The sequence below is a fragment of the Catharus ustulatus genome, chromosome 10, assembly GCF_009819885.2.
Source record: "Catharus ustulatus isolate bCatUst1 chromosome 10, bCatUst1.pri.v2, whole genome shotgun sequence".
NCBI classification, from domain to species: Eukaryota; Metazoa; Chordata; class Aves; order Passeriformes; family Turdidae; genus Catharus; species Catharus ustulatus.
Window position 1 is genome coordinate 15,687,765 of NC_046230.1, and position 144,179 is coordinate 15,831,943.

Consider the following 144,179-nt stretch of genomic DNA (forward strand, 5'->3'; position numbering starts at 1 on the left):
GGCTCCCCAGGGACTTTCTTGCCACTGATGATGCAGAGAGCCTAATCTCCTACCCTAGGCTGTTGGGAGAGACAATATAAGCATCTCCCTTGCATGTTGTAATGGTTGGTGTCAGCCCAGCTGCTGATGAGTAATTGCTGAGCATGCCAGCAGGAACATACCTCCTGTTGGAGCACGTATCCCCATCATCCGGGGAAGTGGCACAGCCAAAAAGCCACTGGCTGCTGTGCCCAAAAAGGCAAAGGGCAGTGCACTGCAACAGCAGTGAGAAAATCAGCTGAAGGCTGCATGGGAACCCTCACCAAACAGTCTTGGAGCACTCAAATCAAAATGCAGATGTCCATGGGCCTCTTACAGATATTGCTGTGGGAGCAGGGCAGGGCATGGCACTGCTGTGACTGCAGTCACCAAGGCAAAGCACACTGGGCACAATCAATGTCCTCAGGTACAGTAGGGACCCTTCAGGCCTCAGCTTCAATGCTACAGGTGCACAGCCACCCTCAGCAATGTCTCTCAGTGCTCATCCATGGCCTGGACCTGTAGCTGCAGGTCCCTTGTGCTGCCCCAATTCCTGCATCTCCTGCCCCTAATCCCACAAAGTCTTTCCTTCACTCACCTGTGGCCCCAGGCACCTGGCTTATTTCTTGAAGGCAGAGCTGATGTTCCTAAGAATAAAACATATGACACTAGGAGTGTTTGCAAGGAAGTCAAAACATCTTAACAAAAGCAGTTAATCTCCCAAACACCCCCTAGAAAATGACTTTGACCAATTTGAGCCAAGGAAGTCCAAAGCAACCCTCACCCAGCAGCAGGGCAGGGCTGCAATGGGCAGCCTTGCCACATCCACAGGCAGACAAATGAGGTGCAGGGGACTCTGATTCCTCACTGAATTAAGGGCACCTACTAACACTAACTAACTGCTGCTGCAGGGCACTTACAAATCTAAAACCACCTGGTTTCACAGTGCTGATGTTAAGACCATGTGGGAAGGAATCCATACACAATGAGAGGCTGGGCATGTATCAGTGGATGGGGCCCAGATCAGGATACAGAATCCTAGCAAAAGACAACTACCATACATATCTGAACAAAATTTTGGCTCCTCCATTTTAGGGAAGCAAGCTGGGTGAAAGCCACAGCCAGTCCTTGCCAACAGAGCACAAAGATTAGCTTCCTTCCTGTTTTATTTGACCTTCATGGTCAGTGTATCCAAATATCAACAACAAGGCTCCAAAACTCCAGCCTCCACCTTCTGCTATGTGCTCAGGAAGACAACTCTGCCATGGGTCACAGAGAGGCAAAACAACTCAGGACCAGAAACCACCAGCTGGAGCATGGCATGCAGAGAGAGCTGTTTGCCAAACCTCCCTGGCACAGGCTGAGCACAGGCACGGCCCACAGGGGCCAGGCAGGACAGCCCTGCAGGCTCCCCACTCACCCCCACACAGCAAATGACAGGAGGGACACATTCCATAGCCCAGTAAATCAGAAGGGCGAACAGCCCAAGCTCTGACAGTGCAGGGCCGGGCTGCCCACATGGTTTTCCCATGGAGAAACAACTTGGGAAGAGGCAGAGTGGGAGGCAGGTCCTGCAATCCTTCCCCCATGGCACAGGCAGCTGCTTTGCCATCAGGAAGGGGGTTTGCTAAGGCACACAGGTCAGGAAGAACATGATGGACAAGACACCCTCCACAGGCTCCACTCAGACACTCGCCAAGTTTTGTTGTGTCTGGGTACGTTTCATTCCCGAGGACTGCTAACTTCAGCACACTTAGGGCTAACAGAGAGAAGGGCATGCACACCTTCAGAGGTCCACCCAGGCTTGCAAAACACAGCTGGAAGCTCGTATTGTATCCCTGGCTTGCAACCTTCGTGCTTGCATACAAAGCATCCCAATATCCGAAGACAGAATTCCAGCTGGTATGGGTGGAGAGCTAAAGGGAGAGCAGCAGCTCAGGATTCCTCAGCACTGAGACCCTTGCTGTAACCTAAGCAATGCAGAGGTTCCCCACTTCAGCAGTGGACCACAGCAGTCAGAAATTACAGCCATATTTGAAGCCTACCTGTTCAATGGAAACTGAACTATTACATGATCCAATTCACTCATCTAGAGGCAGAATCCATCAGCTGGAACAGCAGATTCTCACAGCTGTGCTAATAGCTTTTCTCTCTTTTGAGACCATACTAATCTTTAATACCACATTCAGGCAATCCCCGACTGCCAGAGAGTAACCAAGGTGCTGTTACCTCTGGATGTTGATATCTGGAGTCAACATCTCTAATTATTTGGGAAAAGCAACAGTGATCAGAACCAAAGAAATCAGGCAGGCATTCCCTACCCCAATCAAACCAGCTCCCAAGGAAAGCTGGGGCAGCCTCTTCTCTTACAACCCTTGTGGGATTTTCTTGCCACTCTCCCAATCCTAAGCATCCTTCCCCAACCATAACCCATAAAACCTGTAAGACACAGCCATGGGCCCCTATCAGAAATGGCTTTGCTAGGATGCAGAGGGTGATGCACAAAGCCTTTGGTGCAAGGCTCTTTCCCAAGTGTGGACATCAAAGGGCAGCACTGACCCTGCCTGCTCCAAGCACACCCTCCAGCAGGACATGGAATGTGGGGCACTAACTGGTGCCTGGCTCAGAAACAAAACAAGGAAAGGGCAAAAAAGAGCCATGCCACAGCCTGAACACATCACAGTTCATCCAGAGGTTTTTGGAGCTGACTGCTGCATCTGTCAGAAAGGCAGCAGATGGATGTGTGATGGCACCTTGGACCACACCCTCAAAATCTGTGGGGACAGAAAACTGCACCCACGGGCAAAGGGCTAAGACCCAGCTGCTCAGAGAAGGACAATTCCAAGAATGCACACAGGAAGAAAAGAAGTTTTTTGTGAACTCAGTGTCATTTTCAGTTTTGGCTTTTATTTTCATTCACTTCAACAACAAGGACACTCCAGAACACTTTGAGGGCTTGGTGCAGGCAACACTGCCATTGCCACAAGCACTGGCAGATTCTCAGCTCGATTAAGCCGTAACAGTTTGGTGCCTCAAAACAAAATCACAGCTCTACAGGGGAGGGCAAAAGCTACAGCAGTTCAAACTCACTTGAAGATTCCAGGTATACAGAAGTGGCTACCATAGTTGCATACAGTAGAAAGGAGGTTTTCACAGCATATATTTTAATCATCAGTGATGCAGCAGAAAAGCTCCATCTGGCTGCCGCGCTGAGAAGCAGATACTGTTGTACCCAGACTCCGGGCACAGCATTAACTGGATTAATCTTAACAGTACAAAGCCCCCTAGATCCTAAAAATGACGGTGTCTTTTGCATCAATGTATGTACAGTACTGAAGCAGCTCAGGAGGACTACACAATGGATGCAAAACCTCGGAGGTGAGAAGCACACAGCCTAATTCACCTCCGGGGATTTGTAAAGTATCTGCACTAACACTTTCCTCACACTAATATTGCCCGGCTGAATTAATCATTGCATCAAGTCAAGAGCAGAATGACTCTCTTCTTTTGTACTGTATTGGAAAAAAAAAAAAAAAAAGAAATATATAGTAAGTTCCCACACTGAGCATGTTAAATACTTTGAAATCTAGGACACTGCTCCTTGAAGTGTTACAAAACAAAAATGATACAACAGGTTTCCAATAAGTGCCCCCTCCCCCTCAACTGCAAAATAACACAGCAATCTCCGTATGAAAAATACAAATATAGTCATCCAATGACTAGCTGTTTGTTACACGATTTGTAACCACTAGCCTTCTGCACAAAAATAATAATTACAAAACAGAAAAACAAACAACAACATCTTATCGTGGTTCGGTCCCAGTAGCCCAAGAAGAAATAAAAATTGTCATGTTATGCTGTAGGAAAACAAACAATTCTATGTACAAAACACATTTATATACAGGACTTGATAGTAGAATCATCTGGCATCACCATTTATAGGCAGTCAAAACAGGTTTGCACAGTTACCAAAAGGCAGTCTTTGAATTCAACACAGACCTGGCACAACAGATAGATGGAGGATGCTAACTGTATTGGAGTTAAATGAAATGCATGGCACAGAGCAGGGCCCACAAACAGCCACTGCATTGCCACGGGAATATTCAGCTCTAGCAAGGCAGGATAACTCGTCATTTAAGTAACAGTTTCAGCAGTTAAGAAAAACAAAAAAAAAAAGTCAGGCTTACTGTTAAAAAGGGCAAGCCAACTTGAAAGCACCCGTGGCTTGCTGAGCCTTTCTTCTCAGCTTAGATTATCTGGTATATCTTAGAGGAGGGTGATAATTGGCTAATAAAAATGTGCAAACATGCACTGTTCAGCTATTATCCAGAGAACCACTGGAAGTCAGAGGAAATGCGTCAGAGCACAACTGTGATAGGTCCAGTGAAGAAAAAAAAAAGGAGAAAAATCAATTTCTCATGTAAACATGGCTTATTCCAGTCATAACACCCATAGTACCAGGAACTGGCCCTTGTTTAAAGGCAGCTTGCTTGGGGGCTATTTTTTGACTCTCTTCTAGTTGCTTGTCACTTAACCTATAGCAACAACCACAACAGGTTCCAACCCATTACAGACAGATCTAAAGACAGGTCTTCTTTACTTGGGAGGAAACCAATCCAGCATAGTCTAAGCAAAAGGCTGTCTGAGTTTAGCATAGCTGAGGTCCTGCAAACCGGTGTGCAGTTCTCGTTCCTCCATTTAACTGGAGGCTAGGTGGGCAAATCCTTATGCTAAACTAGCCAGGCTGCATGTGTGGCAAAGCCTAATCCTACAGCTTAAATTTCAGTAGTATTCCACAGCATGGGTAAATCTCTCGCTGGGGGCAGAATGCAAGAGCAACGTGTAGTTTTATTTACACCTCCGAGCTTGAGCGGAGCAAACCAGGACACACATATGAATGCATACCCAAAACAAGAGAGAGCAGGCTTGGTTTTTCCAGAGAAGGTGAGGGAAAAGGAAAAAATGGGATGCAGGTGCTGTCAGCACTGGCCTGCCCAGCAAAGTGCATGTGTTGTCTCCGCTGGAGAATATTACAGAGGAACAGAGCACTCGGCTCCAGGGGAGGAGGCTGTTCGAGTGCGATGTTCAGCAGACCAATTCCCATTGATTTTTCAAATAAACTGTCAGTTCAGGGTTGAATTACTTTGGGTTTTTTGCATTTGGTTGTGTTGTTCGAGCGCGCCTGGTTGCTTGGGGTTTTTTCCAGTTTTTGGGGTTTTTTTTTTGGTTTTTTAGAATTTTACTTTAACCTTCCTGCTTTTCAAAATGGGATTGCTGGGTGGGAGAAACACGTTTACAAGTCAGGGCACCTACAAGGTGTGTGAAGATTCAAAAGTTGAGAAAAGAAGCCCTCTCCCCAAAGGAAAACACAGAACAATTTGGCCTTCTCAAGAAGGTCAATGGTTTTCAAGGAAATACCACCCGCCTTCCCCCTTGGCTCAGCTCTTCCCCTCGCGAGAGCTGGGGTGGAGGCTGCAGTCCAGGAGCACGAGCTAGACAGCACCCAGGGCACGACCTAGCAGAGTGAGCAAGAAGGTTCCCTCCGCCCTCTGTCCGGGGGTGCAATACCAAGCAGAAGGAAGACAAACGAAGGGCTGAGCAGTTCGTGGCCGGGGCGGGGTGGAGGGGGCCCGCGGGGCTCACTCCCCCTCCTCTTTGATGCGTTGCTGTTTGTTGCGCCGGGCGTCCATGTCGAAGTTGAAGTCATTCCAGTCGTCGCGGGGCGGGAAGGAGATGGTTTGGCGCAGCGTGAAGCGCACGGCGTCGATGACCCGCTCCCCGCGCGTCTCGCTCGAGCCCACGCTCACCGTGGAGGCGCCGCTGGGGGTGCGCAGCAGGTGGGGAGGGGAGAAGTCATGGAGCTGCCGGTGGTCCAGGATGCCCTTCCAGATGGCATGGCGGAACTGCTCTGGGATCTTGAGGCTCACCAGATCCTGCAAGGAAAGGCGCAGGGCTTAGCAGGGGAACCCGGGCTCCAGGAGCGAACACAAAACCTCTGGGCCACCAAGCACCACCAAAGCTGCCAAAACCCAGGTGGGCACGATGCACAGCAGCAGACAAACCACTACTCCTGGAAGTGGTGGTTCACTCTGGAACAGGCACGTGTGGCCAGCAGGCAGCAATGGTCTGTTTTGAAGGCACAAAGTCTATTTTAAAGCTGCACAAAACACTTGCTCATGTGTAAAACATGGTGACCTAAAGCTAGAAGCTTAACTGGACTGCAAGGCATTCAAGGCAGTCTCAGGGAGATGTGCTGGCTGTCAGTGGTGGGGGATGCTGAGCTGCTGAAGGCCAATGGCTTTGAAAATTTCTATGTTTATTTCAAAGCCTGCAAAAGGATTTCAGAAACCAAGCCTGAGCTCCAGTATTCAGAGCTCTGGGTGTGACTATAGGAACTGTCTTAATTACATTAAACATAACTAAATTTAATAACAGACACATAGCCTTAGAAAACTTGCACATTGAGGCCCTATAATTCCTGCTGCAAGACCTGAGGGTTGTATTACCTAAAGTCTGGGATATGTGGTATCAGCTTCTGAAAAAATTAGCAACCAACTTCAGTTAATTTGGGTCAGTTTTTCTAATCAGAGCAGCAGCAGAAGGAAGGCAGCCCATGCTAGAGAGCAAAAGCACCACAGTCTCCCAAAGTCTTGGGGGGAAAAAATGGGACAGCCAGCTCAGAAGAGAGCAATGGTCCTGGAGAGAAAGCAACAACCCCGCAGCAAAAGCCATGCAAGAAAAAAAAAAGGGAAAACAACAAACAGGGATGAGATGCCAGTGGCAAGGGAAGATGATTAAGGCCAGAAAACAGAAGCAGTGAGGGAAAAATGCAGACCACTTCTACTTGTCTGCAGGCAAGTGAGGTGTAAACTGAAACCGAGCCTTACAAAATTAACAGGCGTGTGGGCTGGGGCCGCTTTGGGGGCTCAGACAGAGCTGGGGAAGGGGAGACACTCTTTGTGCCGGCAAGGCACTTACAGTGCTGGCCCCAAGTCCAGCCTCTCTTCACCTCACAACCTCTCTTCTCTATGTACAACAGCCTTAAATCAAACTAATCATGTAAATATAAAAGTATACTGAGTCTGGATTTCTGACCTGATCCTAAAGCAGGGCCAAGAGTGCAAACAAAGGAAATGGTGAGGAGTTACTTACATCCATGGAGTAATGCTCAATCTGATAGATGGTGGTCAGCCCCTGGGTCGTGAAATAATCCACACAGGATGAGCAGCCCAACCTCGCTAAGAAGCTGCAGAGGAGGAAGGAAGGAAGGAGAGAGAAAATAGGATCACCCTGGCTGCAACAGCCCAAACCACAGAAAACCCAAACACTCAGCCAATCTGCAGCAACAGGAAACAAAGCTTTCACCCTTGGCTTGACCTCCTCCAAGACATCCCAGGCCAGCAAGCCACATTGCTGCCACATCAAACATTGCTCAGCACCCAGCAGACAGCCCTCATGGCAGCATCCTGCCTTAGTCAAGAGCTGGTGCTGCACAGCCTGGGTCTTGAGGCAGGAGGGCTCACACAGACCCCTCCTGTCAGGTCATGGCACCCAGAAGGTGGCTGAGCCCACAGCAGCCTGGTGCATGCACAGAGGGCTTCAGCAAGGCGTGGGATCTAGGGTTCAGACACATCAAGCACTGCCAATCAGCACATTCTTCCCTAAGTGTAAAGGGTTCCTTCATTTATGGGCAGCATCTTTCAACTGGTTTAATCTCACAAAGGGGCTTCTGACTCCAGCCACAGCTTGGCAAGTGGCCAGAGGGGAAAAAAGGAAAAACAAGAAATATTTGCAAGACAGCCTGGCACCCTCAAACTCCACCAGTCCAACAGATGCTGCATCCCTCAGCCTTCTTGCAGTCCTAACGTCCCTGTTTCTCTCACTGCTCAGAGGTGGGGATTTGAGGCTCAGTGCCCAGAGGGTGCCAGCCTGGGACTGCCAAGGGCCCAGTGGGATCCAGTGCTCCAGGATCATTCAGGCTCCTGAGCCAAGGGCTCTGCTCCCCTCGTGTGGGCAGTGTGCCGGGCCAGCCTGCTCCCGCTCACCTGACGATGCTGCAGTCTGAGGGGTATGGAGGAGGGGGGGTGCAGTGGGACGTTGAAGGCATGGAGAGGGGAGGAGGCAGCGCCTGCGTGGGGCTGAGGCCATTCATGTCACCGGTCATGGCCATGTGGGTGCCCATCATGGGAACTGGAGGAGAGAAGAAGGAGGAGCACATTGTTACCCAGGCATGCCCAGACCCCAGCTTCGCCCCCAGCACGGCACCCAAGGACAGCACCCACAGCTGAAGCAGCCTGAAATCCCTGTAAAACCCTGCACAGGGCGAGCTCATGAGAGTTTTCAGGCAGGGCCAAGGACCAGATGACACACAATCCTTCTGGAGCTCTCCCATCACAGGAGAAAGTGCCACCGTCACGTCACCTTCCCTCCCAGACAGGCTGGACAGAAACCCTGGCTTGCCCTGCCACAGGAGAGGAGCAGGACACAGCCAGCAGAGTAACCTAATACAGCAGCCAACAGCTTTGTTTTCAGAGACAGCAAGAGCACCAGAAGGGGCTCAGCAACAGGTGTGGGCAAGAGTCCAGCTGTTTTGAAATAAATTAAAAAACAAAACACCAACCAAAAATTCCTCAACAAAACTCAGGCCCCAGAACCATGTCTGTCATCCTGGATTTACAGGGCTGCTGAGCACACAGCAGCAGCCAGGAGGAACAGAACTGCAAGATGTTTCCTTTGAAATTAAGAACTTTCTTAATTGAACTGAGGGAAAAAATGTTGCCAACGTTTGCATCTCTGCTGGGAAAGGAAGAAGAAACGAGTCTCCAAAGCCAGAGGACAGCGCAGCCAGCTAGATCTGCAGCAAGCAGCAGCTCTGTTCACCCTGTGAGGCTCTGGGCAGGATGCTGAAGCCTTGCCCCGTGGCACATCAGTGAGCAATATTTATTTGGCTCCGCAGGTTTATGGCGAATATCTCCAGGCTCTCCAGCTTAACACTAGCCACGCAGAGATGCCAAGTCTCCTTGTCCAGACTAGCAGGGAGCACGCAGAGAACAGGAGAAGGAGGAATAAGAGTTTCTTACTGTTGGTTCCCATGCTGTCGGGGATGGTGGTTGGGGTCAGGGCATTGCGCTGCTGGGGGTTGATGAGCTGGCTGACCGAGGGCAGCTTGTTCATGCTGTTCATTTTGCTGAGTGGTGGAGAGTTGGAGCCATAGGAGGACTGCGACTGCATGGAGGTCCTGCAAACCAAGGAGATGTTAGGACAGGGATCACAGGAGCAGGGTGTTGAGAGTGTGCACTCAAGGGTCTACATGGGCACTGAAATCACTGACACCATAGGAGCATCACAGATAAAGATCACTGGAGAATGAATCAACAGGAAATGAGAGGTTTCCCAGATATTCCCAGCACTTAAAAAAAAGTGAAATACCAAAAAAAGGAAAGCTTAACTTTTGGTTGAAACTTTTTTATTTAAGGAGAAGTGTCTATGCAAGTTATTCAGTTGAAAAGAATATACAGAAAGCCAGCAAACATCTGCCAAGAACTCTTCTTGTGGTCAAAGACTTTTTCATAGAAACAAGAACTGAGGAAACCATCTCAAACCATCCTAAACGCTCCTGAAACCTGACTGCAGAAACAGTTTTCAGATAGGGTCATGCCTATCACCTTATTTTTTCCAAAATTCCTAGTTATTCATATAACCAGGCCATTCTCAGGTGCCAGAGGCTCCTTGCTCAAGACAGATTCCATGCACTCCAGGGACCACCAGTGAGACAGTCAGAGCTGCCTGGGATGCCGACAGGCAGCTTTTGCTGGTGTTAAGGCGAACCTGCTATCCAAACCCTGCAGGCTGCTTGCAAAGAGGATCAGGTTCCTGCTACCACCTGACAACAGCACTAGCCTCCCTCAAGTCCATCCAGCCTCAAGCTCCATCCAGCATACTCATGGAGTGGGCCAGAGAGGCTTGCCAGAGCTCCCTGCTGCCCAGCCCCAGGGGTCCCAGCTGCAATCCTGCCATGTAAGTGATCCAGACTGCCAAGGCTGAACAGCAGCCCAGCTCCCAGATCGAGTTTTGGCTGCGGCATCCCATCTGGAGTGGGGTCTTACGTGGGATATGCAGAAAATTATCATTAAAGCTGGTCCAACAGCACAACCAGCACAGCACCGCCGTGCCACAAGGGAACAGGTTTTTCTGACACCAGGGGCATTTGTAGGACTGGGCAAAGGTTTGGGAAATGTGCCTGCCTCCCCACACTTGCCAGGTACAAGGACCCCCAAGCCATGGCCACCCTGCAGAGCAGAGGTCGCCCAGCTCGCCACAGAGCCCAGGACTCCGATCCCACTGACCCCATGGTGAGTGGCCAAGGGCACATTCCCATCTTACTTCCCACTGGGAAACTTGTTCCCATCTGGGTATAACTGGTTGCACCAATTCCTGGGAACTGGCTTTTCTTCTATGCAAATAGAGTAATTATTATTCCAAATAAGCAAAGTCTAAAAGGAAAGAAAAGTCTTATCCTAGACGATTTATTAAAACCTTAAGCATTCAAGGTCAAGTTCCATACAATTACATTGTCTCCAGCTTCCTGCACTTTCAAGGCTTGCAGTGTTGGGTGGAGAAAGCATCTATGCTAACAGGCTAGAGTATCTAAGGCCCTGAAGAAATGTTACCTAATTACACAATTACAGGAGGTGCAGAAGGGTGTGAACTGTCCTTTGGCAGTGAAGATGCAGGACAAGATCCAGCAAACTTCACAGACTCAAGGAAGTGGAAAGCACAAGAAGCTTCACAAATTAATATTAACAATGGCAGCAACTCCCAAGGGGAAGTGAAACCGAGCCATGAAGTTCAGAACCAACTTTTCAGAGTGAAGGGAATGATTCAGATCTGAGATTTCAATTCCCCAATTATGAAAGTTGAGGCCAGCCATGAAATTCAAGTCGACACCACCCTTAGCCTAAAAGGCTTCTGGATTTAGGACCATGAGTATTCCTACTTCATGGTTTCAGGCACTTATCTCAACTGAGCTTCAGCTGCAATTAATACACACCTGAAGAGTCTCTTATGGCAAAATCTGCATGATCTGCAAGTGACTGCAAGGTCAATGAACACAGCAAAATTCCAAATCAAATCAACAAAGGCTTCCCAAAAGACACTGAGTTGCACTGTTTGAGGTCAGCAGTGGGCCTATCTTTGCCCTCTCCACCACTAATAGTGATCTCAGCAAAGCTAATTAGGAGACTACAAAATACTTTGGGGGTAAAAGAAAAACAAAAACCAATTAAACACAAGCCAACCCAGAAGTTTAGAAAACACTGTAGAAAAGAAACGCATACTTATTAACATATAGCTCCACTCTTATCTCATTCATACTCATAAGAGTGAAGATTAACACAATCAAGTTCAAGGGAATAAAACAGAAAACAAAAGCTTTTTTCTTTGTACCCACACTATTTTCAACTAAGCCATTCCATCACATGAGCAGATATTTAAAAGACCTACAGAAAGTAATCTAAAAAAAGAAGTCGCAAGATAAACCAAGATGCAAAATTTTATTGAAAATGAATGTCACACATCAATATAGCAAGAGCCTTAGAAACACAAGAAAATGTTTTTGGTTTTAAGCACAAGGACTACATGGTGTTTAAGGATCCATTTAAAATATACTGCTTTTTTCCTCAATTTTTAAAAACAGATATAAGAACATCATGCACAGTGATTTTCATTAAAATTGTACTTACTAAGTCTCAAGAAAGATTAGAAGTCAGAGCATTATTAACATTTCTTTGATACCAATGCCAATGAAATGCATTTTAATATCAAGGTATAAGGACTTCAATTAAGAGACTATTATATTTCTTGGAACAGTCTGATACAAAAGGCACTGAGTCACATTCTGCAACTGAGTTTTCTCTCTTCAAGAGGCTATGTAATTATTTAGCAAATAACATTTGTAGTTATGCAAGCTCATACGAGGGCAATCAGTCTCTCATGCTTCAAGGCATACACTGATCATTTCAAGAGGTCAGGAAGGAACTTCCTTGTCCCACATGTGAACAAAGTTCAGTTCACAGTCTCTTATAACTCTACATTTTCCCTGCTCACTGGATATGAGCCCTTCACCAGAGGCAGCAAACTGCTGGGACAGACCAACTAACTGATTGAGCAGACCAGAGTCCTTGTCCACTAGAAGAGCACACAGCCAGGTAAGCAGCCTTAAATGACATCAAAGATTCATTAAGTGCAATTGGGCAACTCAGGCTCAGAGTTTAAGATTTCACCCAAGCTCCTGTGCCTACAGTTTGCTGTCCCTGCAGATCCAGAGCCAGTCAGTGCAGAGACACAGCAACAGAATCAGAGCTGTCCAGTTCTGTGTCTGCCCTCCCTCAGAAGCAACACCAAGGATCACATCCCAGGTTCACACGAGGCCAATGTGCTCATGGACAATGGTTTTTAAAGCAAGGTTTCCCACAGGGCTGCATAACACTGGGTGTCACTGATGTAGTCTAGTAATGGCACACAAGTGGCACAGATGATGCTCAGTTTCATTCACCTGCTCCCATGAAGGAGCAGGATGCTAAAAAGCAGAGAGATGCCTTGCTCCCCACATCCCAAACTGCTGCTATTCTAAAGCAATTAACAGTGCATCTTTTCAATCACTCCAGTGGTTTGGAGGCTTGGTACCTCACTGGGAGCACGGAAAGGAGGAGCTCCAGTAGTTACTGGGCAGACAGGAACTACACCACAGGGACAGGGCTGGCAATAATGACTCCCCTTAGATTTCAGGTATGAGAATTTCTCAAGGCAGGCCGTGGATGCAATCTGCTCTCCAGGAAATGGGGCTGTAATACAGGGATATATATCAAGTAGTTGACACAGACTGATATAACCTGACTACCTGATAAGGTCCAGTTAGTCCACCTGGTTATTCCTTGAAAGGAAAAGGCTTACTTTCCTGAAGACACAGAGGTGGCAAAGAAGCAATGAAAAGACAGCTGGGAAAAAGTTTTCATTTTATCTGCAGAGGACAGACTACAAAGCAACTCCAATTGCTTTCAGCTCCAGGTATTTGATAAAAGAAAAAAAGAATAGCACCTTCTAATATAACCACCTGGTAGTTGGAAAGCAAATCAAGTCACCACTAAGATCAGCACCGCAATTATCCTCTTATAGCCAAGTGGGACAAATCAGAAAGGCTTTCCAGAAAACAGCAGGATCCAAATAATTTACATTCATGTTTAGTGGAAGTCTGAGATGTTATATTGCCCATTACAGTACAAGGCATTTCCTAGAGGCCACACCAAATGATGAATTGGAATCTTCCAGTGCAGGCTGTGGATGCCTTCTATCTTTTGGTGGGCTCCCTCCCCAAACTTGCTGACAGGAGCAGTGCTCTAGATACAGATCAGCATTTCCCTGTCACAGTACATCCATACTGCCATCCAGAAGCAGACAATGCAAAAATCCAGGAACAAACCTTCACTGGAAGAACAGAAAACAGTGCCAAACAGAATCCTATGTCTGGGCTGCATTTACAGTTCACAGACACAATTGGCAAGACCCTCTGGGGCTGCAGGATTAATGGGCAAGGTGGACTTGGCCTGAGGCCACTTGGCTGAATCAAATGCAACATGTGATGGCACTGCTTTCCTTTGAACTATGGGGCTTGGAGAGATGGGGCAAGAGATAGTAGGATTGATGAAAATGTTAAGGCACCATCTAATAACTTCTGAACATCTGTAAGGAAAGAGGCAAGCTCCAACCCCTTTCCACAGGTAGGGCAGAGAGTTTTGGACACTTACCCTTTACACTCTGAGCTGCAAAGGGTCAGAGACACTGGGCACACATGGATAATCATTACAATTCTACCACACATTCAACTTGGGCGGTTCAGCCCACCACTTGGATTGAGCCCAGAGCTGGGAAGAACTCCCTAAGTTCAGTAAAGCTGGATCAATGTCAGCAGAGCTGGTGCAAAGTCAAAGTCTTCCTTATAATTTCGATGTACTTTACATCAGACCCTTTTAAGGTTGTAAATAAGTGGAAATAACTCATGATGACAAAGTTGAGGGCATTTCCACAGAAAAAAAGTAAATTGATTTCTTAGCAGTGCCAATTGATACAATTATTACCTCTCCCTGTCCAGCAGTACAAATACATCAGTTACTTACACTGTTAGTGCATGACCAGCAACTAAAACAGACCAAATTGACTATCACAGACCATTTAAACACACACCCTCTGCTCCTGTCCCCCCAGCCCACAGATACATTTTTAACTTAAACAGGACAAAAGGCATTTTAAAATTGAGACCTGCTCAGAGAAACCCTGCCAAGCTTCACAAATACAGAAGTAAGAAGAAAGTATCGACACATTACAAAAACAAGGGAAAAAAAAGTTACACCAAGACAGACAACATCATGGTTCCTGACCTCTCAATGCTATGGGCTACAGTAAGAGGTCTGTAGAAGTGTCTGTTGTTATTGCAAAGTTTGAGTCCCTTCAGTTTACTCTCACTATTCACTCTGCTGCTATCAGGCTGTGTATTTGCCCCACTGTTCCTAGTCCTGCTGGGCAAAGTGACCCTGTCAGTTTGGTTTATGGATATACTGATGGGTTTGGGGGGCTGGAATGTTTTAGGATGGCCTCGGTCTGTTTGGGAGGGTCTCTCCTTGAGTCCGTGAGTTCATTCCTGAAGCAGGCCGAAAGGAGACTGTAAAGAAGGAACCAGAGAAAAGAAAAAGATGAATGTACAGGACCCTTTGCCAGCCACCAAGAGAGAAACAGTCACTTTCCACCTTCATGATCACAGTATGGGCTTTCAAAAAAGGGAAAAAAAAGATGTCTTAGCACCTACAGTGAGGGTATGTAACAAGGAGATTTAGGAAGCTGGAAAGCCCCAGGCACAAGTGAGTACTTGGCAAGGAAGGGAGAACAACCATTTGATAGGGAAATCTGATTCTGTCCTAGTCTCATGGGTACAAATAAGGCCCTGATAATGTTTCAAGTGACAAATAGAGGAGGAACAAAAGCATTCAATCAGAGGGAAAAAGGAGCAGCAGCTTCCATTGAGTCCACTTCTAACTACAGTCACATAAAAACTAGAAGCTGGTGCTAGAGAGGGAGAACAGTGCCTATTGGCTATACTAATTACAGCTCTACTACTCCCCTTGGAAAAGCTGAGGTGTCCCTGGGGCCACCAGCTGATGCAGAGGGCACGGTATCCTCAATCCACAAAGCACTTTACTTGGCTCCTTTCACCTTGGCCATTCTGTAGTGAGAACACTATCCAGGTGCCTGGAGTTCACATGCAAGCACAGCACTACAAAACCAAACCATGCAAAAACCCACTGTTAGCTTTCACAGCAAAAGCGAGATTAATGAGGTGAAGGTCCAAAGAACACCTTCCCCACCAGCCCCCTTCCCAAAACAGCAAGCACTGGGATCCTCACAGCTCAGCTGGAGCACTCCAGGCATTGGATAGCTCAGTTCTGTGACAGCTCACTAATGAGGTTAATTCCTTCTCATTTGGATAATGAGTTGTGCTGCTCACTGGACTGAAAGGCAGCCAGTGGGCTCATAGCTGCAGCCCTGCTCATAGGAAAGAGATCTTTCCTGGGGTACAAAACCCTACTTGGATGTAAGAGCTCCCTTTCTGGTAGCCATTGGACAACTTTGTGAAAACCCTTCAATCACAGGAGTTGGGCTTGGTCTTCCTTATGCACTTTATGGGTCCCTTCCAACTTTAAATCTGTGATTCTCTGCTGCAGGTAACTGAAATACACATAGTTCTGAAACCTGGGTTTCATAGTTCTGAAACCCACCATATGAAAAAGTGTTTCCTAGTGAAAACCTTAAACACTGTGCAGGTAGCTCCCTGGGAACACTGATGGTAAACATATTTCAGGGTAATGAGGAAACATTCCCTTCCCAAAGCATGAGGCACCTCTGACATCTCTCACAGCAGTAATCAGCTGGCAAATCTGTTTTATACAAATGGTAGTAGACTGTGAACTCTTCTAAATAAATGTGTGTGCTGCAGTTCAAGTATGGGCCCCAGGATTTGGCAGTGAAAAAGGAAGCATAGAAACTGGAATCAAAAACCCCAACAGCTTCCCACCTATGATCATGAAGGTATTTGGCATAACAGTAAATAGAAGAAAACCATGCACAAAGGAGCAAGCAGAGAGAGGAGATGAGACAGAGAAATATTGTGGTCTAGCACAATGTGAAGCATTGCAGTGTTTTGATCATCTAGTGGGACACAAGAATTCTAATTGTCACCAGATTTGTCCTTTCTATTCCAGAACAGTCAGACAGCTGCATCTGCTGGCCTGTCACATGCAGTGCTGGTCTGTATGTACATGAGAGCCAGTATACAGCTGTTTTCCAAAGTGACTGATTTATGTTTTCAGAACTACCTTTCACTATGATCATCTCAACCTTGCTTTCTCTACTCTTCAAACATGATAAAGCTTTCCATGTTGTAGGAGTGACAGGGAAAACTCTTTCCACACACCTAGATGGTTTTTCTATGTTAATCACTGCCCTGAAGAGTAAACTGAAAAATCCAGCAGTTCTTCCACCAAGGTGCAACTCTGGAGCACACGTGGATGCTGCTCCATTTTGAGAGGGAAGAGCCAAAGGCAACTTTCAAGCATTCCATTCCCACAGAGCCCTGCTGGGACCTACAGCTTCCAACACATTCCACCTTGGTCACAGCACACACACTTTCCCAGCTCCCACTTTCCACACAAGCATTGAACTGAAGGTGAACTGGGACCCGAATTTTAAAGGACATCCCTGCATATAAAGTGAAAGGCCAGAACAGATTGAAAAAGGAATCCCTGTGCTCCTGAGTCTGCCCAGTCTGGCAAGGAAGCAGTGGCAAGACATCTCCCAGCAATCTGCTCCCATGCAAGGCTGCTCTTATCCAAACCATTCCCTACAAAGCAGCTGCTTTCCCCATTCTCACTCTGAGATCTGAATTTTTTGGGGTGCAATTGCATATTAGAGTCTTTTCAGCCTAAACATCCCTTTGCCCTGAACACATTCCTTCAGATATTGTCATAAAATAGATTATTAAGAAAAAAGCACCAAAAGCCAAAGTGCACCTAAGAACTGTTGCCTGCATTTCAGCACAGAGGACCCTGCTTGATCACAGGCTGCCAGCAGAGACAACTGCAGCAGTTCTAGACAAATACTGAAAGTTATTTTTTCTCCACACTCCTGGCACCCTTAAAAGCTCTTAATCTTTCTCCCTTGCATCTGAGCATACTCAGCAAATGAGAAAAATGAGTATATAACTGGACAAGTGCCAGGAGACATGCCAAAAGAAGTTTCATTAAATTAAATGGCTGGACTTCTACATGCTGGTCTTAAAGCAAATACCTACCTCATTTGCCAGAACCCATCCTACTGATATAGAAAGAATGAAAAAAGTAATTATGGCAAAGCCAACTGTCAGCACCAATGGAAAGCTGTCATCTGCTGCTGTCCATTTCTGCTTACAAAACCATTTCTCAGCTGAAATGCTGTGGTTCAGATGAAGCTTTGAAGATGAGCAGCAAAGGCCACAATGCCTAGGAGCTAGTAAATACAAGCTATAGTATATACAAACAGTGCAGATGACTGATAAAGTAAATAATAATAATGAGATTTTTAAGTGCCCCAAGAAAGAGTCCAGAGCCCCTGGATGCTCCAGACGTTTTGGCAGAAGGCTTTTTTCACACCTCCACAAGACTCCAGCTGACACTAAAAACACACAGGTCAAAATGAGAACACATGCAGAGATCTGGCAGAAAGCTGTGGTATTGCAGAAGTCCTGAGACAAGGCCAAGGAACTGAAATAAATCCCTACAGGCTCAAGTGGGACTTATGTGGTGCCTTGGCCCCATGCTAACCTCTGCAGAGGAATGAGTTATACCCACAGCCTCCTGACAGAGCTTCCCTGCAGGAACGTGCAGGATCCGAAGCACTACCGCTGGCAGCCACCGACAGCTCGGGGCTATTTTCTGTCCCCCGAGACAGCAGGTGAAGCAATGCCCGTGAATTACACTGCTCACAGCCCATGGGAAGTCAGTCTCTGCCCAAGCCTCTGACTGCAAAGGTTTGGGAACACAGACACCTATTCAGCCTTTCTTTTCCCTATCCTCCTCACACTTACAGCACTCAGAGCAATCCCAGTGCAGCCCGGTGAGCCGAGCTCAGAAAGGATGGAAATTTTCCCATGAGCAATGTGAAGAGTCATCTGGCAAAGTACAGTTCTTGACAATACTTTAAAAGTGTGTAATAAAATCTATCTTTGAAGTGCCCACTTGCCACAAAGGAAATTTTTTGTGCTTCAGCTTTGCTCTCAGCTTCCAGCTGCCTGTTTTATAGCTGAACAACCTGAAGTATTGTTGTACCACTGAGGCACCAGCCCTGCAATGAGAGATGCACTGCAGTGGGGTCCAGGCACTCGGTTGAGCTCGTGCTCACAGTCCCACCTCTAAATACTCTTAGCAAGATGGTCAGACAGATACCCTGGAGATGGTTCCATGTTTGCTGCCATGCCCATGGAGCGATGGGAAAGGAGTGCACCCAGCCTGTGCTCCCCAGATGGGACAGGCACACACAGCAGGTTTCTGACCACAGGCTGTCAATGGCTCTGCCTTGCTGTGCTGCACCTTGGGCTCTGGCTGGAAGTCAGAAATGAGGCACTGAGCCCATCCTCCTCCACCCTCTAAGGCCAAAAGTTGCAATATGTGGGATGAAAAACCAGAGTCAGGACATGCACCTGGGCAAGGAGGACTGCTCTGTCCCATTGCTCTGCCCTCAGCTGAGCCCTGTGTCCCTGGGAGCAACCGTGCAGAAGCCTTCTGTGTCTCTCTCCTCTCTCCCCCACTGCACTGACACTACAAGCACACGGGTACTCACTGCTTCTGGAGCAAGTGCTGGTGCTGTTGCTGCTGCTGCTGCCGGTAGGTCTCAATCGTGTGCTGGGGAAGGTACTGCATCAGCTCCAGGGACTCCTTGATCTTCAGGAGCATCTCGTACGTCTCCCGACCCCTCACCTGCATCACAGGAAAAGGAAAGGGGGTTGAGGGGGAAAGAAAAGCTTTAAAGGACTGCATTTATAGCCCTTACTGATAGTCACCTTAGAAAGTGTTAGATAATGTCAGGTAAACAACCAGAGCAGGATGCAAATACGCTGTTTACACACGATGCTCACACAATAAAACTGCTAAGCCTTGTTCTAAAGGTGCAGCAAATAATGCTGAAGAGTGACAATCTCACACTGTAGGCTGATGAATATCTTGGGGTTGTCATATGGCTCAGGGGGAATCTATGCCAGCCAAAAGCAACAATCTGATCCAACCTATTTAGACAGAAAATGTCTTTACTCGTCTCAGATGTAAGCAGATCTGGTGCTGAATCTTTTACATGTCCTCAGAAAAGACAGCACAGAAATTTGGGAGCTGGGTTTGGCTCTCCCTTCTCCTCCAAGATTTGTGATTTATCCAACTAAACATGGCTCATAGGACGGAGCTAAATGACCAATTAGAGACGTTTCTTGCTCTTTCCGAGTCTACACTTAACACATCATATTTCACTTCTGTCACAGCATTACAATTACAATACACATGAAATCCACCTATCAGTAAGACAACACCCAGTTTTCTAGACAAAGGTCATGTGCCACAGACCCAGAAATGACAGAGGAGGAAACCTAGCTAGATGTCAAAGACAGTGTTTCCACCAGGACAGAGATTCCCCGGGATATTCTCATATGCCTTACCTAAGCCATTCTTAGCACATAGCAGGATTTTAATTTTTTTTCATTTGAAATATGTATTTAAAATTAGTAACTCATGGGATGAAAGAAAATAAAAATTATTCTTTCACATCCCAACCCCATCCTCAGCTCTCTCTGAAGTCTAGGTGAACTTCAAGTCACCATCAAAGATACTAAACATAGGGTAAGGTAAATAAAGAGAACTCACAGGCAAGTACAAGAGCTCATCATCTGGGGAACGTCTTTTTTTGATAGATGTCATCTGTATGCCATGAGTTCCTTGTCGAAAAGCTGGAAGAGAAACCCCAAAGGCATCCCATTAAAAAAAAGGAAAGTGGGGAAGGGAGGGGAAGAGCATACAAAGAACAAAAAGGCAAAAAGAGAAACAAAAGAGAAATGAAGTGTGCATGACCAGCTCAGATCTGTAGGGATCTGAAGGGATCTCTGCCTGAGCCACTCCAGAGCTGTCCTTGCAGCTCCTGGCTCCTTAAGGCAGACATGACTGCAGATGCTGGCTGGTCATGGCATCCAGGGAAAAACATCAGCCAAGGAGTGCTGGATATATGACCAAACCCTGGCAAGCCACACTTAGAACAAGCACTGGCTCTTTACAGGAAAGTTACAGAAAGTTTTGTTATTACAGGGCTCACAAGTTATTGGTGAATCAGTGATCCATGAAGGTGAGACCATTGGCAGGGAGCAGAACTTATCGAGAAAACAAAGCCCCACTGCTGTCTGCCTCCCATCACAACCCTGCTGTGCAGGGGAAACCAAAGGTGGATTTCCACATCCTGCATGTCCAGTGAGGACTTGACTCTCTTCAGAGCACAGAGAGGTTGCTTGCCAGGGCAGCTCTGATGCACATCAGGGTTTGTGTGCAGCCTCAGTCCAGATCCCAGTGGCTGGAAGACACCTGCCACAGCACAGAACCTTGGCTAGATGAAGCAAAGAATAACAGCATGACCCCAGACAAGCAATAAAGTTCACAAGGTTAGAGTGCCAGACATACAATTGGAAGGTGGCAAATAAACACCCTGTCCACCCACCACTGGCAGGGCTAATCTAACACCAGCAATGCTGCAAGGGAGCCCACAAACCAGGACTGTCAAACACTGCTTTATGAGCACCAGCTCAGTTCTTAGGCTGATTCACCCCAGAAGAACAGATGACTAACGCCCTCCTGCCTCCAAGCCCAGCACAGCAGCACTCTGTCCCTGTGGCCAAGCACCCAGAGTCAGCCCCACCTGCAATCTGCCCAGCTCTGCCAGCTACTTACGGCGCTTCGTACCATCACCATTCTTTGTGCTGTCAGACACTTGCTGCTTGCGGATGCTGTCCTCGTCTGCCTTGCGGTCTCTGCCTGGGCAAGCACAAATGCGGGCTTCGAAACACCGGCGGCCCAAGACTTGCCCACTGGGAAGAGAGGTGAGGACAAACATCAGCTGGCATCTGATACAGGTCAGCAGCTCCCCTCAACTTCACACCACACTGTGCACCTTCCTTTTCCCAGCCTGGATTTCCCAGGTGTTGGGCAACTCCCACCTGCAAAGATCTAAAAAATGTCCTATAGCCTCTCAAATTAAGCTGCTCCTAAGGATACAGGATGCTGGCCTAAGGGGAAGGGGAGGTAGAAGGGTTACACTGGTGCTGCACAACTTACTCTCTGGTTTCCAGGGTCACAATGATGAGGATCGGGCGGCGGTTCATCCCTCCAACACAGCTGCTGTTGCACATGAAGTTGTACAGGACTGTAGTGAACTCAGTACCGACCTGGGGGAGACAAAGGTGATGAGCAGAACAGGTGGTGGATGGAAAGCTCTGCTTTTTCCAAGCTCTTGTATTTCCCAAGCTGGGCTGCAGTTGGACCAGCATGAAATAGGCCGCCACTACAAAGCTCCTTAAAAGAAATGAAGAAGCCCTGCTCTCAAGGGGTAAGGAGGGTGTTTCACAGCTTACTTGTGACAGAAAGGAAGAAGGGATTCATTGTGATGAGGACAGGGAAAGCCCAAGGTTCCCACTCCTTTGACCAGAGTCACAACCCCCATCCCTTGTGTGCCAGGATGCTACCAGCTCCAGCTCACAACATACCTGGGGTGGCTCGTAGGGGACCAGCACACTCTGCCTCCCGGTGATGGGGTCTTCTACATACTGGGCATGGCTGTTCCCTTCCACTCTGATCAGGTGGCTGGGAGGTGCAATCTGTCCTGCAAGAGCAAAGAGGGAAAAGAGGCTGTTCAGAGAAGTTAGGTCACACACAGGATGGCAAGATCTGCCATCAAGGGAGATGTACGTGGTCCCAGAGGTCCATCAGAGCACACACTGCTGCCTCCCAGCCCTTGAAGCATCCCTTCCCAAGATCCCTGCTGCCAGACAAAGGCAACACAGGTTTTCTCAAGCTCACTCTGGACACCTGTGGCTAAACTTCAACAAGGGCTTCCCAAGATCCAAGACTAAGTGAGCTGCTGTTCAGTTCACATTTGGGCTCGCAGCAGTTCTTCCAGCAGGTAATTCCTGCTGGATTTTCACACAGCTGAAAGCCTTCATTTTCTGCCTTCTAATGCATAGACAAAATAAATTCCCTCAAGTCTCAATTCCTACTCTTTTCCTATCAATTGCTAGCTCTCTTTGCTCTCTTCCATCAGTCTTGATCCGTAAAAAAAAGATTCAAGGAACAAGACATGCATTTAATTTATGGTCAGTTGGAAAAAAATCATGCTTGCTTGCAGCAGAAGGGAACACGATCATCTTGTTTCCTAGGCCACTTTCCAATAATTAAAATCCTCCTTCCTACAAATTTTCTTTCTACAACATACAACTGCATTCTGAGGAGAGGAGCCTACTATGGGATAATCCCATGAATTTTTGTGTGTAACTTTTAATTTCTCACTCAAAATACAGCCTATTTCTACAGAAATAATTATTTCAGAATAAGAATTAAGAGATTTTCTTCTTTCTTAAAACTCCATTTTTGAATATGAACATCAATAAATCTAGTCCTGTCAAAAGAAAGGAATTTTTTAATATTAAAAAAAAAAACTGTTTTGAAGAACTGTCTTCCTCCACCTTGATTTTACACTCCCAAGTCTTTGCTTATTTCTGGGGCTTGTCTAGCTGGCTGCACTGTAACCAGCAATGGGATCCAGGCTCCTAAGACATCTTGCTAACTGACACCAACCGGGTTTTTTTACAGTAGGGGATAAATAATGTACGTAGAATAAAACAGATGCTCATGTGAACTTATGTGAACTCAAGTGGCCAAGGCAAAATGGAACCCAGCCTGTGAGCTCGCAGAAAACGAAAGGACATTTTAAAAACAGCTGTTACCTCACTAACATGGGGAGAAGTAAAAGATTAAAACATTAATACTGAACTGAGAGTGTTACATGTAGAAGAACGTTGCCTACAGTTGATGCTGGCACTGACATTACCCTGCCAGAGATAAACAGCCCCTCCGTGTTTGAGGCGTGGATAAGGACTGGAGATGATATTGCATCCTGTTACAAGATCCCTGTCCCAGCAACATGGAAGCTCATTCCTGAGCACAAGAACAGCTGCTTCTCGTTGCAGGAGCAAAAGCAGAGCAGAGAAAGGCTGCCAGAGGGGCAGTGCCTGCCACGGGGACAGACATCCATCCGACCTGGGCAGGCGCGAGGTTTATTTCAGTGCTTTCCTCCCAAGGACAGCTAAAGCACTGCACGATCCTTCCTGCCAAGCACAGGAAATAAAAAGCTGCACAGGGTGTCACAGGGAGGTCTGTTTCCAGAAGGTGTGCTCTGAAGCTGCTGTCACATCCCTCAGTGGCCGCTCCTCAGCCAAGCAGCTCTGGAGAGGGGCTGCCAGCACAGCACTGCCCTCCTTACCCTCGTTGAACTCCCGGCTCAGCTCGTGGTTGGGGCAGCGTTTGACCACTTCAGTGACGTGTTCAGCTTTCTTGTAGACTGGCATAGCCCTGATGACAGCTCCCTGAGGTGGTGGGGTCATCACTTTGATCTGGATGGGACATGTCTTGGCGATCTGGCAGTAGAGCTTTTTCAGTTCGGTGGAATACTGAATGAGGAACAGAGCAAAAGAGAGTCAGAAGTTCAGTCAGGGACAAAGGCACACCAGGAACAGGGAGATGGCTTTGCACATGTAACTGGAAGCACCAGCCACTGCATGGGCACTACATTTGTTTGCATAAAAGCCATGCATCCAGAAGTGACAGAATCCCTAGATCTTTACCTGCCGTAAAACAGCAGAGCATAGATCTACATCCTAGTTTTCCCAAAGGCAAAAATCTTCAAATAAAGAGCACTTCATTTACTTGAACAAATAAAGCCTTTATTTCTCTTGGGCACACACTCCCTCTTGCAAGGGACACCTATTACCCACCTAACAAAACAGATGCTATTCTTTTCACAGCATCCTGTAATCCTGGAAGCACTCAAAACCACAGACATTAAAGTGTTTCATCCTGTTTTCTAAGAAGCCCTCCTACTCTTGCAGAGGGATTAAATAAAAACATGAACCTTAGTACTGAACACTACTTGAAAAAAAGACTCTGATCAATTTGGGAGTCATACAATATCTGACATTTCAATCACCTTTTAAAACCATTTCCTACATCTACTGAACATCGCTGTAGTAATCCACTCACTTCTGAACTCCAAGCATTACATCCAAAAATGAGGTTAAAAAAAAAACAACCCAACAACAGCATTTTTTTTGAAGACCAGAAGAGCTTAACAACCTAAAGATCAGCTCATGGTGACCATAACCTAGAGCATAACCCAGCAGCTGGCTCCAAAAGGGAGGTTGTCACCGTGCAATGAGCACTTGGAACAGAACAAGATGCTTTATTCACTGTGCTAATTTCGAGCATATTAGATTTCTCTTAAGATGTTCCCTACTAAAACAGTAAACTAATGCAGCATTTTTGTGGCATGTGCTCACATCTGGAAACCTTTACTCAGCAAAACATCAAGGCTGAAATTGGCGATTTCTTTTCAAAATCCCTCACCAGAATAAAGCATCTGCTTAGCAGGGAGGAGGGTAAGGAAAGTCCCAAGTGGTACAGTACTGCACAACTTAAACCCATTTTCCTGGATATCTCACATGAAGGAGACTCTCCAGTCTCCCCTGTTGTACAAGGCTGTTCCAAAATATGGCAGGTTTTTCAGAACCCTACTTCAGAGGCACTCATTCTTCTCCTGGTACTCAGACATTCATGAGTGCAGAGCTCTCCCTGTAACTCTAACAATGTAACCCACAGGAATTCCCGGCATTTCCCCATCTCCCTGTCCTCTGTTCTTGCAGACAAAGAAAAGTGAAAGCCCCAAGGTGGTTGTTTCCTCACAAGAAAAAGTCTCTAGCAGCCACGAGCCAATAGAGCCCCACTCCCAGCTGTTCAAACACAGAGTGACAGGTTCATACTGGTCAAGAGAACCCTGTGGCCACGGACCCCACCGGGACAGGGAGAGCCAGCGTGTGCACAAGGCAGCAGCAAAAGGATTAGCTAGTGATAGTCAGGGATTATTTGCATTTCAGAACATACACACTGCTAACACAGGAAAAACCAAACTTGCAAGAGACACCAGGTAGGAGAGAGGGATTAAACATAAGCCAAGCCAGTCCCTTCCCTCCTCACTCAACGCCATCCTGCCATGTGGCAGAGAAGATGCTACAGGTATTTAAGATACAAAAAAAGACTTCTTTAAAATGCAAAGGCCAAATTGTGCAATGCATTTTATGTGCCTGCAGGCTAGAGATTAAACCCACAAAGGATTTACCCAGCCCGCGGAAACGGGGAACACGCCAAACAATTACAAAAAAAAAGTTGCGAAACAGATCTAGATGGTGATTTATATCGTACATCTCTTAAACCTGAAATTTCTTATTGTTTTTTAATTAAAAAGCAATTCCTTAGTGAAGGTAAGGATGAGCTCACCATGTTGTCTTTTCATCTCAAGAGGTAGAAAAAGAATTACTTATATTTAAAAAGGAAGAAAACCTGTAAAGCATTGTTTCCTTCAACACATCAGATTGCTCATAGCACTGTGAAGGTTTCAAGGACAGAAAGCCTCAAAAATCTCAAAAAGTCAAGTAATCACTTGGATGCCTTAACATCACTGAAGCATAAAGAAATTGGGCACCCAAAGGCAATGGGCAGAAATGCAAGCATCAATATTTAAGAGCAGTGGTGCACAGAGAGCATGGCACATGCCAGGAGGCAACGTGTCCAGTGTCTGCTGGCATCCAGAGAACTCAACAAATGGAAGGACATACACACCCTCAGTCACTGATCAGACTCGTGGTGCTGACTGGAGTTCTACATATAATATCTAAAAGACAGAAAGCTGGGGTTACAAGAAAGGGGAAAACAAAAATCACTGCTTGCAGAGGACTGAGATGTACCCAAAACCAGCACGGTAGAGAGGTTCATGATCAAATAGCACAGCCCCTCTGGGAGCAGACAAAGGCATCTGCTCTTCATCCACCCTTTGGTACCCAATCTTGGACCCCTCTATAACCATCAATGAAGGTACTGGACCCACACCCTAAATTCACAGGGAGCACACAGCCAAGAGCTAATGGGTTATGACAAACAAGCCTATCCAACAAAGAAATAGGACAGACTCAAGAGCTGCAGGTTCCAGCCAACAGCTTGAACTTGGCATGTCAGGGAAGGAGGGAAACCAGGAGCCCACCTCTGCCTTGGAGCACAGTCAGGACATGGGAAGATTAAAGGGCAGTGCCCAGCAGAGTCAGAAGAGGCAAAAGGAGGCTGAGTGCTTTTTTGTCACCTGACTGCAAGAGTTCAAGCCTCACAGGCACTGGACAGGGCTTGGGGACATGGCACAGAGCCATGATTTCACATGTACCCCAGGCACAGCCGCCTGTGAGCGTGTAATCACTGAAGGGACAGTCATTTAACACCGGTGTAAATCTGTCCACGGGGTACCTGCTGTCAGACAGAGAGCAGCTCGAGTTTCCCACCCCGCCAGCTTTGCTGCAACCAGGAGTAACCTGATGCACAGCCATTTACTGGCATAAAGAGATGCCAACAACTAGGTCATGGTGACTTCGTCCTGGATCAGTGATAATCGCTATATCCACACAGCAAGACAGGATATTGTATATAGATTTCAAAGCAAAAGCACTTCAGAAAGAAAACCCAAGGCAGGAGCTGTTTGTGCACTCAGAGAGTGCCTGCAAGCAAGGATCACCCTCTTGGCACATAAGGTGCTGCTCCTCAGGGATCCCAGACCACCCCACCCTGCAGGAGGTGACAGTCCCCCTGCTCACCATTTTGCTGGGAACTGACACTCACTGTATGAGTAATTCCCAGAAATACAAAGTATGACTATTAATCAATACATTTGAGTAGGAAAACTAAATTGATTAGGAGTACAAATATAAAAAATGAGTTAGACCAAACAAGTCTATCAGTTAACAAGACGACAACACCCATTAGTGGTAGTAGGAACAAAGAATGCACCAACAGCCTGAGGAGTGCAACACCCCTTCCACCAGAGTACAGACCTGAAAGCCATTTAAAGCACAAGACCTGAGCCTGGAAATGTGTTATCTGCTCAAGAGGGAGAGGAAAGAGCTTTGGCTTGGACTTTTCTTTGGAGTTTTACTGCTGCCTGTCATTAATTTAGCTTTTTGCTTAATAACACATTTTAAAAGGAAAGAATAAAACATTCCAGTGCCTGCAGCTCTGCTCTCCCCACCTGCCTGTGCAGACATACTGTATTACCCACTCTTGGCATCCTGGCTGGTAATTCAGTATCACAATACACACACTAGCTACCATCAGCCAACACCTGTCTGAGTCCTCAGTAAGCCCCTTCTACTGAAGGTGTGTCAACAAAGGGTTGAAAGGCAAAAACAAAACACTTCTTGACTCTCAAATGGAGAATTTTTGCTAGAAAGGACTGTAGTCTCCTGAAAGTAAGTGCTCAATGCAATACACACCACAATGGCTTTTTACTCAGTATTCAATTCCTCTGCAAAACTGATGCAGTGAAATCCCCCAAACACTACCTTCAAAATCTACCTCTAATATCTGTTTTACCATCTGATCCAGCAGTGGGATTATGGCTCCTAAATCTTTAAAAGGAGTGGGGTTCAGTCAGCTCTACAGATGCTGACAGATGTCAGCTTGAAGGTGATCCCAGAGGTTGGCTTAAGGCATTACAGCTCCCTGAGCCCCTCCTGCTCAGATCAACAGGTCTTTCAAATCTTTTGCAAGCTTCTTTCAAGTAGTCATGTTTTAGTTCAACTCAGTTAACTAGATTCATTTTACCTGATGTTTTCAAAGCTGTCAATCAGCTATGCTTTCTCCCCTACCAAACTAACTCCCAAAGAAGGGGAAGAAAAAAAGAACAGGTTAGAAGAGTAGGAATGCAATAGCTACTTGCACCAAAGTATTCACAGATGAAAACAAGGAAAGTCACAAAGAAAAAGAAAATAATCGTAATATATTTCAATTATTTAGGAGAACAAAAGGCAGTGGGAAGAAAGGAGGCTACCAACTAAGAACAAAAAGTGAATTTTCACAAGCACCTTAAACATTTTTGCTATGCTAGACTATGATTTAACTTTTCATGTACAAAAAACTGCCGGGAGTGTGCGGGGGCACATCAGAAACACACGTGTGCACACACACACTCTCAGGAACCAGTTTGTACCCAGAGGACACTCAGTGAAGAGGAGCTGTACCAGGAATGCTGCACACATGGACATCTCCTTCCAGATTTAACCTTCAGCTCAGCATAGCCTTAACCCTATGGCTTGCGAGTTGACTAACTGCAGCTTCAGTTTGAAGCTCTCTGTCTCACCAGGCTCCAGAGAAAAATCAACAGCTTGCTGCTAGTGGGCATAGCTGGCATTCAAACCATGGGCATGGCCAACAGGTCCAGTGATACAGACCCACCAGGTGTGGCAACAAGCCCCAGCCTCACAGCCCGGGGCACCAGAGAGACAGACACGCTCGTGGGCATCCCCGATCTGCAAGGCAAGCCATCCTGGATGCCCGGGAGCATGGGAGTGGGAGGGGATGCTCATGTAGCCCCACCAGTGCTTTGCAGGCATTTACCAAATTTCTCCACCCCGGGGCAAAGGAAAAACCATGTCACACTCTTTTCCCTCTTGAGGAAGGGCAGTGAATCACCCAAGGGCCTCCGCCTTCGCAAAGACTTAAACTTCATTTTCCCCTGGGGCTCCTCTGCCCCCTCCTCCCCGTCCCCACCGCCTCTCCAGGCGCTCACGAACGGAGCTGACGAGTTATTAAAATCCTTCCTCGGAGCGCTTTTCCGCGGGAGCCGCAGCCAAAGGCCGCCTGTTGCCACCTGTCAGTCGCGGGGATTAATTACCTGCGCCGGGCGGGGAGCGGCACATTCCTGCCGGCCTCGCCCGCCGGGATGTTGACATCGGGCAGGTGGGCCCCGCATCCCCCCGGCCACCCCCGCCGAGGGGGGACGGCACCGGCACGGGGCTGGGGACCGGCACGGGGACACGGGGCAGGGCTGGGGACCGGTACGGGCACGGGGACACGGGGCAGGGGATGGGGACCGGCACGGGGACACGGGGCAGGGCTGGGGACCGGCACGGGGACACGGGGCAGGGCTGGGGACCGGCACGGGGACACGGGGCAGGGCTGGGGACCGGCACGGGGACACGGGGCAGGGCTGGGGACCGGCACGGGGACACGGGGCAAGGGAGGAGCGGCACAGGGATGGGGACACGGAGCAATGGATGGGGACCGGCACGGGGACACGGGGCAGGGATGGGGACACGGGGCAAGGGAGGAGCGGCACAGGACCGGCACGGGCATGGGGACACGGGGCAAGGGATGGGGACACGGGACCGGCACGGGCACGGGGACACAGGGCAGGGGATGGGGACCGGCACGGGGACATGGGGCAAGGGAGGAGCGGCACAGGGATGGGGACACGGGGCAAGGGAGGAGCGGCACAGGGGCTGGCACAGCCCTGGGCACACGAGGCAGGGACCGGGACACGGACCGGGACAGGGCAGGGAGGAGCGGCGGGGCTGCCCCGGGGCGCCGGCAGCTGCTGCGCTTTGCAAACCTTAGCGAAAAAAATAAACAGCGGGTGCGTGTGTGTGTGTGAGTGTGTGTGTGTGTGCTGACCTGCTTAGGTAAACGGGGAAGGGGAGGGGTGCCAGGGAGCGGAGCGGAGAAACGTAGCCTGCGGACAGGGATTCAGGGGCCGCTGCCCCCGAGCTCCTGCGCTGTGCCACCGCAGGGCAGCCAGAGGGACAAGGGCAGCTCTGTCCCCCTGGCAGGGGCACAGCCACCCTCCCCTGGCAGGTGACAGCTCCGCGCTCCCCTCCCCAGCAGCTCCTGCGGGTCCCCAGCGCTCCCGGCCCGACCCCACCACCTGCAAACACAGCCAACCCGGGGGAGGGATGAACAGGGGACATGCACACGTGGCCATGGGATAGAAGAGCCCCTGAAATTCCCAAAAATACCCATTTGAGAGCCTCTACTAGATTCTCACATCTTTACGATAATAAAGGTAATTCCTTCATATTACAAGATCCAGCATCTCACTTGAGGCTCCCCAGTGGTTTTCATTCAAAACTACCTCCATCAGGATGTATCGTCTCTGCTTAACACTGCCAGCAAAGCCATGATAATGACAGAAACAGCAGATTGTTTCCCATACTGCTTTTGCACTATGAAATTATTCTAACTGTGAAAACTTTACATATGTAGGCTTTTACATTTCAGTTTCATATCTACAGACTGACTTCATCCACAAATGAAGACCTCTTGAAGTTCAGCTTGAATACCATTTTAAAAACCAACTACGACAACAAAAAAGAATCAACTGAAAAGTATCCTGTGCAAACAGGAAAAAACCTCAAATGGAAAACTTTGGAGGCAAACTTTATATATTTTTTGATACAAAGTGATAGGCGTAAAGGAAGGCTTTACTCTGGTTTTTGTGAGTTATCTTCCTTTGCTAGTCTATTATTTAAATATTTTTGAAATTAATTTATTTAAAACGAAAATCGTAAGACTCCTGCAGTCAAATGGCCCTAGCTTGTGCAGCCAGTTCACACACTGCTTGTGTCCAGTTTCTCTGCCAGTTTCTACACTGAAACTTTTGCATTAATAAGCAAGTTTCAGATGCTAAGAATTTCTGGTAATTTACATTTCTAATAGATTGCTTTGCAAGAGAAGTTACATGAGGTAGAAGTATGAAATGAGAGCAAATCTGCTGGTCTGACACTGAAGACCTTCCTTGATATCTACATCTACCAGTGGCTTCTCCACTCTGAATGCACAACAAATGAGCAACCTATCTCCCTACCACAAAAAATATAACATTAAGAAGCATACGAGGTTCACTCTCATTCTACCCAAACTCACCTAATAGCTGTGATGCTAAATTCCAGCAGAATAGTGAGGGGTGATCAACATTAGTCAAAAAAATTACTTGAAATTGGATCTGCAAAACATCCCCTTCAATGATTAAGCATTAATTACTAAGACAACACAATTCAGCAAAATTTTTAATTGCTACAGTGACTGCCAAAGCAGCTTTGTGAATAACTCCACTGCATCTCTTCCCTCCTTTCACAGCCCTGCTACTCTCAAAGACACATGGTTACTCCACATTCCCCTAGCAAGGGGGTAACCCACAGCTAACAAAGCACCTCACTGGAGTCACAAATATTTGCATCTCTATAGAATACACATACCTGCTTGCAGGTAGTGCAGTAGTGGACAGTACACATATGACCACACATTTGCCTACATGAAACTAAGTTGATTGTATAACCTCAAGCATCAGAGCAGCTGAACACTGCAACAGTGACATAACCAATAGTCCTTCCAGGCAGTTCTATTCATTACACCAGAATGTATGCTCCAATGCTGCAGGCAAAAACCTCCAGGACTTGATATAGCAAAAAAAATCTTCAGCATATGCTTAACTTTTGGCAGCACTGTTAACCACCACCTGCTCAAGTCAGTGTGCCTCTGTGTAAGGGAATTGGATAACTCAAGCCTGAATTTAAGATCTGATTTAACCTGCATTTTAATGGACTCCAGAAATGAACCATAAGGAACACATTCAGGTTCTCAACAGCAAACCCACCCCACCACATAATGCTCCTGACTCATGCACTTTGGTCTCTGATACTGAGCACCAGAACCTGCTGTGCCCATGGACTACTTTAAGTAAAGTCTGGGTTGGCCATTTCAAACCACCTCCTAGCTTGGTGTGGGGGATTCAATCTTCCTGCAGTCATCTGCCTCAGGCTCAGCCAAAGAGGAAAGCTGCTGTGTTTCCTATTAGCCTCCCAGATCTCACTTGTTTCAAGTTCACATGTTGCAGCATGCTCCATCCTACCAGCCAAACTCCAAAAGCTCTAATCAGCTAGAGGAAACATTGTCTGGAGTAACCAGACACCAATTTTTAGTGCATCTCACTGTCACTTTTGTCCCCTGCTGAAAGCCAAAGGGTAATGAACTCAGCCACGAGGGAAGAAGCAGAGCAATGCATAAAGGTTGCTCAATTAAGACAAAGTAAACAACAAAGCAAAAATCCCAAAGCTCTCCAAAATTAGTCTGCTCCCACCAATTCTAACCTGGTTTCAAACCCATGAGTCAGCAGTAGAAATCGCAGACAAGCAGGTCAGATCTTGCAGCCCCATAGAGAGTAGATACAAGCTTTGGGTCCACTGCAATTTGTGATACAGACACAGGTTCAGTTATCTGCACACCAGCTAAAGATCACGGGAAGAAGCAGGGTACAAGGAAATGCCTAATGTAAGATGCTAGGACATCTAAAACTTATTTTAGTTCCTTCATCTGCAAATAAGGGGATTTCATTAATAACCCAGGGGAAAATGAATGAGTCACTCATACAGTATCTGTTACACCAGAGGGAAGCCAAGCTGGACAAGAGAACACATTAAAAAAAAACCCACCAACAACAAAGTTGATCCAGCAATATAGTCTTTTCAATCAGCAACATCTTAAGCCTGCACATTAGTGGCAGAGTCAGCCCCAGAACTATCAGGCACCCTGCCACAGACTGCACAAGCCATTCAACACCCTGGAAAGTGGGACACTTTACTGGATGGTGACAGATTTCCACCCAAATTCTGGCTCATGCCAAAGGACTGGCCTACTTGTAAAATACCACAGGGTCAGCACATTGCAAGGGTAAGAGTATTTATGTCAAATACTGGCCCATCTTCCCAGCTAGGGCATGGCCAGGCTCACAGGAAATGCAAACCAGTTTTGCACATTCAATCTGATTCAGGAAAGAAAGATCAAGCAATTCAAAGCTGAAAAAAGGTGTAATGTCTTGTGACCTCTCATTCTAAACACCTTTGCCCACATTTTCTATCCTATTCATTCTTTCTTGACTTAGGTTTCAGATACAATAGACTTGATAAAAAGAGCAAATAATCCCTAAAGAACTTCACATACAAGTATTTTTTTTCCTTGCCTTCCTACAGTGCTACGGTTTTGTGCTGTGACCAAGTGCAGGACCTCTCCCTGACTGTTTCTGGAGTGGGGAACTGGCCAATGCAGCCCATGGAACAGGGCTAGTAGCTAACTGGGAGGCCAAAGGGCTCAGCTGTGAGCTGGAATAAATCAAAGGGCCACCAACCATGTCAGTAAATGAGTGCTCTTCTGGATGCACACCCTCAACAAAGACCGCATGGCTCAGACGGACAAAGGCAATCCCTCTTCTACTCACTTTGCTTCCCCTCCTGTTTCTTCCACCTGAGGGAAGGTGCAGATACCTCCACATCCTTCTAATAGATTATTAATCACACCTATGGGAGGCGAAGGAAGGGAAGATGGAAAGTATTAAATCTGACAGGCTCTCAAAGTGGCAGTGCCAGTGAAATGAATCATTAAGGTGAGTAATTTTCCTGTTTACTTCATAGGCTCTGAGCCCCCCCGCTCCTTCCTCCCTGCCTAGATGTGGGCAGGACCCATCAAGGCAAAGCTTTGGAAGCAAGCAGCAGCGTCCCCAATTTCTACATAAATGCTGCAGGCCAAAGAGCAAAGGCAAGTTCCAACTGAGTCCTTGACAGTAATCAAGCACTGCGGCGCCTCTGGTCTTGTCTTGTGCATACCTTGCAAGTAGCATCATGTCTTCCCAGGGAGATTTCACTGGCACAGCACGCAAGCGCCTTGTTCCTTGGCTTCTAGCTCAGAAAAAGAAAGTCCCAAAAACACACACACACGCCCCTGCTTTTCTGCTCCAAGGGAGACCATTTTCCTCTACATCTTCAGTGTACTGTTAGAAGCCCTTTCAGAACAAAGTTTTGAGTTTGCCAGAAATCTTTTGTTCCTGTGCAGAAAGGGTAGTGCCAGACCCTTGCCAAAATGGCATTGAGATTTCTCTGTTCACGTCCAGGAAACTATCCTGAGTCAGATCTTATTACATTTTAAACTAAGTGCAAGTACCAGCAAGTCTCTTCCATGATAACAGCCAGGGCCTGTCCCATTTCCTGATCACATTACGCTCAACTTCCAGAATTACATCTATGCAAATATTGTTCTCCTGCTTGTCAAGCATTTCATTGACAATTAAAGTGAAAAGCCAGCAAAGCTTTTCTGGCCAGGATGGTGAGCGAGGCAACAAACTCGGAGACACCAAGCAGGGACAAATGTTCTTCCTCTACATGAGGACCACCAGAAAAGGGCCCTCTCTTCCCAGACAATAGAGAATCCGCACTGAACCAAACCATTTCTGCAAACATCCCTCAGTCTTCTGGAATCACTGACACAACGAGGCTACACTCTAGTTCTGAGTCACAGTGAAAACATAAGGATTAGGAAAGACAAAAATTACACCTAACTAAGCAAGTCATAGTTTTACTGAGAACATAAAGTAACTCAGATCTAAGTTAGATCAATAAAGCATGACAGCACCTCCAGAATACTTAGGATGAATGGTGACTAAGTCAAACCTTTAAACCTTTTATTCACACAATTAAGCTTTGGGGATGCATTGCAAGAAAGTCAGCTATTACCAGGATTTGTAGAGTTCTGGGATCTGTGTTTTACCCAGACCCTCCTCCTCCTTAGCCTTCTCCTTCCATCCTCAATGACCTAGCTAAGCACAGTCCTTGAGTCAACTCATGTGGTTTCTCCTCAGCCTACTTTCAAAGTCAAGACATGATTCAGCAAGGTGTTTAAGCAGATGCCTACCTTTAAGGTTGGGAACAGCCTTGCTGACTCCAACAGAACCCAAGAGATTTCACTGGGAATATTCACGTGCTAGAGGTTATGCACTCACTCAAGTGCCTTACTGAACTGAGACCTTGATTTTCCTACGTACCGTGGGAAACAATTCATCAAGTTCCAGAGCTGCTGCTGTAGCCATCAGGACATTCCCCGCTCAAAAACACAGCACCTCGCCCCCAGCCAGCCAGTGAGGTCAATGCTGTGGCATCTTCTCTGCTAGGAAGATCAACAAGCCCATAGCAGGTTTGGGGTACTCCATTTTGTCTCATACCCCCTGGAGCTGTACAACTGCAGCAAAGGGAAGCAAGCTGCTCCACAGAACAGCATTTAGAAAGGGAGGAGTGCTTGCAAGGAGTCCAGAAAATGTTAACAGCAGTCCTTCCTCAGGGACCCCTCAGAGAAATAACAAATCTTCAGCTTCACATCTCCTGTCCGCTAAGAGTAGAGTGTAAAACCACATCCCAGTGAATATGCAAGCCAAAGGGAACTGTGCAGTAACATGTCACAGAAGAAATGGAAGGCTTGAACATAGCACAGTTCAGATCTCTGATTTTTAGGCTGCTCTGAAATTTCAGCAAGAAAGCACAAGAGTATAAAGTAAGCTTGCATGGACCTGGATACACTTCACAGGCAGATCTACAAAAGCCTGCTACATAAACTCAAAAAGAATGACTACCCAAATACTCAATGACATAATAACAGATCTATAAGTTATTGGAAATAGATTATATCAAGTCTCTCAATACCTAGCAACTGATTTATTTCACTTGGTACCAAAGACAATGCCATCTGCATGATGTAACTGGAAGCATAACAGGAATTCATGTGGATTTAGATGCAAATCCTTGCAACCACAACCTGAAGATAGCTTTCCAAGGAAAACACCAAACAGCCTTTTGTCCCTGCAGACCTGACTACTCTGCACTGCTTCATTTGCAAAATGCAGGCTCTGAAGACCCCAAGCAACAGATGCTTTGTGAGAAGACTTAGCCTATTCAAAGCAAGACTGCTTTCCCAACCAAAATGCAGTCTTTGTTACTGGATAACAATGAGAACAGGAATAGTTCCCTGGGAAACATAATTTTAAAGTCAGATTTCCCAACTAACCACACCCAATTAATAAGTAATGCCATGTTTTTGAGTGATTATGGAATCCCAGATTTTTCACCAGTTTCAATTTTGTGACTTTATCATCACAGCAACAACAAAACGGCAACAAAACCCCCTCATGGTCTTACACAGGTGGCAGATAACAAAAGGCAAGCCCCTTCCTCACTAAAAAGGACTAAAACAAAATAGAACAAAACAAGACAGAGTTGCAACATCAGACGTTATTCACTCACACTGTCTGGCACTCCCATTTTCCTTACAGCTCATATGTGGTGCATCAGAGAAAGGTGCAAAGTCTCCATGGACAGAACAGGCTGTTGCCCTGCACAGTGCTGTGCAGGTGAATTCCTGCCCTAGCAGAAGGCAAGCTTTGTTCCGAGATACCTACCATGAATCTCATAAGCCTGCACCACTGCAAGTGCTACCAATGGTAACACTTAAAAGCATCCTCTTAGCAGCTCTGAGTGTAACACTGCCCAAATAAATGGCAGGAGAAGGGCTAGGACTAGCACAAGTAAGCCATTTGCAAGTGTAGCTTATTGAAGACAATCTACTGGAATCAAAGAAGCAAGGACTTGAAACCTGTACAAGTTCACTGCCTTACTAGAATTTTACCAGCCACTATGTAGAGAAAGACATCCTTAAACAATCAACTCTATCCACCAGCTTCTCAACTGAATAACAGAAAAAAGTTCACAGGGAAGTAAATATCTAGCTCTCCAGCTGCAGATAGCAAAGCACCGGGATCCACAAAAACCCTGAATAGAATCAGAGATATTACAAAACACGCAAGGATGTGACCATGCTACTGCTGTGACAGACAGCTGTTCATTATTGTGTAAGGTAGAGTGCAAGGCTCTTTTGCACAAAGCACTGCGTTACAGGAAAAAAAACCAAAACAATTTTACAAAGTGCAGAGGCAACAGATTGAACCACTCCAGAGGGAGGCACTTGGGAGGAAGGAAGATGGTGAGGCAGGAGAAGCCCTAGCCACAACACACCATGTACCTGACCCTGAAGGACACCAAGGAGGAGAGACCCAGCTAGACTGTAACTGTTGCCATGTACTTCTTATTTAAATGCAATTTGTTTAATCTCAAATTGGATTCAACCATCAAAGGCTCTCTTCTGCAGCACACTGACAGTTCGCTCTAAATCTCTGCACCTTTAATCCTTTAATTAGCCAAGAAAAATGCGATCTCAACTCTTCCACCAACCTAAGCTAATTTTCTGCATGAAGCTTCCAACTCCTGTAGGTTACAGGTTTTAGCTGCTTGTGTAGCCAAGGGGAAAAATATTAAACAAAACACACCCCCAACACCCCATTCCCACAGAGTCTGATGTGTGCTGCTCCAAGGAGCAAGCTCCTTGAAAATTCTTTGCAGAAACAAGAGGGACCCATCTTCCCACTGCAGTAGTGGGCTGGGAGGCATAATTACATCACCCAATTCAGATAAAGAGCCAACAGAGGTTTCTGGGAACAAGGCAATGTTTGCACAGGACAGGGATAAAACTGGAGTGTTAAGCCAATGATTGACTAAGAGTGACATCAGTGGCTTCAGCGATCTTTCTCAGTGACTTTGGGATGGGAACTCATAAGCAAGCAAACAGACCACCAGATGGTCAATCACTTTAGAAACTCTTCCCAGAAGAGGATTTCTCCAGAGATGAGCCCTGCTATTTCTCAAAAGTGTCACAGCAACCCAGCTGTGAAGGAAGAAATGGAAGACTGCAAAAGCCACCAGAGCATCAGGACAGAGACCCATTTGGGCAGCTTGAAATACCTATCAGGCCCTTCATGCAGCCCCAGCAACAGCAAACTCAAGGAAGGAGAAGAGGGCTACCTAAATCCTTCTTGTCTGGAGCCCTAAGCATGTTGGAGTGAGGTATAATCTACACCTGAACACAGCCTTGACTGTCTCTGGATGAGTTGGCAGGGCAAAGCAAAAGGAAACAGTGCTCATGGTCATGGTGCAGCTACAGGGACTGCTGGCTGGCCACATGCTAACGCTGGGTGTGACATGCAGGAAAAGAAGTTCAGGCACAGCAAGCCATCACTGCACAGTCCCTAAACCATCACATTCCAGCTGCAATGTGCCAGAGCACTACACAGACACAGCACATCTTTCTAGGCACAGCCTGCATGTCCATGCAATGCTGCATGGAGCCCAAGGCCATGCCTCCCATGTGTGCTTATCTGCCAAGTGTGGACAAGCTGTAGGAGGCCCTCCTGGTAGCTGGCCAGGGAACACATGTGAGCAGCAGCGTCAGGAGTCATAAGGGACTTAACAAAGGCATGAAGACTTGGGAGTAAGAATAAACTCCCTCTGAAGAGCCAATGCACAGAGGAAGAGCCCTGTCAACATCAAAGGCAGAGGACAGCCATCTGTGCATCTTGCAGTTCTTTAATTTGCCTCAGTGTTGAGGTCTTGACAAAGATCAGCACATGACCAGGGCTGACCCACCTACATAAGCACTTTTGGTGAAGCCATAGCAAGATTTGGTTTGAGAAAAAGGGAGAAAAAAAGCCTCAACAGTCTGCTGGTTTTTAGCACTAGCAAAATACTACCCAGGCAGTATTACAACCCCATCTCTACCTAGAACAGAACATTGGGAATGCAGGTCTCTTTCCTCTGAGAGAATTTTAGAGGCACAGTGTTCACACTGACCACCTTAATCAGCCCAAGTGAGTCTTCCTGTCTGCCCAGGAAGAAATTCAGCCCATTAGACAAGCAAAAAGATCTGAGTTGCTACATTCCACTGACAACAAATCCCAGGCACACACAGTCGCACCTTCAACACCCACACTAGCTACACCAGAAATACAGCTGCATGTACATCTCTGGGGTTGTCTAATAAAAAAAAAAAACCCTCCAAACCAATGCAGAGCTCAATAAGATGACGAGAACCATCAGTGCAACAATAGGAGAACCTCAGCATGACAGCCTCTATTGCCAACCTCACCACTCCAGCCACTCCTGAGTCATGTAACTGTTCTCCACTGCCACAGGCCTTCAGAAAGAGGCATTTCAAGTGCACAATTAAAGGCAGGCAAATGAGCTCTGCAAGCTGCCGTTGCAAGATGTTCATGCTACATTCAGCTACTACAGGACAAACAGGACGGGAGTAGCTGGACTGGGAAGCTGCACTCCAGGATCCAGGGAGCCAGCCTAGTCACTGAATCTCTGCACCATCTTTGACCAAATGCATTACAGAACATCCTTCCACCAACAGTCCTCAGGCCGAGCACAGAAAGTAGCAAACTAAAGTTAGCAGATTTGCTCCAGGTCACAAAGCAAGCTCATCTCACAGCATCAAGATGAGTAGAGTTTTTTCTTTTTTAAGAAAGGAAAAAAAAAAAGAAAAATTGTACCGCACTCGGAAAGCGGCTAATCAGATTATTGAAGTACTTAAAAGTTTAATGAAGAAATCAAAGCTATTAAGCAAACATTCAGCTTGATGTCTCTTTTCCTTCTTACCCACCCTTCCTCAATGCATTCAAAACCTCTTTTTGCTATGCTATAACATGTTTGAACAGGTACTGAGATACAAACAAGTCTTGGCCCCATCTCATACAGAATGGATTGGTTGCAGATGTTCTCCTGCAAGCTACATCTTGCCTCCTGCAAGAGCATTCATCTCCAAAACACATCATTTCACCTAGTTTGCCTGAAGCCAAAACTCAAAGGTTATTTAATTTTTAATATTTTTTATTAACTCTAACGTACCTACAGCTGTGCAAGCAAAACCCTATCTGGTTTTTCAAGGCACAAAGAGGCGAGCAACTAAGTTTAGATAAAAGTAACCAAGTTGGGGCAGTCATCTTTCTGCTCACCTCTGCAGGAGCCAACAGCAATGTCAGGGGTGCAATAAAACAAAAACCTGCTATATTTCAGAGAAGCCTGACATATTTCACTATCTTCCTAGGACAAGTCAGACATGAGCTCATACAGTGGCAGGTGAGTCAGTGACGAGTCAGACGAGCTCCTTAATTAAGCTTTAGGGGCAGATGATCCCTCGAAGGTGTAATCAGATTGGTATGGCCAGTGGAAAAAGCGGTAGGGGGGGGCGGGAGATGAAAGAAAAACATTTTTAAAAGCTGAGTGAACTGCTACATCCTTGCTGAGCCATGCTGGGCAGGCTGAAGGCAGCAAGGTGCCCTGAGACCCCAGCATGCAGGAATACCTGGCCATCCTGCACCACTCCCTGGCAGGCAGCACCTGCCTGCGTGCTCAGTTCTGCTCCTCCAGGGAGCAGAGAAATGCTGACTTCCCCAGCAAGCAGGTCACACTGGGGTCACTGTGGACACTCTGCCATCCTGGATGTCTGGGGTGAGGAGCTCCCCGTTCAGAGGCAAGGGTTGCCAACAGCTCTGGCCTGTGTGGTGGAGAGGGAAGAGGTCACAAGTCAGTCATTCCCAATCACTAACAGAATCAATCTTAACATGCTGCCAAGCCACTTCACTTAAGAGAAAGGCCCCATTAATTCTGTGTTTCGGAAGCTTCTCTGAAATGAACTGCAAAACATGCATCAAAATATCAGTGCACCGAAACAAAATAGCATCATTAAACAGATTGAGATCAAGAGGGTAACTAAACAGCATCAGAGCATTTTCGCTCTCTTGACACCAGACATGCAGCATGGAAATGGTTTTCCTCCAGCACGTGTTCCTGCAAATTCATTCTGGAACTCATCTCGCCCCTGTAGCTGCTCTGCCTGTGCTGCAGCGCTCCCTCAACGCCAGCAGCATCAGCACAACCCAGCTCTCCCCATCTTTATCTTGCACAGATCAGTCTGCTGAAAAACAAGCCCAGAAAGACTCCAACCTCAAGAAGCATGGCAAAGGAAATGGGTAAAAATGACTCAGAGAAGTCAGCACACAAAGGGAATGCCAAATAAAGGTCAAATTTATGACTCCCTTATAGAAACTGCAAAGCAATCTGTCCACATGCTCTGTCTTCATCAAACCCCATAGAAATAATAACACTACTGAAGATTTTCTAGGGCCTCACCACTTTCTTTGTGAGTGCCAATACCCTAAGAGGTTTTATTAGGATATCTAGAAGTGCACAGACTCCTTTCTGTTAAAGTCCTGTTTGTTCATATGCCTACAAGAACTCACAAAGTATGGGTCTAAAAAAATGACTAAGAATGAGTTGTATGAGAGGTTTGCAGGAGAAGAGATGGGAGACAAGGAACTCATTGCAAAACCAGCCACCACCCTGCTGATTAACGAAGAGGGATCATTCAGTGCTCAGACACTGGACAAACACCTCATGGGAAGGACTCTCTCTCCCACCTGTGGTGATGCTGATGCTCCAATGCAGACAGGACGCACTGCCTGCCCTGCTGTCTGCTCTGCAAACACCCTTCAGGCTGGGCACCAAGCCCATGGCTCCACTCCCATCCCTTCCCCACGGGAATCCCTTCCAGCCCTGCCCTTTACAGGGGGGTCCAAGGAGCTGTGGGTGAAGGTCTGATAGCAAAGCTGGGCTCACTTCTCTCCCACTGTAAGGTCAGGAGGGAGCCAGCTCCCAGCCACAGCTCACACAGTTGAGCTAACGAGCCCCGACAAGTGGCAGGGTGAGATTGTTAAGGCTCAGCACCACAGCACTGGTACAGCACTGTGCTCCACCTACAGGAACAGGCTTTCCCTCTAGCCAATAGCCCCCAGGAATTGTCAGGAATTTTCACACCTGGTAGGCCCAGTGGTGGTAAAGCTCAGTATCTCAAGCAGAGGAAGCAATAACCCAAGTGAAAACAGAAGACACATTTCAGTTGCCTCAGAAGTTAGTCTGTAGAAAGACTCTGATGTCCTCCAAACAAAGCAAAAGAAGAGGCCTGAAAGCTAAATCTAGTGATAGGGCACACACAGCAAGTAGCAGTGTCCAGCTGCCCCCCTCAGGCATCTCACATCAGGGGTCTAAGTGTTTTACAGCAGGAGATCACGTTTCTATATTAGAGGGTGGGTATGTGGAAAGGGGGAAGAGGGGGAGTGGTGGCAGAGGGAATGACTTGCTCAATGTTCCCCAGATCACATCTAGATCACAGGGCAGGAGCAGCTCCGAGGCTGGGCCGGGAGCCAAAGGCAGGCAGTGTTGCTCCTGAGCAGAGCATCTCCTCTCCCCAGGAGGAGAGCTGGTGCACCCCAGGGCACAACACGTGGGGAGGGGAGCCCCAGGGCAGCGTGGCTATCAGGGCTAATGGGGAAAACACCAGGGCCATAAAATGTAGACCCAAGTCCTAATCTCATTTGTTTAGGAAAGCCAGGTCAGCCTTCAGGTGCTGTTTTCCTGTTTCCTCTAGCAAATTTTTCACCCTCCCACAAATCTGAATTTAGGTGGACTTCAGCAGTTAACATGTATCAGCAGACCATAAAACACTACTTCCTATCAGACATGTAGTATTTTGTTCTGTTAAGAAAAATCACAGAGTTCATTTAAAGAGAAAGAAAATAAAACAAATGAGGGAGAAGTAGCACTCTCCTCCTGTGGCTCCACCAAGTTTTGTTTCAATGTTTAAGTGTTATCTTGAACAACTGGAAACCATAACGTTTGTATCAATACACAGGTCTATTTGCAAGAGGATCTAAGCTCTTACTTGGGCAGCTATCCTGCTGTGTTTACAATAACAAATCTGACACACCTGCACATAGCAAAACCTCATGAAAAGATTTCCATTGCATAACAAAGTTCATGCTCTCTCTACACAGAAGCCATCCCTACTCAGGACATTTCTTTTTAAAACAAAGTAGGAATTTCTTCACAGTATATGGCCTGCCAAGAACGGCAGCTAAACCCTCAGCACACAGAGCACCACCAAGGCAACACACAGAATTATTCTTGCTTCAGCACACCTCCAAACTGCTGTGTGCTCTGAACAGAGCTGGCAAAGACATATCTATGACAAATGCTGTATTTCAGCTGACCTAAAGAAAGGAATGATCATCTCCAAGGGCAATCTTTGTCTACACAGTGAGCAATACCTCTTGCACCAGCCTCCCTGAAAAAATTTACCCAAAAGCAACTTATTCACCAGCCACTCAAATAGTTTTTTGCACAACCTTTTTTTTTTTTTTTTTGCAGAGTTGAAATATCTTCTAACAGTGTTCAGTTGATGCGGTTTAAGTTACAGAGATCAATGGTATGGGGGAAACTGGCAATCTATTAGGAAACCCTCCTTGCCCTGGAGCTGCTGCCTCCCTTCTGGGCCAGCAGCCGTGACCTTTGGAAAGGTAAGGAGGCAACTGTGCCGATGCCTCTCTCAGCTCTGCCAGGCTGCTTTGCATGCCTAGCACTTGTGAAATCCAGGAGAGCTCAGCAGCTTTTGTATGCCAGCCCAGAGGGAGTCCCAGTGTCAAATGCTACCAAAAAAAAAAAAAAAACCCAAACAAAAAAACCCAAAACACAAAACCTCAAAAATACCCAAAAAAAAAACCCAAACAACACCCCCCCAAAAAAAAGTATGAAAAAAATCTCCACTCCAGAAAACTGCTGGTTTGGAAACTCTGGCACTTCTGGCACCTTGGTTTCCCTTCTCTAAAATGGCGACTCCATTGCTGATTTGCCTACCAAGCAAAGGTGTTTGCTGATTATGGAAGTAATGTTTGTGCAGCACTTTGAAGATTTAAAGTACTACATTAATCCTACATGTTGTTCTTAGTAAAAGCCAATTTTTAACTGAGAGGAGGGAAAAAAAAAAGAAAAGCCGATTTAAATGGTGACCCTTCCCTACTTCAAGATGTTCACTCATCTCCCAACATCAGCTATTCTTATCTGTAAATGTTTTTTTAACCCTTCATTCTCACAGTTCTCAGAAACCACAAATCTCATTCAGCTTTTATTTGAAAAATGGCTTCTTTCCAGGCTGTGGCTGTTTCTTGTAAAGTTAATTCCTTTGGTAATAGTGCTGGAGGCACATTGGTATGTTTGGTGTGTGTACGTACACATATATATTTTTTTCCCCTTTTCACACGGTGTTGTTTTTATATATGTGTAGTGAAAGATACCTAATCCAGGATTATGATTCTCTTTATTCCTTTCTCATGAAAGTAGGTGGGGCTTTTCTGTGCAAACAGCATTGATGAAAATTATGTTTAATTATGCTTTTTCCTCTCCACATAGACAAAAAAAGTCTCCTTAAAAATCAAAAGAAATTTTTTGCACCTAATTTTTACCTTTTGAGTTTTCCATTAAAAATAGCTAAAACCTCAAAACGAATTTTCTGAAGAAAAAATTTCTAATGCTAACAAAACTAGAAATTGCTTGCTCAGAAGAACAGAGGGATCTTCTATTTTGGGGACACAACTCCTCCCCATTCTGTGTTCTAATGCCTCATGGTTTTTCACCTGCAGATCCCAGGAGGAATGTAGGATCCCCATAGTGAGCACTAACTCATCTCCAGTTACTGTGGGAGGGAAGCAGCCACAAACATTACAACCAAGAAGGCAAATCCTAATGGAGAGAGGCCACTCACACCTTCTGATGCCTGCTTTCTCCCAGCAGGGCAGGCATGCTGGGTGCCCCACACTGACTGTGCTGTTTGAAGATCAGGGTACACACTCAAAGCAGGAAACTCGAATTTTCAGTTCCCAGTGCTGACAAATACCAGCTCATACAGTAAGTAAACAATTTCCCCTCTCATCCTTCCCGGGCATCACTAAACTGCACAGGGTACAGACCCTGCTGTTCCTTCCAGCATGGTCCTGCAGCAGGGTTCAGCACTGTCACCATGGAGGGCACTGGTCTAGGAGAGCATAGAGCAAAACTCCTGCCCACACAGAGAGGCTATGCTGCCTTAGAAGTATTTACAAAACAATCTGGGACATAAAAAAGGGGAAAAAAAAGAGCAAGACAGCTTACATCACAAGGTATTTTCTAGAAACTGCTCCACAGGTCTGTACTGCTGCTTGTAAGGAGTAACAGAAGATGTTAACTGGTAATAAAAACAAAATATACATGACAAAGATATTATGGGGAAAAAACACAATTACATTCTAATGGGAACCTAATGCACTGAGATCTCATTTTACTCAAGCATAAAAACCCAAACAGAAGCCAGCAGTCCCCTCCTGACTGGTTCTCACAGGTGAACTGGTTCTTCCCAGCTTTGTGAGCTTGAAAACACCTCCCTGCCGTGAGAAAGGCACCTCCTTCAAAGACAACAAGCCTGGCTCCTCTCTTTCCAGGTAGATGACCTAGGACAAGTTACTTATGCGTGAACAGCCTTGGTGCTAGGCCCTGTAATGTCACACAGAGGGAAACACCTCGAAGCTCCTCAAGCAAGAGAGCACAATTGCCACCTCTCCCTGCAGGAGAGTGACAGTGGCAATTGTCTCCTGCCCTGTGCCAAGGGCCCACACTGCTGGGAGCAGCCTCTCGAGGCAGGTACAGCTGCTGAGGGCTTCAGGAAGCCAAATCCGAGCCTCTTTTCACCTGAGACAAATGGCCAAGTTCAGCAGCACCGCTGGTCTGCCATGCAGGCCTCAGCTCAGCGTCGGCGCACAGCGTCCCAAACTGCAGCACCTTCCCCTCCTCCTTCCAGGCCTCTTCTCCCCCTGTGGATTACAGCATCTCGCACCATCCTCTCTGCCCTAACAAGTGGGGGCTATCACCAGTGCAACAAACCCTGCAGGCCTGAAGACATTTACTAGCAGAGCTATGCCCCCGAACAAACGAGTCTCTCACAAGAACCTTTCCCAACTGCCCCGAGCAAACAGGCAAAGGCCACAGCACTGCTGGTAGGAGCTTCTGAGGAGAAGAAAACCCAAAGTCCTGTAACAAGGCCACCTTCAATCCCCTCTCTCCTGACAGCTTTAAATACAATGTTAAAGGGTGAAATCGGAAAGCTTAAATTGCCCTGACAACCACACCACCAAGGAATCAAAGCTAAGATTTCACAAGAACACTCACTCAGCACAGCCTTACACATAATATTCATTGAGAGAGCCAACAGCCTTTTAAAAAAAGTCTGCACTTATGATACTGAGAGATAATCAGCAGTCAGGCCATACTGGACATGACCAGAGTCACTGAAATGATGCACTATTTGAACAGATTATTTAAGAGAACACTGAACACATAATTAGGAATTGTTGAGTCAAGGTACACATCTAATTGCCCTCTCACTGCTTCACTATGCTTATGCACAGTCCTCTAATTCATTTTATAGAGACTGACAAAAAATGTCCCAATGTGGATCAGAATACAGAATGCATTTAAAATAAAAATGGAATGAATCCATCTGAAATAGAAATACTGAGATAGCCCAGCCAAGGAATCTGTTCTCTCAACCACAAAAACCTGTTATTGCTTGTGTAGACTAATTTAAGCGCATTCTTTTCAGCTTCCTTAAAATGCAGTTTTTCCAAATTCACTAACCTCAGCCAGCACAATCCACTTATTTTTTTCATGCGTGTCTCACACACTATTATCCAGCTTTGCTAGCAAAGAGTCTGAAATCTGAGCATTTTCTTATGGTTGTAGGTACAGCTGAGTTTATTGAGAAGAGGAAAAAAAACCAGTGAGCCTGCCTGGAACATGGATTGCAGCTTTGGAGAGCTCCATGTTTCATAACAAACTCTGAAAGGACCAACCCAGCTCAGCTCCAACCTACTGCAGGGCATGAGAATAAACTGCTAAACTCAGGTATTGCCAGCACCTGAATTATGCAAGTCTTGCAGGGCTTGGTGTCTTTCTTCAGCAGAATCAAAATTTGCAAATAAATTTCAGTTTTCATTAAAAAACTTAAAGCAATTTCTGCCTTCTTGTGACTATCAAGAAAAGTTTTAAAATATTTAGTAGATGCACCCTAAAGGCTCAAAAATGCGGGAGACAATACAAAGAACCTGTTTGTTTAAAAAAAAAAAAAAAGTCTCATGGCTTATAAGGTGGTATCTTGCTTTTGGGGATGGGTGGATCAGATTAATCTTTTGATAGTTTGCATTTGGCAGCAACATTAACTTTTATTTACCTTGACGTACAATTTTAATTTTTGCTTTCCTACTGCACTCATGCTTTCCCCCATTTAACAGACTCTGCTAGTGGCAGGTGATTGCCAAATATTTTTTAGGGGGGGAAAGGGAGTGCACTTGTTTATTTATTTGAGTTCTGAGTAGGTGGGGAAGGTCAGTACACAACTTCCACAAAGAAAAAAAAATCTGAGGTGGCACACTTTTGAAATGCCTTTTTTTCTTCTGCTGCAGAAACAGGAGCATATACTAAAATGCATGGGCATATGGGAATTCTCCCACAATAAGTGAGACACTATTCTGCTTAAGTTCTTACTTCATCCAATTCAGAAGGCTTCTCCCTCAACCTCAACAACCTCCTCTCTGTCTCATCCTTACAAACAGTAACTGCTTGTTCCTTTGCAGCGTAGTTTTCAAGAAGGTTTTATTGTATGAAGGTGCATGCAAGAAACTTGTTCAATTTAGACTATAAAGGCTTTTGTTTTCAAACACTTCAACAGAGCTTCAATTGTTGAAGACTTTGCTTCTGAAAAGGCTGATTAACCTGCTCATAGTCTTACTCTCATTCTGAGGTCATTAATTAAAAAAATAATCAAGGATGCTTATAAAGTCCTCTGCAATCCAATCTCAATTTGTCATCATTAATTAGATCAACATTGCATACAAATGAGACCTAACCTGATTAGACAGCATGTTTTACTGGAATTCCTACTTAAGGTCATGAAAGACTTCAGAGAGAAAATTTGCAATATTTTCAAAGTGAACTGCTCATACATATGGAATAACCCTGCCACCTAGTATCAGCTAGTGTTTCTCTTTGTAATTTTGGCCTTTTTTTGTCTCCCCCCCACCTCCTTTAATTAGGAGCCCATCACAACTTGAACAGAGAAGCTGCCACATTCATCTCCCTTCCGGCACAATATTACACAAATACTGCTGTTTTGGCAAAGGGTGTCCACTGTCCTAGCACAATAAACCTCCCCCACTGCAGAATTTGGAGGAGAAAAAAACTTTTCCAGGTCTGTTTTCAGAAACATAACATTTAAGTAACCAGCAAGTATGCCCTCTGCTTTCCCCCACATCCAACAGAAGTAACCTTGGGATCTAAAGGGCTTGGAAACCTGAAGCACCTTTACAGGTCTCCAATCACTCCATTAAAGGATGCACTCTCGCTTTTTGGAGAAATAACCCATTCCTCTCACTCAGCTCACTGCCCTCACTCCCATGACCTAATCTGACATGACTCAGCCCAGAGGCTCAGAGGAGCCCTGGTGAAGCACCTTGTCAGGCACGACAGCAGATCCTCTGCCAGGCACCACCAACCCCTTCCCAGAAGCACAAGCTGAGTCAGACTGGCTTATCCCCTCCATAAAGGGGGAAAGCGCAACACGATGGATTTCCTTGCTTAATATTGTTATCCAGGTAACTGCAAGATGGAAAACAGGGAAAAAAAATAGAAAACTAAACCAAACAAACTAAGAAACAAGGTTTTCAAGTTTTGGACTCTTAATAAGGGTGGGGCCATCAAGTAATTAAACTTTTAATAGGTCACTGCAGTGGAAGAAACTCTTCCAGTTGGGTAAGTTCCTAATCCATCATTAAAAAAAAGACGACAGGCATTAATCAAAGTGTATGAAGTCACATGGGGGGGGAGCAACTCCAAGAACTTGCTCTTGCTGAGAGGATGGGGCAATCACTCCTCCTTTCATCAACATTTCATGCGTGTTTCCACACTTCTCAGGACAACAGTGGGAAGGAGAGCCTTCATGTCCTTCCCCACCCACCCCACTGATAAAGCTGTCGAACACAGATTACCAACTGCTCAAGAGCTCATGTGAAATGAGTTGGTGGATTAATTAGCAGAAGGGCAGAGCTCTGAAGATGGATAGATGCTCTATTTTGCAAGGCGTATTGATTGAAGGTCCCCAGCCAGCACCACAGGACTGTCATAATCCACTGTGAACGTACAGCACACTGCCAGCTCCTGCATGAGCAGCTAAATCTGGGTCACTTGGCTCACTGCAAGGACACCTGGACCACACTCCCTCCTCCCTACTCACACCGCTATTTAAGAGCCCATTCCTTTAGTAAAATGCATGGACTTAGACCTGAACACGCTGCAATGGGGAATACACTTTCACCTGCTGGTCCAGATCACAGCAATTAAAAGGGAGGGAAGGCTAAAAGCCTTTTCCCATGCTGCACACATCTGACTTTCTGCAGTCACCAAATAGATTAAGGAAAAAAAAAAAACTAAGTCAGCATGTAATCTGAGCTTTGGCCACAACCTAGGTCCACATTAAAATTCAGCCCTCACTTCCACCCCAAAAAGCCACTATCACTGATGTGAAACACCTCATTTAAGCTTTCCAGTAGCTCTCTTGCCTTCATCTCTGCTGGAACAACCTACTACATACATTCAAACCTCGTAGTTGAAAGGACAGCATCAAACACTCTGGCTCCTTGCAGCTGCGTTAGAGAATTCTTTGTAGCATATGTAGCAAAAGACAACGTCTTTTCATATCTCCTTCAAAGGACCCTCTCCAGAGCAGCTAGCAGAAACCCAAATCAGCATTTTCTTGCCCTAAGAAATGTCAAGTAGAACTGACCAACAGTTTACTTACCTACAGGGAACTGAAAATAAATACTGTGTGCAGCGTAACAGGAGAAACAAGGACATGAAAGCAAGTGCCAACTACAGCAAAGCATCACTCCCCAGGCTGATGAGTAAAAAGTGCAATTTCAACCTCACTTAAAAATACCTCACCCTTTTATGCATAAGCAAATGAAAATTTGGTTGTGACTGGACCTATTACATTTTAACCTCACTTAACACGATTTTCTGAACAAAGTTATTAATGTCAGCTCTAGACACATTTTACCAGTAAAGGCTTTTAAAATACAAGGGATGTAACCTTACAGTGATCTGAGGTTATATGGCATCTTTGAGTTGAGAGCACAAGGGCTCTGCTGGCAGCAGTAGCTGGGAGGTTTTTATTTAGTTGCATTTGCAGCTAGATTGTATCTGAGATCAAAGCAGTTCCTCAGATTAAAAAGAAAAATAAAAAAACCCACACAATTTTAATGTTCTTAGCTTTTGGTAAAAAGTCTTTTTTTTTTTTTTTAAGAAAAAAAATTAAGTCCCTGCTTTTATTTGAGCAGCATGGGGCAGGACATTATTCGCTGCATCTATTCCAAGTGCCTGCAGGAGAGGAAGGCAAATATTGAACATCTTTAGGACAGCAATATTCTCCATTATAAACATCTCTACTCTAGAGCCCTGAACCACAACAGCTAGATTTACAGCTCCAGCAGTGCTGTGTCTTAGCTATGAAGAGCTATTAAAGTCTCTAGAGGTTGAACACTCAAGCCAGCACCATCAAAGATCAAGAGTTGGCCCTCAAGTTCCAAGCATCTGCATTTTTTTGGTAAGAAAAGCAGTGTTCTGACAGCAAAGTTTTAAATAAAAAACCCAAAACACAAACCAACAACAAAACTCCACAATTAAACAACCCACCCCCTTCAATGAAACCCCAAACATCACCCAGGGCTGACCCAAGCTGGTGACACACTGGGGTTCCCATACCAACTGCAAGAGGACAAGGACACAGGGAAATGACAGCCTCACACTCCATGGGTCTGAGCAAGGAGCACCACTTCCATCCTGCTGGCACAGCCCTGCATGCCAAACCCCACACAAACCCACGGATGCTGAAGAAAGCCAAGGGAAGCACGGAGGCAATGCTAGTGCCCACCTCAGGTTTTGCTCCAGTGCTCCTGCTAGGCTCAAAAAGAGAGCCACTCGTTCATCATGCATGGTGTCTACGTGACTGGCTTTTTGCAAGGCATTTTAGTCTCCTGGGATTTAGTGGTATTACTGAGGGTTAAATTCCCACCACACCCTCTCAGAGCAACCAAGATAAATGTCTCCCTTCTGTGTGACACATCACGCCCTGCAGAGGACTCAGGTCACTTTGTTCTTGCACAAGCCTGGGGATGTATCACACAAATAAAGTCACTACAGGCAGGGGGACCAAAGCCCATGGAAGGATGCTGTGTCCTTACCGTCCATGTCGCTGACTTTGCTGTGCTGGACTGTTGAAATGATACATCGAAGCTGTGAGGTCCTGGGTAGTCTGTGTTGGACGGGATGGCTGGGGAGGGAGAGAGGGCGTCAAAAGTGGAGCTGGGCTGGGCATAGGGCGAGGGGGCCGTGACGCTGTTCTGCGCGTGCTCAGTGTTGTAAGGGCTGGTGGAGGAAGAGCCATTCTGGATCTGCTGGTCCATGCTGTTCAGGAGCCCCAGGTTCGTGTACTGCGGCTGCAAAGAGATGCACAGGAGCGTTAGAAGAGCTGCATCAGCACAGGCTGGCCACACATGGTACAGTCTCCACCATGGAGGATGCACATCATCTCAGCACCGCTGCTCGTGTCACACCAGGAGGCACATTTGCAAAGGATATCCCCCTCTTTACCCTGGTGACTGAAACAGAAAGGAGTACAGCTGCTCACAGTCACACACAGGATCAGCAGCAGAGCTGGGAAAAGAGCTGTGCATAACCAGGTAATCTGCAGGGCAGAAAGGCATCGCAGGGAGACAGGCTCACTATGTCTAGCAACACCCAGTCAGACCTTCTCAGAGGTACTGCTGTACCCTGATAAAAATCAGCAGGTTCATTACAGTGCAACTGCCTCTAACTTGTACACCATCTTCACCAGCCTCATGCTCTACATAAAAATCTGTGGATCTGATCCCACTACACAGGATGACATTAGGACCTCTAACACAGGTAGTAACTGTGCTGAAATGTGACTCACTGGAAAAACAGTTAGGTGCCACCAGCCTATCTGCACTATGTATTCAACTCCCAGAGACCAGTCACAGATAGAGAATTTTAATTCTCATCAAGTAGAATGGAAACAGCATGGGTGGCTGCTTCTCATGCTTAAGAACTATTACTTGTACAGTTAAGTGTAGTTAACTAGTAGTAGTTTAGTGCTACATAGCACTTAAGTTGCCCTCGAGAACAAACAATATATGAAACAACTAGAAGCCATCCAAACCAAAAACCTTTGGGAACAGAGTAAAGAAAAGGCAAACATTTCATTAAGGACAGGTTAATAGGAAAAAAAAATAAAATTGAATACCCTGAATTCAATGTTTAGCTCTGCTTCCCCACCTCAAAGAGATGAGAGAGGAACGCAGTTTAGAGGAAGGTGACAAGAATAAGCAAATCCTTTTAATACTATCCTTTAATGTAGCAGTAGATAACAACTTTTCAGCCTGGAAAAAAGATCATGAGGAGAAAGGTGGAACTTGGTATAACAGAAGGGGATAAACTCCTAAATGACATGAAAAAAGAGCAAATACAAAATTATTTTTCATGTTCTCTTAAAAGAGGAGTTGGGGAATAAGAAGCCATCTCGAGGAGAATTTTGGCTTAAACACAATTATTCTTCACAACAGAGTTATTCTTCAAAAAACCCACAAATAAACATGGAGTTTTTTTGCCAAAAAATGTCACAATAATGAAAGCCTAAGTTCAAAAAGGCAGGAGACAAGTTGTGCTGGAGAAAAATTCATAAAGACAAGTGTATCTGATATTGAAATTCTGAACTACCAACACTTGGAAGCTGGGAAAGTATTCTGGAGAAAGTTACACAATTGCCACTCATTTTTAATCCTCCAGAGAACATGGCACTAGCCAGAGAGACAATGCAGCAGACAAGTGGGACTCAGCCAGGTACCCCAGGTTCACAGCCTCATCCCTGCATGTGTCCAAAGGGCACTAGCTGTGCCCATCTCAGGGTAAGCAGCATCCCAAAGGTTTATGGTGCCCATTGCCATCCAGCAGCTCTGGGCTCAGCCAAGAGCATGCAGTAAATACAGGCACATGGTTCTGCTGTTAGCTGAAGGGACTCAGGCTCTTCCTCTCATCCAAAGCTCCAAGCAGCCCACGTCCCTCAGCATCCTACAGCTCCAGTCCCACCCGGAGCAATCAAGCTCACCTATCTGTCAGTATTTCAGCCAGTCTGCTCACAATTCCCCTCATCTTTCCAACAGTTATTCTTCTTATCAGCCAAAAAGCAAAGGCTCCCTGAGTCAGAGCACCAACCACAAGATCCATAACAAAAAGCTTTCTCAATACTGGGAATCCCAGCAGTCCTACTGAAGCCTTGAGCACCACATCACTCCTCCAAAGGCATGAAAGGGAAGGGCACAACCTCTCTGCTGAGCTCTCCTGGGAACTTTGGATAAGACATTTAACACCCAGCTTTACCAGTCATTTCAGCCACAGAGGAAAACAGGATGGTCCCTTTGCAAGGATGAAGTGTCTTCCATGTGCCCAAAGATTTCACACTCTCAGCTGTACTTCCAGAATGGAAGTAGAGAAATTTAATCCACCCACTGCAGCTCTTCCTTAGGTTTATGTTTCACTAGAAGAAGCTAGTATTTTCTGGGGGTTTTATTAAACACTCAAGGTGAGGCTGGTGCTCATAGGACCTTCCAGAGATGGATCAGCTTGCTACTAGGACCTGTGCTTTGAATGTCTGGGCAGGGGGAAACAGCGCAGAAAACTACATTTTGGAAGCTGGGACAGGCTGCAGAGAGAAGGGAGAGTTGGTTCCCTCCCTCCCTCGCTCTGTCAGCGAGTTGCTGTGTCCTTGGGCAAGGCACCTCTCCTCCCCCTCCACCCTCACCCTACTGCAGGCAGCAAGGTCTGCAGGGCAGGGATTGCTCCTCACCATGTAAAAAGCCCTGCACTTAATGGGCCTCCTTTGTCTCAGGCCTGCAGGCAGCAGAGTAATAAAAGCAATTATATATTGAGTCCTAATCCTGGGTGAACCAGTGACTCAGGTTAGTCATTTGCCCTCCCTGCCTCAGTTTCCCCCTCTGGAGCAGTGTGGATGTTATTAGTGTCCAGCATCCCTGTTAGATGGGAGAACTTGTATTTAATTAGACTCAAAGCTAAACAGCTGATGGGAGAGAGAGCGATCCAGACTGGTTCTTCTTCTCCAAAAGGAGATTGCAGCTTTGGCAACACAGATGACAGTTATGTCTCATCTCCTGCAGGCTATTCACTCAACCAAGACCTATTTAACGGACTTTTGGTACACGTCTTCCCTTGAGGCTAATTCCGTACAGAAAGAGCCAGAATTCTGACATGCTGTACTAGGAAAAGTCTTTTACCTGCTCAATAATTTTGCATTTCATCAAAAAACAACCCTCCTGCCCCAGAATACCCTAGTGAGACCTGAAGACTTCTCAAAAATGTTAAAGTATCACTCTATTGTTTCATTCCTCATGGAGATTATAATCAGACACACTCCCTAACCAGCAGATGATGAGAAGACAGCTGTGATGAAAACAGTCTCCTACACCAGCTCAGACATACAGACAGCAGAACAATAGTGTTTCAGCTTTCACTTAAAAACTATTTCTCTAATCCCAGGCCTCTTAATGGAGAAAGATGGCCAAACAAGCAGTCGGTGTTAACAAGACAGCACAGTCTGGAAATGCTGAAGGTGCTGCCTGGGATCCAATTAAACAAAAATAATAAAATAAGTGCCCCATTAAAATTTAAGATATCCTTAAGATATTCCAAGATCCTTTTCATTCCTTTCAGTCCAGGGACCATCTGTCTAAATGTTATCAGCGGAGCAGCCATTCCACTGCATTTATACACTCACATGCCACAGCCGAATGCCGTGTCCCCATTTGCTCTTTAAATAACTATTAATCTCCTTGCACTTATCCTCATGCTGACACGAGCAGCTGTCAGACTCCCCTTCTGCCGCCTGAGTCCCCCCAGCCTTGCACCTTCCCTGGCCCCACGGTCCCCTGGCCAGGCAGGTGCTCCATCCCGGTGGCAAAGCCACCAGGTTTGCACACACCAGCTCCAAGCCCGGTCTCGCAGCTCTGCCCCAAGGCAGGCGCGCAGTTGTTTGCGCTCAAGGGGTCAACACCTGAACTGCTTGCAAGGTTTTGGAGGAATCTGATAAGGCTTCGGGAGGCACACGCCTTCTGACAACAGGACAATTAGAGGGGCAGCAGGCTCGGGGAAGGCACACGCAGGAATTCACCCCCTTGGCCCCAGCAGCGCTGGGGATGGGGAGAACAAAGAGAGGCTGCAGACTGTCTGCAAGGTACTGCCCCTCGGGAGGGGGCTGCAGGGCGTGTGTGTGCACACACCGCTTCCTTTCACCAGCCACTGAAAGGAGCACAACAGCGTTTAATCCAGAAATTAGTTCTTGGCAGGTTGGCAGCCCAGCATTTAACACATGCTCATATTTTGCTGGGGGGTCGTTTTAAATGACTGAAATGTAGCCCGGCCACTGATTCCTGATATAAGGAGAAAGAAATCAATTGCATATAAGGCTGAAAGGACAGATTATCTAATTTTCAGTGCCTTGTTTTGCTATTTTGTTCCCTCTACCAAGTTTCTGAAATTATTAATGTCCCTGAACCATCACAAAAAACCTCCAGGCAAGTATAACTGCAAATAGAAAGCTACAATTAGATCTTGGACTAATGTATTTCAGAACATCATTTCAACAACGCATCTCGAACTATCAGTTTCGTTTCACTTCCTATATCGCATCAGCTTCACTTTCAGGTTTTCATGCTAACTCATGTTTGCAGATTAGGAGAAACACGGAGGGGTGGCTGAATTAAAACCCGGCTGAAAACCGAAGCACGGTTCTGCTGCCGGGAGGGAGGTTCCCCAGGGAGACAAGGTCCAGCAGAGCCGGTGGCCAGCGGCTCCGGGGCACTTGCCACCAGAGGGCAACGCAAATGCTCCAGCAGGGCAGAGCCGCAGGGCGAGCAAGATGCCCCAGCCCACCCAAACTGGGGCCCTTCTCACCCTGCCTCGCAGCAAAAACCCACCCCGGCTCTCCGTAAAGCCCATCGTGTTAATTAATAAGGTTATGAGAAAGAGCTGCAAAAAGACCCTCCGTTGGAAAGGAAGTAACTAATGCAAGTCATGAAAAGCTCTGAAGGGGACTTCCAAACCAAAAATCCCCTAAAATACAGAGTTCCAGCTATTAACTACTCAGTTAGCAGCATTTCAGGGAGTTTTAAGAGTTTCTCCACTTGAGAAAATAGACAAAAAAAGTTACCATCTTCAGGTGTAGAACACCTAGATGCCTCCACTTTACCAAAACTCTTCTCCCTAATACCAAAAGAACAAGCATTACCATACAGACCTACTGGCTGCATTTTAATTTTCAACACAGGATCTACACAGCTCAAAAGCAGTGTCCTACCCAAACGCCTTGCAAAACACCTGGTGCTTATTCTCCAAGGATATGAGATGATGAAACTAATAAACTACCATGCACAGATTAGCACAGCACTTCAGAAATTTTGTGCTTTGTCATTAACTGCACCACAATGATGCACCAGGGCTAACTGTTGTAGGACTAGCAAGCAACTTAAAGCAGTGCTTATTTCAGTGCTGGCCTAGGGAAATATTCAGATTCCTGTTGGAGAACAGCTATCTTAAAAGCAGCAGGATAAGCGTTTCCTATCCAAATCAGATGACAGACACCTCAAATGCATCCAGAAATATTTGAATCCACCTAAGTTTTTAAATCTTCTTAACAAAGGATTTTAGTAGGTGGAAGTAAGTCCCTTAAGCTCAACAGAAAGGCCTCTATCACAATTATTAACCAAGATATTGCTGACTGCCAGTTGCTCAGATGGCAGCTGATACAATAGCCCATGTCAGCGCTCTGCTTGTGCCATGGCAGAGCAGCGCCAAGATATAAAAGGCTCCACACCCACGGCCCTCAGCTAAGATCAGGGCTGAAGCAGAGATAGCTCAGTCATCACAATGAAAGCTGTGATTTTATTTTCCTCTCTAGTCTGTTTTCTCATAAAAAACCTCAAACAAAAAAACAAACCAAAAACCAAATCAAACAAAAAAAAATAAGGAGAGAAAGACTGAAAAATTTATTTATGAGGAACAAACTCAGTTTGGACACTGCTCTAGTCCCCTCCAAGTGATGAGGGGATGATGTGCACAGCTCATTTCTATACCAGCTCAGCCATGCTCCCTCCAGCTCCAGTTCTAAAATGGAAACAAATCCTGTGGGTCTATTTTGCAGAGGCTTTTCCATAGAGTTACTGTGCAGCTGAATACACCAAGCACCTGGAACCCTCAGATAAAATGATAACATGCACCATATACTCAATGTGAAAAGCAAAGGAACAAATAACTTCGGTTGAACCAAAGACACCAGCAGTTACCAAGATTGATTTGTTCTAGCACAGTGCCTGGAAACCTATCTGATTTGAGTAATCCTGCTGTTGGGTCATTGCTTTTTCCAGGAAGTGAGGAGGCTATTTCCCATCCCAGTGGTGTAACAGGTTCCCAGTGCAATGGAGGGCATTGGATTAAAAGAAGCCCTGACTCAATCATACTTGTCCTAGATATCAGACCTGCTGCAGCACAGCCTCTCCTCAGCTCAGTCCCACCTGTAAGCAGGGAGCACAAGTATTTCTGTACATTTTCTCCTGTACTATTGAGAAAGGAATCTTTGACCTCTACAGGGCTGTGCAATATGTACAACCACCACAATTTTAAGAAACTAAAGATTAATAAAGAGAAAAATATTCTTCCAAGCAGAACAAAAACCAAAACCCCATGAGTGATACACACAATATCCGCCTGCACAGGTACTTCATGCTAAGTAGTTAGTAACTCCAGGAGTTGCCTGGACAGCTTGCAACAGCCCCTAAATACATAAGGAAAGCCTAAGGAAGACACTCCATTTCAACCAGCTGGGGAGGAGAAAAACCAAACCAAACACAACACAACCTCCCCTCAAAAAAAACCCACCACTAAATGATCAACTCAGCTCATACCACTATGTACAAGCTTAAAAACCTGACTGCTCTGCCCACTTTACCAGAGCACCCCTTCTGTCCCAACCATCCCAGACAGCCTATGGCCCCTATGGTGAGCAACACACCACAGGAGCTGAGCAGGAGGAATCAGTGCACATCACTAACTTGCAAACACACAGAGAATCACACTTAAACAATCTGGCTTGTACACTGCAGGAGGCAGAAGGGTCTGTGCCATTTTCACTGGGATGAGCTATTCCAGCAGACTCACAATGCCACATCCACACCCTTTAGGTTCACAGAAGCAGCACAACTTAGAGCCTGTAAGGCTGCAGGTCACATTTCACTGAGCCACATTACTGCTGAACACAGAACTTCACGTTCAAGGTAAAGTCCACATATGCAAGTATTTGTGGGCTCAGAGAATGAGACAAATTAATGAAAAGCAATGTGAGGGCAAGTTTCTGTCCACCCACAGGGGTTGTAAGCTTTGCAGTTGTCTTGTTCCCCCCACCAGCTGTAATAGTTTTCTGTTTTAGCTAAACTTTGAGTTTTGTCCCTTAGTTAATTCATTTAACTCAGCAAGAAGTGTTTTTCAGCCAGGAGCAGGGTGTCTTTTAAAACAAGCACAGCCCAAAGCAGGAATGCCTGCAATTCCTGACTCCTACCACCTGCCACAGGTTCACGTAAAAGACCTTGTCTAATTCGAGGATTATCAGAATGACAGTGCATCCCACTTCACAGAAATATTAAGGCTGGACACTCTACACTGTGTAAGTACTCCTAAATATTTTCCAGTGCATATAAAAATAATATCCCTGACCTCCCCAGAGCAGCATTTTAGGCTCTTAAAAAAAAATTCTAAATTGGGCTCTCAAAAAAAGTTCCTCTTGTATAGTAAGCAATGGTGTTTCTGAAAGTCAAACCATTTTAGGGTTTTTCGACCATAAAACAAAAATCCCTTTCATAAACATAAACCGTTTTCATTAGAGTATTTCAGCTAGGCTCAGTTATCTTGAAAATTCAGACAGTTTAAAACAGGAAAGTCCAAGATCCGCCCCCACTGCACAGTCATTTCTTCATTCTGAGCTTGTGCTCAAAAACTTAATATGGAATTTGAAAACATATAAACAAAAAAGAAAAGACAGTAGTAAAAAAAAAGGAAATCATACAATATTATGTTTATGAAATCACAAGACATTAGAACTCCATGATCTTAAAAGAAATTGATTAATAATCCAAACACTCAGCTTCCTAAAACTGAAAGACTGACAAAGAGTTTGCTATGTTCTCCAATTCCCAGCTGGACAATACAATATCAACAAAGATCTGAAGAGCCACAAAGTACAGACAAAGAGGAAAAGCACCTCCTCATGATCCCAGGAGATGTAAACATAACTGAAGACAAAGACCTGCATCAGAAAAAACAGAAAACGACTACAAGATCTCAGCAAGGTTTTTTTTTCGCCTGGTTTCAGTGGCTGAGAACAACTGTAAGATCCCAGCTCAGTCGGTGCCCAGAAATTCTATGTGCTGAGTTTGTACAACACTGAAAAGTTGGACAAAAAAATAAAAATAGAACTTTAAGAGAAACCAATTAAAATACAAATCGGGAGGTGGGAGGAGAAGCAGGGGTTGGAGAGGAAAACTCAGTAGTTGATTAAAGCTGCCTTGTTTCTTAAACTCTTTACTGGATGGTAACCATTGATGTTATCAGTCATTTCAGACATGCAGCATTTTATTGTGTTGAGAGGGCAGCTTAGGCTGGACAGGATATCTGTGTGTCATCCACAGTGAAAGGCTGCAGGCACAGTAACCACTGAAGTATGGCCAAAGGGCACAAGGACAGTGAATAAACCAGGGTCAGAACAGAACCAGGAATTGAAGTTAGCGCCCAAATTCATCATTATGCTCAATAAAATCCGAATGCATCATTTTTTAGACACAAAAGTAAAATACTCCAGCTAGGTAGCATTTTAGTCAAAACAAGAAATTCAGATCATCTGCAAGTTAAATAAGTCAAGCAGTTAAACATATAGCAAAAAAAAAAAAAAGAAAAAAAAGAAAGAAAAGCCACACACAAACCCCCCACGCCCACTCTTTGAAGCATGGTGCAACTACAGAATATAAGAATTCATAAGAAGAGTTATAGGAGGGCAAAGGGCAGATTAAAACAAGTTAGAGCAAGCATAGGAAAAGGGTTACACAGCAGCAGAGTCCCTACAGATTGAAAGGAAGATCTACTGGATTTTCTAATGTATTTGGCCATTTCTTCCATCCAAATCAAGCAAGAAAACTCCTGGATAGTGTTCCCAAAAGCCTGGACACCAAACAGCAGACTGAAAAGCTTTCAAGATCGAGGGAGGAGTCAAGAAGACTGGATGCCAAATTCTGATTAGATCCCAAATGCAGAGAACAAAAGGAGGCAGGGTTTTGCCTTCCAACACTATTTTTTGTATGAAAGCAGCTCCTGATCTGCACTGGCATTGCCTGAGCCCAGGGATCTGCTGGGTTCAGTACAGCAGGACACACACAGGCAGGAGACCCCCCCCCTCCCCACCCTGCCTTTGCAGCTCACATGACAAACACCCTCACATCACTACTGCAGTTTACTCAGAGGTGAGCAGGAATTTTATATGGTGTTTTCCAAAGATGTCAGGCTGTGCATACACGAGACACAAGAGCTGGTTTTTGAGAGAGGGGGCTGTGAGTGTACACAGACACAACATGCATGCAAAGGCACTGCTTCATCCACAGTGACTTCACTCCGTCAGCTTTACAAACATCAAGAATATTCTCCAACTGTTTAAATCACTTTGCCACATATTCTGCACATGCAGGATTTCCAATGGGCTCTCTGGCATGAGGCCTCCAATGTCTAACAGCAAAACTAGACCCAGTTTTCAGTACTTCCCTCCCTGTCCAATACTGCTGACTTCAGCAAACACCAGGACACACGGTGCCATGGTCACTTATGCAAGGCACAGCTTCAGAGGTTTACATTTGAGGTGTTCAGCTGCACAGACCTTTCCCTGTCCAGACAGAAAGGTGTTCTTCCAGATTTTTGAGTAACAATATACCTACTAATTTCCATCTGATACCACATTAAACACCCTACCCCTCCAACTAGAACATTCACAATTCCTTCCAGAAAAGAAAGTGGACTGACCAAGGCTCATCTCAACAACTTTCATGCCTTACTATGAAGGAGTAGTTTCCTGTTTCCAAAGTATTGGTGACACCTGGCCAGTTCTGGTTTCCTTTTAAAGGACTTTTTGCATACTTTGCTGCTGCTGAAAGAAGGTGGGGGCAGATTTGCTAATCTATTCAGTTCTAGTCAGACACCACCAACACTCCTGAGGGAGCCAATTCTTTGGCTATAGATGAAATGCAGAGTAAAACTGCAGTAGTGAGAAATCACAGTAGAGGCTTGCAGAAGCTACTGAGAATCTCAGAGTTATAAACTTAAATCTGCAAAACCCAAGTTTTACAGAGCACTCAGAACTTCATTACTTTTTTTTTTTTTTTTGAGTTATCACTCTCCAAAAGAGACTTTAGCGATTCCCAAAGACACCCTGACATTACCTAAAAAAAAAAAAAAAAAGCCAAAACAAACAAGCAAAATGATTAGACATACTTTTAAGTCATTTCCCATAAGGCAGGGAGATCCAAGTGCTGACTCAACACTTCTGTTGGCATCCACCTATTCCTATTGTTCTGCTCCCATAGCTCCTGAGGTGCCGTGTTCCAGCCCTGTGCATCATCCCCTGACACAGCTGGACCACGGCTCTGCAGCACAGGGATCTCTGCCTCAGCAGCACAACCAAAACGCCCAGCACCTCCTCCCCTCTCCCCAAAGCTGGCAAGATTCTTTGTATTTACTTCCTAGATGTGGATTAAAACTGAAAGATTCATATCTGCTGAGACACAATCCATCCCTTTCATTCCCAGACACTACCCCACCATAAAATATTTCCCCTTCCCTCCCTAAACTGGGCGTTTCCTCCCACTTTCTTGCCCTTGGTAAAAACATTCATCTTCTTGCCATCTTGAGGAAGTTGGACTCGTCTCAAATTTCACCAAGTCCCCTTGTATACCACTTCCCAAAGTCCTTGGGGGGAAGTTTAATCCGGATCCAAACTCTGGAATCAATCCCAAGAGGCTTCTGGGCTCCAATCAATGCATTAATTTTCAAGCATGTTCAGCCTTGCCACTTGGGTCCACTTCCAAAGTGAGAGGAAGACTGAGCACAAGCCCAGAAATACATCACACCTCAAGCCATCCACTCAAGATACTAGCACACACATCCTAATTAAAACACTGCTCCTTTAGTTGTTCCACTAAGACCCCAGGTGAAACAGCAAAAAATACAAGATATCATTGAGTGTTCTTGGATCAACTCCCAATTCACTCAATCCTAGTACAAATTAAAAAAGAAAACCCAACAGGCACACAGACAAAATAACAAAAAGAAAAAAAAAAAAAAACCCAAACAAACAACCACCTAAAAGTTCCCCTACACATGTTCCATGTTTTTGTTGTTTGCTTGTGCATGGAGTTGGTAACAATGGTCAGTAATCTCAAATAAAATCACCAAATTTAAATTCAAGTTCCCAAAGAGGATCCAAGTTTACTTGGACAATGCCAAGGACCTAAACCCTTCCTGAGACTCGCTGAACACTTGTTTCTTACTGGGTTTGCTCCCTATATTAGCAGCCTTACAGAAGTAAAACCTCAGTTATATTAGATGTCTTCCTGCTCTTTGTTCCTTGCTCAAGCAGCTAAGCTAACCCTCCCACAGGCTCTCCTTTAGAGGAGAGCTGAGATTCTCACCCAGGACTCAGTGTGTTCATCAGAAATAGTGCAGAGAAACCTAGGGATGAACTTTTCTTGTCAGTAGCTCACAGCCAAATCATCACTTGCAAAGCCTTGTGTGTTCTGGGCTGCTATACAAAAAGCTTTATGCCATTATTTATTTAGGTCTGCTCCTACTGAAAAGCTGCTCTTTAATCTGACAATTAGAGCCTCTTTTCCCAGCACAGCAAAGTTCTGATGGGAAGCTCTGGGAAACTGAAGACTGGAAGAATTCTCAGAAATCATTTACTGCTGTAGAAGCCAAAACAAAACAGGGAGATTTTTAAGAACAGCAAGTTTATTCACTGGAGAGACCCACCCACATGCCTGACCATGGCTGAGCTCATGTGTCACCCTAAAGATCATGGCCTTGGAGAGTTGAGAAGGGACTGCAAGGATCATGGCACTGAGACAGCAGAGAATCCAGAAAACACGTGCAAAGGGAAAAAAGTTGAACCTTAACACCCTTGGAGAGAAATTATTTTCCTCTTAATTCTACTTGATACCAAAAGTGACTTGACACTAATCCAGGCCAAGCTTTGAGCTCACTTCTCTGCTGGAGAGGATAGAGTGAGTGCTGCTGCTAGAGCACAAGAAGCTCCTCTCCTTTCAGATGATTTATGCAACCTTGCTTTAAAAGAGTTGCATTCATTTTATTGCCTACTCTGCACATTCTCAAGAGGCGTTGGAGGCAGTGCCAGAAAAATAACAGGGTTTAACAATGTCTAGCACAAATCCATCGGTGCAAGAGCTCCTTTCTGAAGCGTTTCCAGATTTTTTTTTTCAGTGGGAACATTTTGTAAATAGAATTTAAAATTTGCCTTGAGCCAGGCAACACCCGCTTTTATTCAGCCCTTCACGATAATGAAATAAGTAGTTTCTCCACTAGTTATAACTAATGCCTTCCAGAGGAAAAAGTGCAAAGCAAGTGGTTTACACCCTCTCACATCCCACATCCACAGCTTTCCTGTTGCAGATGCCATGTCTTCTTCATAGAACTACTGAAGCTTCTGTCTCACAGTAAACAGAGCTGCAACTGGAAATAAACACTTCCACAAGGCATAACTTGACAAATGCAAACCAAAAGGTTGCCACCAGATGGGTTGAAATGCAAGGTAGAAAGAGTTCCTTTCTGATGTTTCTCTATGCACAGGGAGAAAAAAAAAAAACTTGACTTAAAGCCATTGCTTCATTATTTAAAACAAATCAGATAAAAAGAAAGAAAAGAGCTTCTGAGGGAGCTAGGCAATAGCATAACTGGGCTCACGTTGGAAGAAATCAGAAATCAGGTGTTGGTGACACTGTTGAAGATTCAAACCATCAGACCAATACAAAAAAAGTCGTCAAAACAGCAGTTCTAGTCCCCAAGGAAAAAACACTTCTAGACTATGGATATATATAGATATATCTATATATAGAGAGAATTTCATCCTGTCTCAACCAAAGTCAACTTACAGCAAACAAAATGGATCATCAGTTGCAACCACTTCAAGATGTAAAACACCCTGACCACACTGCAATGGCAGTTCTTTTTCATCTCTCACACCAAAAAATAGATATATGTTTTCTAGTATGAAAAGAGGTTGGTTTTTTTTTTTTTATTTTGCCAAATGAAGAAAGAAACTGAGAAGATCATCTGTCCCTGATTTCTTACTGCTTACTAACCTTCCTTTTGACCATGGAAAATTGTAAAACAGAGCTGCAATTTCCAATCTGTGTCAAGTGCAATTACATGACAGCACAAACCCCAGAGCATGTATGTAACTGAGCAGTATCAATGCTTCACAAAAAGCCAGACTGTCCTGATTTCTGCACAAGTGCTGCACAGTTAAAACAGTACAGATGGTCTAATGTCATCAGGTTTCATTTTTGTGCGATAAAGCACATATTTAATTCTTTCCACCCACAATCACTTTTTTCTGGGCTATACCCATAGCCTTAGACTATGGTCTAAGCACAGGCAGGCTAGACATAGCCTGCTGAGGTCCCATCCCTCCACCTAAACAAGGAGAGGATTTCTCCAGGAAAAATCCCCAATTCACTGCTCAACGTGGGGGTCACATTACCTGTCCTACCACAAAAGATTTTGGGTACCCTATGACAGAACAAAAGGCCATCCATGGCACGACAAAGCTGCTGCAGTGAGGGGCTGGATCCTTACTGGAAGCATATTCAACTCTCGCCCTTCCCCGCGTTCCTCCTGCGGCACAATCCCCTTGTTTCAGCCAGGAGGGAGATGGGCACACGGCAAGAGGCAGGTCTCAGCTCCCCACCACCCATCTCTCTGGGCTTCTTAACCTTCTTCATTGCCAAACCCAAACAAGGCAGTATCACCCACTTAGGTTGTCCAAACAAAAGATCAACGCATTTCCGACCTTAGGCTTTTCTACCTCAGATTAAACCTTTGCAACTGGAATGCAGTTTGAAAACCTCTTGGAAAAAAACCCAGAAACTGGTTATATAGGACCTCTACAATCTTGCAGAAGACCTTTGCAGTCCAAGGATAAGACACACACCTCTCAAGCCTGCACATCATATGACAAAAACTTCAATCCCGTAAGTGCAATTACGGCAAAAATCGAAGGATGAATGCACAAAAAGCACAGATGGAATTGCAGGGATACCATCAAGGAACACAACCTCCGATGCATCTCCCTATTTCTTGCTCCTAATGACAGACTCTGCCCAAACGTGTGGGGTGTTGATACCATTTAAATAATGAGAGGCCACTGGAAGGCATGGAACTCGTATCTGAATCTTGCACAGCTCAGGGAGAGGTTTCTTTCCCCAGGGATTGGGAATTGGTTGCCTGCTCAGAGCCAGTAGAACTCCATAATAGCATCACAAATGGGAAAGTAGGAGAGAAAGTCAGGTTTAGCCAAAACCTCCTTACTTGAGAAAAAAAAAAAATAAATCTGACTTTTTATAGCATCTATCCAAGCTTTTTCATCTTGGAGAAGGACAAGATGTGGGGTTCAGAGGGTACTGCCCGGATAATCCTTTCTTCCTGGTACCTCCAGGAAGGAAGCAGGTGGGCTGCTCTCCTGGGCAGTGACCAGGCAGCATCCCTCAGAGATCATTTCTTTTACCCCAGGTTTGGCTGAGGGTCACAGAGAAGGGGAAGCAAGAGGGAAAGAATCTTGGTCAAATGCAGTCATGATGACTATGCCATGTGGCAAAATCAGCCAAGGAAAGCCTTGGCTTTGTCCTTTGGCAGTTCTCAGACAAATCCAGGCTGACAGCAAGGATGATAAAACCTGGACACACTTTTTCTGCACACCAGTGCAGATGCTGATGCTCAAAGTATCAGTGACATCTCAACCTTCAGATTCTTTAACCTTAAATTAAGGTTTGCTGAACCAATATCCCAGATAGGCACAAGAAATGTTTCCCTGACTGAGAAGGTCCAGTTCCCTCAGGATATCCTTCCAGGCCACCCTGGAGCCCCACATGCCTGCTTCTACAAAGAAAGGTCTCACACCCAGAGCACTACAGCTCAAACACACACATCTGAATAATTACTTAAAAGGAAAGAGGGAAAAGGAAAACAAAACTAAAAAGGCTCCCTTCTGAAGAGGTCATCCTAACCCTCAATGATATTTCCAGTCATACATACATAGCTTTTCCTAATTTTCAGCGTGAAGGAATGCTGCCAAAAAACCATAAAGCAGTGCACAAGTTTTTAGCATAAAACTAGTTTCCCTCCCACCCCTCCCAAAACTATGATAAAAATCTTAACGGAAAGAGATTCTTTAATTTGTCTCCCACAAAGAGCAGGAAGATCTTTGGGAAGGATGATGGATATAATCAAAAGTCATGGCACATATTTCTTATCACTGTTTGAACAAGACATGTTTATTCTTTTGGCAACGATTTAATTTGATTTTAGCAAGTACTCCAAACTCTGCATCATCACTCAGCCAAACTGCAGAGGAACCCAGAGTCCATGAAGAGAATCTCTATTGCTCTCATCTCCCCCCACAAGGTCGCAGGAAACTTGGACAAGACCAGACAAACTTGTAGGTACTCTTTCACACCCAGTTTTGGGCATACTTCCTCACAAACATTTGTACACAACACAGAATTCCACATGTGGAGATGAGGTAGGAAGACACAATGACATTCAAAGGGTTTCTGTTCATCAGCACCTCATCATCCTATTAATAACCACCCAGAGTCTCTCTCCTTTTCATAGCTCCTACTCATAAGCACACGAGAAGAGATCTCCAGGGTCATCAAGTCCAGTGCTCTACCAACAAAGAGCTTAATTGTTCTTACAGCTGACCCAGATCGAATGCTGGGATAGATTAAGCTGAAAAAGTGGTTGAAACAGGTTCCACCTCCAGCCTCTCAGGGCTGTGATTCACTTTAACACCCTTCTCCCCTCTCTCAGCTTTTCCCAAGCAGATTTGGCCCGTTTGGGAGGAGCCCATCTGACCGTGGTGTTCGGCACCAGGCACGGGTGGCCTAGGGCCGTGGGCGATGGCGCGAACTCGCCGCCCTGACCGCACAGCCTGCACTGGGGCTTGTGAAACGGCCCGTTCCCAGGCTGGGAACGCATTCCCAGGGCGGAACGCGCCGCACAGCCAGCGTGTGGGGATGGCAGAGCTCGGCATCTGCCAGCACACAGCCAACATCCTGGGTGCCAGAACAAAGCACCCCAAGAAACGGGCTTGGGATGAGAGAGGACTCCCTGCTCTTAATTTTAAAATTTGATTTTTAATATGGGTGAAATTACTTCCCTCCCCTTAAAAAAGGTCCACTTTTAAACCTAGAAGTGAGACTTTACTAAGTTTTTCATGAGTTGGTATGTCTACCTTGTGACCAACCCAGCAACAGCTCTAAAATCTGAACTGCAATTACCCGTGACAACAAAGCACTGCTTCCATCTGCACATTGAGAGTTTTTTATTTTTTCTTCTTTTCTAAGGAAATCATGCCAAAATCTACTTGTTGTTTGCAAGCTTAAGATGGGTGAGGTTCATCATCACCAATATATTTTAATTGAGCATTAACAAGTCTCCCTCTCTTTTGAGACAAGTCATTAGCAAGGCTGCTGTTCCTCAGAAACAAAGCCAAGTCAGCGCTAACAGGGTTTTCCTTCCCTACAATGCTTCTCTGGATGAACAAAGTCAGTGCACCTTGCTCAAATCCAGCGAGCTAAGAGGGAGAATGGGGGGAGGAAAAAAAAATAAAAATAGAGCTAAAGCCTTTTAAAAACCTCCTGTGACAGCAATAGTGACGAGTGGCATTTAAGCGGAGCGAGAACGCTCCTGAGCGCATCGTTATGACAGATGAGCCCAGCCAGTCAACCATAGGGACTCCACAGCCCCACCGCTGCTATTCAGCGAAAGTTGATCAGATAGCAGCAGACAAATAGCACCAAGCAAACACTCCAAGAAGCGCTCTCTCCACATTTAAGAGTTTATAATTAACCTAGGAAAAAAAAAGTCACCCACTGGGGTGTCCGGCATGGAGGCAGCGGAGGAGCCACACGCACACGGGGCTTTGGGCTCCCTGCAGACAGGGATGGGGAGAGCACACTGGTTTCATTTTACCCCTCGCTCTCCCCAAGTCAGACCCACCGTCCCAGGCGTGTAAGGCTCGAGTAAACCTTCAACAGACTTTTCCTCACCTCCTGTCTCATCTCCTAGCTATGCTCTCGGCCTTTCAATTTCTATTTTGCTTTCTCTTCCAAGTGGCTGAGCTTCTGTCTGCTTTGGGGCTCGTACCCCGTGCCTTCCACTCAAAGCCTTTTCTTCAGGAATACACACACGCACACACACACAGAGCTTTGGCTGCTTTGCCACTCTGGCAAGTGTCAACACAGCTGCTGTCTCCGCTGGAATGTAAACCAATATTGTCGTTAGATCTCCCTCAACCTCGGGTAACTTCCTCTGAGATTTGCACAGCGTGTGGCAATCCTCTCCACTGCCACCTTACAAAGCATCGACCCAGCTGGTTAAAAGTAATTAAATAAATAATTTTTAAAAGTTAAATCAAAGCTGCACCTGAAGTTTGCGCCCCACTCACACTCATGAAGTGCAAAGAGCTGTAGAAAGCAAAATGCATCCATTGTACACATATTTATCCTCATATAATATGCTTATACAAACACTGTGTTAAATACCTTGCTGCTGCAAGTTATGAGGCAAGGTATTAACAGCACTGAGTAAGTTAACAGAGTAAAAGAGGTATTGGTGTGGACGCTAACGCAGCATTTGCAGCTGAGAATCTTTGTTTGCATATTATTTTCCTTTAAAAAGTAACCTAAGAAGGGATTTATGACACATTTTTAGTGATTTCCTAGATACCATAAACTTTAAACCACAAGCAGCGATTTTGGCAATAAAAGACTCGTAAAAGAGTCATAATGCAGACAACACAGCTAGTATTCAGAGTGCTACAGGAATGCAATCTGTGTGCATTGCCCTCCATAAACAACTGCCTTGCCTTGCTTCTCCAATGAAAGAAAATCATGTTGGCTGATCAGGGCTCCCAAAACAAATTCACTGTCCCAAACAAAGGTCTGAAATTCACACTCATTCAGATATTTAGCCCAACGAACTCTGCTTCCCATTGTAAAATGCAAAAGTCTCACAAAAACAAGTGTATATTCCACACCTAACTTGAGGAGTGAAGAAATCGCACATATTCACTTAAAATAAAAATATATTAGCGATATCACAGCTCAAACCTAGAGTCCTTACCTCGCTATACTGGGACTGGGCATTGTTTTCCAGGTACAACATGTTAGCAGTCAAATTGATCAACGCTGCTGTTCTTTCTTCTGGCTCCAGGATTTTGACAAACACCTCCCACCCCCTAGAAGACCCTAAAAATATGTGATGCTACTGTGGAGATAACAGGACGCAGAGTGTGCCTCTCTGCATAATTGAAGTTTCCCTTATATACCTAACTATAGGCAAGGAGGAGGAGGTGGGGCTCTCCTGCCTTACCTGTCCAATCTGTCAAAGTGCCACCTGGAGTCCTCCACTCCAATGGAGAGAGGCCTCTCCCAGCTCATTAAGTAGTTAGAATTCCTTATCACCAATCTCTAAAGAGCAAAGGGAAGGGGGGGGGAAAATGGCCAAAAAAAGAGAAAAGAAAAAAAAAAAAGACAGGCAGGGAAAAGAAAGGAAACAATAACTTTCCCCTGTCACTTTTCTACAAGTTTGGGAGTTCAAAAGAGAGCTATGGAATTGCTCTAAAGGAGCTGCTCCAAGAAACTTCTCCTATCTATTTTCTACAAAGATCCAAGGATTTTTATTTTTTTTCCAGCCACAAGTTTTGCTGCTACCAAGAACCAAAACTTTCAGGAAGGGATAGAGATGAAATGCACAACACCAGTGGTGCAGTAATGCAGCCGAGTATTTGGCTGCTGTTGTGAGTAGATTTGGGACAAAACCACCAAGGAGCTTCGAGAGAATCAATCACTGCTTCCGTGCACCACAATCCAGCTACTTTCTCTGTCACCTGTGTGCTCCCACCCATAACCCCAGCCAACAGGTCCTGTCTTTGCAGAGCATCACTCCAGCTTGCATCATGATTAAAAAACCATGTAAAAAAACCCCAACTCGTCCAAAGGGACTAATGCGTTGAATTAATACATAGGAGAAGTTTTTGGGTGCCTCTCGGTAAAAAGCACCTGGACAGGATGCCCACGGCAAACTTTTCAAAAGATAGGAAGAGCGCTTGGGCGAGCCGTGCAGGAGATCCCCGCTGTGATCTCAGCACGGACAGGCGGCCAAAGCCGTGTCCTGCGGCGGTGTCCAGCCCCGGTCAGAGCAGCATCCCCGAGCCCCGGACCCGCCGGGCGGGCGGCACAACAAAGGGCAGGGGCTCCCGAAGCGCCACCGAGCCACGAGAAACACAACACCTTCCCAAAGGGCTGGGGAGGGGACACGCAGGAAACCCAACAGGAACCCAACATCCAGAGCGGAGCGCGGCCCAGCCCAGTGACAGCGCTCCGAGCTTTATCTCGGGACCCGTTCGGCAGTGCCGAAACGCAGAGCGCGGACTGCCGGGGGACCAGCGACCGGCCAGGGTCGGGACAGGGTCCTGGCAGGGCTGCCAGCCACACACGGGCTCAGCAGCTCCCGCCTCCGCCCGGAGCTGCCGCTGCTCCTGCCGCGCCTCGCCCCGGGCATCATCCAACCCAGCGCTCCGGGCACACGGCAGCGGCACATGGAAACACAGCCTGAGCTGTTCAGGGGGCTGGCGGATCCTGGGCTGCCCCTCCTGCCACACGGCAATGACACATGGAAACACAGCCTGAGTTGTTCAGGGGGCTGGCGGCTCCAGCACTGCCCCTCCTGCCACACGGCAATGACACATGGAAACACAGCCCGAGCTGTTCAGGGGGCTGGCGGATCCTGGGCTGCCCCTCCTGCCACACGGCAATGGTACATGGAAACACAGCCTGAGCTGCTCAGGGGGCTGGCGGTACCTGGGCTGCCCCTCCTGCCACACGGCAATGACACATGGAAACCACAGCCTGAGCTGCTCAGGGGGCTGGCGGTACCTGGGCTGCCCCTCCTGCCACACGGCAGCTCTGCAAGTTACTCTGCAAACTCACCAGCCTATCCCGGGCTGCAGCAGGCAGCACATTCCTAAGGCTGCCACTAATGAAACGGGGCAAAACCATCTTCAGGCAAGAAGCGAAACAAACCGAGCAGGGGATTAGAGTGTCCCCCTGCCCCTGCAGCAGCCCCTCGCCACAAGCAGCAGGAGTGTGATGTAGCTCTCACCCTGCAAGCACAGCTCACTGGAGCTGCTGGGTGCGAGCAAAAGGTTGGGAGCATTTCCAGAGCACCCTGCCGACTCCTCCTCACCGAGCACAGCGAGGGAGGCACTTCCCAGAACAGGCTGCAGAGAGGAGCACCGAGCCCTCCCGAGCCACCACCAGCAGCAGCAGTATCCCAGCTCAGCTCGGGGCCACACACACCTTCAGTGCTCCTGAGCTACTTGCAAGAGCTGCCGAGCACAACAGCCGGTTTCCCTGATCACAGCAACAACTCAGACCGCTGCCACAGCCCCTTGCCCTTCTCCCCATCTTCCCCAGCACCTCCTCAGACCAGGGGCTGTGCCCGATGCACTTCTCTGATCTCACCCGATACGGGCACCAGCCAAAAAGCCACACCAGTGCTAATCTGGAGATCCAGGTACAGTTCACAGGGAGCAGCCACAGCACCGTTAGCAGAATGGGGCACTCTGTAGCACCACTGCAAAGCTCACACAGAGCTGGGCATGAAGAATTCATGTCACCCATGGATTTTCTGTAGTCTAACAGCAAGGAAAGGTTACGCTGTGCCCAGATGACCATTTGGATCCCTAAATACTGTCACGTTTTTGATACTGGCCCATGAGTTCAAAAACTATGGAGGGGAGGGAGAGAGCAGGAGAAGGGACATACATAAATCTCCCAACCCCAGCAGATCATTGCAAAAACCTCTTTCATAGCTATGCTCTGAAACTCAGAAGATGCTTCTTTTCCAGGTCATTAATGCAGCATTGTTGTGTGCGGTATCTGCCATCTTCTGCCCCACAGGTGGCTGGAGGTGGCTGTGGGTGAAGCAACACCCAGATACAGAGAGATACGTGGAAGTTTATCCAAAGAGATCTGCATGTCAAACACGAGGAGAGGTGTATATAGCATGAATAAATTGACATGTCAGCACAAATCCCTGCCCTCTGTACACACAGCCCCAACCTGGCTCTGTTTCAGATGCATTACCCTGTGTGGTCACCTTGCAGCAGATGCTGGACAAGCAGCTTTTTGCAAATTCATCATCTACAAGGGACACAAAGGAGGACACCACCATGCCAGGAAGGGTAGCAGGAGGTCACACAGCAAGCACCAGATACTGTGCCCACCAACACTGCTGCAGCCCAGGCACAGGTGTGTCCTTCTCATCACCCCAGAGTTCCAAACTTTGCTTCACTGGTCTCAGATCCAAATGCACTCTCCTCATAAGACACTCTCCTGTCTCAAAGGTTGATGCCATGCCTTGGATATTCACATTGGCACCAGTGTCACAAGGGAAAAGTAAAGGTTTGAACATTTCTACCTTGTCATGAGGAAGAAAAGTTCCCAGACCCTCCTTTTGCAGGTACAAAGTCTTTATGTAGACAGGCCTCCAACAACCTAACGGCAGCCAGGCCGCATCTCTTTGGGATTCTGAGAGGAAAACCTGATTCCCTGAAATACCATAATGCTTAAAATGGTTGAGTCCTAAATGCAAAAGGATACCTCCACCTCCTTACACTGCACACTCACTTTCCAGCTGTGGGACAGTGAGAGTTATAATTTGTCTGAGCCTTCTGGACAGGTCTCCAAGGGAATCATCAACTGTAATGGTCTGAAATCATGGTAAGACAATCTTTGTACACAGAGATTATGATGCCTTATCATACCAATTAGCCTAATCAGAAAAAGCAAACAGATTCAGGCAAAGGCCCTGCTTTCACACATCAGTAAGAATTACTTCGTGCTGAGACCAGATGAACAAGGTTTAACTCTATTAATATAGAGAGTCCAACAAGTTCTCCCCCATCCCAAACAGAAAAAGAATAAACTAGAAAACAAAGCATTGAGAGAAAAGCCTAGCACTTATGCTCTGGATGCTTGGTTGGATTGAAATTTAAAAAGTAGCTCAGCCTCAGGAAAGGAAGTCTCCTTAAAGTAATTTACCTCCAATACTAGGAAACTAAGAATAATAATTGCTAGTTAGATTTGAAAGTTTCAGCTGCAACCTTCCCAGTTCTGACTCAGATATTCTAGAAAGCTTCTGGCAATGCTTTGTGGCTCCTGCTGGTATGCCAAAGAACAAAATAAAATGCAAGCACGACCCCTAAGTTTCCAAAATGAGCTGTCAGCCAAGTCAAACTGCTGATTCAGAGTCTTTGAATGCTCTTTCCTTGTGCTCTTAGATGGTTTATCCCAGGTCCTCTCACCAGTACCACAGGCAAGTTCTCAATAACCCTCCCTGGTCGCAAGGTAACTGTGACAATTAAAAATGTCATTACCACAGCTGCAGCTGGAGATTGTGTTGGGGATTGTGTAATTTCTTGTAGAAGGGAGGCGTGTGCATGCATACCTGCCTGTGCGTTCGGCAGTTCATGCAGAATTTCCTGCAGATCAAATAAAAATATCTGCTCAGACCTCTCTACTCATACAAAAATAGCATCTGGATTGACTGCGTCACCAGACTGTGACATTCACTTAACTCAGAAATGTTTACAAATTAGGACTGAGATAACACGAGGAGGAGGAAAAAATAGTATACAGGTTTGGGTGGATTTTTTTTCTCTGTTCCTCTGAATAACTGCTGAATGCTCAAAAAACAAGCCTCTGCCAATTGGCTTTGACAGTCTTTTCAGTGCAGACCTTGCAGGGACAGATGTGTACTCTGCAATAGCAGGAAGCCAGGTTAAACAGAAAAAAAAAAAAAAATAAAAAAAACCCTGCCTTCTTGAAAACTCACAGAGAACTAATCTTCATTGCTCAAACCACAAGGAAGAGAGGGAAAAACAACGTGGTCCCTGAAACAGACTTTCCTCTTTTTTGTTTTTAATCCAACCATTTATAGCAAGACAGAACAAATGAAAAAAAGAGATGAGGTATAAAAGGCAGCATCCTACTTGCTGCTGACTGGCTACAGCCTTGTGTGCATCCCAGCACCGCATGGAACTGCGGCTGATCCATACCAAGAGAGGGACCAGGTAGCCTCAGCTCTCAGAGCAACCCCTGTGCACCTGGGAGCACAAATTCCAACCTCCTGGCTTCCTCACCACTGACTCAGGGACAGGACTGAAACCCAGAAATTCCACTGAAATGTATGAACCTTCATGTGAAAAACGTGGTCAATATGCAAGTGTTTAACACTGAAGATCAAATCCCTTTTTCCAAGGACTTCTAACTGCATTTTTTTCAGAAGTGCAGGGTAAATAGCTGGATTTGCCAAAGGCAGGAGGAGAGCCCAGCTCCTAGATGTGCCCATGGTGCAGACTGGCTGCTCCTTCCCAAGCAACATGCCCTCCCCAAGGCAATCTCCTGTCACAACAGCCCTGCCCTCCGACCCTGGGTAAACATCTGCGCACGCTGCTTATTTGAGCTCCTACAGCCTCGTTATCTCCCCCAGAACACCCCTAGGGCTAATTAGAGAGTTAATGGCATCATGTCAAGAGATAGCGCTACGTGGTGGGGGAGCAGGGAGAGGGAAGGTGGAAAGGAATTATGAAACAAAACCAGTTCCCTTCACAACCGCTGTGCAATATTGGTTTAGGAAGGGCGCGCACAGCCCCTGGGGCCTCTGCCCTCCAGCTGCTGAGCTCCATTTAATGAGAGAGAGCAAGGCACTCCTCCAGAGAGACTCAGCTCTGCAGCCAAGGTGATGCAAGGTCCCCACACCTTCCCCACTGCCTGCACAACCAAAACCCCTGCAACCCCATCAAGGGTCATTTCCACCAAAATGCCAGCAGTGACGTGACATGACATAGGAGGCACACAAAGCATACCGCGAATTTATCAAAAAGTCTTTCTGCTTATTCCTGGCACTCCTTTTATCTAATTTTCCCACTTTTACCATACCCTAGTGATTCTTTTAGGAAGTTTGCTTTCACTACAAAAGCTTAGCGGTAAAACCATCTGGACGCAGATACCTTGGCAAGTCAGCACTTAAGCCTGCAAAACGACCAGCCAGCAGACACTTTTGCACTGATGAATGCCAACCCGTGGGTCAGCAGACACTCATGCATGTAGATGTGTCATGGTGACTCTGGGGGTTCAAGCCAGGGCAGCTCTTTGGTTGGAGTAACTACCCTCAATACTCAAACTGCATTTTTGCCTCACGAGGATCTTTGGATGCTCAGCACAGCATGACTGAGCACCCCCAACCCCCCATATTTATACAATATTTTTCAGAAGAGAGGAAGTTACACAAGAAAATTAATGAAAATTGTTCCTAATTGGTATAAACAGTCCCATCCCTCCAGCTGGAGGCAGGACAGGGTCACAGCACAAACCTGCACCCCCAAGAACAAGTGCTCTTGCCAGGGAAAGGGAGAAGGAGATAGCAACAGATTACAGAGCTTTTGTTTTCAGTCACAGAAAGGAGCAACTGTTGACAGACCAGGGCTGTTCTTGCACAAGCAGCTGAGGGGAAAGTGTTGTGCTTCCCTTATCTTATATAAACTAGAGACTGGTCTCATAAAATGCACAACTGTTTGTAAATGCACAATCACAGCAGCTCTTTCCAACCCGCCTCTGCGCTGCTGCTAACTCCCTCCCACCCAAGCCCTTTTACAATAATCCACTATTTAAAAGAAAGTTGCCAGTTTGGAATAATTCTAGAAGAGTCTTCCCAATACCTTATTAAACCTTGACCCTACAACCCATGGCCATTCACCCTTCTCCTATTAACACATCACTGTTATCCAATATTGCCCAGGAGCTTTGGAGTGCAACACGCTTCCCCAAGCAGGAAACCTGGAAGCTTGTTTATCCCTTTTTTCCTATGAAGAAATGCTGCACTTTGTAGTGCTGGTCTTCCCCAGAAGATTGATCACTTTTGTTTCAGAGTTGTTTAATTTTAATCCAGTCTGGACATTACTGTGTGGTCCACCATACCGATCCATGCTCTCAAGGAGAAATAAAAGTGCTTCATACCTTTTCCTTCTGTTTAAACGGGCTGGAGATAGAAGTCCATGCTTTTAGAGTGACAGTTATACCTGTTACTGAAAACTCCTTTGATCTTTCATTAATCTCTGCAAATTCAGCTGCTGATTAGAGAGGAGCTCAGTGAGCAAACGAGCCCAGGACACAAACCACTCCTTAAACCTGCACTTCACAGAGACAGATTTAATTTTTTGTGACTGCCTGACAATTCACTCATTAATTTCAGTGCTACCAAATCAGTGACAGTGAGGTGGAAAGCAGATGGTAAAGACATTCAGTAGAAAACATTACTTAGTCCAGAAGTCTCCTCACAAAATATTGGAGGAAAAAATAATAGTCATTAAGAGGACTGTGGGCAGAATCTGCAGAACCACAAAGAAACATATACAGTGAGACTTTGGATGCCTAGGACTCTCTTCAAAGCAAGAATCCCAATTAATGCAAGAGAGAACTTTTAAAACAAACGCTACACCCCACAGCTGGCTGCAGCACAGACACTCTGGCTGTGCTGGACAAGGAAAGGGAGCAGGACACTCCCAGGGCTGTGCTCCAGGTTTGTCTTAGGCTGGAAGGAGAAATCCCTCCCTGGCATGGTCAGCTCCGCAGCTTGAAGCAGCAGGTGAGGTGCTTTCCATCCACTGCTCACCTCATCCCACCAAGAGGGGTACCAGAAAGCTCCACAGTTTTAATTTGGCTGGATACAGACAGCTCAATTCATCACCCTCCCAGCTAACAAGAGAAAAGTATCTTATTTTCCTTCTTCAAACAATTTGGTTTACAATTCAAAAAAACAAACCAAAACAACCCAACAAATGAATAACACTAAACAACCATAACACCCAGAGGAAGGTGCATTTTGAGGAAAAAAAGAGGATCCTATCAACTAGATAGAAGTGAAGTTCCCATCAAGACAGCATAAACCTTAAACTTGCTCCAGAGGAAAAAGTGCCTACAATCTATTGTTTCAAGATCAAGATGCCTTTTAATTAAGTGTGTGTGCAGACCTTTTAAAGATGTAAAATAAGCACTAATGCATTATTGCTCCATACTTGCTCAAGGAGCACTGTAGCACCATGGAAACCTCTGGAGGCAGGCCTAGCTGCTTGAGGAAGATGTTTTCTGAAGCAATTGCTTCTTTTGTTTGGAGGCATTTGCATGTAGGCAGAGGACAGGACTCCAATTACCACACTCTTCCATGTCAGGTGCTCACAGCAATAGAGTTGGGGAGTTAAAGCCACATCTCCTGAAACACCCCCTTTCACTGGGACTCTCTCCCTGTAGGTTTGTGCTTTTCAGCTTACAATTATTTATTCCTTCCCCAGATGAATGTACAGCAAGATGCTGAATGGGAAGAAATATTTAAAGGAATTTTAAGTATGCTTCCAGCATGATTACAGAGCAGACAGATCACCCAGTAGTTTTCTTCAATACCAGTGAGAATCCTTGGATAAGACATTAAAGACAAAATACTTGGTATGAGGATACTACTCATCAACTGGTTGCACTCCTGCAAGAAGAAATGCAGCCATCCCTGCTGTGCAGCCAGAACTAGGGCCAAAGAGCACAGGAAAGTGCTAGGGAAAAATTATTTTAAAGAAACAGAAATATGTCATTAGGGTTCTGCAACACACAAGATAAGGGAAGTCTTCAGACTTTGATTAAACATACAGATACATTCTTTACATTCATTCTTATCTGAAAGAACTGACCATTTTGAGATCTTGATCTGCAGCCCTAAATGTGATGATTAGATCATTTGGAGGGACCTACACGGCAGAAGATTAAACATTCAGCAGGTTTACAAAGCCAAGCCTAAATTAAGAGAGCTTCTGAGTTCAACTGCAAACAGAAGAGGTGCTGGAGGGAAGCTTCCAATAGAATAATGCCTTTGCTCATTATGGAAATGTCTTTGCATAATCTCAACTTTCTTTGCACAGCTATGGAACGAATAAATAACCACAAAGAAGAGAAACTTGGCAAGCCTCAAACTCTCTCAAACAAAAACCAGACAGTAATAAAAGCTTTGATCACATCCCTGTGCTGAACAAAGTCCTTCCTTCCTTCTTTTCTTTGGTCAGTCCTGGAATACTCAGGCATGGAAACAGAAGGCCACACAAGCCACTTTGTTGCATCCCCTTATCAAAGTGGCCTCATCCTCCAGGTGCAAAACCATTTCCCAACAAAATGCAGGGCTGTGGCAGCTGCCAGAGCCCTTGGCAGCACACATCAGGTGTTAGTCAATCCCTGCACAGAGGCACTATTCCTGCACTGCTCACCACATCAGCTCCCCACCCTGCTGTGGGTACCCAGGGACAGCCTTCCCATCCCACAGCTCCATCACCCCAGAGCCAGTGTTCACCTGCTTCTTCAGCCCTTACCTTGCAACAAGCAGACTTCTCTTCTCCTGGCCCAGAAAAACACTTTTAAGAAGCAATTAAAATTTCAGTTCAGAGCCTGCACTTTAATATTAAAGCGTGGGATAGGATTTAAGACTTGTGCAGGACAGGAGGGGGGAGCTTTTTGTGTCTGTCCATCAGAGGCACAGCAGATCCTGACCACAGCTCCCACGTGATGGGGACCAGCAATTCAGTGCATGGCCATCAAATACGAATTACTGATTTACATGGTGCTAAGGCTGGGAGCACACACAAGAAAGCAAGAGCCACCCTGGGCCAGAACAGCTCCTCTACAGCTTGCTGGGCTCCAGCCTGGGGAATGTGTTCTGTACAAGGTGCTTTAGTGGCTCCTTCATGAGCCTAAAGCAAATTAAATATTGGAAAGGTTTCTCATTTCCATTGGGGAGCATCAAATACACTCTGAGATGTTCATTGGTAAAAGGACTGAGGCTGAGACCCTCAACACCTCTTTTTGCTACACAAGATGCATCCAGTTTATCCACCCTACAGCCTACTCTTACTTTCACCTCTGTGCATAAAGGAGAACAGCAGAGCTACAGTGCTGAAGCTCTCTGTTTCAGAACTATGAAACACGTGTTGCACTTCCAAAATTTCTGTAGTCACCAGGCTTGGGACACCCAAAGCCCATAAAGCTGTATACCCAAACCCAAACACAGCCCTACACACACCACCATCCCCAGGGCAGACACCCACCCCACAGGCTGCTCAAGCCACACACAGCAAAGCCCCATGATTTGCAGAAGATGAGTCTGCAAATTTTAAATTTAATAAATATGAAAAAAAAAAACCAAAGCAAAAAAACAAACAACAAAAAACCAAGGAATTCTCTCTGCCTTTTATGGGGAGGGATGGATTCAGGTTAAGAAAACTCTGACCAGGCACTGTCTGGGGAGCAGACATTCCACTGAACTGGTTAGGCAAGGGGCTGCGGGAGGACAGCTCGCTCAGGGGCATGACAGGTAGGTATGTACAGGGGGAGGGGGATGAGCTGCTCCATCCCTGGGGACAGCACTCCAGCTCCTGACAACAAGACCCCCGGAGCCCTGGCCACATTGCCAGGATGGTGATAGACTTACAGACTCTGTAAACCCCTCAAATAAAACTTTTACCAGGATGCTCTTGCTGAAATCCTTAGCCCAAAGCAGCTTTGTTTGGGTCCAGCATCTCTTAGCATCAGTGAGCAGTTCACAGGACTTTTGAGAGATAGTAAAAGAAAACAGTTTTGCACCTAGTAGAGCAGGCTGACAGCACTAAGAGGGCTCCAGGACAATGCAGGGGTTATTGCACTGCCACACACCCACTCCTAGAGAGAGATCTCCAGACCCCTCCTCCCTGATGCCCCAGGACATTTAACCAGTCAGACACAAATATAAAATTGCTGTAACATTACCTGATTTCTGGTGCTGCAGGACACAGGCTTTGCAATCAGTGTTCCTCCTGAATGCAGAGACCTAGACACCACCCCACCACTCCCCACAGCTGCTGGGCTACATCCTTGATCACAGCAGAGGCTGGGGACCACCTTCTTAGGTGCACTTACTGAATGGCAGGAGGCCCACAAGGACACACATCCAACTTACCTTCCCGGCCACCCACAGCTCCCTCCCACACCAGGGCCATGGCAGAAAGTGAGTGCTCTCCACACCCACAGGGACCACCAGCCCTTCACTCCAGTTATGCAAAAAAGGCAGATCTTGGCTGGGGTTTCCCAGCCTGCCTGTGGTTCATACCAAGCGAAAGGAAGAGCCACAGCTGACAGCCAGCATGGGCACCCAGGGCATTGTGAAAGAGCTGGTCATGAGGCACATGGCTGGGGAAGGTTGCTGACTGCATATTGTTATACCAAAACCTCTTCCTGTCCCCTCCAGATTTTTCTTGACCCAAGGTAGTGCAGATCACCAGTTTCTCTTACCCTTTCTTACACAGGCACAGAAGATTATATCTTCCTCAAAACAAGTGTGTGAGAACTGCAGGGTCTCAGCAAGAGGGGTTTCTGTGTCACCCAAGCTTCTTCCCCAGCTTTCTCCCCAAAGAGTTGCATTTTTGAGGCAATGAACACAACTGATGGCTGTTCAGCAGGACTTGTGCTCATTTTCCAGCCCACCTGTGGGACAGTTTCTTCAGGCACTGCAGCTCCTTCCCCACTGGTAGTTCTGCTGTGAACAAGCACTTGTACCCCCAAGACAAGCTGCATTCATCAACACAACTCAGTCTCAAGGATGGGCATCTTTTAGATTGCAAGTTTCATTTTTCAGCCATAAATTGCAAGAAGGTGCAAAGCTTATTTTAAAAGCTGATTGTAATTGCTTTAAACTTCACACAAGGACAACTGCTTTAAATAAACCACTCTTAACTGCTCTGCACCCATCCAAACCTCCCAGGATGATGCATTTCGGAGAAAAACTGGCCTTGCTCTTTTCCTAAGACTAATGTAATACTATAAAGCACTCTGCCTTGATCTCAGTGCTCATCTCCCAGGGCCCCTCTGTTTCTGCTGCATTCCTTTGTGTTTATCTGCCCTCTTCAACCCTTTGCTGCAATCAGCTGCGTGCAGCACCTCGTGTCTAGAAGTGACATGGCTGAGGTTACAGGAGAGACAGGTGCAAGGGAAGCTCGTGCCCCGAAGCCATCCAAAGGAAAAGAGAAGCTGGAGGGGAAGAGAGTTGTAAGGTATTTCAGATTAAAGCAAACACCTTGCCCCAGGCTACACATTCTCTGCCAATGAAAGCTGCAGCCGCTGCGAGCCCCAGAAACAGCAAAGCAAACACAGACTTCTCTGCAAGGGGAGTTGTCACCTGTCAGGGATGTTTGCAAATTTATAGGGAGGTGGTGGTGGTGGTAAGGGGAGTAAAAAGAGCTTTCCTCATTTTAAAAGACGGGCTGTTTGCACAGGTTTGCAATGCATATTTTGCTTTGTGAAGGCTTTTGTCCAGCATTCAACTGAGAGAAGGTGCTGTCTTCCACTGAAGACAAACTGGAACATTTATTAATGTACATACATTAATGTATTTTGAGCTGCTACCTTTACAGTAAGGGTGAGGATGGATGGAATTTCCCCGCTCCCCCTTCAGCTTGTCACGTCAGTGATAAACACTTCTTAAAAAGAAGTCACCCTGCAGCGTGGCCTCTCCAGAAATGCCTCCTGCAAGGCTGGGCTCAAACCCATCATCAGCAAGAAGTAACTAGACAGAGAAAGCTTCTTGCACCCTTCCCAGACACCAGCACTCACCTCAGCAGTGCTCAGAGAGAGCAAGGGGAAGGGACTTTCCATTCATGTTTCACTGCATCACATATGGGGGAGGGAGATCCTGAACAGGCCTTCAGTGAACCCAACAGCCACTGCAGTGCCCTGCAGACAGCTTGGGGAACAGGAGATGGGGAGCTGAGCTTGTGCTCAATGCCACAAATCCAAATTTGAGCATGGAAAGACCAAAGTTACTGCTAACAACCTTTAAACTGTTGGAGATTGTTTTTTAGAACATAGTTCAAACAGACCATTATCATCCACTTTGAAAATCAGAATCCCCTGTAAACATTGAGAATCTTCTGGACAATTGAAGAGACACCATTTCACTGGAGCTGTGCTATAATGGTGGAAAAAGCCAAGATCTAGACACTGATGGGAAGTTTGCACACCACCCCACCAAACGCTGAATCAAAAGACAACCGGATGTGATGAAGGTCACCTCTCCTTGTGTACTTGCACATACCCAACCTCAAACTGGCTTTCTAACCTTCATGGAATGGGAGGAGCACTGCAGCCTCCCCAGCAGTCACCCCAGTGCAGCACTGACAGGCCAAACCTCCTGCCAGCAGGGACTGCAGCCAGAATGACCCAGGAGCTCCTTCCTTGCAGACAATCCTCCAGGTCACAAACACTACTAGGACACAGCCTGCCAACACACCACCACTGGCCACATCAAAAATTGTGGTTGATTAGCCAGGGAACTAGATGACAACAGATTCTCAGGATGGAAACAGTACAACAAGAACCTTTACAGATAGCAACACAAATTTCAAGCTACACTTTATTTTTACCCTGAAGCATACAAAACCAAGGAAGAACATAAACAGGACATGAGCAACTCAAACTCCTGAAATACCTCCTTCTCCAGCCTGCAAAAAAAGCACCTGGCTTCTTCAGAAGAGCTATTGCTAAGAAAGAGCCAGTCTATTAGTTCCAAAGACAATGAACCAGCAACCAGCAGTGCCTCATCTGCATTCCAGTCTTGAGCCATATCCCTGAGATACCCATGGTCAAGACTCATTGCACTCCAGTCTGAAGAGACAGGAGGGGAAAAGAACCCGACCACAATCTGAAAACCAAGTTTTCATTCATATATAGTGTTATATGAAGAAAAAACAGTGAAGAACCTCTAGCCTTGGTCAGTAAAACTGCAACTGTGCCCTGAATCCAAATTACTTGAACCCTGAGGTCAAACTGTCTCTAAGCAGTGAGAGTGCAGGGACGGTTGAGTAGCCTGTGCAAGAGGCTCCTCAGCTCTCCTGCCAATTTAGCTGCCTCATCCCTCTGTCCTGCCATGGCTGCTGCAGGAAAGAAGAGCAGGTGAGGAGCCAGCCAAGGTGGGAAGATGGCCCTGGGGCAATGCAGCTGCAATAGCTCCTGCAAAAACCCCCCTTCTGCCCCCAAAGGTTAAGGAAGTTCCTCATTACTCACCCACATTGGGTCATTGAGCTCAGTGTCCTGCACCCGGACACAGTCCATGCTGATCTCAATTTTGTTTGTGGAGCCATCCTCAGATGGGCCATCAATGAAGTTCAAATCAATTGGCTGAACCGAGCATATTGGCCTGGAAAGAACAAAGTAATGAAGTTAAAACTGGCCAAGTTCTATTTCCACCCCCCCCCAACCCTTTCTTCCCTTCCCCTGTGCCCAGGACTTTGGCATTACCACAAGCCAGTCTCATGACAAAGTAAGGAATTCTGAGGAACAACTACCCCCTCAGCACTGAGCTACAGCAGCCCCTGAGCAGGATGGGGCCCAGAGGGACATTTCACTTGCTCTGAGGCAAGAGCAGAGTCAAACCACTGAAAGACAAAACTCATGGAAGATTTATAGCAGTGATTGTTTCAGCATCAGTCACAGCAAGTCAGGAATGGGAACAGAGTCAGTTTTCCTTCATTCAATGGATCTGACAGGGTGAACTCTGCACCATCTTCACCTCCTCTCCCCTGGCATCAGCAAGGGAAAACACAGCCTGGACACAGAGTGAGTCCATGTCCCGAGGGGAGCCTTGGGAAGCAGCCAGCTCAGCCACCAGGGGCCTGGCAGAGTCAGTGTCACTGCTGACCACTGCACTTGGTCCCACAGCTGGAGAGCTCCAGAGCTGTCAGTCACCACAGACTGACACACCCAGTCATCACTCCCAGATCTAATCAACTAATGCAGAAAATTCCAAACTCCCCAGCACCAATCTCCTGAGCAGCCTAGTTATGGAGGCATCCTGTCCTGAAACACCTTCCATATGTTCCCTGCAAGGGCTACTTACTGTTCCAGGAAGTCCCAGATATGCTGGATTACTTCTGGGCTGAGGAACTCCCTGGGCTGAGAGCTCTGGGACATGGCTGAGCGGTAGTAACTCTCCTTCCAGGAGAAGGGGCTCGGAGTTTCTACAAACCTTAAAAAACAAAAGCAAAAAAAAAAAAAACCAAACAAAAAAAACAACAAACCAAAAGAAAAAGAAAAGCATACATAAAGACATGTTGAATGCATGAGTCCAGCTCGATGAAAACCCATAAATAGAAGCTATTGTGTGAAAAAGGAGACACACTGAATGCCTGAGACATTCACAGCTGTACAACACACATTCCACACTGCTGCAGATGCTGCATTTAGATGGGAGAGAATTTGGCCATCCTTCACAGTAAGTCAAACACCCCTCAGAGTCCACTGGGCTGCTGTGTCCTAAAAATCCCAGAGCAGAGAAAAAAATCCCAAACAAACCACTTTCCATTTTCCCCCAAATTATCAATGCAGCAGACAGTCTTTGCAGAGGGTGAAGCAGTTAAGCAATGTGGGATTCCACTGTCCCAGGCTGTTTGCCTGTCTGAATGGCATACCCTTGAATGATTTAGGTGACTTCTACACCCAGCCACTGCAGCAGAGGTCTTGAACCAAGTATTGGTTTGTGCTTTTGTTTGTTTTGGGTTTTTTGATTTTGTTTTAACTTTGTGTAATTATAAAAAACAATATTTTTGTTTTCTATTCTATGGAAGTAAGTTCAATCACATCAGATTTTATCTGCTTGTCTAGTGCCTTCTCACTTCTGCCAATTTCTGAGCCAGACCAACTGATTTCCACCAGATCTGCTAATTACCTTGGTCATTTTTATCCCCTTAAGCTCCCACAAGCCTCACAGAAATAGGTGGGCCCCAGAGGAGCAGTGACAGAGCTGGAGCACCCGTGCCTCCACAGCTGCACATTCTCATCCCACTGGCAAATTTCTAAATTCAAACACAGCAGCTTTTACACTCATGTCAAAATACTTGACGGCTGCAGGGATATAAAGGGGTGGGAGGGATTTCTCCAGTATATTTGCAGTTGACAAAAACTCTCAGTTCAACCTCAGAGGATGAGACAGGTGACCACCTTCCCTGCTACAGAGTTAGGGCTGTCCTGCCAAATTTCCATTCTCCAATTCCTCCTTTCCAGAGAGTTATTTCAGCACAATGCAAGTGAATGAGCACATTCTGTGCCAGGGGAATGGCTGTGGCAGGAGCCAAGGTTATAACTGGATTCCAAAGAGAACTGAACTAGTATTTGGTTTGGCACATGCTGGTCCTGATTAACACAATGGTCTAAATAAATTGTGTGCAAGACCCCAATTATTAAGCTGTCAAAATTAAGAAGGTGTTTCAGAGGGAGGATCACACTATAGTGTTTTCACTTCACCTTTCCTGAAGTATTTACTTCTGGTTGCTATAAGAGAGGTATCTAGCTCTCTTTACTGAATTTTTATAGCCTCTTGCATTTTGAGGATGACTCTAGTCTGCAAAAATCTGGGCTTTCCTCACCTCAGCTGTCCACAGAACTGCATGCTCTTAGAAAAGAGTAGACTTACTCTAAGCTAAAGGAAATCAAAGTGGCTTAAAAGCCCCTTGGAGCCAGTGCTAGGCACGCCTCAAAATAGGTAAAAGCATCATTTCAAGTCCTCATCCTTTTTTGTGATTAGGAAAAAGATTTCCAGCATAATTTAAAAGTTCATGAACAGCCAGAAACAAAAATGAAATGCATGGGTAATGACTCTGCCTCACAGATGAAAGTGCATGCCCACACCACATGTGAAAAAATAATCACAAATCTTCTGAGAGCAGCAGTTATCCCACAAAGTACCCAAAACTACTCCTTTCAGGCTTTCAAGTCAGCTAGGACACTCAAGAAATTGAAACCCAGAAGAACCAATCTGGCCTGAAGCCTGTTGTATAAATTGCAGGTCAGTGCCACCATGAGCCTTGGAGGAGCGCAGTGGGAAGCCCAGCAACCTCCTCTGCTGCTAAACCCAGACAGACCACAGGCATTGCTCAACACCCTGCACCCAGTCCTGGCCACCACAAACGGGCAGAGAAACCCCACAACAGGTTCTCTCAAGCCATAAAGTGCTCACTTTTAACAATTATTTGCCACTTATCACAACTGCTCTTGACTTGTACACTAAAAAATGCTTGCCATTCCTATACAGACAGGAACTAACTTCAATGAAAAAAGAGTTATAACAAACCAGACCTTTCCTTCAAAAAGTCTCAGTGCAACAGAGTTCCTGCATGCCACAGCATGCCCCAGCTTTGGTTCACTGCTGGACAGAGTCCTCAAAAACACAAAGTGTCTGAGTTCACCCTGCTTTCTCTGGTCCTGATGGTCCTGTTCAGCTGCAATTTCACAAACCTGCCCCAACCAAGCAGTGCAGGAGATACCAGCTGCATGGACTGATAAAGCCAGGTTTGTACTCTACACCTTTGCAGCCAGCAGAGCTGTTGGAAGCATTGCACCAGTCAAGGACACAGCTGGTACATCCCTCTACTAAACAACTCTAAATTTCTCCAGAGACTGACATTTTCCAGCTGCATCATCCTTACCCCTGTAGCCAGACCAGCTCCTAGCTCACTGTTTCTAGGAAAAGCATTACCAAATTTTACCTGATGGCCAAAAAGGCACATTTCCTCTACACTAAGCACAAGGAGTCTCCTAGTTAATATTTTCACAGAGACTCCTTCAACACTCTCTGCAGCACCTTTGCTACCTGTCCAGATCTAGTTCCAAAGGAGGCAGCAAGATTGGGCAGTCAGCCCTGGCAAGGCAGCTGTGACAAGTCACAGCATTAGAGAGGTGGCCCCAGCATTACAGTGAACACTGCTTTTTACTCAGTTTGGTACACCATGTTCTCAGGTGGGAAAGAGCTGTCAAAAGGCAAGAAAACCAACTTAGCTCAGCACAACACTGCATGCAAGATAAACTGTCTCCTTTCCTGTGGTCTCAATAGAATCTAAATTAGTGCTATTTTCCTTAACTAACAGCCTTAAATTGCTTCTATAAACCAAATGCTTTTTTTATTAACAGACATTTAAGCAACATTCCTTTTACCTACATCTGCTCATCCCAAAGGCCAGGGCAGGAAATGGCACCACTGAGCACAGCCTCTCATACCAAAATACTGACTCCAGCAGAACAAGGCATGGCAGGGAGCCTTGTGCTTAGAGCTTACAAGGTAAGTCCCTGCAGCAACTGCTGAACTATCTGACAGGATGCTTTTCACAAACAGAGAGCACTAACTGCACCAGGAACTACAGGGGGATTTACAGCCCCCATCAAACTGCAAGTTAAATAGGACATTGCATCCACCAGCCCCTCCTTTAAAAACCACCAGGGGATTATTAATAGCAAGTTAAGTCTTCTCACAGAAGCAGCACCTCACCAAGAGCAGCGTTCCTTCACACGGTGCTGGGACACTGCTCCTGAGCCAGGGAACCCCAGGACAGGTTTCAGGCAGCCCTGCCCTCCCACTGAGGTGCTATTTATCTGAAACAAAGGCAGCCCAGAGTGCAGGTGGAAGCACTTCTCCAGTTCACCTGGTGGGCTGGACCCCAGGCACACTGATTGCTGTGGTTCTCCCGAGCAGAGCTGCTACAGCCCCGTGAGTGGGGACGTGTCCCAGCTGATCCCCTTTGCCATCCCACCCATCGCTGACATCTCTGCAAAGCACAGCAGTGACAGCACCAGGCATCCCCTGTAGCTGTGCCCACACTCCATTCCAGAGTCTTCTGGAAGGCTGGGAATATTAAACTTTACAAAAAAACCCAAAAAACAACAAAACAAAAACAAACACCAAAAGCAACAAAAAACCAACCAAACCAAAGAGTAATGTGCCCTTCCAAAAACCAACGAGCAAAGCACAGCATTTCCTAAGCTGTGGGCACACTGCTGTTGCCTTTCCCTGGAGCTGAGGGTCACATCCCAGGAGAAAACGAAGCCCTGACTGCTTGGCCCAGCATGACACAAAAGTGGTGGCAAAGTGCAGAGAAAACAGGACCATTTCTGCTCCCACTGCTCACTCTAAGCACATCCTTCCATTCTTCACATTATCCGCTTTCCTCCCTTCTTATCAAAGAAATTAAAGACAAAACAAAGCACTCTCCACCCCAGGAAACAATGACAGAAAGCTACTAAACTCAACTACTGCAACACAGCAACACTTCTCACCCAAAACACCACCTTTCACTGCAAACAATCTTTCTTAGAAAGGGTTTAAACCAAAAGAGCCAGGTTTGACTTACCCCTGGGGAAAAGCCACGAGCTCCCAGGACAGAGCCAGGCGTGACACTGAGCATGTACAGCCCAGCCCCTCCTGTGTGTCTTTGGACCTTAAAGGCAGATGCCACCTGCTTGGTAGAGGGTCAGATCTGACACAGGCACAGCCCGAGCACCGCTGGCACATGTGTGAGTCCAGCAACCTCCTTCCAAAAATAAAGACTGTCACAACCAAGAGGTAGCTGGTTTCCTTTGTTTTTTTCATCCAAAACTTGGTGCTTCAACACTCTGAACTACTCCTGGATTAATAGCATGGTTTATGAAGAAACCAGAAATTAATATTTCGGTGAAGCTGCTGTGTTGGGTTTTAAGAGGTCCAAGCACCTCCATTTCTCCCTAACTTCCCTCAAAAACTGGGGCTCTCATTTGGTTTGTGTTTTTCCTGCAGAGTGCACATTCTCAGAAATTATCAATATGGTTTAGGGGTGCAGAACTTTGTGGCTTGATGTCGGTGTAAAGCTATACTGGTAAAATTTTGTAACATAAAATATTTCACAACAGGGATGAGCAAAATGATTTGGAGCTTTCTGCTTGTTGCCAAAACTGCAGGGTGTTGCTTTCTGCTTCTCCCTATGAGGTGTGTCAATGCTGTACAGTTTTCTATGTCTGAGCCTGTAGTTCTTAGTGGACATGCAGATGGGGCCAGAGAAGTTTTGTCTAAGTTACAAATGTCACTCTTTTCTCACAGGTTAGTCCCTTAAGCAATATGCTAGTGGAGTACTCCGGAAACCTTGACGCAGAGAGAAGAACATCTGTTCTTATGAGGAGAGCACTTCCACATTATACCAGTGTACCCAACAAATGATTCATGATGTCTAAATAAGGACATCTAATATGCCTCATTTTATTCATAGTTCTCAAAGTGCTCTCTGCAAAGGAAGATAGTGTGATACTGCCATATTACCTGTGACTAAACTGAGACACCAGGAGGCCATAGAATTACTCAGCATTAGTCAGCAAGCCATAAATACAGCCTTGGTCACCTGAGTCCCAATCTGGTGCTTGCTCTAAAAGGAACTAGTGATTTTGGGTGTTTAGATAGAGAAATTCAGAAAGGCCTTAATTTCTTTAGGTAGAGTATATGCTGTACCACCTGCACTAAGAAACTCCCAAACTTCATTTCTCTTCAGACACCAAAATGCTGATCCTAGGAATGAAAATCAAGAGTTGCAGAAATGCTGTGACACACACAGAGTTCAGGGTGGAAGGAGAATTCCAATCCAGACTAAAACCTAATCCTGAATTTATACAGGATTTAACCCCTTAAAATCCCTTCATTCATGTGCATATTAGTATATTACTCCTCAGCCACCACAGGGTGCGAGCTGGATAGAGATTTAAGTCACAGAGGATTCAGCAGCTTCACCTCCAGCAATCCCAATCCACATGCTCGTCCCTGCCTTCTCCAGTTACACCTTGAAGCCCATCGAAAGCAATGCTAAACAAGCGATGTAAAGTTCATGAGCATTACGTCTAAATGCCTGAATCCTGGTGTCGGTTGTATTTTTAGTTTTTGCGTGGGGAGGGGGCTCCTTTTCAGATCGCACCGTTAAAACTGGAGGAACTTGGCAGCCCCGGTGGAGCTGGAATTCCCCCTGCTCTGCACTGTAACGCTGCAGCGATTTGTAGCCATCGGTACCTCATGAAGCTCACAGCTGTGCAAGAGGAGAAGGATGCGGGTCTGGCAGCACGGGACAAGCGTGCGCCTGGCAGGCGATGTCATCTGGAATTCCCCGACTTGCGGCTCTTGTCCCCCGTGCCTGGAGCAGCCACCCTCAGCCAGCAGAGCACACCCTGAAGCACCCCCCTGTAACCCTCTTCCAAAGCTAGGGACCTTCAGAAGTCAAACAGCTTCAGTTCTACCCCCTGAACAGGGGGGAAAGGGAGCAGGCTCTCCAGCCCCTCGGAGAAGATTGCAGTTGAATTTCATCAACCTCTATTGCACCTCTTTCTATGTCTACTTCATCATCAAGCAGCCTCTCTTCCCAGCATGAATTGCACTGTAGAATGGATTTTCCTCCTTGTTTCTTTGCCTGATGCCATATTCCAAGGTCTTAGCTCACATGAGCCCAAAAGGGACTGACTCCCATCCTGGCAAAGGCAGGTTGTGCTGAACTGAGCTCACTAGTGTTCATTCTCCTTTCGATTTTAAGCTGAGCTTTCAGGTTTAGCACCTTAAAATTTAGACTTCCATCAAGTTCTTTAAATCCTTCATATTGTCTTTGCATGTAAGCTGCTCCTATGTGTCAGTCCTAGAAAATCTTACTCCAAAAGAATACTGATAGATGCATGGGTTAGAAAGGGCAAATGTAAGGAATAACAAAGACCAACAGAGGATTCTTTTGAGACAGAATATAACTTCCACCTATGGTTCAGGTTTTTTTCCCAGTTCCCACATTTGTCAGATGTTTCACAGATCTGGTCTCACTAAAAAAACGTGAACAGTAGCATGGGTTGCAGGGAGGGGCAGCAGTGAGAAAAGCAGTGGAGTCTCACAGGGGTATGCATTTAAAGAAGCTCACTGCCAGAAGGGTGAACCCTGATCTCAGAAGTAGCCAACAGCCAAGGAGATGTGGGGAACATGGGAAGGAACAGGGAGTGGCAGCAGCAAAGGGCTCTGCGACACTGCTGGTGTCCTACAGCATCTGACAAGGACAGACCAGGGAACACTGTTAACTTCTCCTGTCCTCCAGGAAAGAGTGCTTGTCCTGTACACACCCTGTTTCAGCTGTGAGCTGTATGGTATTTAGAGGAAATAAAGCAGTTCTGTCTCACAGGAAAGCTGAGTGTTCTGCTAGGGTCTATTCTAACAGTGCATCTTCATCTCCCTGTGATTTGGATTTGTCTTCTGGAAGCATATGTGTGTGAGATGAATGGAAAGGGGTAGGAAGGGATGGTTCAGCTTCCTGGTTTGGTGTTTACTCAAATCTTGAGTGCACAGGCAACACTGACTTATATCAAAAAAGTGAAACTGGCTGTACAAAATAATCCTCCTAATTCACCATGATGCAAAACGTAAGGGGGATTTTTCTTCCTTCATCATCTCCTTTCAGTTAGAGTCATCTGAGTACGACTGCCTGCAGTGATGCAACATTTGCAGCTTTGTGGCAGCCCCTCAAAGCACATTATATCACTGCAGCCCTGTGCCCCACTCCAGTGCTCTGCTCCAGTGCTGGCTGCAGAGCTCCTCTGGGAGGAAAAGACTCCCTCTGCATTCCCACTGGGGCTCCAAGAACGAGCACTGCATGGCCTGCTCCCTGCAAACTGCTGGGAATGGCTTCTTGAAGCTGAACAATTTCAGTGCCTCCACAGCCCAGGAACACACTGCATCTTCTATCAACAGCTCATCTACTCAGCTATCTATGTATCATCATTGTCAGCCTGACAGCAGGGACCGCTTTTGCGTAACAGAGGTTTCATCCTCGTGGCTGCATGCAGCTCAGCACTCCACCAGCACTTGAGACACTCTCCCCTAAATGTAACCCCTATTTTTTTCCTTCAAGGTTTCCTTCAGCATCTTATGAACTTTCCCAGATGTCTCTTATCACCCACTCATCTTTTGACACCCCCTTTTTACCTGTCCTTGGAAGCTCAGCCATGGACATCCCCTCCTTTCTGCTCAGCCCTGACGCCCACTCCATTTCTCAACCCTGGCCAAGGTGAAGCACTGCCACAGCAATTCCTTCACCTGCCCACTGCAATTGGTGCTTTCTAGTCTGGGCTACAAACTCCTCATAAGCCACAGAAGAGCACCCAACCTGTGTGGAGAAGCCCAGGGTTAGAATGCAAACCTGGAGCTCAGGACACCCAAGCTCAGCCCCCAGCTCCTGGGTGACCTGTCCAGCTTTGTTCTTCCATTCTTGACGTATAACAGTGTCCCCAAACTGGTATAGCACATAGACACCTGTTAACAATCAGTGCATCTCCAGGGAAATATGGTCCCAAGACTTTCCAAGTTTAGATAAAAAAAGAAAATATAAATAATCAATTTTAAGAAAGTCTTGAACCCAAAACAAATTAAAAGCATTTGCATTATTTTGTAACTCACTTTTCCAGTCAATCCCTTTTCCAAACCTATTGCAGTGGTGGTGAGAAGCAGTGCCCATCTGGAGAAGGAAGAGTCAGAGCAGCTGGACAAAGATAAGATCTTTCACTGCAGTAAGTGAGAAAGTCTTCTCAAAAGCAGCACAAGTGGAAAATCCAGGCCCAGCCCTCAAAATTCTGAGGTATTTTTGGTCTAAGTCCAAAAATAAGTGTTGTAACAGAAACTTTGCAGGCAAACTGTCCAGAAGCCACAAAACATTTGCAAGTCCCTTTAAAAAATAATAAATCACCTAGGTCTAAGTAATAGATATAATTTGCTCTATTTTCAATACCCAGCAGAGAGCATGTGTTTGGGTCTAACTTTCAAAGTTTATATAGGAGTTTTCATAGCCAGACAGCCCTGGTAGCGTCACAGCAGCATGAACAGAGTGATGAGTCCTCCCCTCAGGGGAGGAGGGGACAGCACAGCTCTCTGCTGAGGCATCTCCTGATGGGTCACTGCTGCCTCCAGCCCTGCTGCCACATGCCAGCCTCTGCTGTCCAGCTGCAGCTACAACTGAAGACAACAGAGACCATTTCTTGTCTCTCTGAGCTCAGTTCCTAACCCAAAATCACTCCATGGCCCACTTGTCCACCATCAGTAATCTGCAGCAGGTGCCTGGGGAAGTAGGAACTCAGACACCTCTGCTATTGCATTCTGCTGCACAGGATGGGGAGACCCCTCATCTTTCCTGGAGGAGCAGTCTTAAATGTCCAAAGCAGCCCAAACCAGTTAGCCATATCCTTTCAGATACTCAGATCTCTGCAGTGTCAGGGAATATTAAAAGAAATAAAACAACAGCCCCAGAAATAAAAGCAGGAGAGGTCATTTTCAAGAGGTGTCAGTCATGAGAAAAATACAGCTATCATAGGTCTTCATCACTACTCTTCTGTAGTGATTTTGGATCTCTAATAAGGAAAATTGCAAAGTTCTGGAGAGGCAATGGCCAGAAATCTCATCTTCTTGAGGCTTGCTAAATCAAATTCACCTCTTGAGATTTGACCTTCAGTGTTTTTCCTGCTATCACAGCATTTACCCAATAAAAATATCTACCTCGTATCGCTGCTATTTTTTACAAGGAGCTTTCAGCATTTCCCACAGGAAATGGGACTGTCTTAATTATTGTCTGCCAAACTTCTGGAGTGTTGAGTGCAACCAGCATCTCTAAGTTTTCACTGGTCTACCTCCATCACATCAGCACAGAGATCACAACACAGAATCAAAAATTACTTTATTTATTTATTACAGATGGTAAAATAATTCAGCCAAGCAAATTAGAACTTCAGAAAGGCAGTCATGGTGTCAGAAACTGACTCTGGTAAAGGCCAGACACAAGGGAAAAAAATATCCAAGCCCAACAGGAAAAGTCCACTTGCAGCAGGGGCAGAGTGGCAAGGAAAGACCTCAGCTACATCACACTGCTGCTCTGGCCAGAGTTCAAGGTCTGCTTTGTGTACTGTCCCTTACCTACATGCAAGCATGTTTTTGAGACATGGCTCTGGCCTGAGCCCTGGCTGTCTGGAGAGGAAATGCCCATGAGCACTGTTAGCCCAAACCTCTCATTTTATGCAGCACAGGCAAGTTAGGCACAATCTCAGCTCAACTTCTGACACCCCAGTCCACCCCAAATGGCCTGAGCTCATCTCTTCCTGAGAACTGTGCACCCTCAGAGCAAGTGCCAGCTGCAGGCACTACCTGACCACGAGAACCTGAGAGAAACCCCAGATCAAGGGTTCATCACCAGTGTGGCTGGGCCCCCAAACCAGGGACCTGCTGTGCACTGGGTGACTGCGAGGGAGATCTCTGTGAGCTCCTGGCTGCCCTGCCTGGTAACACAAGTGGAGACTGTGTGATGCAGAGAGCAGGAGCTGTGGCCCCAATGGCTCATGATGGGGTTGTAGCCCTGCAACATGCTCTGAGCTCTGTTCAAAGTCTGGCATGGTGCCTGCAGCCTCTTTCCTGCTTGCACTATATCACTATCAGTAGTATTAAGGGCATTCGGTCCCCAGGACAGTAACACACCCTGCCAAGAGTGGAGCTTCCTTTCAACTTGCTGAGATCTGAACGTTTTTGACATGTGAAGGAGTGAGATCGTGCCTCTGCCAGGGTTGCCCCAACAGCTCCTGGGTGTTTTTGCCCAAGTCTTGGTGTGCTGCAGATGCAGCCTCCAGGAAGGTGCTGGCACCTGTGCATGCTGAGCAGCAGGTGTTGAGCTCCTTGTCCCATGCATACAGGACAGGCATTTCCCAAATTTGGCCACTGTGAGGAGGCAGCAGGGAGAGGACATCCCACACGGGCTATCTCAGCATGTCACCCCACCAAGAGGAAGCAAACCAAGAGAAATCAGGCAGCCCAGGCTGATTTTCAGCCCTGGGAAACTATGCATTACAAGGCATTTAGTTATACTAATACAGTGAGAGAAGAGAGAGACAGACAGGGAGCATGAAACATGTGCTTCTTTTTTAGAACATGACAGTTCTCAGACTGCCTACTGCAAAAGGCTTGTGACATTTTGTGTTGAGCCAGGTAAGACACTTGGCTCCCTAAGGTACCTACTCTTACAGGAGCTGCTTCTGTCTTTTAATACTCAAACTCCTTATGAACTGCTCAGGGGACTTAGAAAGTCCTGCTCACAAGCTTTCTCTCAAAGGCTGAATTATTAAAAAACCAAATAAATCATCATGGTAATACAGAAAGTCCCCTGAACTCTTTAGAAGCAGGAAACTGTAAACAGCAACATCCTGAGTTTCAGTAAATAATTAAAATGCAAACAGAAACACCAGCAAAGCAGATGTTAGGTGCAGATTCCTGTAATATGAATTTGGTTGAAGCTTCCCAAACTTGTTAGCCACCCCACTCCCCCCAGCCAACCCGTGAAATCTGGTGTGTTTTGGATACTAAACATTAACTCCCACTGCTCACCCTTGCCACCAGTGATGCTCCTACAGGAAAAGGAGCTCTTCTGCTAAATACCACACCAGCGTTTTTCAGCGTGTGGCAACTCGGTGGCAGGGCAGCTATTCCTAAGCCCAAGGGCAGAGAATCCTTCTCTCAAAAATAAGAGCACTTGCAAAAACCTTTCTGTGTGTCACAAAATAGCTCCAAGACAGGGTAGATGAAGGACAAAGAATTAAGAGCAGATTATAGTCCTGGAGGACAGGAACAAATGAAGTGTTTGTCAGGAGCACTGCTGGTGTGTAAGGGAATGCTACCTGGAGCGCTCACAGGATCTCTGCTTTTGTAACTATGCTGAGTGCTAAGAAATTACAGGGTTGACTCCCTATAATTTTATCAATACATTGCCACACCTAATGTGATTTATGATTTTTGCTTGTGATAATTTTAAAGCTGTAGCTGCTGTAGTGCTGTGAATACATATGGCATCACCCTTTTCATGAAAAACAGGAATGATGTTTCCATTTTAAGATGAAAATTCACAAATATGAACAACCAAACTTGGAAAACTGTATAAATAAATTTTGTTGTTTCTATGGTGTGTTTTAACCCTGTAATATTTGAGCCCCTAGTGCCCATGTTAGCTCTCAGAGCCAGGTGAACTACAGTTTCACACCTGTCACTGCCACCTCATATACCCACTTACAGCAATTCCAGCCATCCCACTATTGCTCCCCACCAGCTCCTGCTCCCCAGACACTGCTGGCAATACACAGCTGAGCCACTGCTGTTGGCAGCATCCAGCTCACCAGCACAATTCGAGCTTCTTTCCATACATTTGTTCAGCCTACAGTGACTTTTGTGCCTATCAACATTATTAAACCACACAGGCACTGAACCTCCCAGGGCAAGGTTTTGTAAGCAGGCTTGTTTTTATGTTGCAAAGAGCCTACTGAAGCCCTGATCATTTACTGCAGGGTTTCCCCCTTCTCACTTGGGGAGGTGGCTGCTCTCTTTATAGCTCCATGCCCTAACTGAATTCCCCTTGCTTATGTGTACTGGTATTTATCACATCAGACCACCTGTGGCATTTGAACACCTGATGGGAAATGACTCAGCAGCAAAATCCTGTGGGGAGGTAATCTGCTACAAAGGAGTGATTGTAAACAGGCACCAAAAACTCCCAAGTAAGGCCTAAGAACAGATACAGATGTTTTCATGACGCTATCTGAGCTGCTGTTATCTATTATCAGCAGAGCTAGTCAAACCTCAGAAATCTATTATAGCAAATTATTTTCATTCTGATTGTTTCAGTGTTGATCATGGACTACAAAATTTTAAGGTAAAAAGAAGGCAAAATTTCCATGTCAGTATAACCACTGGCTCCTACCACCATGTCCACATTCCCAGGACACATAAGTGCAAAACTAGCTTAGAGCCAGGCACCAAACTGAAAGCCAAGCTGCCTTGATTTCCTCCTCATCCAAGACCCCTCTTCCTCCCCCATACCTTATTACTCCTATAGAAAATTTTTTTTGTAAGGAAAGCTTCAAAAGTATTTTGGACACATGTTGAGCAGCAGAGGGTTTTATTTTTCCCCAAATCAAAGCTGAGTCCTTTTGCTTTGTATCAGGTCAGAAATCCTGGTGTTTGTGGAGAGAAGCTTTTGCAAATTGGCTTGTAGCAGAAGGTACAATGTAAATCAGCATGGAATTATAACATGTAGAATGAACACCCTAAATGCCTCTGAACAGATGAACTATTAAGAACTTGCTTCTTTAATTTCTTCAGCATTTTTGGAAGTTTGGCAAGGCACTATAAATCAGATATACTTTCCTCACAGTACAAAGGACTCCATGAAAGATTTCACATATTCTCCTTGCAGTCCTTTGGGATCTGAGGAAAAAAAGAAAAAGGTTGGTGTGGTTCCACTTTAATCCTTTAAGCAGCACCAAAAGGACCTCCAAGCAGACAAATATTTTCTTGAGAAGCCTATACTGTTTTGAAGAAGAAAAAGTACTGTCCTTGTCAGTGACTGTGGAGTAAAGAGGTCCAGCAGGGACAGAATGGAGGAGGGCAGCAGGGATAAGAAGACTTCAGGGGCTCTGCCAGGAAGAGAGAACTGAAGAGGGTTCAGTGTGCAACTCTTGAGCACTTTTTTGCAAGTATTCTATCTTTTAAACCCATCTTCTGATGAGATTGCAGTACAGGAACAGGACAGTGACCGAAGAATAGACCTCAAAGATGAGATAAATACCCTCCCCTCCTCAGCACCAGCAGCACACATCCCAGATGAGGTGCTGCAGGCAGTGAGAGGTCCCGTGCTGGCAGCATGTCCACTGCAGAGCTGCTCTACAAGGGTTATTTTGGCACATGGACTGCTGTCTCCCATGTGGTCCTTCCCTCATGGAATTTTTACCAGGGGCAGCAGCTTAACTGTGAATGTGACCAGCACCCCCAGAGAGCTCACAAAGGCCAGAAACAAAAGCATTTTCCCACCTCTCCTTCCTGCATGGAGCCAGTGCTGCTCCTTCAGGAGCCACCAGCTGCTCTGAGCACACCACAAGCTGCTCAGAACCATTTCTGGGCCCTCTCAGTCTCTGGAAAGTACCTGCACTATCCGTGGCTGTTTGTGCAACTACATCTACACCAAGTCATGTGTCTTTCTTTACTTGAATTCAGGTCTTTCTGCCAACACAGCAAGTTTGGGCTCCCATAGCGTAGGTGAAGACAGCTAAAATTTGTCCACTCTGTCATAGCAGGAGTTCAGTTATTCCTTAGCAAAGCATAGTATGAGGAAAGAGAAAAAAAGTGCAGTTGCCCAAACACAAGGATTCTGCAGAGCTGCACATGGGATGAGATGCTCCTGCAGGACATGACCCTATGACAACTTAAGCAAATCTCTGTCCCTGTGTCACCCAGCTGATACCTGAGTGAAAGGAGAGCTCATACTCCAGCATTGATTCACAGCCATGAGGGACACAGCCCCCTGCTGCTGCAGCCAGATGCTTTGTCTGGATGTGTCCCCTCCCAAGGCAAGGAGAGAAGCCTGCAGTCTCACTAGAGCCTGTTGGCAGTGGTGAGCTCGGGGTGCAGGGAGTTCCCACCTTTGTGCTGTGTTCAGCATTGACCTTGGCCAGACTCCTGTCTGATAACTGCAGTCCATTCACCAGCCCTGTTTGATAGGTGTGGGAACCAGTGGGGGAAGGTGAAGTGACACATGCAAGGCTCCTGATGAAAGATCTCTTTGAACCCAGGAGCTCTAGCTGGCTGGAACTAGGCTCTGCTCACCAAAATCCATCCAGATGCAGCACCCAATAGATGATGTTTCTATGGACCAAACAGTCCCCTCCTTTCCAATTTCTAATACCCTCCTTAAGCAATTTCTTACAATTTTCTTCATTATTTTCTAAAAACAATTTTTTTCTACATACCTGGCTGGGGGGTTTTGTTTGATTTTTTGGTTTTAGCAACCTCCTCAAAACTCAGGACCATGTCTGAGAAATCAGGTTACCAGCACAGATGCTGCAGAGACAAGAGGATTTCAGGGCTGTTCCTCTGTTATTAGCGAGACTTGGGAGGCTGGACTGTATCACATTGTGTTGAGAACACAAAGCAAGAAATGAAAGGAGAAAGAGCAGTTTGTGTGAGAGCCCTTTCATTCAGAAGGGAGGAGTGAGCCACGGTGGACACCTTCAACAGAACAACGACCTGAAATCCTGAGGCCACCAATTAGCCTGGGCATGGGGAGAGGGAGGAGCAGAGCAGGCAGGGCTACAGTGCACCAGCAGGTGCATTCTCAACAACCCCCAAAGAAGAGAGCTCCTGGGTAAAACACAGCCTAATGACCATTATTTCCAAGAACACAAGTAACTTATCTGTAAACATCACTCCCCCAACCAGGCATTAGCTGAAAAAAAAGCAGCTTTGGGTAGAGATACTAATTACATAGCTCTCAACAGCTGGACTTTGATCATAATTACAGTGCCTTCTTCATCTGACATTAGTGGCTTTCAGCTGCAGCTAGGTGGGCACTTCTTGGAAGGTGGAAATCCCGCCTGTTTCAGATAATCACCTCTTCTTATGACTCAGAGCTGACCTGGGTTTCCTGCAGCACAGGGTGAGCTCCCACGGTACCATCCAAGCCAGTATTTCACGGGGGTCAGTGGCTGGCACTTCAGTGCAGGTGCTTCTGTCACTATAGCAGCACTTCCCAAGTCCCAGGAGCCAGAGCACTGAGTGTGCATATTCCTGATTTCAAGTATTTCCCTTTAAAAGGGAAGTAGAAAGACTTTGAGGTCTGCTGAATTTTAGCATCTCAGCTCTTTCTGTTTAAGAAGAAGATGGGCAGATTCAGGATACACTTGTCCAAACAACCTCACTTCTGTCATAAGCTACATTTGCATCCTTCACTTCTGCAAAAGGATGTACATCCCCACCAGCACCCACTGTTCCTCTGCCCCTCTGTTAGCTGGGCTGCAGCTCCAGCACTGAACTCCAACACACAGCAATGAGTGGGGTTGTGAAGAAGGAGGCTGCTGCCCTGTGACCCAGCTGAGTTCCCTTTTTGTGATGCTTTGCTTTGATACCCACGTTTACAAAGAATTTAATAGCCTAATGAGGGAGCTGGGCTGTTGAGACAGAGGCTGAAGTTGCCCAAACAATCATACAAGGCACAGAGTCTGGGCACTCAGCTATTTTTCCTCATCTGTGGCACTGAATTACTGTGTTGTTTGGATATATCGTTTTACAGTGGCCTGTGAAATGACAGACATAAAACATATGAGCATCATAAAGGCACATTAGCTAACACTCCTCGGTGTGCTGTGTCTTCACCTCTTGACAGAGGAAATGTTTTAGCTGGCTCTGACGTGCCCTGCCTGCTGGATGCCCCCAAACTGAAGAGATAAGTAGATGAAGCAATTACAGAGGGTGAATCAAAGCCACAAACCTTAGACTTACCTGGGATTTGTAGCTGCTTCCCCCTCCACACTGAACTAGAGGGAAATCTGTGTGACATGCATGCCCTCCCACCAGTTTAACAGGGCTTAAAACACTTTTCACTATTGGTGTTTTGCCAGCATACCTCAGCTCAGCGTTATCAGTTTGCTGGTTAGATAATTACTAGACGTAATTTTAAGGTTGCAAAGAAGCACACTGGTACTAGCTAAATAAAGTATTTTGACCACATCAAAGCAGAAGTGTTTCAAACTGTGTAAAATAAATGCAATTCTGAAACTATTGAATTTTGTTAAAGCAGTCAGAGAAATGTCACATAACACATCATGAATATGCAATCAGTGGAGCTTAATGATGAAGACTATCCATGTCTCAGACTGAGAAAAGTATCTTTAGGACCAGCTTTGAGCTGATTTTGACCTGTGGCAGAGCACAGTCACTAATAATTGAACAAATGCCACTCTTGGCTCATGTAAAGAGACATGCATAACAGCTGAGACATGTTGTTACTCTAAGCTACATCTCAAGCAGGTTTTATGACTGAGGGGTGTCACAAATTCTCTCTGTCCTGGGGCTTCCCATACTGCAATGATCACTCAAAAGCTCATCATGCTGCTAAGGCGTGTGGTAGGAGCAGCATTTCTACTGTAAGGCCTGACTCGCTGGATAAGGCAGATTTGTAGGGGGGAAAGGCTTATTTAAAAAGTTCTGTCAAATACAGCCAATGGATTCTTTTTCTCTTTAATTCATGCTCCAGCTGAATTTTTTGCCTGAGCCACAGCACCAGTTTTTGGACCTGTTATTTGACGTGAGGTGGGATACGATCTGGCAGGAGCTCACGGGCTGGGAAGCTGTCCCACAGCTCAGGTACACTTCACGATTTCCAGTGTCAGGGCATTCCCTGTTGTTTATTTTCCCTTTTTCTTCATTTCCAGTTTTGGAATTTGCCTGGCTGGGGCTTCCAGCCATGGAAACATTAATGTGCTAAAGACTCCGTGCTGCCAGCCCAGACCCACCGTGCCGGGCAGGCGCGGCACCTGTCCTGCTTTCTCCTGTCCTGCTTTCTCCTGTCCTGCTTTCTCCTGTCCTGCTTTCTCCTGTCCTGCTTTCTCCTGTCCTGCTTTCTGCTGTCCTGCTTTCTGCTGGCCACAGGCTGGGCTCAGTGGGCTTGCAGGAGATCACAGCGTGGCTGCATGTGCCTGGCCAGCCCTGGGCTGGTGTTGTGGAAGGTCTCTCTGGGGAATCCAATACCCTGGCTCCTTTCCATCTTCCTGTGCCCTGGCAGCGCGGCCAAGGACCGTGTGCTATTCCCCAGCCTCTCCTTTCCCTCTGCTGGCCCCAAACACGGCCCCTCCTCGCTGCCAGGTCCCCACTCTCCTCCCCAGGACCTCCGCACAGCACTGGCACCAAACACCCGGATTAAGAGAGCATAAGAGCCCCCACAAACCTTGTAACAAAGCACAACAGCAGGAACAAAAAGGCAGAGATGGCAAAGCTGGCTGCAGTGCCACGGGCTGGGTGATGGTGGCCAAGCCCTTTCCCCAACACAGAGCTATGCAGCAGGGCACCCTTCCCCAGCACCCTGCAAGGATGCAGAGTTAATAGTTAACTCTCCCAGGGATTAATGCCTCCTGAGACACCAGCCAGGGCTTTTACAAAACACAGACAGTCTTCTAAAGGAGCTCAACAAGTGACTGTGCCCAGAGGATTTCACCTCTCCGAACTTTACGACTGGAAAAATACCATCTACATGTCATTTGCATGCTTAAATATAGTATCTTCTATTGGGAGAAACAAACAAACCGACAATGTGATACTGTGACACCTCGTGTGGACATGCTCTTTTATCTGCTGGAAAGTTATAAAACTTGGGCATAACAACAAAGCTAAAATAAGAGTGGTTGTCAGGCTCTGACGCTGGCTGTTAGACAGAAGGAAAAAATATTCCTGGAAAATTGCTCTCTCTTAGAAGGCAGATTTTTTTTTTTCCCTCTGAATCTTTAAGATTAATTATTTATGCTTTAAATTCCAAAATCTCAGGGCTTAATGTTTCAGCTTATATTATTCCCAGGAATTTTTTCACTTTAAAGAAACAAACAAACAAACACACAACAGAAAGTTAAAGGCATTCCTGTGCTACCCCAAGCACTTCTGCTCCAAAACACCAGGGAAAGATACTATCAGCTTTCGTGTTATTTATCATATATTTTTTTCCTCTAATGCCAAAGAGGAAAAGGGGATATCTTCAACGGATGCCTATAATTAAACAGTAACCTGTTAGAAAGCCAAAAATAATAATAAGCTCCACTGAGCATGAAGAGAGGCACATTTTTTCCGCGTGCAGCCCAGCTGGCAGCAGCCGACAGCAGGGAAGTTAACAATTACACCGAGACTGCGATCAAACCTGCGATAGCAGAGCTACGTCACGCTCAACTCACCGCTGGATGCAGGGATCAGGGTAGTATGGCAAGGTGGTGAAAGGTGCTGCTTCAAAATTCATTTCCTTCCAGCCCCTCCTTGGGGACAAAGCGAAATAAATAAATAAATAGATATAAAGCCAGCAGGCTAAAAGCAATAAGGTCAAGTGGTACACGAGGTACAACTTTAGAGATTTATTTTACACTTGTGGATGGGTGGGATCTGCTGGGGACTTGGCCAATGGGAGTCACAGAGTCACCCGAGCATCACCACCACTCCCTCCTCGCCAGCTGGGCATCTTCTGCACAGATATTTTCCCCTCCTCTCAACATCCTTAATAAACTTTGGTGTACGCTGGCCACACTTGTTGTTGGGAGCTCATCTGGGGCTTCTCTGAACTTCTGATCTCGCCGGTCATTGGTTGCCTTCCCGCCTGACTTCACAGTTTAATTTTGGCAGCTCTTGCGATTTTACAAACTACAGTGGCCGCTGGTCATCCTCGTCTCCAGATGGCCGGAGTTTCCTCTGCTGGGTGCAGCCCGTGCTGAATTTCATCATTCTTTAAATCTTTCCTTGTCAACTCTGGGGTTAGTACCTGCTTATAGTTGCCTGGGGAATTTTTCAGTCTCTCACACCACAGTTCAAACAGTCTGTTGTGGTCACAGTTTCAAAAGCTGAATGACAAAATATGGGGAAATTCCTCAATTAAAATTAACTCTGAACTTTTGCTCCTCTGCCTCCCCTTCCTGCCCTCCTCCTGCAAGAAAACTATCAGATATATTTAATGTTTCCCTTTATAGCTTTTCGCCATTTTTTCCAAAACAATTGAGATGATACAGAAATCTTGCATGGTTTGGTGTTCTGTCAAAAAACATACACATTTTCCACATTAAAAAAACCCCCAATATTTTCAATTATCTTGAGAAGAAAGTAAAAGTAAGAAAATAGAAATCACATCTTTTTCAGACACTAAAGCCTAGAGAAACAAGAGTGAAATCCACCAAAACAAACTACCAAAGATGAAAAGCAGATCTGATTTTCCTGAAGTAATATGAAAGCAAGAAAGAATGGCTTTAATTCTCTCCCCACCATCTCTTTTTCTTTTTTTCTTGTCTCTTTTGAGTCACACAGAAAATCATTCAGGAAAGCAACCTGTTTTGTCCCCCTGTTTTTTCCCCCTCCATGATTTATCCAAATAGTACAGCCTGTAAACCTATCCTGGTTTTGTGGGTTTGGAGAATGAATGAAATATGAATCAGGAGCTAAATTAAAATGGATTCCAGCAGGAAAAAAATAGCACCCACATATCTGTGCACCAGAGGGATTGCATCTTCAAGCAGACCTTTACATTTGTGTGGACAAGGAGAAGTGTAAGGGACTGCCCTGTAGCTCACCTATAGTGAATATTTTGTGTCAATGTCAGCACTAATTCCAGCCCCCTGAGCAAAAGTCAGGAACCCTCTGAGATGGCAGCAATTACCTCTTATTTTTTGCCTCTGTGTTTTCCTTGTAGGAAATGTTGGTTCGAAGAATGTCACGTGGAAACATTTTCCTTGCTGCCTGCGCCAGAGTGGCAGGAGAGCTATTTCAGACTTGACATTCTCCACCCACACTCAGCCTGATAGTTCCTAACATCTGTGAATTGTGAATCCTGTAAACTCGCAGGGCTGATCCCCAGCCAAGTCCAAGCAGCTTTCACTAAGTGGCACTCACCAAGGAAGAGAGGCTGGAAGTGAAGGCTGTGTTTATTAACTGGCGTTAAGGGCTCCCTACTGCTGGACACTGCTTTCCCTGCCTGGCCCATGGAAGAACAGAAATATCAAACACCTTTTGTCTCTTAGGCAGAACCCTGGAGTAAACATCAAACCTTGTAGCTTGTGTTATTGAGGAAGAGGTATGGGAATCTCCAAATCTGCTGGGGAGGAGAGAGGAAGATTCACAGCAGGGTTTGCACACACAAAGGAGCCCAGGGAGAGCTTCAGAGTGGCTGCACCTCTTCTGCTGCTGAAATCAGGGCTGTGGGCAAATACCTCCAGGGAATGGGCAAGGAGGGCCACACCAACTCATGGTCCACACTGCCAGCCTGGCTCTGGTCTAGGCCTTGAGCATCCACCCTGAACCAAAGACACAGCAAGGAAGTGCTCTCCCTGCCCAGACCATTTGAGCAAGAGCTTGGGTTCATGCTCTCTTGCTCCAGGACGTGGTTTGTCTGCACCCATGGGTGTGGGTGTGGATAACCAACCATGCATGCAGGCACCAGGCTGGGCTCTGGGCACACTGCTGGGACCTCATGCTTGCTCCTGGAGAAACACCAGAAGCTGGCTGGATTTCATCTGCCATGGCCACGGTGGGATTAGCTGTTACCTCCTCAAGCCTGACTTCATGGAAGGGTGGTCATGCATTGTGTGCTCTCCAAACAGCCTGGAAAAGTTTCTCTCTCCTCGTGGATTTCAACCTAAAAGGCAAGAGAAACATCATGTAAAAAGTGCTGTTCTTGTGTAACCGTGCTCTACCTACTTCATGGGAGCTGGAGAAGAGTCTTTTCCAGAACGGCCTGGGTGCAATGGCCAGTGCATTGGGAGCAGGGAATAACTGACCTGGAGACAGATCCTCTTCCGGTTTTGGCCAGTCTCCTCACCTGGCACATGCCCAGATCACACATCCCAAGGGCTTTGTGAAGTAAAACTGGCATCTCCTGACACTGCTGCTGGGCTGGCCCTGTCTCTGAGGGTGAACCTGGCCTCTGGTTTTACACTGCCTTAGCTCTGCTCAGCCTTGGTACCCCAGGCACAGTAAATACAAGTCTGTTACAGCCCAAACCCCCCATCCTGTGGTTCTTGTTTGCAGTGCTGAACACGTGTTGCAGAGCACAATTAAGAAGTGGTAAAAAAAAAAAAAAAAAAAAAAGCAGCACCACATAATTCTGATGAGAAATAATGGCTTGTAGCAGGGCTTTCTTCTCATTTACAAGGCACTGATGAGAGATGTTTCTAGCAAGGACATTTCCACAAAAACTTCAAAGGGGTCACCAACTGCCTAAGACCCGTACCACCCCTCATGCCAGGAGTCAGGTAAATGCAGATTGCTCATGGTCTAGTTTGCTTTGGCAGAGCACACAGCAGCTGCCTGCTTTTTCCAGAGGACTGGACATTTTCAGCTTCCAACAGAGATCTGGATATGTTCTAAGGTAGCTCAGAAAGTGCATCTTTTGCTTTTCCCAGCTAGGAAACAGCCATGGAAACCCACTGGCAGTAGTGTACAAAAGACCCCTGCAAAAGCCAGCAAAAGTCCTGATTTCTGTCCTGCAGCCCAAACTTCCTCCCTCCTGCTCACAGCCAACACTTAGCTGTGAGCTGGTCGGCCTGGGATTTGGGCAGAGATACTCAGAGTGCAGTGAGGTTGCACGCAGCTCCTCTCACTGCAAGGCGCGCTGCTAGCGCAGTCGGCAGTGGAAACACAAGCACAGGGTGTGTGCAGGTGGGAATTGCCTGTGCCCCGTGCATAGCTGGGAGGCTCTCGGGGCTCAGTGGTATTTGGCCAAGTTCATTTGCAGTGCCTTAAAGGAAACCTACTGGGAGATGGAGCCTGAGACGTTTGAGAGTTGGGATATTTCAGAGGTGGGGGAGTCTGAGTGAGTACATGAGGACCAGTAAACTTCAATTAGGAAGAAATTATTTAGGGAGAAATTCTTTCCTTTAAGAAGAAATTTTTTGCTGTGAGGGTGGTGAGGCAGTGGAACACGTTGCCCAGAGGAGCTGTGGACAGCCCATGTTGGAGCTCTGAATAACCTGTTCTAGTGGAAGGTGCCCCTTCCTCACAGCAAGGGGCTTGGAACTGGATGATCTTGAAGGTCCCTGCCAACCCAAACCAGCCCGTGATTGTGATCCTGGCAGCACAGGGAGCTTTATCCAGCGGCAGCTCTCAAGAGGAGCAGGGGCTGCTGGCACCCCATGTCTCTCTGCCCTTCCAGGACCTTTCCCCGCTGCAGGTGCGCGTCTGGCGGCTCCGCCGGCCCCGGGCAGCGTCCGCAGAGCGGGAGGAAGCCGGGCTGTGGGGATGTGTGTGCACAGCGGATTTCCAGCCCGGGAAAGCATGTCTGTGTGTGTCTGTGTGTGTGTGTGTGTGTAGGTGGGCAGGAATGCGGCGCTCGGCCCGGCGCTGCGGGGTCGGGCAGCCAGGACAGCTGCGGAGCGCTGCGGTCCCTGCAGGGACGGCAGATTATCCCTCTGCATTTATAGCCCCGGAGGAGGCTGCTGCGGATCCGCTGTGTGTCCGCACCGCCAAGGTCAGGACAGCGTGCCTGTGAGCAGCCCAGCCCCGGGAGGGCACAAGGGGGACGCAGCTTCCTGACACCTCTGTGCCTGCCCCGTGGGGCCGGGACCTCTGACCACTCGGACCTGGGGAACACGGGAAGATGCCGGCTTTGCTCTGAGCCACCTTTGCACTGCTGTTTTCAGGATTTACCTGAAACCAGACCCACCCTTCATGCCAGGGGATGAAACGTTTCAGTCACAGTTCGGGGTTTCCAGCAGAGTGATTGTGGTTTCTTTCTTTTTTCCTTTTTTTTTTTTTTTTTTCTTTTAATTCCTTTTAAGAGCAAGAAGTCTGTGGGATATTTGAGGATTTTTTTGTTGTTGTTGTTAGAAAAAGTTGAAGAGAAGGAAATAATTCCCTCCTACCAGTAATAAAATGTTTTGAGCTTGGCTATCCAAGGGAACAAAAAGCCACATCAGCATGCCTTTTGAGCACATTTTTCAATTTTAACTAAATAGTGGGGATGTTTAAAGGTTTCAAAGGAACTGAGGTTTTAGGAGTTTCATGAACAGAAGTAAGCAAAGACAACTCTTCTGTAACTCCAGTGGAGGGAAAGAGGAAACAGGAATATGACCCTCACAGAATTTGGAGGATCTACCCAAATGCTGTGATGGTGGGAAAAACTTCCTTAAGAATTCAGATTTTGCCTCCAGCTAATTTCTGATCCCACTGCGCCAGAAGTGTCAAATTTCTGGCTTTTGGTTCATCCAAGCCTTCCCCCCCTCCACCTTGCATATTGAGAGACAAGGGACAGGGAGGAGAGCAAACTTAAGAAATAAATCAATAAATAAACCCACCACAATTCTACACATGATCCTGCCCATTCCCCCACACCTTCTGTCCCTAGTGCAAACACAAAGCAGTGAAGGGCACTCATACCCCAGGCCCCCCATGCTGGCACTGCCCTGCCTGGGGTGCTGGTGGGGCTGAGGGACTGAGCCCAGGCAGCAGCTCCCCACATCTGTGCAACATCTGTGCAGGTCACTCGGTCACTGATGGCCAAGTGTGGCCCAGGACTGATGACAATCCAGTGAGCAAGCAGTCCAGCACAACCCTACAGGCACATCTGGAGAGAAGATGGCAAAGGTGTCTCAGTGTGCCACTCCCCACATCCTTTACCGGCTGAACCTGAACATCTCAGTGCCAACAACTGTGGACTTTAAAGTACACACCAGCATCAGGCTGCCATCTCCGTGTAAATACCACACACCTGGAGCTCTGCACAGTCCTCATGCTGGCCATCAACTGCTTAGGCAGAGGTAGGAGGAAACAAAGAACAGGGCACTGTTCCAGCCCTGCTCAACAGGACAATGGTAACTGCTTTCAGAGCTCTCTGGTTGCCTTTGGTCACATCTGTAGTGTCAGAGCATCATCCACTCACAGCAAATGTCAGTACAGTTTCCATTTTTCAGTATAGTGTTCTCCTTTGCAGGGATAACAGATGCTTTCATGAGGCACAAACCCCTTCTTGAGTGTTTGTCCCCAGGATCTTGTCTCAGCAGGAGCTCAGATGACAGGGGCTGGAAGACTGCCTCAAAGGGGAAAAGTTGAAATTTTGTATGTTCATATCCTTCACCATCACCTACTTTGTAGCGTTTTTTCAGGGCATGCTACAGTTCTCTGCTTGAGCAACCCGAAACTACAAGTAACCCAGAACAGCTACAACAGGAGTTTCCCACTGCCTCCCTTTCTGCTCCAACCCTACAGCTTCTAGCAGAGCACCTTTTACTCTTTTCCTGTTCTCCCACATGCTTATGGAGACTCCCAGCTCCCACTGAACACTTAGTGGCATCCTTTGCTTGCTGTAGGCTTTTCCATCTTCCAAATCCCAGGGCAGAGACTGGTTCTAGGGGAAAGCCCAGAGCACCCATCTCAGCAGGTTAATTGGGCTGTGCTCTGGGCTTCCTTGGGATCAGGACAAGCCAAAAAGCTTACCTGAGGCTGGCCTCACTTCTAATCCATCAGCCACTTTATCTCACTGACCCCCACATCAAGATCCTCAGAGCTGTCGTTTCCTGTGTCACAGTCTGTTGGTTAAGCCTCAGCTGTGGCTGTCCCCTCTCCTGGAGACATTCCCACCACTGAGGGCCACACTGGGTCTTCTTTCGCCAAAAGTGGGGGACAGCAGTAAGTTTTGACCCTTTTTTTTGAGTAGGTGGAAGGAGATGGCATAGGAGCAGACCTGAGGCTGAACATGTCTTTTGGAAGCTGCAGTCTCTATTCTCTCCCCTTTGAGGAGTCATCAAACAAAACTAACTGTAAGGGTAATACCATCAGCAAAGAGTAGATATGAGCACTGGAGAGGTTTGTCTCCACTGTTGCTTAAAAACAGAGCATTTCTCTCTATGAAAAGGGAGCAAAAGGAAGCAGGACTGGGAGGCCAAATTCGGAATATTGCTTCATCTTCCTTGCCAAGGTTATTCAGGCACACGTGAAGAAGGTAAAACACAGAGCAGTGACTATAGTGATAAAACAGAAACAAGGCCAAGAGGAGCTCCGTCCCAGCTCTGGCCCCAGGAGAGCCTGTCCTGTCCTCGAGAGCTGGCAGGCCACTGCACAAGTCCCACTGGAAACTCCTGCCACCCGCGGGGGAGCAGGGCGGGAATTTCCCTCCCTGACGTCAGCGCAGCTGTGCCACGTCTCCAGGCGTTCCGAGACACTGCGGGGCCACAGCCTGCCCCAAAGTGGGTCTGGAGGCCAGAGCGCCCCAGGACAGGTGGCAGCACCCTGCCGTGGGGTCAGGATTGCATATCAAAGGGGTGGCAGGAGCTGTGTAGGTGGAAGGCTTGGTCTCCCCATTCAGCTGCCACACGACATGTCTGGCATTCTGGCCAGAGCTGTGCCACAAATACACACACACAGCGTCATCACACCCTGCAGGGTCACGCCCAGGTTGGGGACAGGAGCCTCGGTGACCACATCCCTTGGGGGTGAAGGTCTGCCCCAGCCCTGCTGGGCAGTGGAGGGGCTGGTGAAGGAGGGCAGGACCAGGAGCTCCCTGCAATTTCCCGTCAGCTTTCTAGCACAAGCTCACACTCATCCTCTCACCACAGACCTATCCCGGGGTTTTCTCACGCTCTGCTCACATCTTCCAGGTGTTCACATCAGAAGCCACAGAGGCTGGTTCACGCAATTCCAGGATATCAGCTTCTGAAGTGCTGGTGACAGGCAGCAGCACCAGCCCAGCAACAAATGAAAGAAGAGGCTTCTCAATTCTTCAAAAAGATTTGCTGAATCAAGTTGCCTGTGGAGAGACTGACTCAGAGAGAAAGTTCCTAACAAGGAACGTTTACTGTCAGCCTTGATGGAAGACACAGAAATGCAGTAAACTGAGTTTATTGCTGCATCACCCATCCTTCACAGCCTCTGACTCTTCCTTGTGAGTCAGAGCTGAGCTGAACTGTAGCAATGTCATGTTGCTGCTATCAACCCCGCTGTTTCTGCACTTTCCCATCTCCTGCCTGCTCTGCAAAAGTAGAAACCACTCTGCTCTTTTGGCAGCTTCAGAAAATAAATCCTCAATGCAAAAGTATTGGTCTCAAAAGAATTTCTCATTTCCAAACAGGATACAACAAAAACTCACTGCTTGGCTGGCAGAGCTCTAGTTCCCAGCATTAAGGCTATGTCTCTCCTGCAATCCAAGGTGCAAGCACAGCTCCTGCAGGCATACCTGAACTAATGGGATTAAAGCCAGTTCAAGAACAGTAGCAATTAAAACAAAAATCCCTAAAGCATTAACCACTAGCGATGGAAGCCCTGGTTGCAAACCTGCACATCCTCTGCTAAAGCCTGCACTTCCACACCTCCCCAGCCAGCGGTACCCAGCTCACCATTAAGGTGGGTGTGTTCACATAGGCAGTAATTTCCCTCCTGTCTGGAGACAGAGCCCAAGAATGCCTGCAGTTAGGGGCAGAGGTCCTTTTCCAGGCTTATTTTCCAGGCTTACTGTTTGAAAAACACTCGGGATGGGACATGCTTGACTCTGCTAGTTGGCCCATCCTCCTCAGGATGGAGCACAAAATCCACTTAATCAGTGACAGCACAGTACATGGGCATAAAAAAAGAGTTTGGTATTATTTAAGTTAATAAAACCGTCTCTCTTGTCTCACAGCAAAGCTGAGGAAAGCTGAAGAGCCAGAGTTTCATGTTTCTGTGGAGAAGATAACAACTAAAAGAGAGTCTCTCGCATTACCCCCATCCTTGTGCTTTGATGTTAATAACCATACATGCATCCCTGAAAAAAAACAAAGCCTCACATGTGATATGATCAAATCCTCGCACCTCACTTTTTCCAAAGTGGAACAATTTCTGCTGTGACTCAGCCTAAGCACGTCATACATTGCACCCTTGAAGTAGGCAAAAGATAACTCCGTGTCCCAAACTCCCAAGTCAGCCTTGAGCTTTTCAAACCAGGGTAATTTTCCCACGGCCACAGGATGGCAGAAGCCAGTATTGCTCATCCTTGGGAGGTGAGGCTGCCAGAGGTGACACCATCGGTAACCCAGCTACAACAAGAGGTACCCAACACACAGGAATCCTACATTTTTAGAAGCCTAATCCCTCCTTCTCAGGGGATCAAATCTCCCCCAGGAAGCAACACTGTGGGCAGACAGAGAACCAATAGTTGGTTTTCAACTATCAGCTCCTAAAAACCTCAGCAACGCTGCCTGTACTGAGGCAGCACCATGCAGGAAAGTGAGTTACTGTGAGTGTGCTTAACAGTGCCATCTGGTGATCCCTGTCACCAGGGATCCCTGTCACCTGGGGATCACTGTCACTGGGGATCACTGTCACCTGGGCATCCCTGTCATCTGGTGATCCCTGTCACTGGGGATCCCTGTCACCTGGGGATCACTGTCACTGGGGATCACTGTCACCTGGGCATCCCTGTTACTGGGGATCACTGTCACCTGGGCATCCCTGTTACTGAGGATCACTGTCACCTGGGGATCCCTGTCACCAAGGATCCCTGTCACTGGGGATCCATGTCACTGGAGATCCCTGTCACCTGGGCATCCCTGTTACTGGGGATCACTGTCACCTGGGGATCCCTGTCACCAAGGATCCCTGTCACCAAGATCCCTTCCCTCTAGTGATCCCTGTCACCCGGGCATCCCTGTCACCAAGGATCCCTGTCACCAGGTGATCTCTGCCACCAAGGATCCCTGCTATCCATGTCATTACTGGTAGCTGGGCAGTGGCACCCAAAACTCCTGGTACCAGTGGGTCTGGTTCCAATGTGCTCCTTTTTAATGGTAGGGCTCCAGAGTATGGCACAAGTTGCTCAAACAGCATCAGTACAGAAACCTTAACACCACCTGCCTCCTGCTCAAGGATTCCCAGCATTAACTCCACTGTAGCATCTTTTGCAATCCTGTGGAGCCCAGAGAGGATACACACAACTCCTGCACCAAAATCTGCTGTAGCTTAACGCAGCACTGAGGGACAACCAAAATGCAAGGGATGCTGATTAGCCACTGAGCAGTTATGGGCTGTCTGCATGCCTATAACCCACAGTAAATATCAAGTAACTGGCATGCCTTGTTCCCTTCATGCTCACTACGAAAGAGATGCCACCCAGGTCCTCCAGGGACAGGTTCTGAAAGAGCAGTGGCCACTCAAGGCTGATGACAGCTCTAGAAAAACCTGTCACTTCACACTGCTCTTTCCAGCCTGCTGCAAAAGGGAGGAGGGAATGCCCCTTAAACCTCTCAGGCAGCTGTAGCCCCAGCAAGTGCATCATCAATGTACCAATGGATGTGACCATATCCCAAGCAGATACAGGTGAATTGTTCCAGTAAGTCCTCTCAGAACTTGAGGAAGAGGAATGCTCATAAGAATTTTTCTCTGATGTTTTCTCCAGTCTCTGGAATGGTTCAGAACTGTTCATGTTCTCTTTCTGGGAGACCTGGCTCCACATACCTCTGACAGGATGTGGTATTGACCTCCTTCTGCTCTAATAAGAGCAGGGTGCAAAAAAACCAACCCCAAACATATAAACCATTTCTCCAGAGTCTGCAAAGATCACAGTAACACCACTCCATGTCACTTTGTCTGATGCTAACTCCTAATCTGGTCTCCTGCCTCTCAGGAAATGAGAAGCTTATTCAATTGTGTCCAGTTCTCATGTCATGAGATCGCTACTTGAAAGTAATGTTAAATGTGATTTAAATGATATTTCTGAAAACTCCTTTTAAAAGAGATTTATAAATAAAATATATTCCTGTCTAAGAGTGCCTAATTAATGCCTCTTTCCAAATACCTTAACCTGAAGCATTGGCAATCAATGACTAGGCAGACAGGTTTTAAGAAAGTGTCTTCTAAAACAGATTGCAACATGCAGATTCTGTGTTGTTAAAACAATTCACATGCCTTTTTCACACATGATTTCAAGTTACTAAGGTAGGCAAGACCACACAATGTAACTTAATACATAGCAATCAAAAATTTCCACACCATCCTTTAATATAAAGCCATGTCCCTATGTAACAAGTGATGCAACAAACTTTCCCTGAAGTCCCAATTCCTACAATTGAAGCTTAAGCCCAGCAAAGAAAGAATTAAAATTCTTTGGTTGCTGCTGAATCACCGGCTGCATTGGGTTATTTTCCTGTGCATTAGACTTTAATTACAATAAGCTTTAGCCATCTGTTCTACTCCCTAATTACAGATGCAACAAATATTTCACAATTCCAACCGTTAAAGAGATCTAAGAAAGCTCCATCTATGGTGTGCAAGCTTGGCTTCACTGGGGCCCTTTACACTCCTTTTAAAGCACTGGGGAAGAGGACAGGATCCTCTGCATATGAAGCAGATCCTGTTTTTAATTTCAGGAGGCCTTTGCTGTGTCACACCTCTTGGAAGGACTGTAAACTTCGCTGTGCCAGGGCACAGAGGGCCACAGCAGTGCTACCTGCTGGTGGCCTCTGACCCAGGTGTTCCTGTCCCACAAGGACTCGAAAGAAAGATGAGCAATTCAGAACAGCTGATGCATCAGCACTTACAGCTTTGGGAAAGGACTCTGACAAATTCTGGGCTCTTCTGGTGTGGATACTAAAGGTGCTTCAACCCCAGCTGCCCACCTGGCTCTCCTCACACCACACACATGCTGCTAGGGTAAGTCCCTGTGAATGTTTAGGCTTTATCACCTCATGGGCCAGTTTCTCATTCACATGAAGAAAGGTGGGACTTCAGACATCATACTATAGTCAGCAGCATATGAAGGCAAAGCCCCCATGGTGTTCCCTGCCTGCTGCAACAATAATTATCTCAGCAGAGAAAAGGGTAGGATGAAGGCATGATAGAGCCCCCACCATCCAGAGCAGCACATCTGGCCTTGCTGGGAGCATGGCTACCAGCTCTCCCTGCACAGCTGGGGCTGACTGTCCTTGCCCATAGCTGCTGGATAGCCCAAGAGGAGAGGCTTGCTGCAGAGTCTGGAGCTCTCAGTCACCTTCCCACAGCTCTGCTCTGTGCTCAGCTCTGTGTCACGAGACACAGCTGCATTGCCTGAGCTGCCACCACCACACTCCTGTCCTGAACCCTGCCCTGTCCAGAGCCTCAAGTGCACTCGTAGCTGTAGGGCTGTGCTTGTGCCTCCACCAACCACCTGGACAACTGCCCGGTGTTTTGTAATTGCACACGCTGCCACTGACCTCAGCAATCCCTTCACAGTCATAGTCAGATGCCTGGTGAGCTCCAGAGCTGTTATTCATCACAAAAAGATTTGGTTTCACAGCAGCTGCCTGCAACTGTGTCCGTGCCCAGTTGTGGAGAGGAGGGCACGTCCTCTCCAGGTACGTGCCACGGGCTACTTTGTGTTTGTGTGCAGGTCTGGGGAAAGCACAAAGGGCATAGGAGAAGAAAAGGTTAAATTCACAGAGCTGAACTGTGTTTATATTTGTTACTGTACCAGAAAGAGCAGAGCTTTTTAGACAAAAGAGAAAGCTAAGAAAGGGTAGAGCAACCCAGAAGCACATAGAGTTTCCATGGTGGGATTTCACATAGTTGTATTTAAATTATCTCATCTCCTGAATCCACGGTAAGTTTTCAAATGATATCCAGTGGTTTCTCACCACAATTATATGTAAGACCCTCTTTACATTTCTAACATTTAGGTATACGCCCAGACTTTCACTCTGAATGTAATGTTAAAATGAATTTTTAAAGAGTAATCAACCAACACTCTTCAGCTGTGCTTTGACAAGGACTCAAAACCACCACGTTTCTTGTGGTTTTCTTCTAAAATTATTATGACAGGGCTGAGTGGAATCACGAGGCAGGTTTGCTGAGTGGTTTGGTTCTGAGGATATAATAGAGTCCAGAGTCAAAGTATTTATCTCTGGCATCAGGGCAAGGGATCACAGTGTTTCTGTGGGTATTCATAACCATGTGCTTGCATGTCCTAGCCTCTGGGTGATTATATATCACACAAGGTGATAACATGCACACTGAGAATAACCCTGCAGGAGACACCATGCATGAAAAGAAGCCACTCTCCATGATGACTTCCTTGAAGTTGGTCCCAGAGCCAGAAAATCCTGCTCTGTCATTCTGGTTCAACTTTAGGCCATAAGGAAAGCAACAGCAGAATAATAGCAGTTGCTGCAGCCTCAAGGAAGAAGCAGAACAAAGTCTAGCATTCTCCAAAGACCTCCTAAAGCTTTCCAGAGCCATATGTGGAGTTATGCCCTCAGGCAAAGCACAGTCATTTATCTCTGCAAAGGTCCTGAAAACTGGTGTCTTCCCTTTCTGCCACAGGGAAAGGGAAGTTCTGTTTGGTTTGGACTTTGATGTTGCATTCAGGAATCATTTAAGAAATGACCAGAACCAAGAGCAACCCATGGATGATAGAGCAACACGAGATTCAAAACCTAAACATAAGCAGCAGAGGTTTAAATGGCCCAAAAGCAATATAAGCAGGACACATGGATCCAGGGCTGGGCTGAAACTGTCCTTATTCTAGTCAAAAAAGAATTCTCACTGACTAAAGTAAGGTTTTTTGCCACCAGGATATTGTTTTCAGTTTAATTAACAGGCTCCAGCTGTATCTTTCCCTTTTCTGTATTTTCCCACTTTTCATGCCCTGGGGAGTGCTCAGCAAGCAAGCAGCCTGGGGAACAGGTATGCAGAAATCCCTCCTAGCACACGAATTAGAACTGTGAGCAATTTTCCCAGTGCTGAGGCTGACATGGACACTGTGAGCCAATTCCTGAGAGGAAGCCAGATGAGGGGATCTGCTTAAGGAGATTAAATAATTCACTGTGGCATTTTTCAAGAACTAAGTTAAAAGGGAAACAATCTTTTCATTTGAATGATCCCCATTCCCACTTGCATAAAAGGATAAAAACCTGCTTTTCTTCCCACACATAATCAATTTTATTCAATATGATTTCTGTTCCTGATCTTCCTCTACTGCACCCCTGAGCCAGCCAGTTCTGCCCTGCAAAACCCAAGAAAGGAGGAAAGCAGCGCAGTAGAAGACAGGAGCCCAAACAGGAGCTGTGTGCTTTGAGTCAGATGCGTGTTCTTACTCACATACAGCACAAATTCTGAATCAAACCCCTGGATTTTCCCCACCCACCACTCTATGTACATCCCAAGCAATAAATTCAACACGTCGCTCTGGGAGATTAAGTTATGCTCCCTGCATAGCAAGGACAGCTGCACTGCACTGAGGACACACTTGCAATGTAGAATTATATTGATTTTGGCTGATCTCAACACTGTTGACCTCAAGATGTGTGATGCCAGATGAAGATTAATGGTGAGTAACCTGGATGGATCAGCTGCTATATTCTGCAGACAAATTTGCCATGCCTGTGGGATATGTATGTCGAGTTGTGTTGCTGATCTCTGAGCAGACCCATGGCAAGCTCAGCCCCAGCCAGGTAAGATTCAGCTCAGGACCCAAAGCTGTGCAGCAATTTGAGTCTGGCTGGGACCCCAGACCAATATACCCAGCACAAACATGGCCATGGCTCAGTTTAGTGCTGGCTTTTGTCCAGGCCAGACAGGGGCTCACATCTGTCTGCAAACACTGCATTGCCATCCTCTCACTCCAGCCAGGTCTGATCCTGCAGGGCTCTGTGCCTTGTGATGCACTCCCCATCACCTTGGGTCAGATCAACCATAAACTGTAAGAGAAATCCTGCCCTTCACAATGGCCAAGAACTGTGCAAGCCAGGCTGGGGAAGCCATTCAGCAGATTCAGGCTGCCCTTAGATGATGCAGCTGACCAAAAGCAAGTTATTTGCAGGTTAGTGGACAGCAGTAAACAAGTCATCCTGCTTGCAGCAGCAGAAAGCATCACAAATATGCAAGTTACAGTAACTTTCCAGAGAAGGAGAGGAATAGGTGGAGACCTGCTGGGAGGCAATGAAGGGATAGAGTCATATGCCCTAACCACAGTGCACCTGCTCTCAGCTCCAGCCCTCAGCACCCTCACCCGCACTGCCACATCAATGCAAGCCCCATGCACCTCTCCGTGCCTGAGGCAGCTCCAGAGTTCCCAGGAGGGCAGGAACAGGGCCAAGGAAAGGGGCAGAGCTGGGACAGAGAGCTGGGAAGTGTAAGAGAAAGGGCAGAGAGCCCTGTGGTCACTGCTTGTTTGCCACATGGAAAGGATCAAAGGAGCAGCAGCCCCTTTCTGCAAACATCCCCTGCAAGAGCCAAGGTTTCCTGCAGCAGGCACACAGCTGGTGTGGCCCCCAGAACGGCTTTCTTGGGCTCCAGTCTCAATGAAATGGAGAGCAGCTTTGCCAGGACTGCCTTGCCATTTTGGCAGCCAGCTAACACGGGCAACTGCCTGTGGTTACAGAGTCCCTACAGGCAAGAGCAGCAGATGCCTCTTGTGGGGAATTTCTGAAGAAAATCCAGGAGGACCATCTGAAAGTGCAGAAAGAGGTTTGTAAGAGTAGGAAAAAAATTATTGACTCTGTCAGGGAATAGGAAAGCAGCCCTTAAGCAATGAAAGATAAAAAAGCATGACTGTAGCAGATTGCATTCAGCATAGACAGACCCCAGCAGAGAGGACAGGATGGAGTCACAAAGCTAAGGCTGTAGGGATCCTCTGAAGATGGGTTTGAGCACAGGTCTCCTCCAAAGCTGAGTATGTAGGAGTAGAAACTAGGGTTGGCAGAAATGCTTTAACAGTGCATTCCCTGTTTGTGCTGCAATCTAAAACACATCCTATTTTGGAGCAGACTGCTGGAAGAGGTTTTGCTGTGATCCTAAAAAGACATTGGAATATGAGAATGGATCTCCAAAGATATGGATGGGAGGAAAAAGTAAGAAATCAGTCTGGGGATGTGGCAGGGCAGTATCCTGACAGGGACACTCTCATTGCCCTGGCTTCTATCTATTGTCAGCATGAACTGTTCCTTTTCTTTCCAATAAAGTTGGGCTTCAAAGACTAAGCTTTTGCAACAGAGAGCACGTGCACAAGGATGAAAAGCCTTGTGAATGTCACCAGGTTTCCTTGCAGACTCACACAGATGTACACCCCAGGTATGTACCCACACATGTACATAAATGTGCAGTGAGGTGGAAAAGAGAGTCCACAAAATAGTCAGGACAAGGATGGTCCTCAGAAAAATCAAAGTTGTTCTCATCTATGTGCTAACTCAGCTGACAGTGACCATAAACCTCTGTCTTGAGCATCACAAATGAAAAAGATTCATCAAGGACATGCTAAGAAATGCTGGGCTCAAACACCAAGTTTGCTTTCTAGTGGAAATGACCTGCTAGATATTGAACATCGTGGGTTATTTGCTGGTGCCAATGGAGAACAAGTCTCACAAGACTAATTCATAAACATCAGAACTCAAAATATTAATTCCTGGCCTGAGAAAGAATGTCACTTCAATTAAGATGTTGCTTTGAGTTTGCAAACACTGGAGCCACTGAGGCTTTTATGGGCATGAGGATCAAAACAGCCAAGCTGTTCTGATCCAGTGCAGTGGTACACACACCTCCACTACAAATGAAAAAAAAGGACAAAAAAGTCTTCTCCAAGAACCAGGCAGCTAAATATTGTGGTGTGGCCACACTGCTCTGGTAGAACCAGGTGAGGATAAACCACATGAAAGACAACCTGTCCACACTGGAAAGCCAGCTGGAGCTGGTGCTGTGAAATGCTGTCACCTGCCACTCTGCAGTGCATCCCAGCTGGCCACTCTGTTCCTGAGCAAAAGCAGCTTCAGCTCTGGGAAATTCAAAGACAACTCATCATCCTGGGCAGTTTGTCTTCTGCTCTGTACCCATGACCCACAACTTGGACAAAGTCTGTCATTCTAAAGCAAGATAATTATACCAAACATCATTAGCAACAAAACAATTAATTCCTAATTCCAAAGTGCTTATACAAAGAAGATGAAGATAAGAAGGAGAACAAACCCTTTGCAAATGCAGCAGAGCATTGACTGTCTGCATATGCCTCACTTAATTACCTATTCAAAAGGAACAAAGCGTCTTTCGTACTGTGACTCCAAAAATTAATTAGTCTCAGATCTCATTAAATAAAGATCCAGTCCAACGCTAATTAAATTAGGCTGCCTTTGACAATCAGCTGCAGTCTAGCTGTTGAAGGCAGCAAGCTCCTTTTCCTCACATCTCTCCCAGGTGTCAGCAGAGGCAGGGATGCTGGCAGCATCTGCAGCCCCGACCCTGCCACTGAGCAGGGAGCAGGACCAGGGTCCCCGTGGGGCTGGGGAGGTGCTGGCTGAAACCTCTCAGACCTTGGTTTTTCTGTTTCAAGAACTAATGTCTCAGGGAGAGTCAGCTTCTCTGCAGCCAGACAACACACATTCAGCATTGTATTTCAGCATTTCTGCTTTTTGTCACTGCTGTGTTCAGATGTTCCACACAACCCTGCAAATTCTCTTTCTCTGACTGCTGGAGCAGACTCAGCCTGGGCTCAGCCTTTGTTCTTTTCATGATTTCCCAAGGACAAACACAAGACAAAGATTCATGCTCTGGGCTTCAGCTAGAGCATGAAAGACAAAGAGGAGATAGTTTCTCCAAAAAAAAAAATTAGAAGGAGGCTGAAGTTTATTATACCACCTTATCTGCAGTGATGCAGACTCAGAAAATCTGCCCTGCGATGGCTGAGCCCAGCTTTAAATGCAGGCTTCCTTCTGCACCACTTGAGAATGGTGGGATCTCAACCACAACAAGATCTGGGTGCCTTGCAAGTCTCATTATCCTGCAGCTGACACAGGACAATTCACCTCACACATTTTCTGCTGTTCTGTTAGACCCTGAGGAGAGCCTTAAGTGAGAGGGACCAGGGTCATCCTTGGGTTAACGGGGTGGGTTACAGCACTCCAGACTCACCAGGACCCTACCTGCAGTACCTTACCATTCTTTAATGATTTCCAGCTTTGGGAATCTGGAATAGCCAGAGTCAAGTCAGAGATGTTAATGTTACATTTAACGACCCAGTCATATATCTTTCATTAGTTACCTAATTTTAAACTGGAAGGAACTTTTTGTACTCACACCTTCCTCTGGTAACAAGTTACACCATGTAATGGCTCAGTGTGACACGAGCAGCTCTGATAGGAGAAAAGAAATGCACAGCTGCAAGTAGCAGGCACTCTCCTTTGGATTGTTCTGCACCTCACAGCCACTTCTGTGCTCCAGCTCCTGAGAGAAAGTGAGCAGGAAGCATCTGGACAACCTTCTCCATGTCACTCACTAGTTAGTGGACTCCTCTTCCCTTTTCCCCGCTTTCTTGAGGCTGGAATTATCACCTCCTTAGCTGTCTCTTTTATCAGAACTGCTTCATGTCTTTGTTCATCAATTTATTCCTTTGAATCTTGAATAAATTACCAGAAAACTAAATGTTTCCCAAAAAATCACTGAGAAATATAATGAGCAAGAAACTCAGAGTAACTGCCACACCTAAATATAATTTACTCCTGTAACATTTTACATCTGCCAAGAGCAGGAAAATTTATAGAGGCGCAGAGATTATAACTGTGAAAAGATCAACAGTGACAAACCACAGATAAGCATTTCTGAGAATTTGCATAATAATCTGTTTGTCAATGGGCTGTCAATAAAACCTGACTGAATAGTAACTGTGTAAAATGAAGTCCAGCTCTTGCAAATACCTGCATTAACTTTCTCAGGCTGCATCACTATTCACTTCAATCTGAAATATCACCTCAGCAAAAGACCACATGCACATCTCCTTGTGCCTTCATCACTCCAAGGAGGCTATGAGGTGACAGCCAGTGTCCTTACTCATTCAGTAAATGCCTGTTCCAGCAGAAAGGCAAATGGACCTACTGATTCCCCAGCTCATTTCCCAGGCAAGCACTGCAGCTCCTAACCCCACCAAACATCTATGCTCAGATCTGTGGAAACTTGTAGTGTTCCAACAAGTTCAAGTTACCCTGAACTCCCTGCAATCCGAGAGCTCCCAAAGTGCCCCCACATTAAGGAGATTACACAAAAATGTGAAATGCTCCAGTCATTTGAAATCGCCATGTGACCAGCACAGAGTAAAGGGACATTACTGGACTGCTTTGGATGGTTCTGTAAAGCCTTGGAGCTTGGGATTCAAGCAGCACTAGGGGATGCACACACACCCCTTAGGAGGTATCAGGCAGAGATGGAAAGGGGCAAAGAACAGCTTGGCTCTGACAAGATCTGTGTGCCAACCACATCCAGATGCTGCAGCTCTTCTAACCTGGTAAGACCTTCTAGGAATCAGTGAATGCAAACCATTCTGTGTAGGAGAGATACGTGGTGGTGCTGGGGAACAGGACAGGAAATGTAAGCCACTAGAGAGAGACAGACCTGCAAGAACTGAGTCATTTTCTCAAGCATAAGTAAAAAGAAGTAAGTGTTGCAGTTTGGATCCCTGCAGCACACATACAGAAACCTCCAGAGAGCAGTTCAGATGTCTTTCTCCAGGGTTTGGTGCACTGTGACAGTGTCTGAATGTTTTGATCCCATTTCTCCTTACAAAGGTTTCAGCAGAAGGTGGTACTCTATTTGCAGAAAAACTTTAAAGATTGTAAAAACATACTTTTCTTCCCTCTGCCATCACAACTTCCCTACTTTTCTTTGGGAGCTGGCTAGTTCCCACTGCTGCTGACAGATGCTCAGGAAAATTCCCAATTCTTACAAATTTTATGCTGCCTGGTGATCAGGTAGGTAGAAAACACAAGTTCCCTATGTTCTTTAAAGGGAAGGATGCAAGAAGTGGTTCAGTCTTCATCAGATTTAAATTAATCTTAATGAGAACATTGATAAAACTAGGATGTAGGAGAAGTAGCCACGGGGGAGAATATTTTATTAAATAGCAGAGGATCCCTTTGTCCATCAGGAGATCTCTCTGCTCTGCATATATAATGCTTATGATTGCATTGCAGCCTCAATATAATGCAGTAGGGAAAAGAAAGTTCTGGAAAAAAAAAAAGCTAAACAAAACCAAACCAACCCAACAAACCAGCCCTTCATTATCCATCAGATAAAGCCCTAGGAAATCTGACTTCATTGTCTGCCAATCACTGAACCAGTTACCTGTTGTTAAAATTGAAAAATGTCATGGTCTGTCTCAGCATGGAAGAAAGGGAGCCTGGAAAAGCACTCATTTTACAAGCTTTGCTTTCCCACTGGCATGAGAGGGAACTGGTGGTGGTTTTGCTGCAGAAGGAAGCAGCTCTGGGCTCCTGTCCCAGAGCCCACGCTGCAGGGACACAGCTGGCCTGGGGACACACGAAGCAGATGTGCACAGGCAGGGAAAGCCCTGCAAAACACAAGTGACACAAGGTGGGTTTTGTGACTGCAGCTCTGATTGTGACCACTCGTGCATCACTGCAATGAAATACCGACCTGAGTTGGGCTTTGGGAGGGACACACCTGGGAGCAGGAGCCAAACACTGCACTGTGCTCCAGGGAATGGCTGTGAAGATGCACCCCTGGACCTCAGGGACACCCACCCTGTCGCTGAAAAAAGGCATCAGTGGGCATAGGATTAGTTGCTTTGGAGATGTAAATTTGGACAAGCTCCAGTGTGGATGTGGTATTTTGGATGCCAAGTATACCTTGATAAGTTAGTGCCATTTTTAGTGTTGCATTAAGGGAAGAGGAAGCAGGAGAGGGGAGTCCAAGTTCCCTAGCTGGAGCAGAAATAGAGCTTCTCAAGCTGAAAACCAAATCCAGAGCAGACTGAGGGAGCATGGCTCCACACTGAATGCTCCTGTTTGAGTGGGGTGGGACACGCACAGTGCATCTCTGTCTTGGACCACAAGTGAAAGGCCATGTTGCCAAGTAAGCCAGCAGACAGCAGAAGCCTTTTTCTCTAAGAGCAGCCCTTGGATTCAAAGCCTTTTCAAAGCCAATGAAAGAGGTACCAAGAGCTCAAATTTACACAGTGATGACAAGTTGCAAGAGAAGGATTCCACTTCTTACATTGTACATATTAGAATTTCAAGGGCTTTTGACTTTGTCTAATCAAAACCCATTTTCACTACAACACTCAAAGACCTTGAATGAAATCAAGATAACTCTCTTGCCAAATTTTCTCTAAGCAAACTATTTCTCCTCACGTGCCAAGTTGAAGAAAGAGTAACAAGTTTTAACATTTTTTTCTCTGCTATTAGTCAGAGAGGAAAGTTAAACCACTGAGCATTTAGTTTCCACCAAAAATGAAAAAAAAATCACTCTAATTAAACAGAAAAAATGTGCGTAGGACATTTTACCAAGATTCCTGAAAAAGGAACAGGGGATAGAAAAGCTAAGACATCTTAAGCCAAATCACAGTCTTCTCATCTACAGTAAGCTCTGTCTCCATGAGTGAGGTGTGGATTTTGCAGAAGTTCAGCCTGAGCTGCCGACTCTGCACAGTTCCCATAAAGCAGAAACAAAAGCAAGAACCTTTCACGCTGCATGTGCACATTTCTGCAAGGCAGTGCCTCGCCCAGCTCTTAACAGGAAGCTTCCCATTAACAATAAGAGATGGATGACGAATGAGTGCTTACATACGCTCCAAACCCATTCACTACTAATGGTTTTATGATATAAACCATGCTAGTCACACAAGTTCTTCAGGGGACTTCTATTCTGTATGCTCAAAATGAACCAAAATGGTTCTGTGGCACACCTTGCCCCTGCACTGTACTGCAGGCTGCACAAACTTATTTGCAGGAGGATGCTCTGGCTGGCTATTGCAAATAGCCTACACATGCTCTGGAAAACTCAAAGATGGGTCTGCATCCCATAGCCCCCCTTTTAACACAGCTTGTGTCAAGTATTGATAGAAAGGGGAGGAGGGAAGTAATCAGTCTTCTGCTTTGGAGAGATGAATGCTAAATCACATCTGATACTCTGAGAACAGCCCCCAAGAGCAACCCTACACTGAGGAGCTGATAGGAATTTCCCACTGACCACCTGCTCTTAAAACTGTAGGGGGAAATCCCACATGCTCTGGGATGAAGGGAGTTCAGTTATAAACAGCCCTTAACAATTACAGCTGCAGGTTATTTTTAATTGAATTCAGATGATGAATGTGAAATAGATGATTTTGAATGAGATAAGCAGGGAAATACTTGTTCTTTTCAAGAAGGTAAGGAGCAAACAGTTTTCCCAACCAGCCTGGATAGGAACCTTTTAATCACTGAAAAATAAATAATGGATCCAAACGATCAAGATTTATTTTAATGTAAATTAGGGATTTGAGTTAAAGTGGTCCAAAATCCAGCTCTATTTGGATTATTTTAAAGCTGCAGCCTGTAAATGGAAGGTCTCCTGTGCTCAAAACAGCCACAGAGTCACCAGGAGGTGCAGGTTCGTGTCTCTGCACAGACCTAGAGGGCCTTGAGAAGCTTCTCTGTTCAAAGGGAGGTCAGAGTTGGTGCACAGCTCTGTCACATCCACACCATGACTGTCCCAGCTGTGGAGAAAGGAGAGGGGTGATGCTCTCACACTCACTGCACTGCAGTTCAGAGCTCACTGCAGACTCCTCACACAACCTCAGGTGCATTGATTAAATTGTCTGGGCAATAGTTCCTCCCAGAGAAACAGGGACAATATTTCGTTTCTCCCACTCTTTGTTTTGTCAGTCTTTGTGTTAAGTCCTTTCACATGTAAAAGGTGGCAAGGCAGCCAGAATTTGTGGCAATGAACAAGTACCTGTAACTAAACTGTGGCTTTGGTCCTGCAGAGCTGCCAGCTGTTTTTCCTGTGTCACTGGGAATTTGGGTGGGTAATTGGATGCTGAAATGCAAGCTTTGTAGGCACAATGGATGCCCCTCAGCATTGACAGAGAACAAGAATAGGTTTGATAATTTTGGGGTATTTTCCACAGAAGCTGACAAAAACATTCATCAAAACTAGGGACAGCAGACTGAATATTAACAGAGCCATGTGGACTTGTGCCCAAACTGCCAAGATGAACATCTCCCAGCACCACAACATCGTTTACTCAGATTTTGAGCTCATTTTGCTCATAAACATGACAGAATTGTAAAAATAAAAAGACAAAAAACTCGTCTCTAGGCTATGGTTACATGAAAATACTCCAGTGGAACTTGATCAACACTCATTTCCAGTGTAATGAAAAGAGCTCACACACAGCTCCTCCCTTTCCCTCAACCCAAGACCTTTGCAGGACATTGTTTCCATTAGAAAACATTAACTGTAAGTACATATGTGCAAAAGAAAGGGATGAGCAGAGCTGGGAAAAACAAACCCCAAAACATGCCTAAAAGCATACACAGTGTTTCACAAGATAATTGCAGAACAAATAGAAAGCAGAGCCAGATAAACACAGCCAGTCTGTGCCACGTTCTCATGGCCATTTCAATAGCATTTTAAGACAAAGAGAAATGGAACAGGAGAGTTCTAGTATGAGATTTTCTGGTATCTCAAAGATTACTAAAAATAAAAATTAGAGTAGAAGCACTAGTGAACAGGTGTTGTACACATTGTGCACGTTCAGAGTCAATGCCTGCATGCTTGGAGGAAGACATAGCTCAGCACAGCATGGAACCAACCCATTTCTTAAAAGCACTCCACAGCTGCCATATGGCAATAAAAACCTCACTATGACCCAGCCAGGTGGGATTTGGGCTGGCAATCTCCCTGCAAACGTTTTTACAAACCTTCACTATGGCCTGCCCTTCCATTCTCTCTCTGAAGAGATTCAAGCAAGATGGAGAAGTTTTGTAAAATCTTGCTAAGAGAAGGAAAGGAAATCCAACAGTTACCTGCCACAATTTAAATGCAAAGTAACTGGAAACTGCCATCCAAAGAAATGGAAGAAGAAATAATGCATTCCATGGAGTGGCAATGCAAACCATTCCTGCCCCTGTCCCATTCAGGTTGTTTCTTGGCCAGGAAAGCCACCTCCCAAAGGGACCATCACTGTGCTCCACCCTGGCTTAGCCCTGGGCTCCAAGCATCTGATCACTGTTAGCTTCCCAGGGCTCTTTCAGAAGTGGCAGGCACTTACCTTCTCCCTGGAGTGTAGGCTGATTTGTTAACTAGCTATTAGAATTAGTAATCCTCAGTTGAGTCAACAGTTAGGCAGTTGCTTATATCACCTTACAAGGAAAAAAATATTGACACTCTTATACTGTCAACAGATCAGAAGTAGGCAAATATAGACAGAGATAGAGTATTCAGATAACCTGCCAACCCCTGCCAACTGCAAGCAAAAATATAAACAGAAGGTTCTCTGCTCTATGAAGATTTGGAGTAGGGCAGCAGCTGCATAAGGAGCCCAAGAAGCATCTTCTGAGCTGAGTTTCAGGCCAGAGGAGCATTATTTTGCTAATTCAAGGACTTTGGTTTCTGCTCAGAAGAGCTGCTGATGTCATACACTTGAGCAGCTGGAAAGTGGTGCCTCCATCCCTTTACCAGAGGCATCAGGAGTTTACAGATTCAGCTGCAGTTGAAAAATAGTACAACAGAACTGGAGCAGTCTGGATTTTGAGCCATTTAAAACCAAAATTCTTAATTTAATTTAAAACAAATCTTGATGTTGTTCTGTTCATTATGGCTTAGTGACAAAATGTACACAGACATCCTCAGTCCAGAGCCCATCCCAGATTTCAGGGATACAGTACATAGCCCTGCTCTTCATCACTCACCATTTTCTCCCATGACTGGGAAATGTCAGAAGATGTTGAGCCAGCAAATGCTTCTGATTAGCCTGTCAGAAGCTGTTCCCTTTTTTGTCCCTTCTCCCATTGCTCTGTGTCCTTGTAGCCCTTCTTTCCATCTGTAACTAGATGTCCTCTTGCAGCCACATCCCTGCAGGCTCCTTTCCTTGGCATCTCTTTATCACTGGGCAATCCTGTTCTCCCCATCCTACATGACCTGGGAGGGACCAATGCTTTAACAGGTTACCTCTGGGGAAGTCACTGGCAGAGGATCTTTCCCTGCATGGCCAAGTGTCCTTTTAAAAAATCTGGCTAATTGTTCTTCCTCCTAGAGCAGCTGGTAACCCTTTCAGCTGTGAGTTGGGGCTAACACAACTGAAAAACAACTTTGTTGTACAAAGACCAATTCTTTATGGAATTATTACAGGAATCTCCTGTAATCACTAGGATTGCCTCGAGGGCAAAAAAACCCTCCCATGTAGCCCCTCGCTCTATTTTCTGAGTCAACTCAGAGGAAGACTATTCAATCCATTTCCTCATAAAAACCACACAGACTCTCCAACAATGACAAGTGGCTGCTTGGGCTAACCACATGCATCCCCACAGCCCCAACTTTCTAACACCCTCTTGGCAAAGCCAAAGGGATGCATCAGTTTGTGGTCCTGTGGGGAGGAAATCTCTACTGGAGGCCTGAAGCCCACACCACTCTGGGATGGGTGTGCATGGAGTAAATGCTGGCTGATGTTCAAATAATCAACCTCAAGGTAGGGCAGAGGGGCAGACATGGAGGAGAAAGATTTTTAGATACCAGCTACACGTTTCTCAATGTTATGAAGGTTAAGCTCTGAGTACAGACATATTCTAGGTTTAGATTTCTGAGATGGAAAAAGACAAAATTTAGACTTAGCCTATCAAGAAATGGGCAAAGGTTCATTCTGAGCTGCAGTTTCTTCCACCTGAACCAGTTTGCCCAACCCTGGAGATGCTACTCAAGATATTAGCTTTGCTGAGGCTCCCACCTGACATCTTTCAAGGAGGGCAGAAGGCCTCAGAGAACTCCAACTCCACCTTGGCTTATAAACCTGCCAAACATGTTTCTTGGCAAGGCAGTAGAGTCATTTCCCCAAAGGCATGGTGGTTTTGCTTTGTCTTTTACCAGGTTCTAGTCCTGTGGTGCTAGCAGTTGTCATTGGGAGACAATCATAAACCAAGAAAGCAGAGCAGGAAAAAGTAAATAAATAAAAAAACAACAAAAAAACCTAAGACCACAACGACACACAAAAAGGACATGTTGTTGAGCAAACAAAAGCCAAGACAGATGAAAAAAAGAAATGACTCATTTCTTTTCGTAAGTTTTTGCTTGCTCCAAAGTAAAACCAAATGGTGGAATAAGTAATTTCCATTGTTTAGCTGCTCTTTGTGGTTTTCACCAGTAGCCACAATTGTCTGCGTTGACTTAAGTATTATTTATAAGGTACAAGGAATGAGTTGTAGAAAAGTCAACCAGGGATTTGACAAACTGCAAGAAAGAGCTTGGAAGTTTTCCTGGTCCTCACTGTGCCTGACACTCACCAGCACTGGCCTCTTTCTGTCTCTTTCCCTTTTCTGCCCTTGATAAGGGACTTTTGTCATTTCATCCTATTCTGAGAACACCTGAGCATCAGCAGTGACATGCACTCTTCCAGCAACAGAAAGAGGAGGATGCTGCACCTCATTTGAGACAGCATTGGAAACGAAGAAGGGAAGAAGAGTGGTTGATTCTCCAGGAGACCAAGAACCATCCAGGCTGCAGTGGGACTGCCACTCCTGCCCAAACACAGAGACAGATGTGTCAGTGCAGGGGGGCAGAGGTGCCCAGCAGGCTCTGCACGTGGCAGCCTTGGGGTGACATCCCATGAAGGCAGTGCATTCACTCCTGTGCTGATGGCACAAACCAGCTCTGGAGCTGGCCTGGTCACAGCTCCAGGCATTGCTCTGCAAACCCAGTCACTGTTTCTGAACAGGGTGAACACATGAAATGGCACTTTCCCAGCCTGCATCTACTGTCTTGTGTGTCCAGTTCACCATTTTATGCTCTACCATGGAAAAACCACCCAGTTCTTCCCTTGACAAAACCACCTGGTCCAGACCTTACTCTTCCTCTTGCCTGTCTTGGGCTCAAGTATAATTTGAATCAGAATTTCCAAGGAAGTCAAAACCTTTCATTTTAAACCAACTTTTGAGAGCTGCTTCCAAATCCTTAATACTTGCAGATCCAATAAAAGTTTCATTTTAATCAAATACGTTACAGAAGTTTTATACAATATACCCAGATCAACATACTGTACTTAGTTGTAAAAAAGTCCCCTCATTATTTCCTGACTATCTTGACACTGTTTCTCCCTCTTAGGATGACTGCAAACACATCTTAGAATTTCCCAAGGGACAGAAATACATTATCAAATCCTCTGAACCTGCCTATTAGAACATTTCAGGCTTACAGTTTGTAGGAAAGTTTTCTGGTTTTGATCAGTACAAGATAGCCCAGCTACTTCTCGACTCACCTCCTAACATGGAGATTTTAGTCTCAAACTGGGGCAGAAGTCAAATTACAGGCATGTGATTCATGTGCCTCACTTCAATCTGCCCTCTTCTTCTCGGAAAATGAATTACTATTTGCTTTGAAGTAATATTTCTCTCAAGTAAACTTTTATAGGATTTGCAACCTGCTTGCTGACTTGGTTTGGCATAAATTATTGTACTACTGTGGTGATCTCACTGCTGAATGCAGCAGGGTGGTGACAAGAGGAGCTTTCCTGCAGCAGGGCCATGTGGTCCTTGTGCATTCCTCTCAGATTTGCTTTACACACACCACAGCAGCTCTACTGACACATCACAGAATCATGGAATCACAGAATCAGGTCACAATTAGGTTGGAAATGACCTCTGAGATCACTGAGTCCAACCTGTGACCAAACACCACCACCTCAACTAGACCAGGGCACTGAGTGTCACATCCAGTCTTTCCTTAAATACCTCCAGCAACAGTGACTCCATCACCCCCCTGGGCATCCCACTCCAGTGCTAATCACCCTTTCTTACCAATGTCCAAGCCAAACCTCCCTTGGCTCAGCTTGAGACTGTGCCCTCTCATGCTGCTGCTGGTTGTCAGGGAGAAGAGCCTGACCCCTGCCTGCACCCTCCTTTCAGGGAGCTGTAGAGAGGGATAAGGTCCCTCCTGAGCCTCCTCATTTCCAGGCTGAACACTCAGATCCCTCAGCCACTCCTAATAGGACTTGTGCTCCAAACCCCCCCTGAGCTCCATTGCCCTTCTCTGGACTCACTCCAGCCCCTCAGTGTCCTTCCTCAATTTAGGGGTCCAGAACCAGAATGGAGTCCCAAACTGAGGCAAATTTTTTGCTGCAGAAAGATTGATTCTGCATGTGTTAAGACAAGACTAAAGGTTCTGCAAACTTAAATAACCTCAGAGTGATCCTTATCCTGTGTAAGAACTGTAGTTAATCTTGTCTATTGTCAATTAAAACAAATAAGAGAAAAAGAGATCCAAGTCCAAACCCAAGGACATCTGGATTAATTGAACAAGCAGCTTGCTTTTCTTTGAATCTTTCTGTTTCTATACTGATCATCTCCACAGCTGTCTTGACAAGACTACTCCAAGCCCAATTTTAAGTACATCCTTCACTCTTCTCTTTCTAAAGAAAGATACCCTGCCCCAGGCTACCAGACTCTTCGATTTGCACTGGTCCCTCATCAGAATCTAGAAATCATCAAATTCCCTGGTTTTCTCAAGTCAGCCCTTGGTAATATGTATCTTAGACTTTTTGAAATTGCATACATAATCTTCATTGGCTCAGCTGTTCTTAAGCCATGATTAACAATCAAAATAATAAAATGTAAAAAAAAAAAAAGGTAATTACACCCATGCTGGTAACTAAAGTGAATACATCTCTTGCACACAAAACAAATCCCTGTACATTGACTTCCTCTGAGTCACGCCCCAATACACCCACGCCTCGCCTCTCTAAGGTATTTCTCATGTCATCGTAGCCTAAAGCAAACACCTACACTCTCTCCGAGCCTGCAGGAGAGAACCCAGCCTCGCAGCACTGGGATCAAAGGTGCAAACACCACCATCTTCCCCAGGATGTCCTGCAATTAGCAGGGGATAACCTGGAGATGGTGGCATGGCCTGAGGCAATTTCTCTCAAGGCAGAGGGTGTGGGATGGCTTCTGGCATAGCAGTGAGCTCCAGCCTCAGTCAGTTTGACCCCTCTGAGGACCTCAGTTTGGATGGAGTGGGATGAGGCTCTTACACAGTGTGGCTGGTTTCAGACTGGGTCTGTGGAGGTGCTTGGGCATAGCTTGGCATCCAAAAAGATGAGAAAGAAAGATGGAGAAATGGAAGAGAGGAACAAGGGGGGAAGGAGTGAAGAGGAACAGAAAAACCATAAAGACTGAAGTGTTGGCAACACTTTCAAGAAAACACAGACTCTTGCTCCTCTTGGGTTTCTTTTGCTGGGTTTGCATTTACAAATACAGCTGTGTCTGCCAGCTCCAGTTTCTGCTGCAAAGCGACCCTGGGCTGACACTTTTGAAAGGTCCCACTGCGTGGGCAGGGTGTTCTACAGATGAATGTTCTTTTTGCCTCTCACAACGCATCCTTGCATCAGCTCTAGCTCCTGAAGAGTGGTGTTTCTCACCAGACACAGAAAATTTAATAAGTGTTCATGCTCTTGGGTTAGAAATAAAGGCAGGTCACGGTCATGCAGTGCCCTCAGCTTGCTGTGAGCCAGCCTGGCTCGAGAGCCTCAGTGAATCCCAGCTGCCACAGAGTGACCTCAGGTGCCTCTGGGCTGCAGGTTCTTCTCCTCTCTGCTGTGTCATGCGGTCTCAGCTCCCTGCAGAGCCTCCTCCCTGCCCTGGTTGTCCTCCTGCCAATGCTGCAGCTTGGCTGGACATCAGTTCCTAAAGCTGGCAGCAGCAGCCGTGGTGTCCCTGCCACCACTGCCCTGCTGCCCCCCAGCACACCCTGCTGCAGCTTCACCAAGAAGGTCTGGACATCCCAACAGTAAGGCCCCACTCTGCTCAGTTGTTGCAAATACCTGCTGGAGGAGCAGAGCACACGGGGACTGTGCTCTGCCTGAGGGAACGAGGCTCATTGAGGAGGGATTTACTGGACCAAGCACCCAGCACCACCTTTGAGCAGCTGCAAACCCTCAGCTGAGGCTGGAGCTGACCCTCAGCTCTGACTTCTACATCAGCTGTGGGTTGGATGGTCTTGTTCTGGGCTATTTTGGGCAGCTCAATCATTATTTATGCACGGCAAGACTCTTGTAACATCCAAGCCTGAAGCAATACCTTTCACACCAGCAGGGTTAGCAGTGTAACCAGCTCCAAACCCAGCATTAGCTACAGACAGGACACCAAGTGTCTTCATGGCCAGTGCATTATCTGTGTGAGGCTTTCCAGCCTCAGAAGACAGAAGCAGAAGTTAAAACTGAGGTCAACAAAGTGGTTTGAGCAGCATTTTCTTGTCCTGCACTGTCTCCTTACAGCTGTGACCATCAAAGCAGAGGCTGGGGCCACTGAACTGGATTTTCAGCAGCTGTGCCCTTGAGACAGAAGACGAGTTGGGAGGACCCTTACCTCCTTCCCAGCTCACATGGACATCCTACCACATCCCTGAATTTACAAGGCTGAAAATCCCAGGAGGCTGAGAGGTAACATGGGGAGCGATTTCCCTTTTAGTAACTGGGATGAAGTACTTTCCATGGCAGCCATGTCCCTGCCTTTCCTAACAGTACAGAAAGGGAACAAAACTAGCAGCAAACAGCACACTGATGTGTTTCAAAATTGGAATACCAATACCTAGGCAAACAAACAGAGCTGAGCATGCTGCAATGAATATTTGCCCCATATAGGAGCTCTCCCGATTTCAGTAACCTGCAGTGAGGAATTCAGCCCATGGGTCTGCCACGTCCATGCCAGGCAAACACACATCAGGGCTTCTCTGCAGCAACCAAACAGACAGAGACCATGGAAAGGTGATAGTGATGGCACAGTTGGATAGTCCCGAAATACCAGTTTCCCCATAAATAGGCAAATCAATTAAAGGTTACGAAATGCAGTAATTTTCTCTGGGTGTAGCTACATGCTTCTGAGTTTAATGAGCAAGTAAATGAAGTTGGGAGCGAGAAAGAGAAAACACACTTTGGGCTTCTACTGCTTTGTTCCTCAAACTCTACAAAATTTCACTTAGATCACACCTGGTGACCCTTTCAAGACCTTCCAGTTCATGCCATCCTGCAAACAATCACTCCTGCCTGCCATCCCCTTGGGCCTGGTGACTCCTGGGAGAGGGAGAAGTAGAATTGCCTGTCAGGCACAGAAAGTCAGGCACAGATACTGTCCAACCAATGTTGCAGATGGTGTGGGGAAAGGAAAAGAGCTAGGAAAAATGTCAGAAAGCAAAAACTTGCAGAGAGAATTAGGACTTGAAATGGACTAAGTCAAATATTGCCCCATTTCCTGCCCTTGGAAAAAAGTTTTTGCACCTTTTTTTCCCAAAGCCAGATAAGGACCTCAAGCATCCAGAGAGGTTTTAAATCTCTGGACCATATCCCTACAAAGGACAGCCACCTATGTATGATCCTCTCAAAAAGCAAAACAGTTTTCTAGAAGAACTTCAACAGTACCCTTCATAATGCCTCAACTTTGCCTCTTAACTTATAAGCTGATCCCCCAGTATCCTACCTTTAAAACTAAACAATTCTTTGTTGCTTGATGGGCAAGTGTTCACATATTAGCCTTTGGGTTTGTGTGCCTTGCTTCCTCTACACAGTGAAAATTTCTGCTAATTCAGAGCCATGACTGAGAACTTTGCCCTAATTTCATTCTCTGCTGTACTTTTTTGGGGGTTCCTCCTTCACAGCAGCCCAATTTGTATAAAGAGGTGGTACAGTGATTCATTCCAAGTCTTCCCAGCTTTGGGGGAATGATGAGGACTAGCCCATGCACAGGCAATAGTAGGTTTTCTGAATCATTCTGCAGCAATCTCTTGGCATTGCATTTGGGGGATGAGATACACCTCCACTCCCCAAAAGAGAAGACATTGCCACTTGGGCACATTTAGTAATAGAAAAAGTAGGAATAAAGTTTCTGTTCTATTAGAACTGGCCACAGAATTTCCTTATGGTGGTTTTTGATGCACAGAATCACATTTGGTTGAAGTCACTTCTGGGACTACCTTTCTTGTGCTATGTGCCCCAGTCCTAGAAATGCTCCAGCCATGGTCAAGGGCTTGGTCCCAGGCTTAGGAATGGATGCTCTGAGGCGTGACCAGAGATCTGGCATTCCTTCCTGGGGAGTACAGGAGCCCTCACTCAGCCCCAGGCCCAGAACTACTAAAATCACTGCTTTCCTATCACAGACAGTTTTGATAATCAGAATGAGAGAATTCTGCTGTGCTGGGATGCAGTCAGAAATGTGGTGATTTCATTGCATAGCATGTACAGAAAGCAAAGACTGCTTCTGATGGAAATGTTTTGTCTAACCAGGAGAGATTGTTTAAAAGAATATAAAAGTTGAAACACCACAGTGTAAACTATGGTGAAAAGAAAATTGCTACATAAAAAGTTCTTTTAACCAACTTTAGATTCCCTTTTTCAGATCTACTGTAAGCTTATTAACATTATAGGGTTACAAGTAATCAAAATAATTCAGTAGGATTCAAAATCACAAACCAAAGGACCTATAATTTTCCATTTAAAAACAGAGACAAACATTTTGCCTGACTTCCCAACGATTTTAAAAAAAATCTGAATTCCAACACTCCAATATTTGAACAGAGTGTTTAACTAACAGATGTGTCAGCAGGATCAGTATGACAGTATTCATGTCCTGGAATAATTTCAGCTTCATATCAGGGACAGAAGAGAGATTGTGAGTGTCATTGTGAACACAAGACCTACCCTTGCTAATACTGTGCTCTCCCAAACCAGATCTCAGCTTTACACATTGGACTCCTCCTGAGGTCCATTTACTGCTGCACAACCATTCCATTCTCCGTGTAAAGGGACAAGAGGAATTCATATTACTTCTAATAAAGAACCACTCCACAGCCCTTATTTTAAATTTGCATTACACAGACACCTTTAAAAAGAAGGTGTCGTTAGGCCAGAGGAGCTGGCTCTGCAACATGCTTCTTTGGTAATAATATCTTCCACATTCTGTAAGTTCTGAAATATAGGTATGACATAAACCCTATGGGGGCTCATATCACGGGGATCCTGCTAACCCGAGCCCTTCCCATTGGGTGCACGGGGCAGACACTGCAGCCAACCACCCTCCCAGGGAAAGCAAAGATGCTTGGATACTGTGCTCTGGAGTCGTGTCCTGCCTCCAGTGGTAACCTTAGAAAGACTATCTTTTCAGTTTGGTCATTAGATAATTGACAAAAATATCCCACACTGTGATCTCAGTGTAAAGGGCACACAAGAGCACAGGTGGAGGGAGATCTGCCTCGCCTCAGGAGGATGCTAAGTGGAAACCAAGGTGAAAGTTGATGATGACAAGGACCCTTCAACAGCATTTGTCTTTCTGCTGCTTGAAGAACATTTGTTGCCACTCTGAGAGCTCTGAGCTCAGCTGCCTGCCTGGAGACATGATTCTTTTCAACCAGCAGTGTCTACACTGCTTTTGGGCCAGAGCGAAATTTCAAGTAAAAATACCTTCAAGATAGATTTGCAGCTACTGTGATGACACAACCACACAAGGATGTCAGGAAATTGGATGGTCTACTTCCCGTCCTCCTCCCACACTGGTTAGGATGTGAAGATCTGATGTGTGATGGAGTTGCTATTGCCTAATGAGGTATTGCACATCCTCTGACATGGTGCAAGAGATTAGGTCCTGGGCTTTGCCTGCAGCAAGTGAAGCTTGGCTCTCTTTCCTCACATTAAATGCAATTCACTGCAAAGTAGGTGTCTGCACTGTTATCATATGACAATGGACATTGTTGAGCTGCTGTAAAGGGAACAGTGCCTGCCTCCCTTCCTAGGGAGCTGCATTTGACATAACAGGCAGGAACTAAACCTCTTGAATGAAAGCTCTGTAAAATGGTATGGCTTGTAAAACAGGATGAATTTGGGCAAAAAATTACAGGGAAGGAGAGGTCCTGAAAATCTGAACACCAGTCAGAGAGAGATCTCCCATCAACTGCTTCTGCACTGAGACTCTTTTCGAGTAAGGCACTTCTGTCTCTGTAACTCCATCAGGAGTTGTGTGCTGAAAACTCAGAAATGGGAGCCAGGCTCATGTGTCCTTCTTAGTCCCAGCTGAGCCAATCCTTCATGATTTTGATCAAAGAAATGCAATCCTGCACAGCATAGGTAAGAAAACTAGAAACATAAAGCAAGGCAGAGATTGAGCTGCAATCCCCAGAGATGTTAAACTCCCAAATTCTTAGCCTTGTAAGAGACTCTACCTACAGAGAACAATATGGACTAAGTCTCTCAGAACTGGGCTGTCTTCCAGACTCTTTCTCACCTCTCCTGAGAGTGCCTTAAAAAACTGGCATTGCAGAACAAGGAATGTTTGAAAGTTGGAGCCTCTGGGTGCTTCTATGAAGCCTCAGGTGCTTAAATACCTGCATCTTGAATAAATACTAGATTTCAAGGAACAATTTTGCTCCAAGTGCATTCACTTCATGTACAATGAAGAGCATTTTTCCTTAAAAAAGAAAAAGGAGGGTCCTTTCCTTTGGCAAGGTCCTTGGAGAAAGACAGGGAAGGTTCACAAACACTCTCCACTGAGGCACATTCACCCTGAAAGTGCTTGTGTGGGCATCATGAAAATATTGTGGGCTTCAGCTCACCGAGGAGTGAGAGCTGTGCTCATGAGGCAGGTGACCAATGAGACACCCCAGGGAGCAGCTGCTGAGTGCTGCACAGTCAGAACAATCCCTGCACTGAAAAACATCTGAATAACCAGCAGCCAGCAGACTTGAGGTGAACAGTTCTGCACAAACAAATTTATAAATCTGCCTGTTTGCACAACGTGAGCTCAGACATCAGGAGAAAATTTGGTAATAAAATTAAATTTTGATTCTTGAGGTGAGAAGTGATGGTTGCACTTGGTTTGGAGACATTTTGTAAGAGTACTTTTCTGTTTGAGGGCCCCCTTTTCCTCTGCCAGGTCCTGACCTGACATACCTTGACCTCAGCAACATTCTGACAGCTGTTGTGATGGGAAAGGCCATGGTCTGCCAAGTAAGAGCCATATTCCAGTACCACATCCAGGAGGCAGAGCGCTAAGAAATAAACAGGCAAGATTCTGGCACACAATGGCAGCGAGATGTGCAGCATTGGACACTGGACTGGGGTCATCAGCCCAAGGAAAGGGCAGGACACTAAAAGCTGAAACGGGTGGAAGAGGTGACCAAACACATTCATGGAATCTGCAGCTATTAAGTATCATGGAAGTATCAGGATGGTCTGGGAAAGCACCTGGTTGCAAGCACTGGGAGGTATCCTGTTTTCAGACTTATTCCGAGCCATAAAAGGGTACAGGCAGAGGCAGCGCTTGGCTCACTCCAGTCCTTAGCCTTTAGCAGATCTCTGGGCTCCTGGACTTCTCTTGGAACTAATTCCCTTCCATATAAATGCTTAGATGTCCATTATATCCCAGTATACACATTATACTTCACTAGCCAGGGCTGGCACATGGTATGGAAAGCCTTAACACAAGTTCCCTAATTCTCTCTTGGGTTTCAGCATGTGAAAGCTCCAGCTGTCATTGCAGTGAGAGACAAAATGACACCGTCTTGAGGCTCCCCAAAATTTGATTCCCCCCTCAGCAGCTACAATTCTTTAAAATGCTGAATTAGCAAAAGGTGCTACAATACTGTAGGCTGATGAAATAACCCAAGACCCTGGCAAATGGTTCAAAGGTCCCAAGCCCTATTTGCTGGTAACCATGGCACTGCAAATTCTGTTTGCTAAATACTGGCCCTGAAGGGAAGGCAAAGGTGAGAGGCTTGCAGGAGGCAGGCTACAGTGCATGTTGCTAAGCCACTGAGCAATAACATGTTGTGTGTTTCATGGGTGTGATGGCATCAGTCAGAGCAGGCATGTGACTCAGCCCCACCAACACTAAATCAAACCTTTTAAAGCACATGGCTAAATTCTCTTCTTATCTCCAGGGGATACCAGAAGAAGAAAATAAAAACTCGTCAAGAAAAAACCTTTCAATTTACTTACATTCATAGAAGTATCAAAAGATTAAACTGCTAAGCAGAGTAATTTTTCAAATGCCTGATACTTCCTTGATGTAGGATAGCCAGGCCTTTTTGAGTTCATCCATCAATTGTCAGTCAGTAGGAGCAAAACTAAGTTCCCAGTCACCAGGAGTAACCACTCTCAGCCATCCCAAGCTTTCAAGATGAGGCTGGTTTTGGACAGGAGAGCAAGTAGGAGCTGATCCCTGAACCCTTGGGGCCTTAGGAGCCCAGCTTCCATTAATGTCCCACTGACAAGCAAAGAGCTTGGATGCTATGTAATAAAACTCAGCACAGAGATCTTGGTGGTCATGAAGTAACCAGTAAGAAGTGGCCTGGCCGGGCTCTGGCAGTGCTGCAACCAGAGCCCAAAAATGTGTGTTCAGCCTCCCTAAAACTCTGCACTGCTTCCTGAGCAATGTCCTTTGGCCAAAATCCCCTTACATCCCCATTGGCACAATGTGACTTTGAAAATACTACCTTGCCTATCCCACAGTGTAAATGTCAGCCAGGGAAAGAGAAGGAAGGAAAGAAAAGAGCCACCAAGAGTTGCAGAGTATGTGCTCTCAGCTCCCACTCTGCTGAGGCATTCCTGCTCTCTCCAGCACTCTTGGGTTTTTGGGCAGGATAAGTCTCTCTCCATTCATCTTTTCTGCTCACCCTATAGAGGTGTTTCTTGCAAGAATGAGTGTTGAAAAGCCTCAAGTGCTTCTACAGACACCAAACTGCATGTGGTTAGTCAAAATCATAATTTACTGATACCAGCTGGCTCCTGGGATAAGCAGAAACATGCTGGGGTCAAGCTGTGCAAATTAACCCTATTAAATTATTCTTCAGTGGCTGCCTGTGCTCGTGAGCGCAGTGTGCACATAACTCCTGAAGGGAGCTGTGGTGAGAGCAGGTGAAGGAGAGGATGAGGCTCCTGCTCCCCCTGATTGCAGTGTGGTAAGTCTGGCAGGCACCACGGCAAGACCTTTGTTGAGGAGCAGCTCCCTCACTGATGCTCAGAGTGCAGGAGAAAACTCACACCAGGAGTTTCACTTCTGCCTTACAGCTGACAGCCACTCAAAGACATAAGGTGAAAGATCAGTGGATGGATTGGGATGGAATAAAAGCAAATTTTTTGATCCCTTCCCCCAGCTCCCTGCAGCACATGAAACTGTGCTTTGGCAAAGTGTAAATTCACACCCTCTAAATCTCCTCGTTCCTGCACACCTCAGCTCTGTCATTCTCCAGCACTGTGGCCTAACCTAGCTGGGTTTTTGGTTTTGGGTTGTTCTACGTTTTGGGGCTTTTCTTCAGAAATTCTACCCTCACAGCATTTTCAACTCGATTTAGGGCACTGACACAACCAGCTCCTCTTCTTGCACTCAAAACTATTAACCAGGAACCTTTCTACCCCACCTCTGTGACAATTTCTGGGATAGGTCAGCACCAAACCTCTCATTTGGAAATTGGCCTATTGTCATGACATACATCTCAGTCTCAAGGGCCTGCAGACAGGATCAAAGTGAAGTTTGGCCCTTTATGCCAGTGGCAGTATTCTCACACTTTGTAAAGGCTCTCTGAGACCTGAGCCTTCGAATGCATGTGTACCACGCACAGCAGACCTGTCCCAAAGCTTCATTTCTGTCTCAGGAAAGGTCTTTAGCATCAATGAGCGATGCCCAGAGATCTCTGTACCTTATAGATAATGCAGGTACTAAGCACAGTCTGGATGCCTTGAAGTAACCATGAACTAGAAATGCTTTTTTAGAAAATGCTGTACTGAAGTTTATATAGAGCAAGAGCATGCCATGGGCATCAAAAAGATGACAGGTAACTCTTTAAAATGTCTGACAGAGAGACCCTTGCATGCTTCACCTTGTCACCACACCAGCAGCATTTTCTGTGACCACTGCTTGGTCACCTTCTTGCAAAGATACACCTGGTGAATTGAGTGTTTAGAGGTAAAGGTGGTGCAAAAGGAAAGTCCATAGTCTTCCCTCCTCATTTTTTTTTTCAGGATCCAGTTCAACCATAATGCATATTACTTTAGGCTTTAGGGAGAGAATTGTACTTGGCAAAAATTCAACATATTTTTGCATCTTCAGATCTTCCCCACTCTTTATCAGATTGCACCAAGAATCTAGATCTGTGCACTCTTTGGAGCAGGGACTCATTGTTTATGTGCAGATGAACTAGCAGACACCATCTCTGTACTACTGCACTATCAGTAACAAATTCTGGCAATTATTTTAAAAGAAGAACATTACAAACCTGCTTAGTTTTCCTGTGAGGTTTTCACTGGATTAGGACTACAACATCTAGTGTATCTTTCATTAACCACATTAAACTCTTTAAAAATCCAGTTTCCATACAACAAAAAGTCCTAATTGAGCACCCAGCAGCAGAGGCGAGCTTGCTGGGTTACCTTGTTGGAGGCACACTCAGTTAATCCTTGTGGAAAGTCCCCTCCAGTCCCCTGAAGTCATTGTAACATACACGCGAGTGTGCGTGCATGGGTAAAAATAAAAAAATGCATCATGGACCTCGCTCCCCAAATCTGGCCTTATTTGTAAGTGCTCCCCTTGCCACAGCCTTTTCTAGCCTTGATCTGATGGGGAGGAGGAAGGTGTCACCTGTTGGTGTCCTTGGCAGATGTAAGTGTGGGCATGCAAGGAGAGACATTTTAGAAACAGGGAGGGAGGGAAAACCACTCTGAGCAGCAACCAAGGTCCAGCAGAGCCCCTGAACAGTGAACCCTGAACAGAAACGAAAGGTACTCAGAGGGAAGGGGAGTGGGAAACTGGAGAAAATTCAGAGCAGTGCTTCTCTGCTCTGGGAGCAGTGAAGGGTGGTGCTAAGTGCAAAACATATTCCTAAACCCACCTCTGTCTAGTGATGATCTGAGTTTGTTAAAAAGTTTCTAAGAAAACATAAGGGAAATATGGTTTTTGGAACACATTCATCACACAGTCACTCGTATGATAGTGAGATCAATTCCAGGCATCTTGCATGAAAGCAGCAAGGTATGAGCTATTTTCTGGTAAAATTTTAAGATTTTATGGCAGTTTTATACTTCATTTATAATTGTGCTTTCAAAATAAACAAAATTCAAAACAATCCCCCCCCAAAAAAACCCAAACAAATAACAAACAACTGTTTGGATGTAACATTTTCCCTGAAAATTTGAAACAGACAGAAGAATTTTTTTCCTTGCTATGCTTCTTTACATAAAAATATTGAGGAGAGTTTTTTCACATCACTTTACAGATTCTGTAAAGTGAGTCTTATCCTTCACCCATTTCATCATCTTATGTCCTCAGGCTTACATGCATGTGTAAGCTTCACTGTGCACAGGGGTGAGCACGGTCAGAGCATCCGGGGTTCTGGACACTGCTGCAAGGCACAGTTCAGCGTGTGGTGTCATGGCTTTAGAGCAAAGGAATGGTTCCATTAGTTAATTCCATGAGATTTTAGTTGCTTAGCTTTGGCTGCTTTAACCAGAAGTCATTGTATCCTTGAAGCATGGTAAAAGCACATTGATTTAAAGTGTGCATTTTTGCAGTCTGTACACACGAGTTCCTGTGTACAGAGCCTTAAACACACCAGCACTGAGGGTGCACACAAAACCCACTCTCCTGTGTGCTAGCAGTGCCAGAAAGCCACAGGGAATGAAAAGCATTCCCTCCTTAGCTGAGCACTGGGAACCTGTATTTCAAGTCATTTCTGTTTGCAGAACTAAACTGAACTCCTCTGCAGCCCAGGTGGGAGGCAGAGCAGCCCTGGCTGCTGGCAGGAGCGTGAGCTGCAGAGCTCCCAGAGCTCCAGACCCAAAATGAAAACCTCCACAGCAGGCAAGGGCAGAGCAAGTGCCACTTCCCCAAAGACCTGACCCTCAAAACATCAGAGACAGCAGCTCTGCTAACTCTCCATGACCTGAAAGTCAGGGAAACAGGAGTTTGGGAAGCTGCCTCCTGGGTTCTGGGGAGCAGGGGAAGGTCCTTCACCCTCTAATGCTCAGAGGGCAAGAAGTGCCCAATACCTCATTATTTGAGGAGTATTTGGGCAGCCCAGGATGTTTCAGTGTGGAACAAGTTTTGACAGAAGATTCCAAGTGTTCCCAACATAAGGGATGCCCCATTTTCTACACAAGCACACAGCTGCCATACCAGAACTGGGCAGAACTGGAAAATTATACCATATATTCATGTGGCATGTGAGAGGGTTATGGTTTACCTTTTGTTCTTATTTAATGAGAGGGTGGGAGAGGAGGGGGTTAAGGGAGGGGTGAGATCATGATAGATGAAGAGAACTGGCTTGGCTAACTCTCCATAGCCTGTAGCTACTGCAATATTTATGAAAGGGAAGGTGCACCTTGGCAAGCTAACCTGCCTGAAATTGGAAGGTTTCAGATGAAAGGGAAACCCTGTAAAGTAAAACTGAGTGGTGCTTGAGAGGAGCATGATGGCAGGGAAAGAAAACCTATCTCCTCACCAAGAGTTTCCATTTCTGAATGCTTTACATTGCCCTAAAAAAACCAAAAAAAAAAAAAAACCCACAAAGGAAAGTAACTTGGCCAGGCCTGCCCGCTCCCAGAGCACAGGAACCAAAGTGCCAACAAACATCAAACTCCCTTTTCGAAACTGGCAGAAGTCCTCTGGTATGTGCTAACACTGCACATTGCCCTGCCTGCGAGGCTGGAAGGGTCCCATCCCCAGAGTGGCTGATTTCTACTGCATTTTCCTGAATTTTGAGGTTATTTGCACAGACAGGGCCGGGCCCTTGGGTGTCCATTATAGGTCTGCTTTTTCAAGAGGAAAAGCTTGAAGATGCTATCATGAATGGCATTTCCTGCTTCTCCTACAGTTCTTATTGACACAGAAAGAAGAATTTTTTGTCAGTGTTACCAAGATCTCTTATTTACCAAACTCTGTATCAGCACAGGACTTGGACATTTTTAGAAGAAAAAAAAAAAAGAAAGTATGTAGATGATAAAACTGTGAATGTCAGGATCCTGCAAAATATTCCCTTGATTCCTCTTAAACACAAGACATGGAAACAACTTTGAAAAATTTCAGGAAAATATTTGATATAATACAGATAATTTTTAATTAAGATCTTGCCTGTGGGCAGACCCACAGCCCTGGCATCTCTTATCTGCCAGCACAAGACACTCCCAGTATTCTGTACTCCTATGGAAAGAGCAAGCTCTGTGCATGCAGGGGTGGGTTTCTTTTAGTTGCTTAACTGTTTCCTCCACAAAGACAGCTCCAAAGTGAGGTGATAAACCACTGCTGGAATTGGAAGAAGGCTTATTTTTCAATTTGGATGAAAAATATAGATCTCATTCTCTCCTCCCACCAAAGAGAAGGGTTTTAACCAGACTGGATGAGTG

The 144,179-nt window shown here is 46.1% G+C and overlaps 1 protein-coding gene across 3 annotated transcripts; it reads right to left on the reverse strand.

Moving 5' to 3' along the window:
• Window positions 1-5,208: 5,208 nt before the first annotated feature.
• TP63 (tumor protein p63) lies at window positions 5,209-103,252 on the reverse strand. 3 transcript variants are annotated; one of them, XM_033068713.1, is made up of 14 exons: window positions 103,111-103,252; window positions 84,422-84,550; window positions 83,590-83,722; window positions 51,175-51,429; window positions 23,656-23,842; window positions 21,884-21,999; window positions 21,456-21,565; window positions 21,072-21,208; window positions 20,004-20,086; window positions 18,937-19,073; window positions 9,099-9,256; window positions 8,064-8,208; window positions 7,171-7,264; window positions 5,209-5,951 (listed from the first exon to the last, which is right to left on the reverse strand). In XM_033068713.1, the coding sequence occupies exons 1-14, from the start codon at window positions 103,170-103,172 to the stop codon at window positions 5,658-5,660; spliced, it is 2,040 nt and encodes a 679-aa protein (XP_032924604.1). In that variant the 5' UTR covers window positions 103,173-103,252; the 3' UTR covers window positions 5,209-5,657. The 3 variants fall into 3 exon arrangements, with proteins under 3 accessions (XP_032924604.1, XP_032924605.1, XP_032924603.1); XM_033068714.1 differs by lacking the exons at window positions 83,590-83,722; window positions 84,422-84,550; window positions 103,111-103,252 and adding an exon at window positions 69,527-69,702; XM_033068712.1 differs by lacking the exons at window positions 83,590-83,722; window positions 84,422-84,550; window positions 103,111-103,252 and adding an exon at window positions 69,527-69,568 and having other exon boundaries at window positions 5,655-5,951; window positions 21,084-21,208.
• Window positions 103,253-144,179: the final 40,927 nt, after the last annotated feature.

Bases quoted from the DNA above. Each gene is read 5' to 3' on its own strand.
- TP63 (XM_033068713.1), bottom strand. From the start codon at position 103,172: ATGAATTTTGAAGCAGCACCTTTCACCACCTTGCCATACTACCCTGAT. The intron at 83,723-84,421 runs GTAAGTAGCCCT...TGTTCTTTCCAG, and splicing joins ATCTGGGACTTCCTGGAACA to GCCAATATGCTCGGTTCAGC. The intron at 9,257-18,936 runs GTGAGTACCCGT...CTTGGTTTGCAG, and splicing joins CAGCACTTGCTCCAGAAGCA to GACCTCCATGCAGTCGCAGT.